This window comes from Topomyia yanbarensis, chromosome 3 (genome assembly GCF_030247195.1).
Source record: "Topomyia yanbarensis strain Yona2022 chromosome 3, ASM3024719v1, whole genome shotgun sequence".
In the NCBI taxonomy this organism is placed as follows: domain Eukaryota; kingdom Metazoa; phylum Arthropoda; class Insecta; order Diptera; family Culicidae; genus Topomyia; species Topomyia yanbarensis.
This window is the reverse complement of record NC_080672.1, coordinates 175,399,163-175,521,058: the sequence shown is the minus strand read 5'-3', so window position 1 is coordinate 175,521,058 and position 121,896 is coordinate 175,399,163. Positions and strand designations below refer to the sequence as shown.

Here is a 121,896-nt window from a genome sequence, read left to right as displayed (position 1 = left end):
TTTGATTAATTCCATAATGGCTGACTGTCCGACGATCCTTTGGTACACTTTTCCAATGAAAAACGCGCAAAAAACGTCCCGAAATGGCAGCAATTTACGGAAGCGTTTTTCACTTCACACACGACGAACCGACCGATCTCCCGCATCTCCTCATATACAAAGGTTTCACCAATGCTCTGAAAATCGTCAACCTAGTAATGCAATTTTTATATATTTTGGATTCAAATGTGATGGTATGTGTACTAAGAATGTAATAGACATTTCCACAATTGGATTGAACATAACCAGCTATGGAATCATAGTTTGTTCAAATGAGAAAGTCAGAATTACACCACTATGGGGATTAAAACAAGTTTTTATTTTATTATAAGTAAAGAGTCGTTCAAATTAAAAATAGTTTATAGTTAGATTATTGTTATTTTAGTCTGAGCGATTTAATATTTTAATTAAAAACAATACTTTAATAACGGTTTTGCTATTATAATGATTTTTATTTTGAGGATGGCACAAGAATGAAACACGCTGTATATCTTTCGGAAGAATGAGAGTCAGCTGTCAAAGTTAATGTTTTAGAATGGCGCTTCCATGAATATGTACGACAGCCAGAAATTCTAACGATTTTCTGCGAAGTCGCGGGGGTTTGAATTAATCCTTCATTCGGTCTTAATAGAAATGCCCTGGGTTCCCCTATCCTTTCTATATGAGAAAGGCAGAAAAGCTACATTTAAAATCTTGATCGGCTAAGTAGTAGGAGGTACGAAAAGATATCGTGTGATGCAGACCGGCAACGAACAGAGATAGACCGAGTGAACTGGAGACACCTTCTTCAAACAACAAAGGATTTCAGTGATTTAGTCTGAACAGTAGGTGCTGAGTTGCCATTTGTTCAAATATCTTTGTAGACACATTACACGACTGAACAATAACTTATAATATCGCTTTATTTCCCAGAACAACTAACAATGTCATGATAATCATCAAAATACAGTAACCAGACAGCATCTATCTTATATTAGTTGATAACTTGTGGTAAAGTATGTACCACGTACATTTTAATTTTCTTGGTCTTTGTCATCCTCATCTTCTTCTTCGTCTACTGGAGTTCCGAATCTAGTGGATATCGAAGCCAATCTCATTGCTGCTTTGAATCTAGCCGATGCCTTCTGCTTTGCCAACTTCTTCTTCCACTGTAAAGAAAGAATATGAATAGCAGTTTACAATGTTAACATCAATCCAAGTTACGTTTGCATCCCTTGAGGGCAATTGCTTGAGAAAGTCTTGCATTTCTGGTTTTTGCAAATCAGCTATGGCTAGTACAGAAATGCAACCATCAACAGTACCCAAAACCAGACTTTTTCCGTCCGAAGTACTTTTGATGGCAGTCAGTTCAGCCTGCATACGATAGTTGGCGACCATTTCTGTATCGCTGGTACGAAATACACGCAAAGTTTTGCGCCCACTGTGATAGTACAGAACATACTCGTCCGTATCGGTGAACATGCATATGACTGTGAAAACACCTTCTGCTACCTTTGGAATGAAAGTCTTTACAGTGGACCCTTTCTTTAGTTCGAGGAGTTCCAATCCTCCACGTGATGGCGCATAGAGACCAAACTTTCCATCCTTCGTGCTGATCCCTCCCCATTTGGGAATCGAGCGTACATGTTTTCTTGTTTTTATGTCAATTATACTTCCTTTTTCGTTGTTTATAACTGCTACTTGGGACGACTTATGTGGAAATGGTAACAAAGATGCTACTTCCTTTATATTACAACTCTTCAAGGATATCTTATGTTCGTGAGCACCGTTTGTCGCGTTGTATACCCATAATGAATCTTTGTTGTTTTTGTCGACCGAAGCGCAAACTATGTGCTGGCCATCAGCTGTAACAACAGCACATCGAAATGGTAGTCCGGGTACCACTCGAACTGGGTAATCAAAATTAAAAACAGTTTTGCCATCCGGAATACTACGAACAATAACGAGCGCCATCAGCTTCTGTTCGTCTCCATTAGCTAAGGATGACGATGCGTTCGTTGCATTTGCGCAAGAAACAGCTAAAAAATTTTCTCCATTTTCTAAAAATTTTAACTGTTGTATGCCTGGCTGGGAGTCTCGCGAGAGCACCTGCTCGGTTACCCGATTCCAGATGAGAATTTTTCCTGTTTCTGATGAGACAATATAGCGTCCATCGGGTGTGATCTCCGCGTGTGTCACAATGGCTCCGAGAGGGCTGTCCGCAAGTTTGGACAGCAAACGGCCAGTTCGTATTTCCCAAACTCCAACACAACCACGTGTAACAGTAACTGCTAGTTCGCCGTTCTCTGAGAGGCTGAAATATTTTGTACGATTACAATTACATTTTGGATAGTTCACAATTCAAAAAATACCTGATACCATCAATTTGAAGTTCGTGACGATCGATTACGTGCACCTGTTCAAAAATATTATTTATATTCCATATTTTGACGGAGCGGTCAATGCTGGATGTGATCACGCTGTTCCAGGTTCCAATAGTCAGTGCCTCTAGTTGCATTATTCGACCAAAATGTGCATCTAACACCTTCATCAATTGCTTAGTTTTGACACACCAGACGTACAAATTCTTCCTGTACAATAGTTTTCATAATTATGTTGTCTATTTGAGCCTAGCTTGTCATTTACCTGACGCCTGCGACTGCATAGTCGATTTTTGAGCTAACCATAACCGAATTTGACTGGGTCATTTTGGTAGAAATGTTGCGCACACCATGGGGTAATGCAAGATATATGGCTTCTTCTGATATGGGATCCTCCGTGGCGAAATCCCACACGACGAATCCGTTAGCCGTACTGGCCAGAAGGAATCGATCGTTTTGATCCATCTTTAACTGAAGAGCCATTTCCTTGACATCATTCTCATAGCGTGGCAAATCCCGCACATGCCGCCATTCCGCTGTTTTGCTCGTGCTGTCTTCGTGGTACTGAAACTCGCTTACCTGAAAATATTTTTTGTCTTAGTTTAAAAAGTTTTCTTATCTGCAACTCTATATAAACTTGGTAAAGATCCTCCTGATGGCAACAGTACATTGACAATCTATCTTTCTTCATAGTGATTACACTGTGCATTTTAATCGATGGAATTCTGTAATTATCCTTGCTAGTGTACAACATCAACCTTGTGTCATTAATTGCTCCGGACCATAAAATAGCGAAAAAATCGTCGAATTCCGTAAACTCCATAACTAAAACAGATTATATATGATAATTTGCATTGCATATTTTGATTAATCGCATAAATAATTTATTTAGCTTACATAATAATTCCCAGTCGTCGGAAATATCATGAAGATGAAACTTTTCAATTAAGGTACCCCGCATATCGTAGTATGCGTAGCTAAGTTTCGTATGCAGAAATAGATTTTTATTAAGTAGATAAAGACCAGTGATTGGTTCGTTTTCTTCAAACGGATTATCTATAATAGCTAGCTCAGCGGATAACATATTCAAAAGTACACTCTGCCTGTTATTAGTGTACGCGGCCGCCCTGTAAATATGGAAACGATTAGATAGGCACTCTCATTTCAACACTAAGGAATATATAAAGAATTGTTTCGTTTTGGTCATCAGACAGAACTTAAAAATCACTAGTATCTGAAGGTTTTGAGAAAACATTTTAACTGGAGCGTTTGATCTTTTTCGAATGGCAGATTGTTCTAATAGAGGCTAAAGTATTTGCCATAAGGTCTATGGGTGTACAGGTAGTTTGGTAGAATCCATAATGCATCGTGGGATAAAACATTTATTACGCATATCACTGTTGGATCATTCATTAGTTTGCAGAACTCATGCGATGTAGGTACCCACCTAGAAATGGAATTAACACAGTTTCGAGTCCTGCATAAATAAAATCTCGAATCAACTGAACAAATTATGCCGATAAGACACGGTGAAGCCGAAACTTGTTTTGGCTTAGTAGGCCAATGCAAAAGCACTGATATATATCCCCCTAAGCTTCACTGTGTCAAGAGAACAAATTTTATATATTCTCAAACAAAACAAAAAATAGAAAACACGTAGAAGCGCAAATTTTTTTAAATATTTGGAAGTTAACTTCGAATTTAAAGCGGTGTTCTACTTATATGGCAATAAAACTTTGCAAGACCACATACTGCTCGACTTATCCGGCAAAATTTGTTGGAATTGAAGTGGCAAATAGTGCCTTAACCATCATTCTCATCAGACCTTATTCCCTCTGATTTGCATTTAGTTCGATAGCTGGACTCATTTCTAAGGAAAAAAAAATCCATCGGAATAAAACCCTTCATATGGTATACAATGAGTTTTCGGTATCCAAGGATGGAAAGTCTATACCAGAGGTATTGAAAAATTACCAGCACGTTGACAAGAGCGCTTATTGCACGATGGGCAGGGGCGGATCTAGAAAAAATGGGAGGGGCTCGAAATTTCGATTTTAAAATGTACATTCTACAAGACGTAATACGTAAAATCCTCATATAAAGTGAAGATATGTGGAAGCCAGGAGCAAAAATTGTAATTTTATCAGCTTCATATGAAAATTGATAGTTGGTAGTTTGATAGGCTCCAGCAGACGAACCAAGTTGAATTCGAGTAAATACCGTGCAAGGTCTATCTACCGATCAATTAACTGCCATTTTACTTTCAACGTTCATTAAAAAATAAGATTAACCTTCTTTAGGTGTTAGGGCCAATATGATCCCAAATGAACTTTCAAAATGCGATAACTTTTTAAGTTTTGCATCTAGAAGTTTAAAATTTTTTGACTTTTCCTCTTTCGTGGAGAGCAACGATTTTCAATAGAGTTCACAATTTTCGCTCATTCCTGAAGGGCTGTACAAAAAAAGTTACAAATAAGGTGTTAGCGGGTCATATTGACTCCGATATCGAACTCAGTTTTAAAATACATTTTCAATTAAATCTATATGAACTGGTGCTTAAATTGTTTGTTAGAGTATCAATTTTCAGTTTCTCGTAAATATTACCGTTTTCACCTGGGTGGTCAGTGCGAATCGGTGCCGAATGGAGTCATGTTTGGCATCCATAGATGTATGCAGAACCGTCATCATACATCACAGGGTTATTGACGGAATACTAATATTAAACACAAACAAAACAAAAATGAGAATTTATATATTAAGTTTGTACATGTTACGATCGATCTTGGATGTCTCGCATTACGATTCCGATGCCGACTCCAGGGGTAGAATAGTATACCGCCGGAATCGGCCAAACATGACCCCATTCGGCACCGATTCCCACTGACCAATAAGGTGAAAAACGGTAATATTTACCAGAAACTGAAAATTTACACTTTAAGTACCAATTCATATAGACTTGGTTGAAAATGTGTCTTGAAACTGAGTTCGAAATCGGAGTCAATATGACCCGCTGACACCTTATTCGTTACAAAAAGTTAATACCTAAAGAAGGTTAAAAGATAAATCTAGTAGATGTCCGTTTTCAACTAGAGTGTTTAAACCACTACTAAGAAAAAGTACGCAAATTTCCAACAGAATTTGTGGAAAGTGAAAAATAGCCGAAACGCCCAATTACTCCATAGGGCCATTCGCCGAACAATACAAATAATGAATATCCATTCATCGATCACATCGACATTCATTCACCGATCACTTGTTATTGCTCATTTTCTGGCCGATTAACAGTTTATAAATGAAAATTTGAGTAACTTCTAAGGAGGTTTTATTGATTTAAAAATCTACATGTAATACAGGAAAAACGATCTAACAGTGTGACGAAGCCTTATACTATTAAACATAAGTATTATCTGTATAACTGATTATGAAAATATTCTCAATTACATCAACCAGGAAAATTTATTAATTCACTTGAGTGGAGATACGCGGGGTTCCTTCTAGTTGTTGAGTTTCTTTTATCTTGAATGTGAGGAAACGATGGCAGCACTTACACCATAGAGATAGCTATTATTTGGGTGTTTTTTCAATGTTTCGCAAAAACTCCGGGTTCTTATAAATGTCAAGTCGCTTACTCAAATTGATGTGGTTTGTTCAATCGGAAAGCCCAGCTTGTTCAGAAGGGCATACAGTTCGAACGGATTGGGTTCTTTTAGGGGAATCATCGTCCATGACATTAGCGATTATATTCTCCATGTGATACTTATAAAACTTTTGCATGAGATTTTTTTTCGTTGGGATTCTGTCAAAAGATAGAGTTAATTTAGGTCATCCTGCCTCACTATGGCCTACGTACCTTTAGAGTCGAACCTTAGCTCGATTCGAGGAACCGTAAAATGGGGCTGCATTGATTACATTTTCAAACGATTTTCGAGTAACTTTCATGATATCAATTAACGTACTTGTTTGAAATTTTAAAGCAGGTACTGAAACCCCCATTTGATCAAAAGGAAAAATAACGAGCGAAAAGTTGTGTAAATAGCATACATTGAGGTAATTTCATGCCCAATATTGTTACGTGCCCAAGAAAAATAAAATTTCCTGCATAGACACAAAGTACTTTCAACGAAGTTTTCCAAGAAATTGTTTTTTTTTGTTTCGATGAAGGGAATTTTATTATCGTACAGTAACTGAAACAAGCTATATATATATATAGTATATATATATATTATATATATTATTATATATATATATATTATATATATATATATATATATAAATATATATATATATATATATATATTATATTATATATATATATATATATATATATATATATATATATATATATATATACTAACATCTACTCTATCACTCACACTCACTCATATCACTCACTACTACACTACTCACTACTCTACTAACTACACTACTCAATCACACTACTCACACTACTATATATATATATATACTATATATATATCTTTAATTTCCCCCCCACGCTAGATTCCAGCTCCGAGCAACCTTTTAGGTACCATTTGGGTCCTAGAACAACTGTGCAAATTCTTAGCTCGATCGGTGAAACTATATTTTTGCGCCTACTGTTTAAAGTTTACATGGGATTTTGTATGGGAAAGTTAACTTTTACAAAATAATTCCTCCAGGAGTCGCCCATTACTTCCTAAAAATAAATCGTTATGTGGCTTGTATAGGAAATTCAACAAAGAAAAAAAGTCTCGAAAACCACGAAACGATCTGATGCTTAAGAAAAAAGTTATTAAGCAGAAACCGATTGATGCTCTGACGATTGATAAAATATTCATTTTTTCTAGCACCACTGCTTTTGGTTGTCCAATTATACGCAATTTTGTTTTAATCCTCTCTTAACGTATCTTAATCGTTTATCTATACTATTTGGCCATTTCGCAAGGTTTTGAGGAATAAATCGAAGCTTCTTTTGTACATAATAAGAGAAAGTTAAAAATTTTGTATATAATAAAACCGTCAGAAGCAGTGATGCTATGAAAAGTGAAATTTTCATCAATCTTCAGGGCCTCAATCGGTTTTTGCTTAATAACTTTTTCCACAAGCATCAGATCGTTTTGCAGTCTTCTAGACTTTGTTTCCTTGACAAATTTCCTATAAAAATCAGACATCTGTTTATTTTTAGGAGATAACGGGCCACTCTTGGAAGAATTAATTCGCAAAAGACAATTTTCCCATACGAAATCCCATGTAAACTTTAAACCGTGGGCGCAAAAATATAGTTTCACCGATCGAGCTCAAAATTTGCAGAGTTGTTCTGGGAGCTAAATGGGACCCAAAAAGTTACTCGGAGCCAAATTTTTTTTTTCATATAACCATGTCCCACTCTAATATATATATATATATATATATATATATATATATATATATATATATATATATATATATATATATATATATATATATATATATATATATATATATATATATATATATATATATATATATATATATATATATATATATATATATATATATATCTTAAGGTGTAAGGATCAACATAGCCGAAGACTGCAAATTAATCCCATTTCGCAGTAAAACGATATTGTCATATAAAATTATGTGTTGCCTCACTTTCTCGCACATGCTTAGAATAGGAATTTTCAAAAAAAAACCGGTTGGTATTCAAAGTTAAATAACTTTATCGGGGAACCTCCAATCAATATACAATCTTCAACAAAGCTGTTCGTTATAAAATAATCTACACGACCTTTTGAGGTATCCAGAGTTACTGTGGAATTTTTTATTGGATTTTAAGTTCTAATTCCCGAGTTCTCATATGCATTTCTATAAAAACTTGAAAACTTTTATGAACTAGAGGTATCGGAAAAAGCTCATATTTAGCAATGATATGTGCATTGAATTAGCAGTGTTCCGAAAAAAAGTCAAAATTGTTGCTGGTCTAATACGGCATATACTCGCCGTATGGTATATCAAAAGTGCAGGTTATCGTTTTGAATTCGAAGTTATTTGCCAACCAAATGAAATTTCTAACGTATTTTTTAAGAAATATTAAAAAATATTTTCTCAGAAATTGCAGCCGCCATAAATTACAGTCGATTCGTGTTTAAAAGGTGTAAATCATTGCTTCGAATTCGAAGTTATTTGCCAACTAACTAAAATTTCTGTACCTTTATGCATTTTCTTTATTTTTTTTAAATACAAATAAATTGTTTCAGAAATTGTAGCAGCTTTCAATTACAATCGATTCGTGTATAAAGAAGCTTAGGTCGTCGCTTTGAACCCGATGTTATTTTCCAACTAAATTAAATTTCTGTACTTCTATGTATCTTTTTCTATTTTTTTTTGAGAAAGTATAAATAAAAGTTTTTTCATAAATTGTAGCCGTAGGCCAGCTAAATGAACTTTGTGTATCTCTAGGTATTTCTGTTTATTTTTTGAGAAAATTTAAAAATTTCTTTCAGAAATTGTTTGCCAAAATCAACTGTAACGATTGATGTATATAAAGGTGTCATCGCTTTGAATTCGAAGTTATTTGCCAACTAACTGTAATTTCTTTATTTTTACGAATTTTTCTTTTTTTACTGAGAAAATGTAAAAAATATACTTTCGGAAATAGTCGTATATACTTTCGGAAATAGTGTTGGTCGTCGTTTCCAATTCGATGTTCTTTGCTGACTTTTTTATATATTATTTTTTATTTGATTATATTGTTTTGTTTGCATTACATTTCTAATTTAGTATATTGGGTGTTCAGTAGAGTGGCTCGAAAATGACATTTTTCAGCACAGCATTTTTTGAGTTCCTTTTGTGGTCCCAAATGCCTGTGCAAAGTTTGGGAGCGGTCGGTTGCTTCCCGGGTTTGCGCATTGCGTTTAAAGTTTGTATGGGATTTTATATGGGGAAATCAATTATTTTGCATTTACGTTATTAAAGAGCGCTATTTCTCTCAATATGAAAAAAACAGCTTTACAAAATGATAATTCAAACCTTGGTTAACAATTTTGTCGAAACCGGTAACTAGCTACGAGTTTTCAAAAAATAGTTATAACGATTTTAAAACTTATGATTCAATCCAAATGCAGAAATTAATTATTTCTTTCAACACTGTCAGTACACCTGTTACAGTAAAATGTGTAATTTAAATGTCAAAAGGGAGGAATAAGAAATTAGTGTGTACTGCAAGTGGTGGGCATTTGACAGCCCGCTTGAAAACAAAAGATCGCTGCACAATTTGCTTGAAAACAAATCCCCGGAAGAACGGGTGCCAAAATAAAAATGGGTAGTTGGAGAAAAGAGTTGACCGAGTACGGTCGGTGGTGATTCTTCCCGCTGGAGACAGAAAAAAAGGAAGAGCCCACGAGGGCGAGGACCGTGGAACCGGAACGCTTAAATCCTTAAACGTCATTTAAAGTTGCCCAAAAGGCACTTTTCCCATCATCGGTCGCAGAGTCAGGCGAGAAAAAATAAATGCGCGTTGGTGAGTGCAGAGAGCTTTCGGCCCACGTGAGAGAAGGGGGACCTAATCCGCCATCTGGTCGGGACGATTTTCTCCAACCTCCATCTGTTCGGTGCTGCTAGTAGTGTCCACATTCGGCTTTGTGTCAGTTTTCCGTGTGCCGCTCGAGAGTTTTGGCCCCATTTGTGGCAGTGCTGGCATGCAAAAAAAAGGAGGAAAAGGAATAAAAGCACCAGCAGCAAAGGAAAGTGTCTGGCGAAAAGAAAAAAACGTGCCTTCTGGCTCAGGATAACCGGTTCCTGATTGTGGCGAGTGAGAGTAGGGTGTAGGAAACATTGTGTAGTTAACGCTGCTGCCACTACGATTGCCACCGCTGCCGCCGCCAGGAAAACGCCATCTCACTAGCGCCGCAAAGTGATTATCCGTGTTGCCAGGACCACACAAGTGGTAGAGGAACCCTCCAGACTCGTGAGGTGCCGGTCGGAAGATGACCTTCAGATCCAGCAGCGATTGTAGTACCCTTGTCTGGATTCAGCAAGTTACCGGAACAAGTTAACGACGTCAGCATCCTCAGGTAAGCGTGCACACGATAACAATCTCACCTCCCCTTGTTAGCCCTTACTATTGAATATATGTTTTGGGATTATTAGACATTCTCAGTCTGTTTTGGGTGAAGCCAATTTTTCGTTACAATGGCGCCCAACATAAAATCCCACATGTTTATTTGAGCCAATTGGTAGATTAGTGTAACATTAAAGATTTGTGGTAGTAATTAAGTTTATTTGGTTTGCGATCCATTAAGAAACTTTTAGGATGGACTTCACCCATCTAAATGACGAAGAGATCAACTACGAGTTGGCCTTACGTCACATGGTTAATCTAGGTTCTATGACTCATAGAGTCAAAGTTCAAAAGTTGAGGGCCGCTGTTCAAGATGACCGGACCCGAAACATTTTTCACAACAGTTCGGATCACGTTATGAGTCCAACTGTTAATATAGAATCCTGTCAGGTAGCCATTTATGAGCTACAGAAAGCTGTCGGACCTGCTCTTCAGAGCACCGACAAGCAAAATTTAAGTCAATTACGGTCGCGACTCGTACATTATAGGAACAGGTTGGCATGTCTCAAGCCGCCGGGTTTCCTAGCAGACGCGCACAGATCGCTCGACGCGCTTGTCAGTGTTAATCAGTGACGTGAACAGTGCTTTAACCAATCCAGTGAGTGTGGAGGGTTATGGAAGTGCAGGAGGGGCAGTGCCAAAAACCAATCGGCAGCTGCTAGCGGACGAGAACAATCCAACGCAAGACGATAACGGCGCCAGGGCGACTGGACCGGACGCGTCGAGAGAGCATAGCAGAAGAAGCAGTCAACATACAACGCTTCCGGCATCCAGCTCGTTACTATCCGCTAGCCGAGGGCAAGGTGCTCTCGAATTGGACTTCTCCGGCAGACGTTTCTATAGTGATCACGGACGGATTACGACAGAGTCACATTACACGCCGCCACCACTGGACATTCCACCGACTCCCAGGAGTTTTCACAATCACGAGCGGTGGGACAATTTGCGCTTAGCGGATCAGCAAGAAGAGGAGAGAGCCGGCTGGAATTCGATCGATAACCAACGCAGGTCGGGACGAAACGACCGAGCAGGAACAGCCAGCGGCACGAGAGGAAACAGGAACGTATGGGAAGAGTACGACCAGCTGCGCGATGATTTACTGCATCATCTACTGCGGCGAGACACCAGAACGGCGAGCGATCGGGGCGACGACAGGCGCACAACGAAAGCAGTACACAACTGGCCATTCAAGTTTCGGGGAGAGAAGGACACAACGTCGCTAAACATATTCTTGGACCGAGTTGAAACATTCGCTAGATCGGAAGGGATGAACGACGACACCTTATTGGCATCGATCAAACATCTGTTACAGGAAGATGCTTTGGATTGGTACGCACGAGCCATGGCGCAGCACACATTACTTTCCTGGGTAGGCATTCAAACGGGAGATACGGAAGGAATTCCTACCCAGCGGATATGCACAGATTTTGCGCCTTGAGGCTTGCTTCCGATTCCAAGGACCCAACGAGGCATTTTCGAAATATTATAGGGATATCGCAGCATTATTTCGGTTTGTTACGCCACCGATGTGCGAGGAAGAGAAGTTTTTCATCGTAAAGAAAAACATGAATGGCGATTATGCAGCGATCGTGACCGCAGCCAGACCACACACTATACAGGAAATGGTGGAGATCTGCACCAGCTACGATGAAACGAGGATGCTTCTGAACAGGCAACGCAGGGTTCCAATTCCGCACAGTGCGCTTTTAGAGCCTAGTTTCGCAACACCCACTGTTGTACCAAGACCAGCACCGGCAATGCAGCATCAACCACGGTTCGGCAGGGTACACACAGTAGAGCTGGAGGAAAACTCGGCAGGCGGATTGGTCGACGGGCAAAATTCCTCGCTCGATGAAGAAGGAGCATACTCGCAACATGATGACGGATACTGGCAGCTGAAGATAGACCAGCTCACGGAGCAAGTCAGCGCGCTGAAGATGCAGTTGACGACGAGGAACGCTAGACCAACGTTTACGTCAGCACATAATTTGGAGAAGGCGAACGTCGCACAGCAGCACAGACAATACGCGCCACAACTACTCACGCAGCAGACACAGCGTCAGTACAGCAACCAGCTACAGAGACAGCAACCTCCGCCTGCGCAGCACCACTCTCGGGAGTTGCAAGCTCCGCAGAACTCAGCACGAGGAGAGCAAGACAGAGCTGGGGAAACCAGAGCAGATCCGATAGACCAGAGACGTACGGGGATGATCTGCTGGAACTGCGATGAGGAAGGACATCGTTTCATGGATTGTGCAAAGCCACAGGCAGTTCTTTTCTGCTATCGTTGTGGACGAAAGGGATACTCTCTGCGCAGCTGCATCACGTGTCGGACAGATGCGGGAAACGCTACCGCGGGGAATCTGCAATAGAGGGTAAGGAATCTCCGCAACCAATAGAAAACCCCTCCGATACCACCGAACTAGGATTACTAAATACAATCATCATCAATCCCGGACTAGACAATCGCCCACATGCGATCATTAGTATACTGGGCAAAGAAATGACAGCGCTGCTGGATAGCGGGGCGAACTGCTCACTGCTAGGTGGCAACAATGTAAAGATCGTCGAACAGCTAAGTCTGCGCAAAGGAAACGTGATTGGAGGCATCAAAACAGCGGACGGCACGCAACATAAAATTTCACACTTCGTGCCGATAGTTTTTAACAACCGGAACGAGACCATCCCATTGCTGTTGGTTCCGACAATTCCGGATTGCCTGATCCTGGGCATGAACTTTTGGGACAAGTTCGGAGTCAAAGCAACATGCTGCAGTGCGGAAACAGAGCTGGAGGAGACGGAGCTGAACGAGGATGAGCCAATGAAAGTCCTGAGCGCAGCACAACACAGACAGCTTAAGGAAACGCTTGCGAAGTTCCCAACAGCGGAAGGAAGGCTGGGCAGGACAACACTATATGAGCACCAGATAGACGTAGGAGACGCACCACCACGCAAGCAGCGACACTATCCAATGTCTCCGTACGTGCTAGAAGAAGTGAACCGCGAGATCGACAGGATGCTCGCTCTGGATGTGATAGAAGAAGCCTTATTTTCTCCGTGGAACAACCCACTGGTAGCGGTTAAGAAGAAAACTGGGAAATACCGGGTCTGTCTGGACGCCCGCCACTTAAACTCGGTGATGGTGAACGAAGGGTACCCCAAATCTCGTCGATCATCAACAATCTCGGCGGCTGTGAGTACATATCGTCAATCGATCTCAAGGATGCGTTCTGGCAGTTACCGTTGCAGGAGGCATCCAGGCCGTTGACAGCATTTACGGTTCCATCACGAGGACACTTCCAGTTCAAGGTAGTTCCCTTCGGACTGTGTACAGCGAGTCAAGCTCTCGCGCGATTAATGACACACTTGTTCGCAGACATGGAACCATACGTATTTCACTACCTGGACGACATCGTAATCTGCTCCAAAACGTTCGACGAACACATCAAGCTGTTGGAAGAAGTAGCGAGGCGTCTACGAAGAGCAAACTTGACGATATCGCCAGAGAAATCCAAGTTCTGTCGTCGAGAAATCAGATATCTGGGGTACATTTTGAATGAGAGCGGATGGAAAGGCGATGAAGAAAAGATCGAGAGCATCGTGAAATTCCCAGCTCCAACGAATCGGAAGGAGGTGCAACGGTTTCTCGGCATGTGCAATTGGTACCGACGTTTTATAGCAGATTTCTCTCGACTGGCAGTACCAATAACGGAACTGACGAAGACAAGGAATAAGTTTCGATGGAGTACGCAAGCAGACGAAGCATTCCTAAAGCTCAAAGCAGCGTTGGTATCAGCCCCGGTGTTGGCAATGCCGGACTATACAATGCCATTCGCTATTGCCTGCGATGCCAGCGATGTCGCGATTGGAGCCGTACTGACGCAGGAGACTGACGGAGAAGAACACCCGATTTGCTACTTTTCACAGAAGCTATCGTCTTCGGAACGAAAGTATTCGGTAACGGAACGGGAATGTCTGGCGGTCATCCGCGCCATCGAGAAGTTCCGAGGGTACATAGAAGGAGTGAAGTTTACAGTTTTTTGCGACCATGCCGCACTCAGCTACCTGCGATCGATGAAGAATCCGACAGCCCTCATGAGCCGGTGGTTGTTACGTTTAAACGCATTCGACTTTGAGATCAAGTACCGGAAGGGAAGCATCAACGTAGTGCCGGACGCACTATCACGGATAGTGGCATCGGTGTCCTTCGACGGTGCGAACTCCACTGATTCGTGGTACATGCAGCTAAAGGATAAAGTGCAGAAGGAAGGCGATCGTTTCCCGGACTTCAGGTTAGCGAACAACGAGCTGTACAAGAACTGTTTAAGCAAGGACGAAGATGGAAATGCGATCCACTTGTGGAAAAAGGTGGTACCATTCGAAGAGCGACGCGGGTTAATAGGCAAGTTCCATGACTCACCTACAGCAGCACACTTGGGCTTCCACAGAACTCTTCAGAAACTTCAAGCCCATGTTCACTGGCCGAAGATGCGGGAGGAGGTAAGCAACTACGTCAAGCGCTGCCAAACCTGCAAGGCAAGTAAAGCACCAAACACAAGGATGATGCCACAGATGGGAAACTTGAAGCCAGCCAAAATGCCCTGGGAGTTAATATCAATGGACTTCGTTGGTCCGTTCACACGCTCGAAGCAGGGAAACACAGTCATGCTAGTAGTCGTAGATTGGATCACGAAATACGTCGTCGCACATCCAATGAAAAACGCGGACGCTTCAAAGATGGTTCAGTTTCTGGAGCAGGAAGTCTTCTTGAAGTTTTCACGTCCCAGAATAGTTTTATCGGACAATGGAAAACAGTTCGAGTCGACGGTGTTCAAGTCAATGCTAGCTCGGCACAACATCGTGCATATGAAGACGGCTTACTACTGCCCAATGGTAAACAATGCAGAGCGGGTCAACAGAGTACTAATCACCTGCATTCGAGCATTGCTAGAAGGAGATCATCGAGAGTGGGATTCACAGCTTCCAGCAATCACGGCGGCCATCAACGGTGCGAAACATGATGCGACCGGAGTAAGTCCGCATTTCGCCAACTTTGGAAGGGACCTAATACTTCACACAGATCTCTACGTGCAACAAAGTCTCAACACCCCAGACGACCCCAAGGTAGCACAGGATATGCGACTGTCAACGGTTCGGCGGGTACAGGAATTCGTACTGCGACGCATCAGGAACAATCACGAAAAGGCGAAGCAGAGATACAATCTTCGAACACGAACAGTAGCATTCAAACCGGGAGATTTGGTATGGCGTAGAACCTTCGGACTGTCGTCGAAAGCAAACCACGTGAACCGCAAACTTGATCCCAAGTTCGTTCCAGCGATAGTCAAAGACGTCCTGGGCGTCAACCTGTACACTCTAGAAGACGTAGCCACGGGAAAGAGAGGCAGGTTTCACGCAAAGGACATTAAGGCGGATTAGAGAAAATTTACTCAGCTATGTCGGCAGGCTCCAACCTGCTAACCACGAGCATCATGCTCCAAAAATACCGTTAGCCGATCGGGACAAATCGTGCCCTGTCATGGTGTGGCGAGCAATAACTTTTCAAACTACCTCCCCATCATGGCACACCAGCCAGCGTCATTTGGATTCGAAGAGCGGTCTAGGAAGGCCCATGACAACTCGCAGTCGCAGCAAGGAGCTGTCGTGACGTGAGGGACGGAAAGGACTTCCACCAACGAGGACAGAAGCCTTCAGCAGGCAAGCCGTTAGCGTATCGGGAGAAAACGCACGTCGAGAAGCAAAAGGCTTCAGCAGGCAAGCCGTTAGCGAATCGGGAGAAAACGCACGTCGAGAAGCAAAAGCCTTCAGCAGGCAAGCCGTTAGCGATTCGAGAGAAAACGCATGTCAAGAAAGCAGAAGCCTAAAACAGGCGCGCCTTTTCGGAACGAGAGAAATCGACCAGCGAGCACGCGAGCGCAACAGGAAGGAAAGCAGGCAACCGCAAACTAGAGACGGAACTTTCGGAGCGAGTCTCGGGAAAACCTTGAGCCGTTGCACAGGGGTGCAGGTCGACGAAGGCGGACCCCTCTGGACTCCGCAGACATAGCAAAAGTCAATCTCATAGGTAAGCTGCTTCATGGTGACACATCAAACCAAGATAGACCTCAGTCACTGGCGCAAGCGCACGAGCCGTATTCGGAGCAAGCAAAACCATGCAGTGGATGGAGCAGAGCATACCAGGACAACAATTGAGCACAGCAGACCGTGGCGAAGCGGAATCACCAACGGACATACACCGCTCAGAGCGGGGGATTCAAGTAGGACGAAGCCAAGCACCCAACCCTCCTCACAACCTGCCAACTCCAGCTGCTTACACAACGTTCCAGCGTTTGCCGTTCTCGATACGGGAGAAATCGAAGCACGAGAGTCCACGACACGCAAGCCTTAGAAGGCCAGCCGTTTGTCAGAGCGAGAGAAACTGATACAGTAAGAATCCAGACGCGGACGGAACATAGAATCGGATAAGTAAGTAAGCTATGAGCAACACCAGCTACAAGCACAGAACGAAGACGTGAAACGGATGATAATCAATCCTGGATTGGTATCGACAGCCTGTTAGATCCAGCACAGTCGCGATCCGTAAATCGGATCCATCAGACAGTTGTAGTGGGGGTCGATATGAAATCAACCAAAAGAAACGCGATTCTGGGCGCGGTAAAACCCTAGCACTGGACTCATATCGATTTGGGAGACTAAATACCTCCTTTCCTACGCAGCTGTCAGTCTTAACAAACCAAATAATCTACCACATTATAAGTCCTTAGTTTCAGTATTAGTTTTAAGTGTAAATTCTAACCTATTTAGCCCTAAAAATAGGTTAAGAGTTTATTGAATGTTTTGCCGTTGCAAACGATGGTTTCGAGTTTGAGACAAGGACTTACCCGGAGACTTATAGGCAAACTTTAGTTGGCGGATTCGCAATGTTTAGCCAGGATTCGCTGGCGGTATTATGTAGTTTTGTGATTTGTTTTTTGAGATTAGTTTGTTCCTTAGCTAGCTGGAGCATGTAGAAGAATGTCGATACATCGAGCATCGCATTCGATTAGCGATTTAATTAGTCTCCGGGAGACTCCTTAAAGGAGCATGGCTCATAAATTTCTCATGAATCGAGCCATTGCCGATTCATGAGAAGTTTTTCTATAACGGCAATGTTGTGTTACAGTAAAATGTGTAATTTAAATGTCAAAAGGGAGGAATAAGAGATTAGTGTGTACTGCAAGAGGTGGGCATTTGACAGCCCGCTTGAAAACAAAAGATCGCTGCACAATTTGCTTGAAAACAAATCCCCGGAAGAACGGGTGCCAAAATAAAAATGGGTAGTTGGAGAAAAGAGTTGACCGAGTACGGTCGGTGGTGATTCTTCCCGCTGGAGACAGAAAAAAAGGAAGAGCCCACGAGGGCGAGGACCGTGGAACCGGAACGCCTAAATCCTTAAATGTCATTTAAAGTTGCCCAAAAGGCACTGTTCCCATCATCGGTCGCAGAGTCAGGCGAGAAAAAATAAATGCGCGTTGGTGAGTGCAGAGAGCTTTCGGCCCACGTGAGAGAAGGGGGACCTAATCCGCCATCTGGTCGGGACGATTTTCTCCAACCTCCATCTGTTCGGTGCTGCTAGTAGTGTCCACATTCGGCTTTGTGTCAGTTTTCCGTGTGCCGCTCGAGAGTTTTGGCCCCATTTGTGGCAGTGCTGGCATGCAAAAAAAAGAAGGAAAAGGAATAAAAGCACCAGCAGCAAAGGAAAGTGTCTGGCGAAAAGAAAAAAACGTGCCTTCTGGCTCAGGATAACCGGTTCCTGATTGTGGCGAGTGAGAGTAGGGTGTAGGAAACATTGTGTAGTTAACGCTGCTGCCACTACGATTGCCACCGCTGCCAGGAAAACGCCATCTCACTAGCGCCGCAAAGTGATTATCCGTGTCGCCAGGACCACACAAGTGGTAGAGGAACCCTCCAGACTCGTGAGGTGCCGGTCGGAAGATGACCTTCAGATCCAGCAGCGATTGTAGTACCCTTGTCTGGATTCAGCAAGTTACCGGAACAAGTTAACGACGTCAGCATCCTCAGGTAAGCGTGCACACGATTAACATTCTCACCACCCCTTGTTAGCCCTTACTATTGAATATATGTTTTGGGAATATTAGACATTCTCAGTCTGTTTTGGGTGAAGCCAATTTTTTGATACACACCACGACACCGACACTTTAAATAAATGAGAATATATTCATCACAGAGACTTGGTACCTTTGAATGAAATGTTCAGAATGAATTGCTGAATAACATAGACGTAGTCAGAAAATGAAAAGAAGAGGGAGGGGGGGGGGGCTTGTGTACTCTCCATTTCCCTGTTTAGATAGTTTAGTATAATATAAGAAACATATCTTCAAAGCAGCTTTATACCACCGAATTAAAAATTAATCTTACGTGTTTTAGTGCTATTATTTAAGGGCTCTATTGTTATCTCATTTAAAATGGTACAACGGTTTATAAGTTTTATATATTTTAAAACCCTATTTCTTAGCCGATCAGAGTCAGAATTTAAAAAATGCATATCCTTAGATTCCTTGAGGTCTCGGAATTGTTTCTATTGAAGTTTTCGTTTGAGAATCTAGGAACGAAACCAGGATAGTTACTTCAAACAAGCGTTTTTTGATGAAATTGAGTTAGGTTCACGCAAAACAGCGGTGATCTTGGTGGACCAGCAATATACTTCAGGTTAGAACCCAACGCGATTTCCAGACCTGAGTTAGTTTTTGCCTCAAGCAAAAATAACTTAAATTTGTAGGTGTAAATCCTTAATATTGTAAATGTTATTTCCCACAACAAAGATTGTAGTATGATTCATATTTGGGTCTATCAAAATATTAAGAAAGTTCGGTCGTTGACTTTTACAAGGACGTAATGATTCTTTGTTTTATACAAAACAATCTAAAAAGGGACTGGGGAGTACACAATCCCCCCCCCCCCTCTTCTTTTCATTTTCTGACTACGTCTTTTTTCTCAGCAATTCATTCTGAACATGTCATTCAAAGGTACCAAGTCTCTGCGGTGAGTATATTCTCATTTATCTAAGTTTTTAATGTCGATGTCAGTGGTGCACCGGCAGTGTTGGAAAAACTAATCAATTTCTGCATTTGGATTTTACCATAAGTTTTAAAATCGTTATAACTATTTTTTGAAAACTCGTAGCTAGTTACGGTCTTCAACAAAGTTGTTAACTAAGGTTTGAGCTATAGTTTTATGTAGCTGGTTTTTCATTATCAGTGAAATAGGGATCTTTATTAACGTAAATGCAAAATAATTGATTTCCCCATATAAAATACCATGCAAACTTTAAACGCAATGCGCAAACCCGGGAAGCAACCAACCGCTACCAAATTTTGCACAGGCATTTGGGACCACAAAAGGAACTCAAAAAGCGCTGTGCCCGCTAGTTTAAATCATTTTGAAGTTTTCCCATACAACCGCGAGCCACTCTAGTGTTCAGTCACAAGTGGTGACTTTTCATCCCTATTGTTTACATGATTCAGTTAATTATTATTAAGTTATAATATGCTTTTGCAGTTAAGTATTTTTTTCAGTAGGATGTTTTAAACCTAATTGTCTTCTGAATACGGAGCTAAACAAATTTTATAAACTAACTTATAAACTATAAAGAGAGCTAATAGTTGCAATTGAAGATTGCAACGATTTTTGTCGAAAGTTGCTTATAATACTGTTCGTCATAATTTCTAATGTTTCTATGTTTGCGAGTCTGTGCAACTCATTTGTGTTAAACCAGGGAGGACGCTTCAAAATCATTTTCAGAATTTTATTCTAAATCCTTTGAAGCGTTTTCTTCCTAGTAGCACAACAACTTGCCCAGATTGGCACTGTATACAGCATTGCCGGTCTAAATATTTGTTTATAAATTGTTTGTTCTTTAGGCAGGGCCTAGAATTCCTATTTATAAGAGGGTTTAAACTTTTTATATATTTGTTGCATATTGTTTGGATTCCTTCAATGTGATCCTTAAAAGTGAGTTTTTTTTATCGTAAATCAAATCCAAGTATTTAACTTGATCTGACCACGTTAAATTCGAACAATTAAATTTAATAATATGGTTATTATTTGGTTTAAGAGAAGAAGCTCTTGGCTTATGCGGAAACACAATCAATTGTGTTTTTGCCACATTAGTGGAAATTTTCCATTTTTCAGGTAATCATTGAAAATATTTAAGCTTCGTTGCAGTCGATTGCAGATAATACGAAGACTCCTAGCAGTGGCTGAGATGCTAGTATCATCTCAGAAAAGTGACTTTTTACAGCCTGTAGGTAGATTTGGAAGATCAGAGGTAAAAATATTGTAAAGTATTGGTACGACGCTTGATCCTTGAGGGACGCCTGCTTTAACAGGTAGCTTATTAGATTTACAATTCTGATAAGAAACCTGTAGGGTACGGTTGGTCAGATAATTTTTAATTATCTTTATTATGTAAATTGGAAAATTGAAATCCCACATTTTGGCAATTAATCCTTTGTGTCAAACACTTTCGAAAGCTTTTTCGATGTCTAGAAGAGCAACTCCAGTGGAATAGCCCCCTGAGATATTTGCCTTTATCATGTTAGTTACTCTCACAAGTTGATGAGTAGTTGAATATCCAATACGAAATCCAAACTGCTCAGGAAGAAAAATAGAATTCTCATTGATATGTGACATCATTCTAGTTAGGATGATTTTTTCATATAATTTACTAATAGAAGAGAGTAAGCTAATTGGTCGATAGCTAGATGCTTCTGCTGGGTTTTTATCTGGCTTCAAAATAGGAATAATCTTGGCATTTTTCCATATTTCAGGGAAGTATGCTAATTCAAAACATTTGTTGAATATTTTGACCAAGTATCTCATGATGATTTCGGGAAGGTTTTTAAGAAGAGTGTTGAAAATTCCATCATAACCTGGAGCTTTCATATTTTTTAACTTTTTCATGATGGATTTGATCTCATCATAGTTTGTTTCAACAATATCGTCTAGAGACAACACTTGATTTGAAACGTTTTCGTATTTTTGTAAGACTTCGATTTCAATAGGACTCACAACGTTGAGATTAAAATTATGGACGCTTTCAAACTGCTGAGCAAGTTTTTGAGGTTTAGAATTTGGCTTGATTTGTTCAACCTCTTTCGCGAAATTTTCACTTCTTAAGAGTATGAATCTATGCTTAGTTTCTTTTTGTAGATCCCGATAGATACATTTCATAGCAGGATCACGAGAACGTTGATATTGACGTCTTCGAACATTCTTCAAGCGAATCAGAAGTTGAAGATCGTCGTCAATAATAGGAGTATTAAATTTTTTCTGTGTTGTTGGTACTAATAAATTTCTAGCATCAACTATAGACACACTTAAATTTTGTAATGCCGTATCAATGTCAGCTTTATTTTGTAAATCAAGGTTATGATTAAAATTATTCTCAATATAAGTTTTGTACCTTTCCCAATTCGCTTTGTGATAATTGAACACTGAGCTAATATGATTGGAAACAGCTTCTTGAGAAAGTGAAAAAGTTACTGGAAGATGATCAGAATCAAAGTCAGCATGTGTAATCAATTCGCTACAAAGGTGACTTTGATCTGTCAAAACCAAATCAATTGTTGATGGATTCCTTACAGAGGAATAGCACGTAGGACCATTCTGGAACAAAATTTAATAATAACCAGCAGAGAAATCATTAAAAAGTAGTTTACCGTTGGAATTGCTTTGAGCATTATTCTAGGCTCGGTGTTTGGCGTTAAAATCACCGATTATGAAGAATTTCGACCGATTTCTTGAAAGTTTTTGTAAACAGACTGCAGCAATAAAATGATACCAAGATCAGTTTCAACTTCAATACGCAAACTCTCGATCACCTTGGTGTTAACGGAATGTTTGATCCTGCGATTAACCGCTATTGCGATTCCTCCGCCGAATCCAACAATTCGATCAAATCGATCAATAACAAAATTAGTTACTCTTCAATTTAATATTTGGTTTTAAAAAAGTTTCGGTCACAACGGCTATATGCACATTATGTATCCTCAAGAAGTTGAAAAATTTAATAAGTTTAAATGATTATTTAAAGTCATTGTTAAACTTTAATTTCATTACAATTTTGTTAGCAAATTCTCAACCCGCTTGAAAAGCTTCAAACATGGAGGTAGAATTTAACATGGCAATCATCATAGGTAACATAGAGTCTTGCCGGTATTTTAATTTTTCTTCCGTTACGCTACCTAGATCCATTGGACTAAAGGAAGCGTTGGGGGCAAACGAGTTTATAGGCGTGGTAACAGTAGCCGTTATTTTGGCCTTGTTACCTGCCACTGAAGCATAAGATGACACACCATTGTAGGATGGTGTTACGGAGGTAGAAGAAGTTGTTAATCTATTTTGAATCGGATTAACACGTTTGGACGTGTTTTCTTGATGTGTACCAGAAGAAGTAGGTACATTTTTTATTTGTTGTTTTTGTTTTCTCGAAAAGGACAACCCCAGAAATTTGATTTATGATTTTCGCTACAATTTGCGCATTTGAAACTTTTTGTGGTTTTTTTCACCGGACAAGTATCTTTCGTGTGCGATTTATCACCAGAGATCAAACATTTGAAATCCAAATGACAATATTTTGTGCCGTGCCCAGTGATGTACCGATGGGAAAAATTCCATCTTCCCGGGTTTTTATTTTTGGGTTTTAACCGGGTTTTTTCCCAAATCAATTTAACCCGGACGAAATATGTTTTTTTTTCGTTTTATCGAATGTATAATGTTCATTTAATGTTTTTTATCCTTTCGGCAGTCGCGCTAGTGCACTGAGTGCACGCTGCTCTGAAAATCTAGCGAAATCGTCTTAGGGCACCAGCGGCTGCTCATTCAGTGGGCCATAAGCGCGACTTCCGGAGGGTTAAAGAATCTTGCATTTACATTTGAGAGACCGAAAATAAAAGTCGCAAGGATAAAACATACTTTGTAGAATCCACTCCAGGTATCTTAGCATCTAAAAATCGAATATAAACATCAAGCGTAAAAATCGGACAGAGATCCTTGAGCATGACAATTGCTTAGAATATTCTCACCCGAAAAAGTCGGCAAGGATGAACCTCCAGTATAATTCGCTCAGACTAAATTCCGTACAACGATACATTCAAGATTAAAATTTGGATAAAGAAAAGTCCTTTCTAAGAACCGGATATACTTTTTTACAGTTTTTATTCTGTAGGACATAATCGAAAAGCTCCTGTCCAATTTTGAAACTTGAAGTTTAAATTCAATTTTCACATTCGAATATATTTAATACGGGTTTTACGAAGCATTTTCTGTTCCTGCGACTAATTTCGGTCCATTCCATATTCCAACTAGTTTCATATAATAGTGGGAACAATCAGAGATGCCAGATTTGCAGACAAGTCTGCAAATTCGCAGATTTTTAATTTAAGCTGCAGATTTTTTCGATGACGCAGATATTTGCAGATTTTCTAGTTTGGTTGCAGATATTTGCAGATTTTTTAGTTTGGTTGCAGATATTTACAGATTTTTGAATGTAAAGGCTTTTGGTTACACTAGCTTTCCTGACATTTTTTGATCTTCCCAGACTCTTAAAATTATTATTGCAGACATTTGAAAAAAGTACCTGGCATCTCTGGGAACAATAGTCATTTTTGCTCTGACAAGTGAAAATTAGAATAATCGTGTGATGCCCAAACTACTTTTATTCTGCTTGTTACTCATTTTAGGGGTTGCTATACTTTTAGCGAAATGAGGTAGGTATTCACACAAAATTTAGAAAATACCTATTTAGTTCGGTGAAAAGTGAGTAATATGCAGAATGTGAGTGGCCTTGACATTCGTCATTAGTATGAACCGTAATCAGAACTCTCACAAATCACAATCCGAATTTTTTCGGCATCAACTACATCAGCAACAGTAGAAAAAATGTTTAGTTCGTTTAGGTGGATTCACAGTAAGAAACGCAATCGACTTAGCCCAAACATTGAAAAGTTTTATCACTTATTTAACCACAATATTTGTAAAAAATGTTGGAGCACCGCTATAACAATGATTCAATCGAGGAAAACCATTCAGAATTCATATACATGCAAAACTTTATGACAATAATGCTCATAAATAAAATAAAAATGTTTGGATAACAATACATTAATGTTCAATTAGCATAGTATAAAAAAATGCAAAAAACCCAATCTTCCCGCGAAAAAACCGTTTTAACCGGAAAAAAACTTGGGTTTTTTCCCCAAAATTATAAAAACCCGAATTGGTACATCACTGGCCGTGCCCAAAGCCTTGGGATCTACGACACTGGGTCAGATTTTGAATTCTGCCCCCATGCAGTCTATAATGTTCCCACTTTACTCGCACGTGGAACATAAAACGTGCTTTTTATGTTCCACGTGCAATTCGTTGGATATTTCATCCAAACTTTGACCTTGAGGTAGCCCTTTCAAGACAGCCTTGAATGGTCTATCTGTCTTGAAATCATATGAATAAAATTTATATAACTTCTCCGTATGATACTGGAGTAGTCGTTTGTGGCCAATCAATTCCTCCGCTGTAACTCGACATTCTCCTCTTCGGCCAATCTGAAAAGAGACTTTCACGTCCTGAAGGAACTTTGAAAGCTCAGTTCGAAAGGCTTTGAAGTCAGCGATCATCACTGTTATAGGCGGAGGTGATTGCGTTTTTTTCTCATTGGCATTATGCACAATGCGAGGAAATTTCATCAGCTTCACATTCGGATAAAACATCGAATGAGTTGCTGCAGTCAATTGAATTTTCGGGTGGAGAAGATACCCTTTTCCATTTAGCTTTAATTTCTGACACACGGCCTTTCTGGGAGGACCCAGGCATGTTGGAAGAATTAAATATTTCTTTAGGCTGAATTGTTCTTGAAGAATGTTTTAGTCTTGAAAAAGACTGATTGAGTAGAAAAAGTAGCCTGATCGAGCGACAATATAGGTAGCCTTTGAGAAAGACTGTTGCTGTTAAAAACTCTAGGTAAACCAGGAGCTATCAAGATTTGTGAACGGTTCGAACGAAGGTTCAAGCCGGTATGATATTATTTGCTAACTAAATGAAATTTCTGTACTTCTATGTATTTTTCTACATTTTTTGTAGAAAATATAAAAAAATCTTTCAGAAATTGTAGCTGCTATCAATTATAATCGACTCGTGTATAAAAAGTGTCGGTCATTGCTTTGAGTCCGAAGTTATTGATCAACTAAATGTATTTCTACGTATTTTTGTCTATTTTCTGAGAAAATCTATAAAAGTTTTACTTCAGAAATTGTCGTCAAAATCTACTACCATCGATTGGTGTATGAAAAGGTGCAAGTCATCGCTTTGAAGTCGGATTTATTTCGCATATAAATAAAAATTTGTGTACTTCTATGTATTTCTGTGTACTTTTTGAAAAAATATATAAAAATGTAGACGAGCCCTCATTCATCTCATTAGCCAGGATGTCACACTATTTCGATTGTAACTCGGCTTACAGTTATTGGATTGCGCTTAAATAGGTATCAGCATGCTAATTTCGTTCTTCATTTCTTAAGGAGTGACATAAAAAATCTGGTTTGAAAAATGTAAAATATTCGCGTTTGGGCGAAGTGAAAATTCGACTACAACGCACCCTTATTCATCCTATACCATTTGACCTAATGCGTTGAATAGAGAGAGAGCAGACACTGCTCTAACTAATGTATTCAAATGGGTGGTATGAATACAGGAGCTAGGATGAATTAGGGCACAGTAACCCTATGAAGAATATTTAAAAAATTCTGAACTACGCTTTTACGGAATAGTTCCTATCACACACTATTATTTTGTAACTTACATAAAATATTTTTCTGCGTTTATATTTAAAACTATTGAGTAAACATGTTACAATTCCAACCGTAAAACTGTATTAGTCGCACTCTACCGTACGCTACCGCGCATTATGCAGATCAGACTGACTAAAACCAAAAAAATAGACATTTTTGAAAATTTACTGAGATACGAATGTTTGAACTGAAAATTACTGTTTTTACAATTACTTCGGATATACAAATTTGTTTCTCATTATTCTTTGATCACCGGGTTTATAAAAGGAACACCTACCCGAGCAAACGAAAAGTCCATAATACACCCATGCTCATGGGGTTTGACATGGGTGTTTGAAATGGGTTCAACCCATGAAAACACCATCACCATGGTCCGGTAGATCCCATATAAAATACCATATGTTGTTGTATTTATGGGTTATTGAGACCATTTTATGGTGTCTTGATGGTTGTGAATTTTGGCACGGACCACGTTTAAGGTCATTTCAAGGGGCTATGTGGTGTTTGAACTCATGAGTATTTGCTCGGGTATCCAATGGCCAAGAACAATTTGAAATCTAGATCTGTGAATCGAAGTAATTTGCTGCCCAGTCGGATCTGAATAAATTTCAGTAGAACTCAATGGGAGTGTCATATTATTCATTTGAAATCACGTTTGTAAAAATTGGTCAAGAATTCGCTGGGAAATAGATGGGACATTAACTTAAGAATTTTGCAAGTTCTTTGGGGCATCAAAAACTGTCAAGGGCGACCAGTGTGGTCAAAGCCACTTCGATTGGTCATTAGTCTAGACTCACAAATATAAGTAATTTTGCATAGATTTTAATATGTATAGCATCATTTGGCCAGGATGGTGGTACCAGTTTATATGAAAATTTGTTGTGTGGCCGCACTCTTCAACCCGTATCTCCGGAACCGGACATCTGATCAATGAACTCGATAGCAGCTAATGGGAGGGTTATACTTTTCATTTGAGAGTAAGTGTGTGCAAATCGGTTCAGTCATCTCTGAGAAACAAATTATTTACCACATGCACACGCACACACTGACATTTTCTGATCTCGACGAACTAAGTCGAATGGTATATGAAAATCGATCCTCCGAGTCTCGGTTGAAAAGTCGATGTTTGGAGCGATTGTACAACCTTTCTATACGAGAAAGGTAAAAAATACATATGTCTGTTAAGTATAACAGAAGTAATTAACGTTCAAAACCCTTTTTCTTTTTTCAGATTTTACTATATGATTAAGGATTTTTTTTTGGGTATCTCATAAAAAATATTTGACTTAACTGGGTGATATGAATGTTTGAAGATGAAAATTTTGAAAAGAGATACTCCATGTGCGTTCTTAAACTCTTCGTATCTCTATTGAATTTTGAATGAAACATATGTTCAAATATGTCGTTTGAAAACTAAGAATACCTGATTTTGATGATATTATTATATTAGTATATTAATTAACCAGATTTCAAACAAATTCCAGAAATATTTCAAAACTTTCTGAAACAATGGTTCTAAAAATCGTACAGTTCGTTCTATTCATTTTTTATCCATTTACTTTATTTAAATCTTTTTTTAATTTCATTCTAACACTCACTGTCTCAGTTTATGTATTTCGTGGATTTTATTTGTTTTATTTTTTTATTCATTTTGAATGCTTGACCAATTTTAAATATATTCATTTTGACCATTTATTTCCTGCAGAACTCTTTTTATTTATTTTTCTCATTTGAGTTCATTTTATCTATTTTGTTCGTTTTATTCTTTGAGATTTATTCTGATCATGCATTTTATAAGTATCTTCCATTTATCATATTTTGTTCACGGTTTTCATGTTATTTTTTCCAGTTCATATTTTTTATTTAGTTTTCGTGTTTACCAACCATTTTATTCATTTTGTTAAAATTCTATTCATTCTATTAATTTGATTCATTTTATGAGCTTTATTTTGTTTGACGTTATTTTTTATGCAGTTCATTAATTCCTTTATTTTATTCATCTTAGCCATTTCATCCAACTTGTTAGCTTGAAACAATTTCATTTATGCAATTAATTTTATGCTACATTTTTCAAATATTTTACATTTATTCCATTAATTTGATTTACATTACTTATTCTACTCATTTTATGAATTTGACATTTTTTTCATGTTTTACTTTATATTTTTAAACTTCGTTTGTTTTGTTGATTTTATATAATTTATTCAGTTTACTCTACCTTTCATTCCTGCATTGTCTCCAAAATGTGTTCATTTCACCTCTAGTTGGGTACCAACTTGGCATGAGTTCTGCAAATTAATGAATGATCCAACAGTGATGTGTAATAAATATGTCATCTCACTGTAAGGTGGTTTAAATTGGTTTTTTCAGCCTAAATTTGATTTTTGACTTCAAAGTACCACGAAAAAATATAAAATCTGAAAAAATAGAAATGTCTGCTATCGTTGTCTGGGGAATTATGTAAGCATAATTTCAAAAGAATTGCTCCAGTAGATTTTGAGTTGGGATGAATGAGGTAAACCACAACAAGATCTGTTTTTCCTTCAAACCTGTCGCAATTTAGTTTGACGTCATGAATTTTGCTTGAAGTCACATCGTCGCTGTTGTGCTATCTTATAACAAAGGCCATTTTGGGGTAAACCGAGTTAGATGTGCCACATCACTTGCCTAAAAAATCTCTACAAAGTGGCGTTTTCAGAATTTTGACATTCTGCTTGGTTACTGAGATATAGCGAGAAACGCGTTGAGAAATTTTTAATTTTTTGCTTTAAATGACTGTGCCTGGGGATTGGCACAAGTGGTCGGTGTTAGGTCAGACCGGACTAAGTGACAGTGCATTGATTTCGAGAAAAACGCGTTTAAAGTTTGAATCGCAGCATCCTTTACATTATAATTGGAAAAAAAATTACCATAATTCTTGTTTGTTGTTTCATATTTCAAATCTGGTAAAGGTGGAATGTAGATGAAGAAAATCTTTATCCAGTGCTATCATTCACTCATTTTTTATGTTTTGCGACTTGGTCCGGTCTGACTTAACACCGACCAAGTTATCTTGATGCATATTTTTATGTGCTAAACTATCTGAGAAACATAATGGCATAATCATTTTCAAAACAAAAATACACGAATTGTGAGAAAAATGCAGTTTATGATTTAAACTGGAAATATAGCATATTTGGAAAAACTGTAACCAAAATTAGTTATTTTGGTTACAGTTTTTCCAAATATATTTTTATAGATTCCCTGACTCAATTCCTTCAAAATGCATCTCACTGATTGTTTATAGACCAAATGAAGCCAAAGATATGAATAAAATTTAATAATTGATTTTTTTCTATGGAAAATTTTGTCATCAATACACACCTATAACACGTGTGAGTGCCACTTTTGTTTACATTTATAGTAAAAACACGCAACATAGTCAACCGATCTTTGTAATATTTGAGAGATTAATACAGAATAGATGGACGCATCAATTGTCTTCTTTAATTTGTTTCTGCCATTTATAAATTTCAAGATATTCAATCTCATACTTCAAAAATCGTTTTTCTCGAAATGTGCTAAATGGCGCTTGTCATAAGATAGCACAACAGCGACGACATGTCTAATCGGCACAATACAATGTTTTGCAGATAATGTTAATTGGCTATTGAAAAAGGAGGCGTACGTATACTATGAATAAGGGATGAATTCCCTTTCTAAGACTCTCGCTCTGGTGAAATTGACACCAAATTGCACATTTTTGAAACTTTTCTGTCAAAACAGCACTTGTTATCGACGATTTTTTAAAGTAATTAATCGAATTTAATTTTGAATTTCTAAAAATATATAGCCTTCATAATTGGTCAAAACATTACTTTTGCTGTTGAGTGTACTTACCATTTATTATCCGGACTGAGGACCAATTGCTGCATGATCCCTTCCACTCCGGGGTTCACATCACGCGTCAGGTCGGAAGTGGACAAATCCCAAGTGATAAATCGTGTCGAGATTGACACCATATAGCGATAATCGCTAGTAAGACAGAACCCAAACACGGCAAACTGATGTCCTTCGAGAGAGTACTGTAGTGCCAGGCACGAAATTTAGCAGAAAGAAAAGCACAAATGATTGCACATTTCGATAACGACCAGCTTACCTTTAGTGGACCGCCTGGCGTGTGAAGACAGTGGTTCAGTGGAATCAAGGCTGAGTCTTTAGGGCCCGATTTATCGCACGCTTCAAGTAACATCTTAATGTTAGGATTTCCACCAATTTCCGGCAGCAAACGACCAACCAATTGAGCCGCCAGCATGTTGGGATAAACACCGAGGATAGCGCCACCCAAACGGAGAGCATCGGCTACTAACATTAGCTCTCGTTTGGCGTCTTTATCATCGATGTTAACTGAAGCGTCTTCAAAATCCGCCAATACTGCTTGCAGAGGGCAACTGGAAAGTTTTGCGTGTAACCAGTCGTAGTTGAAAAGAACATTTTCATACAGATCTGTAAATCGTCGCGATCTAATTAAATGGAACGGAAGCTCACCAAACTGAATAAAAAGTTAATATAATTAGCAGCTAAACATTACTAATTTGAAAAGGTACCTTTCTCAAATTATATCTTGTTACTTTCCCTTCCTTGTTGGTAAAAACTAACGGTTGGACTGGGACCTTTCTGTCTGCGATACCTTCTTTATCGGTAAGACCAAAACGATGTCTTTGAATTTCAGTGTATTTGAATGGTTTTGGTCTTCCACCCCATATGCCGAGATAATAATCAGCGATCATCGAGTGGAAGTAGATTGCCATGTTCATGTTTTTGAAATAACGTTCCTTGGCTGCATCCCTAAACTGTCTATGATACCAGTTCATAACGTTCACTCCATCCGCCTCACGTTCACTGAGATAATTAGGAAGATCGTTTCGTATTCGCGTCCAAAGAAGCGGGGGGATTCGACGTACTGGCGGGAGATGGTACTGATAGACGTCATCCAGGACTCGATCATCGAGTGATATCAAATCTTCTAGTTCGCTCTCCGATAGACCCGATTTAGCAGCCGTAATGTAAGCCAGAGCGTGGAACACCAAAATACGTCCGTGTTGTATTTCGATCCGTTCAAATAGCATCATAATACTGTCCATGACGGTAGATGCTAGATGAGTATCTTGCGGACGAGTGTAGCTTCTCCATCGGCATATCTCGGCGAAAACTAATTTGACGAAAATCGGTAGGGAGCATTTACCAATTGCGTTTGCTACCAAACGCCACTGGTAATTAGAGAGATCACGACATGCTGTAGCCATCCACATTTTGATTACATTCATGGCGAGATCTTCACCCAAAGCGGTCACTTCGATAAAGTTTTCTTCGACGTCGATCATTCGGCGCAGCAGATGGTATTCCTGAGAAACAACCGGATTGAATTCCTCGGCCGCACATGATACAATAATCTAACAAGTGAAAATAATGTCGAAAAATAATTTGAATATGCATTCGAGGCAAGTACCTTGCAAAGGGGTGGTAATCTTGTTGGTAGCCACGAAACTTTACTCGAATCCTGAGTTCCAGTGAGCTGATCGACTGAATCAAGGAAAAGCAACAGAGGTTGTTGTTTGCTAGCATATGCCAAAAGTTGCTTAAAATGTGCTGTAAGTGGTACCAAATCATCTGGAATTTGATCAAACGGCAACATAAAGTTGTAGGATATCTAAAAGAAAGAGGAAGAGTGTAACAAATTGGCGGCATATTACTGCCTAATAACGAACCTGTTGACATATTGAAATCAGAGTGGGTGTCAGCGCACTAGAATCCGGTGTTGTGCCAAGAAATCTTATGATACAAATCGGTCTTACTTTTGCAAACCATTCGTTAAATGTTAAAGCGGCACTTTTTGATAAAAGAGAAGTTTTACCACAACCGCCTTCGCCGAACAAAACTAATGGCTTATCACTCGGTCCCAGCATGTACTGCTCAATCCGCTTCAGTTGATTTTCACGCCCATAAAATACCTTAACCGAGTTATTGCACGCGTGTAGATGCTGTAAGATCTCTGTAACTATCTGTCCCTGTGCACTGGAGTCCTCCTTACGCATAGCACGATCTACAAGCTTGACAATGTTCTTGTAAAAATGAGTAATGAAATGGTTTAGATATTCCTCGTGAGTTTCCACGTCCAAGCCTTCTCGACCGATCCACTCAATTGTGTACTTTTGCAGGTTGGATACCTCGATACGATTGGGTACGCGAACATCTCGTAGATCCGCCAGAAGTTTGCATGCCTCCGTGTCTAAACTTCTGTTCAGAATATCAACATACAGCGAGGCCTTTTTGAGATTTTGCAGGTTGATGTTGTTTATGTAGCGCAGATAAGCAATACAATGATTTTTGGTGTTCTTCACACTCAACAGGCCGTTAATGACTTCTCTTTCCGTTACTGAAAGTGTAGAATGCCGTTACGAGTTATCGATAGTGTAGGTACATAGCGGTGACATCAAATTTACCTGACATGAAATAGTTATGCGTTTGATCTTTGTCTAATTTCCCCTGTGCAAAAAGCGAAGCAGCACCTTTGCGGAACAGCTTTTGCATCTTGGTTAAAGTATCCCACCATACTGCCTGATCTTCTGCTTGTAATTTTGGTACACGCTGTATGTAAGAATGGTATTTGATTAATAATCAATATACGTATGCTTGCTATCCGTACCTTATTTATAAAGTTGGTTAGAATCGAAGAAATCGGTTGCAATATAGATATGGGAGGGACGGCATTGCTGTCTTTTTTGTACCACATGTCCAGAAGGGTTACGTCGATTCCCATAGAGGCAAGGTCATCGCTGGAACATTAGATAGAGGAGACAAATTTACAAATTTTCAATGGTCCTTATCGAATGGAGAAAACTTGAATGATCAACCTTAGACCTTAAATTATTAAGGCGAAACATTTTTTTAACGTTGCGTTGCATTGTGACGATAATTTTGGTGCACTGCAAAATTTGACACTGAATTTAAAAATAATACGCAACTTACTTGTACAGTAAAAATAATTAAATAAATTGAATGAATAAAACAAACTTGGTGAATTTTAGAAAGTCCCCCTCGTCGACAGTTAGATTATTTATTTATTTATTCGATTATTTTTCTTTGCTTCAATCATTAGAACTATTATCTATTCTTGCGAAGTTTTATTTGTTGCTTAATTTAAAACATATTTAGAATTGTGTTTTAAATACACAGGGTGATGAGCCCATTATCGCTAAGTTTCTATTATCACGCTACCCATTTGAATTGAGCAACGCATTGAGTCAAATGGTAGCGCAACAATAGGGGCAGTCGATTCGTGTTTTCGTTGTGCTCAAACACGAGAATTTTACTGTTTTCAGTGCATGTATGTTATTATCTTGGTACTTAACAACGAAGCAAAGCTATTGATGCCAATTTGTACGCATTCCATTGCTTGTAGGCCGAGTAATTAACGAATCAGTGAGGCGCCCTCCTTAGTATGGTGAAAATAGGCACTTCACCCTATAGCAGCACTGATACGTAGGCTGGATAAACTGGCGAAAAATATTTTTGAGTCCAGTAACGCCTAAGACATGACGTGGCATGGATTTTAAACTAAAAATAACATCCGCTCAAACAGCTCCTGAGGTAAAGGTTCTAGTTTGAAAATTTTCATTTTTATGTCATGGAACTGTCAAAATTATGAATCTAGAAGTGAACCTCTCCAGAACGTCGCTGGAGTCGATACTTGACTCGAAATTGTTTTATCTAATCTATCAAACCTGAGTATATACTTTATGTATTCAAAAAACAGTTCTGATTGTAACGTTGTGTGAAGCGGACCCTTTAAGCGGACCCTACACGAGACAAGAATATTGTCAATAAAAATATTGACAATACTACTTCAATCCGTCAATCCCATTTGACTTCCACAGAATCAATATTTTCATAGTGTCCTTGCACAATTAATATATTGATCAATAATTGGTTTATTGTTAATATTTCTGCTCGTGTAGGGTTCGCTTTACACGAGATAAGAATATTGGCCATAAAAATATTGACAGGACTGCTTCAATCCATCGATGCTATTGACATTCTATAGAATTATATGAATCACGTAATGTATGTTAAAAGATGGAAAATATTTATTCACGTCACAATTCATGTAAATTCAAAGTGATTTTTTTTGAGTATATAGAATCAATATTTTCAAGCTGTCCTTACACCATCAATATATTGATCAATATTTGTTCTATTGTCAATATTTCTGTTTGTATAGGGTCCGCTTAAAGGAGATGGCGTGATGTTGTTCTGCCCTGGTGTTATTCAACGAAGACGGCTTAATTATATTTTCGTATTGCACTTGTTTGCTTGTGGTAGCCCAGGGAAGTCCTACTGGCTACACTGCTCACAGCAGCAAGTTTGAAACGACGCGCATTGAAAGCGATCGAATTCCCGCGTTTTAAGACCCGTTTAATGAAACCGAAGTGCTGATAGTTACATCTTAGCAAGGAGAACAGTTTGAAAGTGTTTGCCAATCTTTCCGCGAAATAAAAAACCAACTAGTTGCGAAAAAATTTCCTGTTCCCTTGTTACCTCAAACTCTATGTGTTAGTGTATGTGTTTCGAATCGTCAGTCGTGACGTACTACGCAGTGCTTCTATCGCCTCATTCACTCAACCAAAATGAGCAGCGACGACGTTTGCGTAATCTGTAAGAATGCATCACCACCAGCTAGAGGCAAAGCAAAGAGAAAGAAGGTGCCTATTCAATGGATATGCTGTGACACCTGCTTAGGATGGTTCCACTCGATGAGCGTAAAAATAAGCGACTCGGTTATGGAGGGTGCACAGGACTATCAGTTTTTCTACGAGAATTGTTCCATTCGCGGATGCCTCGTTCCGAAAATTCACAACGCCAGCACCGCCTCCTCCGACAGTATCGATCAGATTAATCGAACCATCAAGAAGCTATTCACGCAGCTCTTAAAATTACAAACAGAGCTCGTTGACCTACGAGCTATCAGTAAAAAACAATGCGACCATCTCCAAAGTAGTGTTGAGCGTTTCGACCACCAATGCACTACCCGGAGCCTCCTAGTAAACAGCATAGGTGAAAATTTGGAGTTGATTGAGACAGGAGCAAAGCTAGCTGGTACTTGTACTAAAGTAGTCAACTCTTGCAGGCTCGCGGTGTACAAAATTGCCTACCATCACCATGAGGGTGAAAGCGTTCGTGACATAGTGGAAAGTGTGTTATCCCTCCTCGACATCCAAACTGAGATGTCGCACGTAAGTAATTGCTTCCGTCTTCAAGTGAAACCGTCCAAGTGGTCCGACCGATCTGTGACCCCTACTATTATAATAGTTTTCGACAACACAGATTCAAGGCAAACAGTTCATCGGTGGTACTACGAGAAGTACAAAAATGCAATCTTCGAAAAGGATCCGCTCTTGAATACCGTTTCGCGATTAACGAGGCTCTCTCGTTGCATACTTTTCGTATCCGTAATTACGTTCTACGGCTCAAACAAAAGAAATTGTTGAAATCGGTATTCATCAAGAACTACAGAATCTCCGTGCTGTTTCCTGGAGAGAAAAACTATACTCCGACAGAAAGTATCATGGCTCTTCGTGAGCTCGCTGAGAAAGGATCTAGTGGTGAAGAATCATCAGTTTTCTTCGACACTACAGCGACGAATATATCTACCTCCGCTCACTGCTAGGCGCGACACCATACCGACGATTCGATCCTAAAACCCATAAATATGACTACCTCTTCTAACCTCCGTATTGGCCACCTAAACGTAAGATGCCTTGAACACCACATTGATGGTGTAGAAATTCTCCTCAGTAAAAACCAATACCACTTCTTTGCTACAACCGAAACCAAACTCAAGTCTTCCTCTCCGATCGACAAATCCGTGTCCCGAGCTACAATTTTATCAAATATACGCTGCCTTCCGGAGATCGGGGTACCAGAGGCCACACCACAGGGCTCTTGTCTTAGCGCGCTACTTTTCAGCATGTACATAAATAGTCAGCCAACAAAACTTACGTGCAGCTTTATGCCGATGATCTCCAAATCTATTTATCCGGACCGATCGCAGAGATAGACAGACTTATGCACATCATCAACAAAGATCTTGCAGCAATAATCGGTTGGGCCAAATAACACTACCTGATTCCTAACCCGAAAAAAACACAGGCAATAATTTTCAGCAGGACAGGTGTAGTTGTACCTACCGCGGATATAGTCTCCAGCGGTTCGGCGATTCCTCTTAGCAGCAATGTAACAAACCTCGGCCTACAACTTGACTCCAATCTAAGCTGGACTCACCAAGTGAACGATTTGGTGAAGAAAACATACAATACTCTTAGGACCTTCAGAAGTTCTGCGGCAGTACTTTCATAGCAAACAAGATATAAGCTGGTACAAGCCGTAGTAGTACCTATATTCAGTTACTGCGACGTTGTATACTATTCGGGATTATCAGCTACACGCAAACAACAACTCCCCCGCTGTTACAAGTCGGCGGTTATTTTCGTCTACAGACTTTGCCGTAGTGATAAAACGGCAGCAGTAAGAAATACAATTCTTGGGCACAATCTGCTGTCGAACTATCACCTGCGTATCTGTTGCAAGCTTTCGATGAAATGCTTCCCGGATACATTATGCTTCTTATATACATTCTGCAACACTTAATCTGAGTCGGAAAATGTTTTTTTCATTTGCCAAAATTCGCCTGATATACTGACGAAAGAATGAAGCTTCTTTCCATACCACTAGCACTTTGAGAAATCGAAAATGAGACAACGGGCTAGGACAAAGCAAGCATGTAGCAGAGCGTTTTCATTATTCTCTCCGCACGCTCGTTTTCGCTTTGAGATTCAGAATGATATTGGTAACTTCGATATTGAACTTACTGCTGGGGAAACGAAAATACACTAGCAATGATATTTATTTGTCGATGCTCGATTCTATAGATTTGCGAGCTAATGATGGTATTGTAAGACGGAAGCCTGATCGTTGTGCATATTTCTCATTTTAACTATGTTCTAGTTGCATTAATAGATGCACATTGCATTAATTTCATTTAATGAATTATTACTAGAGCATGCATCAAAACGCATGCGCAAATTACTGAGCATGCATCAAAACGAAATTGAAATTTCGGATTGTCATAGGAAAACGAAAGTCGCTGCTGCTGCTACTCGTTTTCGTAGAATAGAGAGAGGAGGGGACATCGCCTTTATTGTTTTATTTTTTCATGCATTTAGCGACGAAAGAGGCAAGGAAAGGATCAAGATGAATTCTCTGAATTTCGTCGTTCATTGAATAGGTATGAGAATTTTTGGGCTCCGGTTGGTATATGGAGTTTCATGCTGGAGCGGCTTACTGATGGAAATCAAGAAAGAAAACCGGAAATACGCCTTCAAGGATGCACTGAGGAGAATCATATAGTTTTAGTGTAAGCTAGTTTGAATATTTTATTCGCTCCTAATGCCAATTGTTAACTCTAACCAAATTATTTTTTCTTGACTGATGTACAGTGTAAACTAACAGCTTTTCGTACGCAATAAAACTACACAGTACAAATATACTAAACATGGTTGCCATCTGATGCAGAAATGACTAGAGAATCCAATGATGTAAGTGAACTGGGGGTAAGACGGACATATTAACGATATGCTCTGTTATAGAAAAAGCATATTTTTGTCAACATGTAATTCTGTAGGTATGTTGTAATTCAATGTGCACATGTTGGGGATATGATGATCATAACTTAAAATATCCCAATTTGCTGTTTCTGCCGGATGTTTTCGAAAAGCTGGTGGTACTGCTCAATATATTTGTTTAATTTGAGGAGAAAATAACGTTATGGGTTCCTCGATTGCACACAGACAGAGTACGGGACCTGCAGGAAATCGTCTAACTTTTCCAGGTTGTTTGAATTCCATATTATTTATATTCGGTCACATTAACGTACATCCTGCAGTCTACTGCATGCCAAACTTCAGCTAGCTGGACGGTTTTCCTCGTTTGACGGTTAGTTGTTCATTTAAATACGCGAGACATTCCTATAAGGATGAATTAATCGAATAAATCAAGACTGTCCGCCTTGCCCCACCACTACGCATATTAAACGTTTGCTCTCATTCACTCATAAATTATCTGTTATTTTCAACGAAAGATGTCACTTTAGAGTTACATTATCGAAATAAAGGAAAAAGTTACAATTACAAATTACATCCGCACGAAGATGCATTACTGATAATCAATATTTGCAAAAATTGTACGCACTTGACTGTATACAAGGCCTACTGCGCGTTCCATAATTCAAGGTAATCCGTAATAAAAGTGTACATATTCAATTCATTAGAATTTTTAAAGGTATACGCCTAAAATAATCATGTGTCTGTCTTTTCCACCCTGTCCGTCTTACCCATAGTTCTCCTACGATAATGTTCCTGTTAAGGATTTTTGAAATGTTTAATTTAGGTCAGTTTTTTCAGTCCAATGTATACGTTTGATTTACAACTTTCTTTTAAACGACCAAACAAGTTTATTTCAAATTTATTAAAATGTAACAAAGATCACTAAAACCCGTGATTTTTATCCTTTTTATAAGTTACTAGCTAATACCCATCGCGCGTTGCTGCGACTTTCGTCGAAATATGAGGAAAACACAATTTGCTCAGAAGCGCCATTTGGCGAGCAGATAATTCCCAACCAATGGCACACAAACACTCTCCATAACAAATGCCTACTATGTATAAATTATTACGGCAATCGGTTAAGCCGTTTGGGAGTCTATAAATCACATACATACAAACATTGGCTTATATATATATATATATATATATATATATATATATATATATATATATATATATATATATATATATATATATATATATATATATATATATATATATATATATATATATATATATATATATATATATATATATATATATATATATATATATATATATATATATATATATATATATATATATATATATATATATATATATATATATATATATATATATATATATATTACGCTCTATCTGTCGATTATGCATACCATGAATTTAATTATGGACTAACCGAATCAATTGTAGCTCCGATGATAGGATGTACGTTGGAATTGGGCGGTAGCCGTACTTTTGGCCTAAAAAGACGACGAAGTTTGGACCCATGGATAGGCGTTGACAGTTCCTGATCTCGCGCATACAAAGCTCCGTCGTCATGTGATCATCGGTGGCCTCATCTCGAACACCCCATCGCATATCAACCACCTGCAAAAAGAGAGAATGATTTCGATGTTAACTCTTCGCTATTGTGCTATCTCATGATAAGCGCTATTTAGCACATTTCGAGAAAAACGATAAAGCTTGAAGTAGAATATCTTGAAACTTATAAATGGCAGAAACAATTTAAAGAAGACAATTGACGCTTCTATCTATTCTGTATCAATCTCTCAAATATTACGAAGATCGGTTGACTATGTTGTAAGGTTTTTATTATAAATGTGAACAAATGTCGCACTCACACGTGTTATACGTGTGTATTGATAACAAAATTTGTATGGCGTGTAGTAATCGTGCTTGGAAAATTTTCCATAGAAAAAAAATCACTAACTTTTATTTATATCTTTGGCTTCATTTGGTCTGTAAATAATCGGTGAAATGAATTTTGAAGGAAATGAGTCAGGGAATCTAGAAAAAATAGTTAGTTTTGGTTGCAGTGTTGTCAAATATGCTATATTTCCAGATTAAAACTTAAACTGCATTTTTCTCACGATTCGTGTATTTTTATTTTGGATTCGAATCGTAGTAGCCATTCGTGCAGGACGCAAAAAAAGTAGCCGCCGTCAAATTTTTGTGATCAAGTTTTTCGTCGAATTCCGTCTTGGAGCGTGATATTGTATCAATAAAGTATGGAAAATGAAGTGTACTGGCCGGCAAGTGCATCAAGCCCAGTTACTCTGGCACACTTTCGGAGACGTGGCGAGAATCGGGCAATAGGAAATGGTGAGCAAGGAGTTCCCGGGGGCTTGGAAAGGCTTACACAGAATTTCTTTCAACGCATTTCGATACCAACATCAAGCCATCTTGACTACACAAACTGGTCAAAATTCTACTGTCCTCGAATGCAGTGCAAAATGAGTACCGGTACCAGTGGAATACCCAGTGGGGTGCGCTAATGCGGACATTCATGGACATTTGGTGAGATTAACCCAACTTATCTTGTTCTTGTATGTACTTATTTTGTTTTGAAAGCAACATGCCACGAAAGATATTCACAGGTGGGTCCATAGTGGCACACATTCTCCATCATCGACGGCTCCCGAGGTCTCAGCTATCACTTTCTTGTACCTTTCTTTTTTTTCAGAGAGCCAATAAAGGCGCTATAACCTAGGCTCATAAGCCAGGACAGGTCTAAATACCGCTGACCCATCCCAGGAAGGACCAAATGAGTGACATTAACCTTCTTAGCCACGTCACTCCCAACGATTTATTAAATCCCCTCTGGACTGAAACGGTTGGTACGGTTGTCCACGTTTTTTTCCTTATTCAAGGTTCAAAATGATTCGTTGATTAAATTATTCAATAAATGAATAATTTGATTTCCGTATATTTTTGAATCATCTCCGTTTTGTACGCTCCACAGTTGGCCTGGCTGCTTTAGTGATTGTGTCACATTCCATATGTGCCACAAACGTTAATATTGACAAGAAAAATTGTAGGCGAGCGCTTGTAATTTTCCAGGATCCCTACATGTATTGGCTGTGTATGTGTAGACTAGACTAGACTAGACAATTCGTGTATTTTTATTTTGAAAATGATTATGCCATTGTGTTCCTCAGATAGTTTTACACATATTATACATCAAGATAACTTGAACCAATCCACAAACACAGTCATTTGAAGCAAAACATTAAAATTTTCTCGGCACGTTACTTGCTATATCTCAGTAACCAAGCAGAATGTCAAAATTCTGAAAACGTCACTTTGTAGAGATTTTTTAAACAATTGATGTAGCATACCTAACTTAGTTTATCCCGATATGGCGTTTGTCATAAGATAGCACAACAGTGACGAACTAGCGATTTATAATATTGTATAATCCCATACTTTGGTACCTATAAGAGACAGTGATATTTTACTTTTCTCGTTGTTGAAATTATATTTTAAATAAAATATGAGAATAACACATTGCTACAGTAATTTTGAACTTTAAGCGGACCTAGTAGTAGGTCTCGTCTAATGAAACACAAAACAAAGTATGAAAACTGTTGAACACCGTCGAAATCTTGATTTATAGCAAAAAAACATTTTCTGGGACCACATCGCCGCAAAAAATATTGCTATTTTCGATTTTTCAACAGTTCTGAATAGAAGAAAACAGTTTTTTTCCAATGGTATGCTATATTATGCTATTTCGTAAGAAGGTGCACCCATAACATAGTTATGGTCTTGCTTCTTACTGGCACAGATAAGGCATTTTGGTACCCTATCGCATTTCTGCGCCTCGTGTCCTTCCTCACCACAGCGACGACACAACTTACTTCTGTCTGGATCCTTGCAGTCGTAGGACTTATGGCCGGACTCTAGGCACCGATAGCACCTGTCTACTGAAGGCGGCTTCAGCTTCCCTCTCTCGATGACCTTTTTGGATTTCGCAGCCGGTAGCCTGAAATAGGCTACCTGCGTGCCAAAGAGTCCCTCTTATAGGCGTACAGAGGTCCGCTCAATCTCTGCGCCACACTGGTCCCTGACGGCAGAGACGACGTCGTCTGCGTTCGTAATCTCATCCAGTTGCTTGCACTGGAGCGTCACTTCCGCACCCAACGACCTCACCTGAGCGCCGTCACCCAAGACCTCTTGGGCCAACTTCTTGTTAGCCGTCCCACTATTTTACGCACCTCGTTTCAGCACCAAGATCATTTCACCGGTCTTGGTACGCCTAACGCTGCGCACATCCTATCCTAGAGCCGAGAGGCTTTCGGCTGACCACATCGATTTGAGGACGTCGGCATACTTGTCCTTGTTGGTTTTCACCAACAGAGCCTCTCCTCTGTCCTTGACCTTCTTTGCGGGTCGAGATTCGTTCGACTTCCACATAGCCCTGCTGACCAGCTGCCAGCGATTTTCACCCCCTTGTGCGGATGGTATCCACTTGTGGCCCGGTGCTTTGCGCCCGGTTGGTGCCTTTCGCCTTCTTGGACCGAGAAGTTACCTTCTTGGGTCGACGCCCTGCGGGATCCTTTGCACCCCGGTTTGCACCGTTCAAACGATGTTTGGCATTTGTGGTTGCGTCGTTTGGCGTTGCTTCGCGCACCTTCGCCTGATGAGTGCCTGGGCCGCTTCGGGTTAAGCGCAGTCTTGCCCTCTTTGGCCGTCAAGGCGAAATCAATCGCCTCTTGGACCGTAATAGCTCCTCCAAGGAAGGTGAAGGCCTCAGTTTGGGCGCCTTTATCGGCCTTCTTTCTTCTCGCCATCCGTCTGATATAAGCGTCCTGTTCTTGTCTTGCGACTCGAACAGCCTGGTGGAGCACCAGCAGGTTCTATTTCAGTTCCTTGCTGATGTTCTGCTTTCCGCTTGTAAACTTGATGATATTATCCCCTATTACCACTGAAAAGACTCCCCTAGTAACAATTGAGGTTTTATAGCACTCTTGAAACACTTCTTAAAACTTAGAATGCACTTATAGTGTGTTATAAAACTAGAAATGCTACTTGGGTCTGGTGCTGTTGGTGGCAGCCACGGACAATGTCTGTGTGTGTATGTAACGAACAAACTCTCATTCGTGTTTCTCAGCAATGGCTGAACCAATATTATCCCAACAAATTTTAAATGAAAGGCCCATCACCCAGACAGCACGCTATTAAATGGTTTTTGATTTTGATGTTTAGTTTCCAAGCTATGAATGTTTGATGGTGCAAATATGCTTTTTTTTTAATTTACTTCCCGAATTGACGACGCAACTAAACAAATTATATATTTTTAGAAAGCTTATACGAATACCTTTTGAACGAGCTATCGATTGTTGAAATCGGACCTCTATCAAAAGAGGTAGGGTGAAGTGCCTATTTTCACCATACTGAGGAGGGCGTCTCACTGATTCATTAATTACTCGGCATACAAACAATGGAATGCGTACAAATTGACATCAATAGCTTTGCTTCGTTGTTAAGTACCAAGATAATAACATACATGCACTGAAAACAGTGAAATTCTCATGTTTGAGCGCAACGAAAACACGAATCGAGTGCCCCTATTGTTGCGCTACCATTTGACTCAATGCGTTAAACAAAGAGGGCAGACACTGCTCTAACCAACGGCTTCAAATGGGTAGCGTGATAATAGAAACATAGCGATAACGGGCTCATCACCCTATATAACATTAAATACGGACAAAAGATTTTTATCATTTCCCATAGCCAGAAATATGACCAAAAACATTCAATGTATTATTAACGCCAAAACAGCTAATTTTATGTCAATAGTATCTTCGAAGAATTTAAAGGATACAATATGCCCTTTCTTTTAGTATTGTGATTTTATTGATTAATCCCCCTACGAGTGAGATATTTTCATAAATTTTCTTGAAACTGATTGTATTGAGATGATGCCTTCAGCTAATTTGTAGCTCTTACTTTTGCAAATAACTTTACTGAAGACATCAAATACATATTTTGAATACTTTAAAAGTTATGACTTGTACTTTTTGAATTACCGTTTGTAGCCTATTTATTGTTCAATATAGTAAAAATCCATTTAAATAAGTCAAATATTATTTCGATGTATTTCTTGTGTCTATCTACAACCGCTAGAATAACCACCGAACAATTCCAAGTTGTCTAGATGGAACTTGATTATTTATCGGTGCAAAAATTTGCGCGAAACTTCTCCATGCAACGGTGTAGCTAAGAGGAGGCTTTGGGGTTTAACCCACCCCCTCCAACCCAAAAAAAATGTATTGAAGTTAAAATTTATTGATACTGACTGATTTAATTCAATAATACAATAATAATTATCTGACCAGTACATTGATAACCTGTTGTTTTAATCATCATGAGGACTTTTGAAAGATTGTGGGAATGGGATCCTGATCTGTAACTGATCTATTGGTCTTGATCTCACAGTTGTCTAATAACATCAATATCAGATACCTGCCTAAAAAAAATTCCAATATAAACTAATTCCAGAGTTCTGAAATCAATCATAATCCTCAGATTTCCTATCACATTGAGTTCAGTTTTGAAGGGATGTACTGTAATATGGATTAGGGTCTTTTTTAAGAGGAAGCGAAATTGGAATTGATTTCATGTCTATGAAACTTAGAACTGCTCACCGAAAAATTGCATGATTTTCAACATTTGCTGAAAATGTTTTTATTTTGGGAATGCGTCAAGATGAAAACGTAATAGAATTAATAACGAGAATAACGCTTTTAAAAGTAGGGGAATTTATGAAAAATGGTGTTTTCCGTTTGACTTTAGCAGGTCCTGATCGATTTTGCTGTATAACCAATTATATGAATAGGTAAAATAAATGTTCGAAAACAGTAATTTAAGGTCAAGATCACATAATTTTGAAACCGCCAATTTCGCAGGTTTAGTATGTTCGATGAATTTTACAAACGTTAAACAGCACATCATCTGATAAAATAAGTTTGGCGTTATATCCTCCAAGAAGTATTTATGGACAATTTAGTCTTCAAACAAATTTAGTTTTGGACTTAATGTCTTCAGCAAAATTTTGGGGAGTGCTACTACAAACCACTTTGTTGAAGACATTAAGGCTCCTTGTATTCAGGGTATTAACATATTTTAGGCTTTTTGTTGTTAATTTTAAAATAAATTATTATGATTTCACTGTTCATGATAAATCTTTTCTATTGTTTATAAACAATAAAATTTACATTTTATCCAAACCTTATACTCATAGTCAAGTCTGTTTGCGTTTATAGTTGTACATTATTTTGACAACCCTTAACAAGAAATTACAAAAATGCGAACCTAAAAGTGTTTCATGTATCTCCGTAAAAAGGGTTTATGTATCCCACATGCCATAAGCAAATTTGAATTAATGTTAAGCTGGCAGGAAATATTTACTTTTGCAAATTTCATCATATGAATAACATATTTTGCACCTACTCCCAATAACGAAAAGCTTTATGATGTTTAGTCTCACAGAAGGGACACCACAAAAATTTTCCAAAAACGCCAAGTCTCAATTGAGGCAACTTTTAATCTACAATAACTTTGATTATCTGTAAAAACGACAAATGCGTGTGAGGTTAACTTACCGACAAAGCTACCAAAACGCATAAGGATTGCACTAAAAGTGGTAGAATGGGACGTAATTTTCTTAATGGTTCACCTATCCTCGTGGTTCATGTATCCCCACGCTCACCTACTTAATGGTTTATATGTTGCAGAGAGAGAAAATTCATAAATTTTCAGCTTTTTTTCCTACACAATATTACAAAAGCTTCTAAAACAACTTTTACTAATAAGATTGTGAAAATTATAAAGTATTTGAAAATTTTCAATAGAAGTGACGGAAGATTATCGTAAAGTTTCGTGAAAAACAAAACTCCAGTAATGATGATAATTTTGCCTAACGGGTTTCGAGAGTTTTTTATTTGTTTTTTGGCATTAGGATTAGGGATAACAATTCAGATCAAAGATACTACTGGGAGGTCATTTTTAGAAAAAAGTCGATATCGAAGTAAAATTTGAACTAAGCACGCATGCACTTCAGAGGTAGCGAGAATTTGATAAAACGCTTCCCACTGGTGGCGAATTTTGATTTTTTGAAAAAATGGGCCGATTTTGGGCAAAATTTCAAATTCATGCGTGTTGAAGTGCTCTTTAACTGTCTTAGATTTTTTAAGCATTTTTTATTTTTCTGAAGATCCAAATGGAGAAGTTTGGTTAGTTAGTTTGTGCACATTTTGGATTATACGAGCGGCATAGCCGTTGAAACTTAGTAAAAAGGGTAATTTTTGATGTTTTTCATTAGTTTTCTTCCAAACTGAATATCTACAAAATTTTAAAACTATAAGAAACACTTCAAATAGTTGCGCCGAACACAGGGGCGTAATTTTACTGAAGAATGTGTATAGCTACGATTAATGTGGTATGGGTTAGTTAAGTTTTTGTTAGATAACCTTTTGGCACTTTATGCTATTCATCAGAAATAACACTGTTCTACAAAATAAAATAATTCAAGTGTGCTTAGCCCGCGTTTTAAAAAGGATGGAAAATGGCGTTTTCCGTTCGTCTGTAGTACATCAGAATCGGTTTTTATAACCATTTGACGATTTTTTAAAAATTATTTATTATATTTATAACCATCTAGCGGGGTTAAAAATCACGAAAATTAAGCAAATATGTCGAGTTAGTAACAAATTATGGCGTATATTTGAATGTTGAATTGATTGGCATATTCAGATTTACTATATAAGGTCTTATTTTTATGTTAGGTACCTTAGAGTAAAAAAATGCAGAAGCATGAGGTGAGCGTTGAAAAACTTATCTTTACGGTTTAGGTCACACACTTCCGAAATAGTCAATTTTGAAGGATTTATATTTTTGAAAAAGTTTTACAGCAGAATACAACACATTTTCTGATACAATAATTTTGGTGAATAAGCCTCCTAGAAGGAATTATGGAGAATAAATTCTTCAAAACATAATTAGAGACATGGAGTCATTAGCAAAGTTATCGCTATTTTTAAAATTAATAGTACAAAAAAATTATCAAATGCTCATTAAACCTGCTCCTGAAGTACTAAAGACAGACGGGAAACGCAATTTTTCGTCATTTTCCTTCTTTTTTCCCTAAAACAATATGTGGACTAAGCACCTTTGAATTGTTTTAGTTTTTGGAACAGTATAATTTTTGATAAATTGTTAAAAATGTCAAAAGCTAAATAACAAAAACTTGTATAACTCATACCCCATTTGCCGTAGCTATATACTTTCTTCTTACGCCCCTGTATTCGCCTCAATTATTTGAAGTGTTTTCTATACTTTTACAATTTTGTAGATACCCAGTTTTGCAGAAAAACTAATGGGAAAACACCAAAAATTACACTTTTTACTAAATTTACCCAAAATTGGCCCCTTTTACAAAAAAATCAAAATTCGCCACTAGTAGGGAGCGTTTTAGCAAATTCACTCCGAAGAAGAAAGTAGTCTTTTTCATTTACGAAGTGAGCCCGATAACTTTTTCAACATGATGTTATTTTGGGACACCCTAATATATAACCCCTTTAGGAAAATTCAATTTTCCCTACACAATGCATTGATTGAAGAATTTAGATATGTTATTAACGGAGCATTAGCAATAATTCGTTTGTATGTCTATTTTATTGTCCATTTTCCGCTTTTCCGTTAAATTGGTTTAGCCTTTGAGATTTCTTGCACTGATATTGTCCTATGCTAATTTGAGCGATTCTCTGAGTCTTGCCTTCTATCCCATGTAGTATGTGTTATCAAAAATATCGCGAAGCATCAAGTTCTAAATGTTCTCAATCGATATAATACCCAAAGAAAGCGATAAGAGTTATAAGAAATGTATCATCACACTGTTAGGTGGAATAAAAGCGTTTTTTTCACCAAAATGCGCAAATGATTCGAAAAATGCCGGAGATATTAAATTTTTCCTGAATTCTTTTTGTTTTCTCTTAACCCTAGAACATTGCACTGGGGTTCAAATGTACCTCACGCCATCTTTGGAGCTGTGTAAAAACGAGAATTCGGCATTAACCGACCTGGGACCCTAACCATAATTCATTTAGAATTTATAATAAGAGTAGGAAAAGGTTGTAAGGTTGATCTGCTTTTGGGGTTCGTGGAAGCACGAGTCAAAGTTGGCGTGGGGTACCGTGTACTGTAGCCGTTAGCTTTTCGTGATGTCAGTAGAAATGTGAGTCGTGACAATACCGGTTTAAATAACGATTGTTTTACATACGTAAGTAACAATTAGTATTATGTAATCGTTTTCAATCATTTATTCAATTAATTTAATTTAATTTTGATGTAGAAAAAATATGTTGTGCTCATTTACGCTGTTTATAGTTTTTCAAAATAATGGCTTGCATGTATAATTTGCGCACCGTAACTGCTGTGACAGTAGCGTGGCGTGTTATTTAGAAAGATATTTGTTGTGTTTTACCTAGCTAAGCATTTTACTTATGCTCTTTTTCATCAACTTTGTGTTTTTGAAGAAATTGGATAATTTTTTATTATACATTTTATAGGATTAAATGTATGACTTCTCTGTTGATTCATATATCGAACATCTTGAAAAGTTATTTTTATAAAAAAGAGATGATCGAACACGGCGTGTTTGATAGAACAATTTTATTCGAAAAAAACGGCATCACCAAAACTTCAGCATGTGATAGAATAGGCTTTTCCTTCGGGTAAAGGTTATACTTTCTATATCTACTTTAAAATTGAGATCGCTATCTTCTTACAATATACAAAACCTTTATTTCTCATTTAATATTGCGATTTCTGTTCAATGTACGGCGATTCCCAAAAGTTGAACTTGAACATAAATCTCATCAAATTATTTTTCTATCCTTCATGAAACTGTCAATACAGATTCTCAATCGAAATCAAATCAAATGACTGAATAGCTAATCGAGTTTGATCAAATATAATGTTAAAATTTAGGCCAAATATATCCCACAAGATGCTAACGAGCAAAAAGGTTGATTCAAGATTACATCAAGCATACTCCAGAATGAGTGAAGAAATAAAAAAGAAGAAACAAATAGATCTGTGACTAAAAAACTGTTTCATTTTGCTTTATTACCCAGCATCTTTCAAAATACTACTAATTTCGTTCAAATTTTATCTACTCTTCTCTATATTTCCTTGCTTCTAAAATATCATTGGTGCGCATAAAACAGTGGAATCTGGAATTATGTTTTTCCGCTTAAAGGTGGGACTTTAGTAGCATTCAGGTTCTTCTGAGCACACTGTTAAAATAAGGCAAACCATTTTTTTACTAACGAAAATGTTTTTGGAATAAAGCTTCTTAACCAATAGATCCAGTGCGAATTTAGAAACTAGATAAAAATTTGCTAGCTTTCTCTGGCGATTTTAGGTCGCGATGTAGTTCTCTACAAAGTTGTACACAATGGAATTGTCCGTCAGATTCTCACTTTTGGTAATATTTGAATGTCTAAAGTACTACCTAGCGGCAAAAACGTGAACCAGTTTCATTGAAAACCATAAGTTTTCAAACAAAAAAACTTTAAAATAATAAGTGGTTCTGGAGCCCCCGACAGAATATTTTAATTTTACTTTCAAATGAAAGGGAAAAGCCTATTCTATCACATTCTGAAGTTTTGGCGATGCCGATTTTTTTTCGAATAAAATTGTTCTACCAAACACGCCGTGAAGCAGCTACCGACACCTTCAGATAAACCAAAAACAACGATACAATTAACCAATAATGCAGGTACAACGACCACGACAACCGCTCCCAAACCAACAACTAGCATCGCCAATAAAGAAGCAAATACCGATGAAGACGGATTTACAACAGCGACCCGTAAGAATAAGAAACAAATAAGATCCTCTAATCGTGAACAACAAGAAAGCAGTACTGATGATGACATGGACGGGAACGATAACGCGAGAGAAGGCAGAGTGAATGACCCACAAGCGGCTTCACCACCAAGAAAAAGGATCTCAACATGCAGCAGCAAACTGCGTCAACAAGATCTGGCAGATGGACATTCTTAAATCCTTTTTATTTTTACTCATTTGTGTTAAGGTGAAGATATGTGGAAGCCACGTTGCTAGGTAACGACTCGCTTGTTTACATCGAGAAAAACTGAAATCTGAAGTGAAAATTCAAACGCACAAATGAGAGTTTCCGAACATTTTCCTTTGGTTATCTGCACATTGGCAGAAAGTTTGAAGTTTTGTTAGTAAACGATTAAAGTTTCGCGAGTGTTTTTGCAGTGGTGTGTGAATAAAGTGCATTTGAAAAGTGCAATGAAAACGAGAAGAAGAAAAATAAGAGTGTTTCGAAAAGAAACTCCAAGTGAAAAGGGGTGATATTTTCGCACAAAATAGGAGCTGCAGATGGCATTCCGTCAAAAACTCTGATTGATTGTATAGGAAAATGTTCTAGCTTCCTTAAGTAGCAGTTTCGTGGCACACCAGCAAGGTTAGTGTATTGAAAAACGTATTTTTATATTTTCTCATGTCAGATACATGGTTAGGCAGGGGAGAGGGGTGTGTGCGGCGTAGCAGCTATGTTGTGGCTCGCATGTATAATGTCCTTAACTCAGTTGTGTTAACGCATTGAGCCGTTTCAAATAAATATTTAGATTGAAAAAACCCAATGCTATTGCACGGGCGACATGGGCCTAGAAATGGCTAGGCCCATCATATGTTGACTACTGTCAAAGTATGTATCTCCATAGCGGATGACAGGAGTGACACCCCCTGGGTTGCTGATATTGATCCCGTTTGGTTTAGAATGCATCAATACATTCTATAATACGAAGTACACTGGCATATTTCAATTCTATTCGCTAATAAAGAACATACAATAGTAGTGCAATGTAAACAAAATAGTGTTTAGTTTAGTTATTAGTATTTTTATATTTTAAGTGTGTACTATATTTTGTCATTGTAATAAAACGGTCCACTCTTTTTGATGACAGTAAATAAATCTAAAATCTTGCTAATGACTGGAAGGATTATTCAAGCATTTGGCTGACACCCTCTGTCGTTTCTGTATAGAACGTGTACTTCCATTTGAATGCAACAGCAGCTAGGGTGATGAGCCTATTTGCGCCATGTTTCTATTATCACCCTACCCATTTGAAGCCGTTGGTTAGAGCAGTGTCTGCCATCTTTGTTCAACGCATTGAGTCAAATGGTAGCGCAACAATAGGGGCACTCGAGTTTTCATTGTGCTCAAACACGAGAATTTTACTGTTTTCAACGCATTTGTGTTTTTATATTGGTTCTTAACAACGAAGCAAAGCGGTTGATGTCAATTTTTACGCATTCCATTGATTGTAAGGTAAGAAATTACCGAATTAGTGAAGCACCTTGCTTAGTATGGTGAAAATAGGCTCATCACCCTATCATAATTGTATTTGTATCTTTTTATTAGATGATTACAATATGGATAGCTATATTCACAGAAGTAAATACAATTCTCACAGTATGTAGAATCAAAAAGTTACCTTCCGGACAAGTGCTTTGTGATTACAATTTATTAACTAGAATCAATCAAACTAATTGTTGCCAACGGTTTGAGCCGAGGTAACAACAAAAAGTTTCCTTCTTCAATGTTACAGCAATCAGTTCCATAATTGCCTAAACTGTATAAAGAGGCATAAACTTTCCCTTTGGACGTTGGCCGCTTTCACAGGTTTAGATTATCCTTTTTTCCCTTTTCCAGATTCGACCTGCTTGTGATTTGTGACGAGCAAGGTTGCAAGGCATGCTGTGTGAATTTCACATCGTCGCGTCCTGTTCTGAACACTGTATGGTAGTAGGTAGCTAGGGACGAAGCGCACAATGCGACCGTTCCAGCTGGTGATAAAATAAATGTGTTAAGGTACACCCAGGCAAAACGTATAACGAAATCCATAAGATTTATCTTATGATGCATAGAAAAGTAACAAAACTATGTTTTCATAAGATTAACATGAAAAACATACGGCTTTTATGATTATCTTATTATTTTATAAGGTATTGCATATGCCAGTCGTTTGAATTTCATGCAAGCATCTTATGATTCTCATAAACATATGAGAAATGTATAATATTGTCTTATGATAAATAAAAGATGCCTTATGGAAAATGAAATCATAGCAAACCGATTTGACAAAATAAATGCCGTTTCACAACATAATCTTATGATTTTCATACGTGCTACTTGTGGCTAAAAAGTATACGATATTCCTAAGAAATTCGCTGTATTTTTTGCCTGAGTGTACTATTCCTTTCGCTCTCCGTTGTGAATCGGCAATTATGTGTTATTGTAGCCTTCTGCTTTTATGGGTAGCGTAAAGTGCCTATTTTCACCCTATTAGGGAGGGTGCCCTACAAATTCATTGACTACTCGGCCTACAATCAATGGAATGCGTATAAATTGCGATAAACAGCTTTGCTTCGTTGTTAAGATAATAACACAAATTTTCTGAAAACGGTGAAATGCTCGTGTTTGAGCGCAACGAAAACTCGAATCGAGTGCCCCTATTGTTGCCCTACCATATTACTCAATGCGTTGAACAAAGACGCTGCTCTAAACAACGGCTTCAAATGGGTAGGGTGATAATAGAAACATGACGAAAATAGGCTTATTACTCTAGTTCTGTTATTTCACTGTTCTCAAAAAACTGAATAGATGTTCGTGGCATGGTGGGCGAGATTTAGTACGTTGATATGTAGTAGGGTAAAGTGCCTATTTTCACCATACTAAGCAGGGTGCATCACTGCATCTCGAATCGAGTGCCCCTATTGTTGCGCTACCATTTGACTTAATGCGTTAAAAAAGATGGCAGACACTGCTCTAACCAACGGCTTCAAATGGGTAGGGTGATAATAGAAACATGGCGAAAATGGGCTCAACACCCTAGAATGTTGAGCGGGAAAGGTTTTTATCAGTATCGGTTCATGCACAAATTCACGGAATTTTTCATGTTGGAGCCAATTAAATATCAGATTCACAACTTTGATTTCGAGGTGGTCGTCGCATGCAAACTTTTCACCACTGCAATCGGATTTTTCAGGATCCCACTTCGTCGCTGTTGTGCTATCTTATGATAAACCCTATTTTGGATTAAAGAGATTTGGATATGTCGTGTTATTGGATTTTTGAATCACTGAAAATGGCTTTTTTCAGCATATTGGAAATCGGGTTGGTTACTGAGATACAACACGATTGTGACGCCAATTTCCCAATTGATCCCCTTGGTGGAGGGCTGAGCTTGAAAGAATGAAGAAAGTTATGAGAAGAGCTTGGAACCGGCGTCAGCGTGATGACTCCAGGGCTTTCAGGTCAGCTCGTAGTGCATATAAGAAATGTCTTTGATCTGCAGAACGGGCTGGCTGGCAAAGCCTATGCACTTACTTCTCTAGTCTGAACGAGGCTAGCAGATTAAATAAAATTCTCTCCAAATCGAATGATTTTCAGATGAACTCCTTAAAAACCAGAGATGGTGTTTATGTGACGGACGAAAAAGATGTTCTTAATTGTCTCTTCGACACACACTTTCCAGGTTGTATCGATCCGGAGTTGAACAATGTTCACAGATCTCATTCTGGTGATTCGGACTCGTGGGCGTTAGCACGAACATTGGTTTCCACTGAATCGGTCAAGTGGGCAGTTGACAGCTTTGCTCCATACAAATCACCCGGAAAAGATGGAATACTTCCCGTGCTACTGCAAAAGGGATTTGTTATTCTTAAACATGTCTGGAAAAAGATTTTGCTTTCCAGTCTTGCTACCGGGTATATCCCGAAAGCATGGCAAGAAATAACTGTTAGATTTATTCCCAAAGGGGGGCGCTCAAGCTATGAAGAAGCCAAGAGTTTTAGGCCTATCAGCTTAAGTTCTTTTCTTCTGAAAGCTTTGGAACGGATAATCGATCATCACATCAGGGACGTTAGTTTGGTTGAATATCCACTGCACAAAATGCAACATGCATATCAGTGTGGGAAATCCACGATCACTCTGCTTCACGATGTTGTTTACAACATTGAGAAAGCCTTCTCGCTCAAGCAATCTAGCTTGGGTGTATTCCTAGATATTGAGGGTGCTTTTGACAATGTGTCCTTCCAGTCTATTCTGGAAGCGCGGTCATGGGATACCTGCATGTATCTCAGGTTGGATAAACGCAATGCTTAGTAACCGCATACTTTGCTCGTCACTGCGACAGGCTGAGATACGGAAGTTGAGTATTTGCGGTTGTCCTCAGGGCGGCGTTCTGTCACCTTTGTTATGGAACTTAGTAGCTGACGGCTTGTTGAAGAAACTCAATGAGCTTGGATTTCCAACCTACGGGTTTGCTGACGATTACCAAATACTAATTACTGGATTTTGCATCGGAACAATCTTTGACTTAATGCAACAGGCATTAAGAGCTGTCGAACAGTGGTGTCGACAAGTTAAACTATCAGTTAACCCAAGCAAAACTTCAATGGTTCTCTTCACCACGAAGAAGCGAATAACAACCGGGGTTCGTCCCTTGCAGTTCTTTGATTCTGAGCTACTGTGTGCAGATCATGTCAAATACGTTGGAGTCATATTGGATTCCAAACTGAATTGGTCTGCTCACATTGAGTTCAGAGTCAAGAAAGCGTGCATGGCCTTCGGGCAGTGCAGACGAACTTTTGGAAAGACCTGGGGTCTCAAACCTAAATACATCTATTGGATTTACACGACAATTGTACGTCCAATACTGTCATACGGATGCCTTGTGTGGTGGCAGAGGGGAGAGGTGGTGACAGTCCAGTCAAAGCTAAACCATCTGCAAAGAATGGCGCTCATGGCGTTGACTGGTGCTTTCACCACGACTCCGACTGCTGCTCTTGAGGCACTTCTAAATATCAAACCATTACACATACACTTAAAACAAGAAGCACTATCATGTGCATACAGACTGCAGGTTACTGGGCTTTGGAACAGTAATCATGTTGATCTTGCTACCAGTCATACACGATTGTGGTCACAAATGGTTACATGGGGTGAAGATATTCTTGCTCCCAGCGATATTACACTCACTTGTAGTTTTCCTTACAGGACATTCCATGTGAAGATTCCCTCTCGAGAGGAGTGGTTGTCTGGCTTTATGGAAAGACAACAACAAACGCAAGTGGTTTGTTACACTGACGGTTCTCTGATGGAGGGACGTGCTGGTGCTGGTGTCTACTGTTGTGAAATGAGATGAGATTGGAACAATCTCACTCACTAGGTACTGTATTCCAAGCAGAAATCTTTGCGATTATGTGCGGGGTGCAATCGGCCCTTCAACTGAGTTTGTCCGGCAGAGTTATAAACTTCTGCTCCGATAGTCAGGCTGCAATCAAGGCCCTTAGCTCAGACAAATCCCGGTCCAAGCTAGTGATCGCGTGCCGAACCCAAATCGAAGAACTAAGCATTGTCAACACTATCTATCTTATCTGGGTGCCCGGACATTGCGGTATTACTGGAAATGAATGGGATGACGAATTGGCCAGGGCAGGTTCAGCGATTGACTTCGTTGGTCCTGAGCCCACGCTGCCAATTTCGACAAGTTGGATAAGGGAAAAAATACGGTCCTGGGCTTCGTCCGAGCACCGCAATTATTGGAGAAATCTACAAACGTGTCGCCAAACAAAGGCGTTTCTAGAACAACCATGCCCAGTGGTTTCGAAAAATCTCTTACATTTTTCGAAGCTCCACTGCGGCAAGCTGACCAGGGCTTTGACCGGCCACTGCAAACTCAATTATCACATGGCAACTATTCAGCGCGCTGAGTCTTTTTCATGTGATCTTTGTGAATCCGACTACGGAGCCTCATATCATCTGATATGCAACTGTCCAGCGGTAGCGCAATTGCGATTTCGAGTCTTCAGCCGTCCTTATATAGACGAAACCATGTTTGGTCGACTGAAACTCAGAGACATACTAAAGTTTCTTATCCAATGTGGTAAAGAGCTTTAGGCTTATTCGCAGGCAAGTTGAACTACTTGTGAGTTTAACTTACCTGTTGTTTATTTTTGTTTTTGTGCTGTTATTTTTCCCACCCTTCCAATTCTACTTCCCCACACCTCCTTGTCCTTTCCTTCCTCTCAGGAAATGATGAAAACACACGGCAAGGCACAAATCCCCGACTATGTATGGGGAACGTGCCATTTGAGCCAATATATTCTGATTCCTGATTACTGAGATATAGCACAACACGATTGTGACGCCAATTTCCCAATTGATCTTGTGACAACAAAAAATCAGATAACTATCCTAGCATCAACTGCACATGTAAGCCAAACAACTTGTAGCAAGCTAAATGGTGCCTCTGATGACATACACGATTCCTATGCAGATCTACCATAATCATCTTGGGAGAAAAGCGTTTCCCACCATAGTTCTCACCGTTCCTTAGGCTACAATGCATTTTCTAAACGATGCAACATATTTCATCATGAAATGCTTACTATTTTTACTTTATGTCAAAATGTAATGATAGATTTTGAAAAGATATATTTTTCTGTTCTGTCGTTTGTTAACAATCGCATTGTTCAAGGGTTTATCTCCACTCGGGTTTCAAAACATAGGACATATTCGTGATATTTTATTTCCTTTTTATATTCTTTTGCGATGCTATTTTACCTATACTTTAGTACCTATTTTCAGAGATTTGTAGTTTTTCTTATTTTATTTTATCTGCTTATTTGATAAGGCTAAGGTACCATTATAGCTTAAAGGTGCCAATTATTGAATTTTACATTTCTTAAAACTAGAAGAAATTGCTAAGACTAGAAGGGGTGGGTAGAGTAGACTGAGAATGTCATTGAGAATTAATGGAAGGCAAAAAGGGGAAACAGATTCAAATTCGCTTTTTTAAACAACGGCCTATTTGCTTGAGAGAGACATTTTCGCGGAGATTTGATTTCAACATGTTAGTAACAACAAAATCAGATACAGTGAAGAGAGGGTGTACAACGATGACAGAGTACTGCAAACCCTCCAAATTGGGTCAGATTTTCAAACCGTTTCGATTTCAATTTTTGTTTATGCCAAGCACAGTGGTTAGAATGAAGGCAATCACGTACTAACGCTCTGATGCAAGTCGGCACTACCAAAGTATTACAGGAATTCTCTGGAATCGACAAAAAGATAGACCACTCAGGTGCTCGCTCATTTTACCCAAAAAATACGACGAGTGCTTTCCATGTTTTGTCGAGCGAATGAATGCGGGTAATGTGTCAATGACAGCGTATTAGACCGGCACCAAAATTGCCTTTTACGGAACACCACTAAATCGAAAGGTGATTGGGTCTTTACGTCGGATGCCAAATATGAGGTTAGGCGTTTGCTTCTGGTTTACTCACAAGAATTTTTAAGCTTGTATGCGAAAATAAATAAAAAATCGGCAATGGAAACACTAAATTCAGCAAAAAATCCCGATAATATTGTGCATTACAAAATCCCCAGGTATCTAGTTTAAGGTGTAAGAACCCACATTGCCGAAGACTGCAAATTAATCTGATTTTGTAGCAAAAAGATATTCTCATATAAAAATATGTGTTGCCTCTCTTTCTCGCACATGCTTAGAATAGGAGCTTTTCAAAAAATCTGTTGACCTATAAAGTTGAAAAGTTTTGTCTAGTAACCTCCAATGAATATGTAACCTTCAACAAGAGTGATTGCTATAGAATATGCCTTAAAATTTGAGGTATACAGAGTTGCTGCGAGTTTATTTTAGTGAATTTTGAGTTTTTTTTCTGATTTTTTCATATATATTACTATAGAAACTTGAAAACTCTCTTGAGTGAACTAAAGTTGTCAGAATAAGCTCATATTCGGCATATGGTTTGTGGAGACAACTACTATTTGATTTAGCAGTATTCCGAAAAAAAATCAAAATTGTTGCCCGTCTACAGGGTATACTGAATAGCAGCTATTTCTGCGGCGTAAACTGAAGCATGGTCGCTGAGTTAGTGAAAATTGGTGAACTTTTCATTGAAAATACCGAAGGCAGTGGACCCTTCGAAGTTCGATCCGTCAGTGTAAAACGGCTTACAACTTTCGAATTCTCGGAATTTATTATAAAAAATGTAAGGGACCACATGCGGGCGTATGCAGTCCAGAATTCCACGAATCTCGTCTTTCATGGATGTGTCGAAGAAAACAGTAGATTCCGAAGTATTTAAGAAATGAGCACTGTTGGGATTCTAAGGATTAATATTCTGCGTCATGTAGTCAAAGTACAGAGGCATGAAACGGGTCTAAAATTTATGCTAGATAAGCTTTTAGAAATTTGAGAGCTCCCAAATTCAATTTTTCAGCTGTAGAACGCCCAACATGACTTCTAGATTCATAGTATGGGAGACGATGCGCAAACAGCTATACTGAATTCTTTTCGAGTTTGATAAAATGTATGTTCGCAGCGAAGCGAAAGTAGAAGCATCCGTATTCTGTTACCGGTGTTTGATACTACCTAATTAGGTCTCCGTGTTGCGGTTATTGTACCCAGAAAGTTGATGCTTTGACGGCACTTCTGTTTCACATACCTAATTTGGCATACCTGGGGCATACCTTTCGAGTCGAATCAGACTCCTAGATATTTTACTGTGAAGACCTGAGCGATAGCTGTAGCTGTAGTTATGCTGGTTCACGCTTCCTTACAAATACAACTTTCTCATTTTTTCTCCGTGGAGAATTCGATACTTAGCTCAATATCCCAAGCAGACAAGGTATTCTGTAATGGTCCTACGTTTTCTACTCAATCAGTCTTTTTCGAGACTAAAACGGTTTTTAAGAATAATTTAGCTCAAAAAACTATTTAATTCTTCCACCATGTGTGGGTCCTCGCGGAAAGGCCGTGTATCAGTATTATAAAAAAACGAAAAAGGGTAATTACTTCATCCGAAAGTGCCATTGATTGTAGCAATTCATTCGATGTTTTATCCGAACGTGAAGCCGAAGAAATCAGCAATCTCCTCCGCAAGGTCATAGTTTGAGCGAAATATGCAACGAATTGAAAAATTTACTTGGCTATTTTTTGTGAAAAGAAAGGGTAGCGGCACAAACACGCCAGTACGCTCTGGAATTATTCAGGAGCTTTACTTGATTATTTTAACCGTATGGAGGTTAATAATTTGAAAGTATGTATTAGAAAAAGCACGTTTTTTGCTCCACGTAGGGTAAAGTGGGAACATGGTAGAAGACATGGGGGCAGATTTTAAAATCTGACCCAGTGTCGTAAATACCAAGGCTATGCGCACGGTACAAAAATTATACCTTGGCGTGGAATAATATATGATGTTACTTAGTGTAGAAGTAGACTTCATCCTTTACGGCTATTGTACAACCGCCAGCAGAAACCTAAAACGTTGGTACACAATCGGGAATAGCGAATCAGAAAAGGTGACTATGACTCACTCAATACAGAATGGATAAAGGCTATGATGCAAAACCACCAGCAATACCTTGACCTAGGAACTCATAGCATATTGTAAGTCGCCTCTTGCGACTTGGGAGCAGGTTCCCAAAGATTCTATTCTTGGCTGAAATAGTGCAAAAAGATTTTAGCCCGCCAGAAACCACGTTAATTTACTAGTTGTACATTAATTTAGAAGTTGCTTTCAATTTTATTATGGTAATTCGCCATGTTTCTATAATCACCTTACTCGTTAAAAGCCGTTGGTTAGAATGGCGTCTGTCATCTTTGTTCAATACATTGGGTCAAATCGTAGGGCAACAATTAGAGCACTTGATTCGAGTTTTCGTTGCGCTTAACCACGAACATTTCGCGTTTTCAGTGCATTTGTGTTATTATATTGGTTCTTAACAACGAAGCATGCTGATGTCAATTTATACGCGATCTATCATTTATAGGCCGAATAATTTATGAAATAGTGAGGTATCCACCCTAATATGCTGAAAATAGGCACTTTACTCAATATTAATATATAGACGAGCAGTACTACTCGATACAACCACCAAGGCAAAACGCATAGTGAAATTCATAAGATTTATCTTATGATGAATAGAAAAGTAACAAAACTATGTTTTCATAAAATTGCTATGAAAAACATACGACTTTTATGATTACCTTAACATTTTATAAGTTATTGCATATGCCTGTAGTACGAATTTCATACGAGCATCTTATGATTCTCACAAACATAAGAGAAATGTATAATATTGTCTTATGATAATTCAATGATACCCTATTGAACATGAAATCATAGCAAACCGATTTAACAAAATAAATGCCGATAGATAAGATAATCTTATGATTGGGCTACTTTTGGCTAAAAATTATACGATATTCCTATGAAATTCGCTGTATTTTTTTACTGAGTGTACGAATAATTTACTTGATACTTATCATTCGCTCGGAAGCCGATCCTAGGGTTAAGCATCCAAAACGGTAACAGAAGCAGTGTAATAACATAAAATGTCCAGAAAAATATGAAATACTGAATAAAGATGGAAAATTATACTCAAACCAACGACTTCAAATATGTATAGTTATATTGAGTTAAAAGTTGCTCTGCAGCTACTAATCAAGTGAAAGTGTAAGGGAAATTATTTTATAGGGGTTCATGGAAAATTTGAAATAAATACCTTGTAATTAAAATAATGAAGTAAGGAGTTATAAAAATAGTGGTGAGTTAATTACAACAAAGTCTCGTATCTTCTGAAATGCAATGATAGTTATTTGTGCTGGTGTTTTTCCCTTACCTGGAACTCCAAACCGTGTTTTTCTCGGCAATAATCTTTGATTCTTGGGTAACATTTAGCCATCAGATTGTTTCTTTCCATAGTTGTGTCTGCAACAGAAAGCAGGAAACTCATAATGAAACTACTATGATGATTGTGCCTTTTTCATATCAATGACAACGAAAGCTTTCAAGAGAGAAACAAGGGTATCAACAAAATGAATATTTCAAATGAAGTGCTAAATTCGATGAAAGAACCGGGTTAGGATGGAGTATGATGGACAAGTAGGAGATCAGTCGACGCCAAACGAAGTAGGCCAAATATCCAAATTTGGTCAACATCAACGTTGCTACAAAGTATGAAGCACAAGCCGAACTCATTTTTCGAACAATTGGGCGTTGTACACTTTTGTACCTACACTTTGTAATTTTCCATTTTCAAATTTGCAATGACTCAGTGTTAGATGATATGCATAGATCATTCACATTTAATAAAAAGAGTCCAATTGTCAGCTTAATTGCATTGTGTAAAAACGCCTTCACTATTTAAATTATTTAAATTTATTGATGAAATCATGTTAGTAGATTTACGTATGCCAAATATAACCTTCCATGATGAAAATCATACGTTGGTGCTGAATGAGAATCGAACGCTCTTGAACTTAGTAATACTTGCAAAAAGTTAATGTTCAAGGTGAGGTTTGCACGTTATGTAACTCACCGGTGAACGTAGAGCTGGTGAAAATGCGTACAATTTTGGAGCTGACTGGGGGCAAATTTTCCAGTGAGCCGGCAAAAATTGTATCAATGGTACGATCATCCATCTTTGCTGATGATATAATTCACTGTGCACCTACTTAGACTTCAGAATTGAAATAATATTTCACTTTTAGGTCTTAATTTTTAAGTTTGCGATTGCTATCCTCCCGCGAGTCTTGACTGTGCTTTGTTTAAAAGGATTCTTAGGACTGAATGAAAATGCGACCTGTGTTTGTTGTTTCGTCAAGTTGTAGGAAGCAATCGAGTTTGTTTTATCGATATTTTACCATGTGAAACACGAATGGTCTCGAAATGCATGGGAAATTGTTAGCAGCAGTACAATATTGTGTCATGTATAGTCATGATTTGTTCTAGCAACATTCAAAAATGACGTTTGTTTCAGTAGAATAAGGATTGGTTTACAAACAGTTTGCTGTTTTTATTTCAGAACAGTGAGCAAGATGCCACTGAACAGAGCAAGAAGTTGTTTTGCTTTGCCATCACGGGCACGCTATAGAAAAATGCCGGCAGATATCCAACGACACTGTGTGGAAAGGTTCAGGATGTTTCATTTAGCGAGAATGTTTCACTGCAATAAAAGGCACTTATTCAACTCGTTGTCCTGTCACAGGCAATCGTGCTAGTAAGGGACCTCGTATAGTTACCAGAACTATTAGAATGAGTAGGCTATGCAGCAAGGGGTGAAAGGTGAAGGTGCAACAGTTGGTGTTTGGACACACCACAACTGCCGGCTGTCTATCTTCTGTGGATAACCGCTGGCATACGAGCCTACGAGCTTAAATGGATAAAAGGTAAGACTGGCACATCATGTTGGGTTCGCGGTTCATTCAGTTTTGATGTTTAAACGTCGTATTCATGTTTAACAGCAATTTATGCATCAATCATTGAAATCGTAAGTTTGCTAGCGGGGCATGAACTATACTACACAATTGAGCGCAGTAATAAAAACCTTTTCTAAACCACCTAGGGGTTCCCTTCTCGATCATAATTTCACGAAGATCCGTCCGAAAACATTAACATTTTCCATAGTCAATAGGAATATTTTGACTCAAGAGCAATTTTTTAAGTTTTCTACATGTAGCATTTTCGAAAAAAAAGTTCGATTGCCGTATTTTATACAACAAAACTATCTGAGAACGAGTTTCAGGGAATGAATACTTCTGTGCGAAAAACCCTATTTTAATCCACCTAGCGGTGCAATTGTGCCTTTCGCAATCATGAATCACGAGAATGTGTGCGTTGTTTATATTCATTAAAAAAATTTAAATGCATATATTACATTTTATTATTATACATCACATGACAACTATATACAGGAAAATAAATTTTTATTCGAGTTCTAAAATTTTGAAAAAGAAAAAACAGCCACGGTAATATTGAACTGAAAAAAGTGCAAAATCGACAAAAAGTCCCAAAAAGTCGATTTTTATAAATTTTTTTTCGAGATTACATAAAATCTCGACGTTTCATGCATTTTAAAGATGTTTGGCATCAAAAATACGAATTCGATTTCTGAAATTTCATGGGGTCCCCCCTTTGAAAAAAAAATTGAGTTCCGGTTTATATGGGAATTTCATATGTGACCGGACGATTTAGTCTATATTTCAGTCCCATATAAGCGATCCGTACGAAATTTTATAGACATCTATGAGGATATTATAGCTATCATTTGGGACTAAATTTGTGAAAATCGGCCCAACCATTTCCGGGAAACTGATGTGAGTTCGTAAATTTTGAAAGATAGCCGCTTTTCCCGGGCACTTCCGGGACCGTCTATGGTGGTCAATGTAGTCAACGAAAGTTTGGTTGGCCGTCGGTGACCTAGAACAGCAAATTTAAGTTGTTTGAGAGACATTTTAGCGAAATTTTTACCTTTTTTGCTTTCATCGGAGTATCGGTTTGAATCACAATTTGCTATGTGATCGCACGCCACAACCTGTAACTCCGGAACCGGAAGTTGGATCGGGATGAAATTAAATAGCCATTTACGGGGACGCAACACCTTTCATTTGAGGCCAAGTTTAGTCGAATCGGTATAGCCATCTCCGAAAAACCGATGTGACTGTTATTCTGAATTTAGATACTTCCGCCGGGGCTTCCGGAACCGATGATGGTGGTCAATGTGGCCAAATAGACTTTGAATGGATGTTAGTGACCTAATACTACAAATCGAAGCAGTTGTGGTCATATTTTGGAAAAATTTTCACCTTTATACATGCATTGCAGAATTTATTAAAATCGACATTTTCTGCGTTTTCGTACTCATCACCCTGTAATTCCGGAACCGGAAGTCGGATCCATAAGAAATTCAATAGCAGCCTATGGGAACCTTTACACCTTTCATTTGAGACTAAGTTTGTCAAAATCGGTTCAGCCATCTCTGAGAAAAATGAGTAACATTTTTGGTCACATACACACACATACACACATACATACATACACACATACATACACACACAGACATTTGCCGAACTCGACGAACTGAATCGAATGGTATATGTCACTCGGCCCTCCGGGCCTCCGTTAAAAAGTCGGTTTTCAGAGCAATTGCAATACCTTTCTATTGAGAAAGGCAAAAATATAGACTGATAAAACATTTTTCACAAAAACAAAAATTTATGTTAAAATTTTAAATTGCAAAAAAACATTTTTTAATTTTTTATATTTTAGCAACAAAAACTTAAAGACAAATAAAACCTATTAAATGTGATTGCATGATCAAGAACTTATCGGTAAAAAAGTTTTTCTAACGATAACTTTATTCATGTTTCTAAATTGCATACTATTTGACATACAAAACTATATTTTGTTACAGAATTTGATTCTAAGTATCAAATAAAAATGCTTTTAACAAAAATCTTCCAAATTGCGGTAGTTGTCGAGGTACTTGAATTTTTGCTACAACAATAACAAAGCATTCCTGAGATTATGCCCTTCTTCAAAGTTATTCGCGCTTCCCCAGTATCTGCATTGAAAAGTTTATTAAATTCACTTTTTCGAAATTAAGAAAAAAAAACTTTTGGAACCACCTTTGTTGTCTAACTTTCAAATTAGCTTTCTAATTCAATCAAAACCAAGCTCAGCTCATCAAAATTACCCTTAGATGATATTTTCAGTCATATTAAGCAACTTTTGAGGATTTTCTCTGGAGTGGATCCATTTTGCACTGCGTTCCTATGTCGTAAGAGGCGTCGGTAAAACAGGAGCCCTCAGGTTGAGGTGTTTCCTAGCGCCGAGGACTGAATGACTGGCATGATAAAAATATGATAAGGTACACAGGGGCAAGTTTAAATGCAGGGTACGTTGGAACGGAAGTCTGAACCTTCACCAGAAAAGAGAAATCGCTGAAATTATTTTTTCTAGAAAAAACCTTCCTTAAACGCACCTTTTGAATACACGCTTACACGCTTATGGTAAAGCGGTAGTTTATATCATCTCAACGATTTTCGTACTTTTGTTTATTTTTTGTCGTTCGCGAAATCAAAAACCTCTTTTTTTAACCTGATCATTCTATCGTAAAATGTTATGATTGCATATTATTACTAAAAAGTTGTATGTAAAACAATCGTTTAGGACCTATCAAGTGTAGTAAATATGAACTATCTGCTGAGATACCATTGTTCACCTTAAATTTTTAGCGTTCCATTATACCCAGGTAGCTGGCGTCCCTATCTCTACATACAGAGTTTGACAATAGGCAACATCGTTTTTCCACCGATCAATGGGGGTCAGTTTGACAACGTCAAAATCGCTTGAAATGTCATCAACAAACAGCAGTAGCAGTAAACAATAAAAAACAATGCACACTTTCTCTAATTTGATGCAAACTAAAGTGCTCCTAGTTTGTACTTGACAAATTTCGTAAATTTTGCTACAAACAAAGTTTTTTATGTTGACTACGCCAACATGACATCATGTCATCCTCTTGATTATACCCCTTATTTTGACACCCATTGGGACAAATAGAAATACATACAGAGGGGCAAGTTGGGACGACAGTAATAATTCACTAATCTTCAATTTAATTTTGTTTTTGAATCCATTATCATCCGCTAGTACACCAGCAAGCCGATTAAATATTTCTTTTACAATTTAATGACAAGTAGTTACATACTTGATTTATTTTTGTTTGCAATTTGCTGCGCAATCTCAAATTCAGTTGCTAATTTTTTTTTTTCAATTTGTTTATTTGATAAGGCACGTATGCGTTAGCTTAAAGGTGTCATTTTTTCATTGTTTTACATTTTGAATTTCTTAAAACTAGGGAGTTACACATTTCAATATTATTTTGTTTTATATAATGAATCTAAAAAAAACTTTACAGCTAACTTATACATATACAAGAGGGGATAATATAATATTCGTAAGATCAGGGGGACGGGTCATTTTCTGTGTTCTTTGTATAGCAATTCACTTTATGATTTTTAGAAGGAAGATTGTTGGAGAAATTAATTATTAACTAAGCGGAACATTTTACAAGCTTATTAACTAGAAATAACTAGAGAGAGTGGTACAAGATTAGGGGGAATTAATTAGGGCTATTTTAAAGTAGTGGTACTGTTGGGCATTTATTAACGAGATTAAATATTGATCAACTAAAACTAGAAGATATGTGGGCTCATAAGTTTTGGGAAGATATTCAAGGGGAGAAGGGGGTGAAGTCATACATCTGTGTATCAGAGACATGGGAGAGACGGTGGACAAGCCTGACAGGGGGGGGGGGGGGGATATAAACTTTCAGTGTCCGGCATTAGGAATCAACGGCCAGGATTCGAACGGATGCAGGGGTTCCTCCAGACGATTTCGTAGTACGGCTCAGATACGGATCGGAAACACACCGCGTTGCGCGTGTGATGTTGTACTGTAGGTCTCGTGTTGTTGGTTCATTCGACAGATGTTTTGTCTCGTCTTGGAGTCGTATCAAACCATCGTTGGGGTACGGTAGGCGGAAGAAGGCACTTCTGGGAATGGTAAAAGAAAAGATAGGGGCATTTAAATTTGGATATTGATGGTTTTGAGGAACGTATATATAAGGGAAATGTAGAGAATATGGCGGCTTGCTAGTACGTCGCGAACCGGGATATTGGGTGATCTTCCTCGGGCCCGAAGTGAATCGAATAGTTGAGATCTGGCGGAACAGTACTCGGCGCATGCCCAGACAACACGTTCGATCTCGTGATAACCGTTGCCACAAGCGCAGATACCGCAATCCACGAGCCCAATACGCTGGAGATGAGCGTCCAGCGTGTAGTGATTGGACATGAGCCGAGACATCACGCGAATGAAGTCCCGACCCAGTTCACCATTGCTCCATGAAGTTTGCCAACTTTCGAGGGTTCTCTGATGACTAATAACTGAAAAATTTGCTGAAGCTAATTGTTCTTTCATATATGTCACCTTGTAAAGCGCCCGCCTTAGCTAAAGAGTTCGCTTCTTCATTACCTGGAATGGAGCAATGCGAGGGAACCCAAACTAAGGTAATCTTGTACGATCTTACAGACAAAGCACGCAGGCGCTCCCAGATTGTCCCCAGAAAATATGGAATGTGCTTTCTAGGTTTCATTGAACGGAGAGCCTCGATTGAGCTGAGGCTATCCGAGACAATAAAGTAATGATCGGTGGGCAAAGTATCAATGATCCCAAGGGTATGCTGAATAGCAGCAAGTTTTGCAACGTAAACTGAAGCAGGATCATTGAGGTCTTTATTGAATATACCAAAGCCAGTGGAGCCGTCGAGGTTTGACCCGTCGGCACAAACCCCCGAGTATGTACGGGGAACGTGCCATTTGAGCCAATATATTCTGATTCCTGATGTTCGCAACGGAGCGGAAACAGGAACTCCCGTACTCCATAACCGACAATATCGTTGTTTGGTACAGCCTGATCAGATCTCCTGGGTAGGCACCCCACCATGTTCCGGTTATTGTACGGAGAAAATTGATCCTTTGTTGGCACTTCTGTTTCAGATACCTAATGTGACATTCCTTTAGAGTCGAACAAGACCCCGAGATATTTGAAAGTTGAAACCTGAGCAATAGTTTGACCCATTAATTGAAGCTGTTGTTGCGCTGGTTCACGCTTCCTTGAAAATACGACTAGCTCAGTTTTCTCCGTGGAGAACTCGATACCTAGCTGGAGGGCCCAAGCAGACAAATTGTCCAAGGTATCTTGCAATGGTCCTTGCAGATCGACGGCTTTGTGCAGGGCCGGCGGAAAGCGTGGGTAGTATGGGTAGTACTACCCACTCGAAAATAACCGAGTGGGTAATTACCCACTCGAAATTTTGAACGATTTCAAAAAATTTAGATTTGCAACGCATGTATCTCGCACTACACACATTTGAAAACATCGATGTACCACAGTTCCATTTACATAAACGAACGAGATTTAATGTGAATGTAATGTAAGCGTGTGCATTGCGAAATGGAAAAAATTCCTTACTAATGGACCCCTCACCCTATGCTTTCTACCCACTCGGGCGTAAAGTGTTTCGTCGCCCCTGGCTTTGTGACCTGTAATAGAGACCACACTGCCATCTGCAAGCTGCCTTAGCGTGCAGGAATTGACAAATGAAAATGCGACCTGTGTTTGTTGTTTCGTCAAGTTGTAGGAAGCAATCGAGTTTGTTTTATCGATATTTTACCATGTGAAACACGAATGGTCTCGAAATGCATGGGAAATTGTTAGCAGCAGTACAATATTGTGTCATGTATAGACATGATTTGTTCTAGCAACATTCAAAAATGACGTTTGTTTCAGTAGAATAAGGATTGGTTTACAAACAGTTTGCTGTTTTTATTTCAGAACAGTGAGCAAGATGCCACTGAACAGAGCAAGAAGTTGTTTTGCTTTGCCATCACGGGCACGCTATAGAAAAATGCCGGCAGATATCCAACGACACTGTGTGGAAAGGTTCAGGATGTTTCATTTAGCGAGAATGTTTCACTGCAATAAAAGGCACTTATTCAACTCGTTGTCCTGTCACAGACAATCGTGCTAGTAAGGGACCTCGTATAGTTACCAGAACTATTAGAATGAGTAGGCTATGCAGCAAGGGGTGAAAGGTGAAGGTGCAACAGTTGGTGTTTGGACACACCACAACTGCCGGCTGTCTATCTTCTGTGGATAACCGCTGGCATACGAGCCTACGAGCTTAAATGGATAAAAGGTAAGACTGGCACATCATGTTGGGTTCGCGGTTCATTCAGTTTTGATGTTTAAACGTCGTATTCATGTTTAACAGCAATTTATGCATCAATCATTGAAATCGTAAGTTTGCTAGCGGGGCATGAACTATACTACACAATTGAGCGCAGTAATAAAAACCTTTTCTAAACCACCTAGGGGTTCCCTTCTCGATCATAATTTCACGAAGATCCGTCCGAAAACATTAACATTTTCCATAGTCAATAGGAATATTTTGACTCAAGAGCAATTTTTTAAGTTTTCTACATGTAGCATTTTCGAAAAAAAAGTTCGATTGCCGTATTTTATACAACAAAACTATCTGAGAACGAGTTTCAGGGAATGAATACTTCTGTGCGAAAAACCCTATTTTAATCCACCTAGCGGTGCAATTGTGCCTTTCGCAATCATGAATCACGAGAATGTGTGCGTTGTTTATATTCATTAAAAAATTTTAAATGCATATATTACATTTTATTATTATACATCACATGACAACTATATACAGGAAAATAAATTTTTATTCGAGTTCTAAAATTTTGAAAAAGAAAAAACAGCCACGGTAATATTGAACTGAAAAAAGTGCAAAATCGACAAAAAGTCCCAAAAAGTCGATTTTTATAAATTTTTTTTCGAGATTACATAAAATCTCGTCGTTTCATGCATTTTAAAGATGTTTGGCATCAAAAATACGAATTCGATTTCTGAAATTTCATGGGGTCCCCCCTTTGAAAAAAAAATTGAGTTCCGGTTTATATGGGAATTTCATATGTGACCGGACGATTTAGTCTATATTTCAGTCCCATATAAGCGATCCGTACGAAATTTTATAGACATCTATGAGGATATTATAGCTATCATTTGGGACTAAATTTGTGAAAATCGGCCCAACCATTTCCGGGAAACTGATGTGAGTTCGTAAATTTTGAAAGATAGCCGCTTTTCCCGGGCACTTCCGGGACCGTCTATGGTGGTCAATGTAGTCAACGAAAGTTTGGTTGGCCGTCGGTGACCTAGAACAGCAAATTTAAGTTGTTTGAGAGACATTTTAGCGAAATTTTTACCTTTTTTGCTTTCATCGGAGTATCGGTTTGAATCACAATTTGCTATGTGATCGCACGCCACAACCTGTAACTCCGGAACCGGAAGTTGGATCGGGATGAAATTAAATAGCCATTTACGGGGACGCAACACCTTTCATTTGAGGCCAAGTTTAGTCGAATCGGTATAGCCATCTCCGAAAAACCGATGTGACTGTTATTCTGAATTTAGATACTTCCGCCGGGGCTTCCGGAACCGATGATGGTGGTCAATGTGGCCAAATAGACTTTGAATGGATGTTAGTGACCTAATACTACAAATCGAAGCAGTTGTGGTCATATTTTGGAAAAATTTTCACCTTTATACATGCATTGCAGAATTTATTAAAATCGACATTTTCTGCGTTTTCGTACTCATCACCCTGTAATTCCGGAACCGGAAGTCGGATCCATAAGAAATTCAATAGCAGCCTATGGGAACCTTTACACCTTTCATTTGAGACTAAGTTTGTCAAAATCGGTTCAGCCATCTCTGAGAAAAATGAGTAACATTTTTGGTCACATACACACACATACACACATACATACATACACACATACATACACACACAGACATTTGCCGAACTCGACAAACTGAATCGAATGGTATATGTCACTCGGCCCTCCGGGCCTCCGTTAAAAAGTCGGTTTTCAGAGCAATTGCAATACCTTTCTATTGAGAAAGGCAAAAATATAGACTGATAAAACATTTTTCACAAAAACAAAAATTTATGTTAAAATTTTAAATTGCAAAAAAACATTTTTTAATTTTTTATATTTTAGCAACAAAAACTTAAAGACAAATAAAACCTATTAAATGTGATTGCATGATCAAGAACTTATCGGTAAAAAAGTTTTTCTAACGATAACTTTATTCATGTTTCTAAATTGCATACTATTTGACATACAAAACTATATGTTGTTACAGAATTTGATTCTAAGTATCAAATAAAAATGCTTTTAACAAAAATCTTCCAAATTGCGGTAGTTGTCGAGGTACTTGAATTTTTGCTACAACAATAACAAAGCATTCCTGAGATTATGCCCTTCTTCAAAGTTATTCGCGCTTCCCCAGTATCTGCATTGAAAAGTTTATTAAATTCACTTTTTCGAAATTAAGAAAAAAAAACTTTTGGAACCACCTTTGTTGTCTAACTTTCAAATTAGCTTTCTAATTCAATCAAAACCAAGCTCAGCTCATCAAAATTACCCTTAGATGATATTTTCAGTCATATTAAGCAACTTTTGAGGATTTTCTCTGGAGTGGATCCATTTTGCACTGCGTTCCTATGTCGTAAGAGGCGTCGGTAAAACAGGAGCCCTCAGGTTGAGGTGTTTCCTAGCGCCGAGGACTGAATGACTGGCATGATAAAAATATGATAAGGTACACAGGGGCAAGTTTAAATGCAGGGTACGTTGGAACGGAAGTCTGAACCTTCACCAGAAAAGAGAAATCGCTGAAATTATTTTTTCTAGAAAAAACCTTCCTTAAACGCACCTTTTGAATACACGCTTACACGCTTATGGTAAAGCGGTAGTTTATATCATCTCAACGATTTTCGTACTTTTGTTTATTTTTTGTCGTTCGCGAAATCAAAAACCTCTTTTTTTAACCTGATCATTCTATCGTAAAATGTTATGATTGCATATTATTACTAAAAAGTTGTATGTAAAACAATCGTTTAGGACCTATCAAGTGTAGTAAATATGAACTATCTGCTGAGATACCATTGTTCACCTTAAATTTTTAGCGTTCCATTATACCCAGGTAGCTGGCGTCCCTATCTCTACATACAGAGTTTGACAATAGGCAACATCGTTTTTCCACCGATCAATGGGGGTCAGTTTGACAACGTCAAAATCGCTTGAAATGTCATCAACAAACAGCAGTAGCAGTAAACAATAAAAAACAATGCACACTTTCTCTAATTTGATGCAAACTAAAGTGCTCCTAGTTTGTACTTGACAAATTTCGTAAATTTTGCTACAAACAAAGTTTTTTATGTTGACTACGCCAACATGACATCATGTCATCCTCTTGATTATACCCCTTATTTTGACACCCATTGGGACAAATAGAAATACATACAGAGGGGCAAGTTGGGACGACAGTAATAATTCACTAATCTTCAATTTAATTTTGTTTTTGAATCCATTATCATCCGCTAGTACACCAGCAAGCCGATTAAATATTTCTTTTACAATTTAATGACAAGTAGTTACATACTTGATTTATTTTTGTTTGCAATTTGCTGCGCAATCTCAAATTCAGTTGCTAATTTTTTTTTTTCAATTTGTTTATTTGATAAGGCACGTATGCGTTAGCTTAAAGGTGTCATTTTTTCATTGTTTTACATTTTGAATTTCTTAAAACTAGGGAGTTACACATTTCAATATTATTTTGTTTTATATAATGAATCTAAAAAAAACTTTACAGCTAACTTATACATATACAAGAGGGGATAATATAATATTCGTAAGATCAGGGGGACGGGTCATTTTCTGTGTTCTTTGTATAGCAATTCACTTTATGATTTTTAGAAGGAAGATTGTTGGAGAAATTAATTATTAACTAAGCGGAACATTTTACAAGCTTATTAACTAGAAATAACTAGAGAGAGTGGTACAAGATTAGGGGGAATTAATTAGGGCTATTTTAAAGTAGTGGTACTGTTGGGCATTTATTAACGAGATTAAATATTGATCAACTAAAACTAGAAGATATGTGGGCTCATAAGTTTTGGGAAGATATTCAAGGGGAGAAGGGGGTGAAGTCATACATCTGTGTATCAGAGACATGGGAGAGACGGTGGACAAGCCTGACAGGGGGGGGGGGGGGGGGGATATAAACTTTCAGTGTCCGGCATTAGGAATCAACGGCCAGGATTCGAACGGATGCAGGGGTTCCTCCAGACGATTTCGTAGTACGGCTCAGATACGGATCGGAAACACACCGCGTTGCGCGTGTGATGTTGTACTGTAGGTCTCGTGTTGTTGGTTCATTCGACAGATGTTTTGTCTCGTCTTGGAGTCGTATCAAACCATCGTTGGGGTACGGTAGGCGGAAGAAGGCACTTCTGGGAATGGTAAAAGAAAAGATAGGGGCATTTAAATTTGGATATTGATGGTTTTGAGGAACGTATATATAAGGGAAATGTAGAGAATATGGCGGCTTGCTAGTACGTCGCGAACCGGGATATTGGGTGATCTTCCTCGGGCCCGAAGTGAATCGAATAGTTGAGATCTGGCGGAACAGTACTCGGCGCATGCCCAGACAACACGTTCGATCTCGTGATAACCGTTGCCACAAGCGCAGATACCGCAATCCACGAGCCCAATACGCTGGAGATGAGCGTCCAGCGTGTAGTGATTGGACATGAGCCGAGACATCACGCGAATGAAGTCCCGACCCAGTTCACCATTGCTCCATGAAGTTTGCCAACTTTCGAGGGTTCTCTGATGACTAATAACTGAAAAATTTGCTGAAGCTAATTGTTCTTTCATATATGTCACCTTGTAAAGCGCCCGCCTTAGCTAAAGAGTTCGCTTCTTCATTACCTGGAATGGAGCAATGCGAGGGAACCCAAACTAAGGTAATCTTGTACGATCTTACAGACAAAGCACGCAGGCGCTCCCAGATTGTCCCCAGAAAATATGGAATGTGCTTTCTAGGTTTCATTGAACGGAGAGCCTCGATTGAGCTGAGGCTATCCGAGACAATAAAGTAATGATCGGTGGGCAAAGTATCAATGATCCCAAGGGTATGCTGAATAGCAGCAAGTTTTGCAACGTAAACTGAAGCAGGATCATTGAGGTCTTTATTGAATATACCAAAGCCAGTGGAGCCGTCGAGGTTTGACCCGTCGGCACAAACCCCCGAGTATGTACGGGGAACGTGCCATTTGAGCCAATATATTCTGATTCCTGATGTTCGCAACGGAGCGGAAACAGGAACTCCCGTACTCCATAACCGACAATATCGTTGTTTGGTACAGCCTGATCAGATCTCCTGGGTAGGCACCCCACCATGTTCCGGTTATTGTACGGAGAAAATTGATCCTTTGTTGGCACTTCTGTTTCAGATACCTAATGTGACATTCCTTTAGAGTCGAACAAGACCCCGAGATATTTGAAAGTTGAAACCTGAGCAATAGTTTGACCCATTAATTGAAGCTGTTGTTGCGCTGGTTCACGCTTCCTTGAAAATACGACTAGCTCAGTTTTCTCCGTGGAGAACTCGATACCTAGCTGGAGGGCCCAAGCAGACAAATTGTCCAAGGTATCTTGCAATGGTCCTTGCAGATCGACGGCTTTGTGCAGGGCCGGCGGAAAGCGTGGGTAGTATGGGTAGTACTACCCACTCGAAAATAACCGAGTGGGTAATTACCCACTCGAAATTTTGAACGATTTCAAAAAATTTAGATTTGCAACGCATGTATCTCGCACTACACACATTTGAAAACATCGATGTACCACAGTTCCATTTACATAAACGAACGAGATTTAATGTGAATGTAATGTAAGCGTGTGCATTGCGAAATGGAAAAAATTCCTTACTAATGGACCCCTCACCCTATGCTTTCTACCCACTCGGGCGTAAAGTGTTTCGTCGCCCCTGGCTTTGTGACCTGTAATAGAGACCACACTGCCATCTGCAAGCTGCCTTAGCGTGCAGGAATTGACAAGACATTCGTCAATGTCATTCACGTAAAAGTTATAGAGAAGGGGGCTTAGACATGAGCCCTGGAGAAGACCCATTTAGTTAATTCGTGATGTCGATAAATCACCATGCGAAAAATGCATATGTTTTTCAGACAGCAAGTTTAGCAAAAAGTTGTTTAGAGTCGGAGAAAGACCATGCTGGTGCAGCTTCTCAGAAAGAATTTTGATAGAAACTGAATCAAAAGCCCCCTTTATACCTAGGAAAACTGATGCCATTTGAATTTCTGTTGTGAGCAACGCAAGACACTCGTTCGTCCCTTTGCCTTTGCGGAAACCAAATTGTGTATCTGACAGAAACCCATTTGCTTCAACCCAATTATCGAGGTGAAACAAGATAATTTTCTCGAACAACTTTCGGATACAGGACAGCATCGCAATCGGTCGATACGAGTTGTGGCCGGAGGCTGGTTTTCCTGGTTTTTGAATGGCGATGACCTTCACTTGCCTCCAGTCATGAGGGACAATATTACCCTCAAGAAACTTATTAAATAAATTCAACAAGCGTCTTTTGGCAGAGTCTGGCTGATTCTTTAACAAGTTAAATTTGATTCTGTCTGGCCCTGGGGCTTTATTGTTACATGATAAGAGAGCAAGTAAAAACTCCACCATCGAAAACGGTGTTTCGTACGCGTTATCGTGAGGGGACGCGGCGCGGTAGATCTTCTGTGCCGGAGCGGAATCCGGACAAACCTTCTTGGCAAAATCGAATATCAAACGGTTTGAATATTCGACGCTCTTGTTAGTACTGTTTCGGTTTCGTAAGCGCCGGGCCGTACTCCAAAGAGTGCTCATCGATGTTTCTCTCGTTAGTCCGTCGACGAACCGGCGCCAGTAGCTACGTTTTTTTTGGCTTTTATCAAACTCTTCATGCGCGTTTCCGCCATCGCGTACTGTCGGTAGTTAGCTGGCAGCCCGTCGTCCCGGAAAGTCTTATACGCAGCGGCCTTCTCCGCGTATACGTCTGAGCACTCGTTGTCCCACCATGGATTGGGAGGACGCCCGCGTGAGTTCGCGTCTGGTACGCGTTTAGTCTGAGCTTGAATCGCGGTATCGAGAATCAAGCCAGCCAGGAACCCGTACTCTTCCTCCGGAGGAAGCTCTTGAGTGCACTCGATTTTGTCGGATATCGCGGACGCGTAGCTCTTCCAATCAATATTTCGTATGAGGTCATACGAAACATTGATTGTATTCGGTGGCCCTGAACCGTTAGCAATATTAATTACGATTGGCAGATGGTCGCTGCCGTGGGGATCAGAGACTACCTTCCACATGCAATCTAACCGCAGCGATGTCGAGCAGAGAGACAGGTCTAAGGCGCTTGGACGCGCTGGAGGGGCAGGAATCCGTGTCATTTCACCCGTATTCAAAATGGTCATAATGAAGTTGTCGCAAAGCTGATGGAGAGGGTAGATTGATTATCGTCATGAAGGCAACCCCATGCCGTACCGTGGGAGTTGAAGTCACCTAAAACTAGCCTCAGTGCGGGGAGGAGTTCCGCAATATCGCAAAGCCGTCGGTGGCTAACTGAGGCTCTAGGGGGGATGTAGGTGGAAGCAATGCAAACGTTTTTGCCTTTAATTCTGGTATGGCAAGCGACAACTTCAATGCCTGGTGTCGAGGGGACTGTCGATTGAAAGAATAGCACTTTTTAATCCCCTAAAGTACTCCTCCGTAAGAGTCTTCTCGATCCAAGCGAATAATATTAAAATCGGGGAAGTGTAGGTTTATTTCTGAAGTGAGCCATGTCTCGCATAGGGCAAATGCATCGCATTTCAAATTATTTAGTGAAATTTTAAACGAATCGATTTTCAGGATAATGCTTCTGTAATTCCACTGCAGAACAGTGATTAAATCCTTCACTTCGTTCGATGAATTAGCCATCGAAGAATACAATCGCTGAAAGGAGGGGCCATTTCGCAGTGAACTGCACAATGTCAGAGAAATTTATTAAGCCAGCGCTTTTTTCTTTTTCTGGCTGAGATATGGGAACACTTAGGGTTTTTGATGTTCCTGGAAGTGCTGGGAACTCCTTTTCTGAGCTCAGGTTACTGAGACCGGGAGTGACTTGCTTCAGTTTTGCACCGGTACTTCCTTGAGTAGTTATTTTAGGGGGCCCATGAAGAGACACCTTCTGGCCTTTACGACGAAGTTTGGGGGAGGAAATGTTCCTCCTTTTTCTATTAATTCTAGGTACAGCAGAAGATGTTCCCTCCTGGGGTTTATCACAGTCGCCTTCCTCAGTAGACAAGTTGGTAAAGATGTTCGTAGAGACAGGTGGCGTAGCTATCTTAAGCATTTCTGCAAAAGATCGCTTAGAGCGTCCCTGAAGGTTACGCTTAAGATTTTCCTCGCGCTGTTTGTACGCGGGACATGAAGGGAGATCAGGTGGTTTTCCCCCACAGTAGAGACACTTTTCGACATCTCTACCACAGGAATCATCCGCATGATTCCCACCGCATTTCCCACAGCGGCTTTATTGCTACAATGGGAGGCTGTGTGTCCCAATTGTTTGCAATTAGTACAGTTCATGACCCGCGGCACAAAGAGGCGAATAGGTAGACGAACCTTGTCAAAGAGAAGGTAGTTGGGTAGGGCAGAGCCGGCGAAGGTCACCCGATAAGAGTCTGAGTTGACCTATATTTTCTTGCTGTCAGCTGCGACTGATGCTGAATGCAAACGTTTGCATTCCAGTATCTTCACTGGCTTAAGCATGGGGTCTTTGAAACAGCCAGTCCCATATTTTAGCAGGTCCTCGCAATTCAGACTCGAATCGGAAACGACCCCACTGATTTCAACCCTGCCAGCTGGAATATACACCCTGTACTCCTTCGTAAAGGGCTCGTAGCCAGCAATATCGTTTGCCTGTGTCAAACTGTTAACAACCACCCGAAGCTTATCAGGGCGAATTTTCGATATTTCTGTCACGGCCGAATACCGATCCGTCAGAACTCGAGAAATCTGCAACAGATTCAAACACTTTTTATCTTTGGTCCGAAAGAAGATCACGTCAGGGGAAGTCATTTTTGCACGGGCCTATTGCCCGGTGCACGTTGGTAAGAGAATCAAGTAGGGGAAACGTAAACTAATACTTATCTTGTGTATGTAACGGTATCCAGAACGCTGCTTCACTGGTCACTAACTGGTTAACGGTATTCAAACAGAACACAAAAGAAGGGAAAAAATACTGAAACCTCAACTAGGCGTAGAGTGTGCGAATAACCTTGAACGCGGATTAACACTATTTGTCGCTATAGAGTGTACGGAACGACAACAAAAGACAAAAGATCTCGACTGAGTGCTCGATAACGAAAATGAGTTGCCAATTATTGTGTGAATTTATCGAAACCAGCATTCAGTTTCAACGCCCCTTGCACACATTCACTTCCAAACTGACTGAAGTTTCACGCTGAATCGAATCCCTTCAGTGCAGGGAAAATATGCATTCTTTTTTTATTTCTATTATAGAGGTTTTAACCTTAAGGCCATTCGCCTTTTCGGGTTAGAAAAATCTCTTATGAAAAATTTCTAACCCTATGAGCGGGGTCGGGATCAGAACCCAGGTGCGCTGCGTACAAGATAATAGATTTACCAACTACGCTACGCCCACCCCCAATAAGCATTCATTGAACGACAAGGACCCTTCAGTGCGCCGAGCGTGATTTTTCTTTCGTTCCTCTTTCAAGCTCACTCGGGGATGTCAATATTCAGGGTTCTACTAGGTAAGATGTAGGGCTTGAATTTATTATTGTTGTCCTACATTTTTTCCCTTTTTGCTTTTATTTGCTGGTATTGATAAACACAATTGTATTCTGTTTCATCAATTAAATAAATAAGCCCAATGTTTTATGAAACTTTTCGTATAAAATATATCAAATAAAAAAAAAATTTACGCCATTGAATAGTTTCTACATAACCTACATTTAAAAAGCTTCATCCAACGTACCTTCGTAAAATTTTGCGCAGTTTTTTTAATAACTTTATAAAACAAAAGAACATTAATTAAAAGATGACTTCAATTTTTTATCATGTTGCTCAGGACTTTAGACCCTTAACGATTTATGTTCGATTCTCTCTGTTCCCTTCCGTCAAACTCGCGGAACAGTCCCTAGCATTTATGATAACATCAAACATGTGTATTATGCAGCGATTGGTACAAAGTCCAAACTTTCAACTCATGAAATCATATTATTTCAACTTACCCCGCTATGGGGGCAAGCCGAAAGAAAACACTTGAAAATTGGAATTTTCAATAAAAACTATATTTCTTAAATAGATGTATGAATGTTTATTTTTCATCAAAAATAACCAGAATGTACAAATATATACCGCTAGTAGATTGGAAATTGTTTATTTTACGATTTCATAAGAGAAGTTCAAATTTCACCTTTAAAAATTCCGTTTCAACTTGATGATGATGGTCCCACCTCATACCTCCACAAAGGTGTGAGCTGAACGATTTATCTAAAAGATAATTAATATTTTGATTCATAACAAAACCAGTTAACAAAAAAAACGGACTGGTTCAATTTGCAGACATAGCCTTTCCTTCAAAAGAACGTAACCAGATACATTTCGAATATTCCGCCAACAACAAGGGTCCATCAAGAAAATTTCCATTCCGGGAAGATACTTGATAGAATCGAGAATTGAACCCAATAGCTTCCATTTCCGATAATTCTCTGTAAGACTCCTCCCGCCTGATCAAGACATCGGTACTACCACCTGCTAAGGTGAGAAGTGACGAGCCTAGTGGCAGTGCAGAGTCCGGTCGAGCTATTGCTCCGGTGTACCTTATGGTAATCGTTTATGGGGTATCGTGGGTCTTACTCTTTCTGTGTTAAGCGAATCTCTGACACAGTGGATTTCCGTTGCAAAAACAAATCACGGCAAGGCTCAAATCTCCGATCAACATGGGGTACGTGCAATTAGAGGCAGTCGTTACCGATTTCTTATTCAGATCGGTTGGTTGGGTTCAACGGTATTCGACATGTGTTGCTCAGTGTGCGGTCACTTTTCGAAATAGTTGATATCAAAATAATTTCAGAGGTAGCGTGTTATCAAGAGCTGGCATTTCAGTTCTAATTCTTAGATCGCTAGAAAATTTAAGTGAACACTATAGTAAATATGTACTTCAAATATGTGCAATAAACTGTTTTTGATGTTTTGCCCCAGCACTACAAATATAGTCCCTGAAGGGAAATTCAGTTTTTTCATATATAATGCATTGATTGAAGAGCTCAGATATTTTATTCACAAAGCGTTAGTAATAATTCGATTGTCCATTCATTTTTTATTTGATTTGTGAGATTTCGTACACAGATGTTGTCTATGTTCATTTGATCGTTTTTCTGAGTCCTGCTGCTTTCCGATGCAGCATGTGTTATCAAAAACATCGCGAAACCTCATGTTTCAAATGTTCTCTTTCGTTACAATAAGTTATAAGATATGTCTTATTACGCTGTTAGGTGGTTAAAATCGTTCTTTGTTTGAAGTTTTCAAATAGTTGATAATAATATTACCAAACTACTACGCAAAGTTCGCATCGTATATTATCGTCTCCCCAATCATGTAATTTAAACGTGATTATGTGTAACGTATAAGCAGTCTTCCGGACACATCAACATTGTCCGTGTCATGTCACATAATTTGACGCTTCCCGTTCTCGGTTTCGAGTTCCGTTTAATCGAGTAGGCGAAATCAAGTAACCGCCACCCCAGTGCTAGTGATTTCATGCGGAGTAACGATTTTCACCCACATTTCGGGGGACCACTATCATTGCAATCGCACTTTATCTGATGCTTCTATACTTACACGTAGAATACATTGTTTGTACACTCGCGGCGGGATTGTAACCGCAGCATGACGATGATGCGCCCTCCTGATTTGTACATTCAATTGAGTTAATTTTCGACGGAATGTGGGATATGCGAGTGGGGACCTGTTATTGTTGAGGTACGTATGACTGAACGACCGGTAGTTAAGTCGAGGTTATAAAAAGAGTCTACTTGTTGCATAGATGATCAGTTCGTGTTTGGTAGGTTTCGAGATCGTTTGATACGATTTTCCGGAAGTTTCGTCTTGTAGTTAGGTCATCATTGGAGATTACTGGCGCGGTGTATTACGCTGTTCCATTCTTCTTGATATTATTTGGTAGAGAAACTTGTGAGTATTCGGTTTTTATTCTCGTTTCAGATCAGATGAATCAGGAGGCAAACTGTGTGTGTGAAATCTGGTGTTTACTTCATAACCCTTTTCCCTGCTTTCTTTTGTATTCCTGCAATATCCTATTCGGATTTTATATGAAAATATAAAACCGTTAAAACAAGTAAAATATTTTTTCATAAATCGTTTTGGAGAACAATCCGAAAACATAAATCTAGGAATATATGTGAAACTGAGTGGTAGTTTTAATTGTGTACAACACGTGGTGTGTAACAAACTATCAAGTGACTCACTAATATTTATTCACATTCCGATGAATGGCACTCGTTGATTGAATGATTTAAGTTAGTTTTTCAAATATCTTTAACCAGTTAACCGCTACTATTCGATGTTAATGGATTAAGTTGTTTCATCGAGAAAGGATAATAAAATAATTTATATTCATAGTAGACAAAGCAGTTTAAATTTTTGGGTGTGCTTATATGAAAAATATAGAATATCGGATGAAAACGAATAATTTAAGTTCAACTATTGTTGAAGTAGGAAGAAAGTTTTTAGACTTTGAGGAATATCTCAGTGCAGGATGTTCTCCACATCGTCGGTTCAATGAAACACCGACACATCTTTAAATCTGTAAATTATTAGAATCCAGAAGGGTTTCTTCGTGAACAGGTTTGATATCGCATTAAAATCAAATGAGGTTAGTGTTACGTATAGCAGATGATTTTGTCATGTTGTTGTTTTGTTAGGCTGGGGAATCAAAGTTTTCAAATAAGTTGATCGTAAATATTTAGAACTAGACGTTAATACTATAGCGTCTATAAAAATCAAGAGAAAGAGCAAATGAACGCTTTGAATATTACGTACTTCAATATACACTTGAATACAATAACATTGTGTGGGACAGAAATCTTGAACCGTAGCAAATTAAAAACGCAATTGTTATACGATAGACGGGCACGTAAAACACCTGGTGCAAAATTATCAATATTTGTTAACTTTCTTATCTTACCTATACTCTAAAGTGATACAAGCTGTGCGTAGTGCGTTTATAAACCATAAAAACGATTCTCTATGTATACATCAGTCCCAGGAATCTACAAAAGTCACGTTAGGTGTCATTAAACCCTCAGCTGATTCTAGGATTTTGGCAACGTAAACGTTTCTTTTCAACTCGTCCAGAAAACAGAGGACTAATCTCCCCATCAACAACCGCGGCCATTATTTAGCCTTCGTTATTGCACGAGCTCCAAGGATAAGCTACGACGACTGAAGATCCTTCAAAACAACAGTAGCAGCAACTAAACAGAGCAGAAGCAGTTTCGGATACAACGCAAAGGCAAGTCGACCAATCATCTGCAGAGACACACAGGAGCACGCATCATTAGTTATCATAATAAAGAATTTGAATTGTAAATTGCATTTCAATGCGTGTGTTCGAAACTAGTCCCTGGAGCTGACTCATTTTTTAAATAACTTTTAAATTCTAGTAACTGAATCAGTCAATCGCTCAAGAATAGTTTAATATTTATAAAACAGATAGATAAGAAGCATCAATTAAAAAAGAAGTTATTTGTTTGTTTTATATTTCAAACAATGATAGCTTTTCATATTACTTATAAAAGAAATTTTTCAAAGATTCACTCAAACTTTGAAAACTTTTTCGGAGGCCCGGAACCACGTCCCATATATGAATTGACTCAGCTCAACAAATTGGGACAATGTTTGTATGTATGTGTGTGGTTTTTTCTAGAAAGGTTAAAAAAGCTTGCAAAGCCTACTATGTAGTGTATTGACACTGCCTATTCACTAAAAACACGCCTTACTCTTTTTTACCTTTCTCTACAACGGAACCACATCCTTGATTCTTCTCGAGCCATTTAACTCTCGATTCTTCTTTTGCTTTCCGTCTCGTCTTAGTTAGCCATTTAGCTCCTGATTCTATGAGCCCTTTAGCTTGTGTTTCCTGTGATTGTCTAATTTATTGAGCCTTTCGGCTCCCTTTTGCCACTCAACACCACAGCTTATTGAGCTCTTTGGCTCCCTGTCTTGTGCCTTTCGGCACCACAACTCTTTTAAGCTTTTTGGCTCCCTCATCGTGCCATTTAGCACCACTTCCTCGTTATGCTATTCCGTTCCCGACTTGCTGGCGAGCTACTCCTTCTAGTTCCCGACGGGGACCTACTTCGACGCAGAATTCCTTGGCGAAAGAAGTTCTCCCGAAACTGAACCAACTAGCTAGGTGTCACGGTCGGTCCGGCGATTTTAGTGGAGCACGGCATCCGATTTGCTTTTGCCCCGACGACCTGCGACTGGTTGTACCTCGTCGTGATCTACTCAGTGTAGTCCCCGGTGGTGAATCTAGCTTACGTCGATAGAGAGTTCCCCGGCGAAAAAAGTTTTCCCAATACCGTTTCTTCTATTGTTTTCGCTATATTTTACTTGGGCCAACCGGTGGGGTGGCATCCCGGCGATTCATACCCGGTGCTCTGTTGCGCTTTACTGGCTCTAATCCCCGGCGGTGGTTCGAGCTTACTCACAAGCTACCCGGTATGGTGGTCGGTCGGGCGATTCTGGTAGAGGCTGATGTTCAGTTCGCTGGCGGCCCCACAACCCGACAAACCGACCACAGTGGCACCTCACGTACTACTCAACTTATCTTTGGTGGTGGATCTACTTTATTTCAGCGGATAGTTCCCCGGCGCCTGAATTTTTCGACTGTCACGCCGAGCATACCTCTTCGACTTTCGTAGAACCTAGCGCATTTGAAGACCACGTGTTCTGGTGTCTCTTGCACATTCACACACTCCGGGTAAAGGGGAGACGAAGCGTGTCCAAACCGATGCAGGTACTTCCGGAAGCATCCCAGCCCGGACAAAACTGCGTGAAATGCACCCACGCTTCTATGCACCCACGCTGACACATTTGGAATGAGCAATGTGGACGCTTTTCCCGCTTTGTATCACTCTTGCTACCACTTAGCCATCGAATCCGCTCTGAGAAGCCTCCAAGAATTTCGTGTATTTCACCGCTGGTAACATTCCCCATCCTCAGCCAGAGTGATGCAAATGGGGATGATCCCAGATATGACATATACCGCCTCCGATCATATGGTTCTGTACGCACTCGCGACGCGAACAGCCATTGCACTATGGTCCCAAAGCTGTATTTAGGAAGACAAAACTGTTTGCGCCTAAACCGTTGGTTTTAGATATATAGTATCTTCGGCAAACTTTCTTAGAACTTTCTTTCCGATTTTTTTATATTAGTTGAATTAGGGTGGTCATTGTGGTTAGGGTGTTCAAAGTATCAACTTCTTGGATATGTAAAATTCAGCTACATAGTGTTCTACAAAGTTATAAATCAATCAAATTGAAGTAACTTTTCTGAAGAAACTATGTGGCTATTTCTAATGGTTCATGTGCTATGATTTTTGCAATATTTAAGGTAGGGTGGCTCTTTAAAAATTGGTTTTCTATTAATATCTTTTTGTGTATTAATTTCTCGCTAATACTTTGTTCTAGAGGTTTTTAGAACTTTTGTAAATACACATTTTCGCCGAAGCAATGAAGTTTCTATCTCTTTTGTTTGCATAGTTACAGGCGATTTTCAAAACAAAAATGGTTTTTTAAAGATATATGTTTCAACATTGCAAATGGATTTTCAATCTTTTAATTTCATTTGAAAGATCGGAATTTTTTTAGTTTTTGGTGAAAAAACTGCGGGAGCGTTATTTCTGTAAAATAAATAATTAATTTTTGAAAATGGTGTATTTTTCAACAAAAATCGCTCATAACTTTTCAAATAGACGAGATAATAACTTTGTTACTTCAGCAAAAATCTGTGCCATGCAAAGTTCTAAAAGTGCTGCAAACAAAGTATTTACGATAAATCAATGTATGAAGTGACAAATGAAAAATAGTGATTTTAAGAGGTCACGTTTTCATCGCTCAATCTCTTCATCTTTTTGTTTTGAAAATCGCCTGTAACTATGCAAACAAAAGAGATAGAAACTTCATTGCTTCGGCAAAAATGTGTATTTACAAAAGTTCTAAAAACCTCTAGAACAAAGTATTAGCGAGAAATTAATACACAAAAAGATATTAATAGAAAACCAATTTTTAAGGAGCCACCCTACCTTAAATATTGCAAAAATCATAGCACATGAACCATTAGAAATAGCCACATAGTTTCTTCAGAAAAGTTACTTCAATTTGATTGATTTATAACATTGTAGAACACTATGTAGCTGAATTTTACATATCCAAGAAGTTGATACTTTGAACACCCTAACCACAAGGACCACCCTAATTCAACTAATATAAAAAAATCGGAAAGAAAGTTCTAAGAAAGTTTGCCGAAGATACTATATATCTAAAACCAACGGTTTAGGCGCAAACAGTTTTGTCTTCCTAAATACAGCTTTGGGACCATAGTGCATTGGTTGAAACGTGCTTGCCAGTTTCGTCCGGTTCAGCTATGAATTTGCAAGTACGTCATCAACGTGCGGTGTAGTCGGTCGTGCGGTCGGGTCGTGCTTCAGGAAAAGATCCTCCACAATAATTTTCAGGTTGTCTGCGCGCATTGCAGCTGGCGTCGTTGGACCCTTGATCTTGGGCATCACGACACGGTAAACGTTGCCCCAGGGGTTAGCATCTACCTCAGCGCTGCTGCTTGTAGCAAAAGGACTTGCTAGTACTATCTCGCGTTTAAAATGCGGTCCAAACCGCCTTACGCTTGCACTGAACGCGTCTTCTGGATTTTTGGCAACTAACACGGAGAATGGCGAGCCTTTCGTTTCGCCAATACACAGGTCGCCGGTAGTTCCTCGGCTCCAGTTTACTGGGCATTGCTACGCCACACGCTGTCGCTAATGTTTCCGACAGCTCATCGCCATTCTGCATTGGAGCGAGGCTGTCAGCACTTTCCACAAATAGGCTCTTGTCGAAGAGCCTCTTTTTCCACTCCCACTTGCCAGTCCTTACTCTCTGCGTTACAATACACTAGCGCCGACCAATGGTGTAGTGGTTGCTCACTAACTCACCAATTCATGCCACCCATCAGCGACGGACTGCAGAATGTCGATGATGGATTCCCAACACCGTTCTTACATAATGTGCTAGCGAAACCTTCGTTGCACTAACGCGTCGGTTAGTACGTCTAGCATCCGATTGTGTTGCTCTGGTGTCCACCGTTGAGTGAGAGAAAGGGAGTTTATAACAGCTGCACACGAATTCTCCATCCAGGCGATCACGAAGCCTTTGTGTGCGCTATTTACCAGTTTTTTTTGAAATAGGGAATCCGTCCATCACTTGGATTACCGCCATTCCTGTACTAACCACCACCCAGTTACCGTAATCGGGAGAAATACGATCCAGCTCTTGAACAATTGCAACATCGTACTTCGTTTCTGTTGACGTGTGTGTATGTATGTGTGTATCTGTATGTATGTACACTAATATAAGTGTCGGTTTCTAATGAGATGAAGTCGAAACGCACACATGACTTTATTAAGCTAGGATGTGTGTCCATTTTTTTCTCTTTAGTGGGAAATATAGCATAGTGCTTTGGCATTGGCCTGCTAAGCCAAGACAAGTTTCGGCTTCGCTGTGTCTTATCGGCATAAACAGAACTTCTGCTCGGACGAGACATCATATTTTACCACTCGTTTGATTGAAACACAAAGTGTATTATCGTTCTAGGGATTTAGCGTCAAACCGGCGCTAATCTATTCCGACAATAAGTTAGTGTCGGTTTCTGATGAGACAAAGTCAAAGCGCACTAATGACTGAATTAAGTTTGGATTTGTGCCCTTCACGTACAAATACTGGTTTCACCAAAAAGATGGGTAGGTAATAGAATACACTTAGGCTGTTCATTCGAATGCTGCAATTTTTGCTATCTTCTGCATTAAAATTAACTATTTCAATATTTGTTATGATGTATTGTGCCCCGTTGTTGTGATGCATTTTACCCTCGCACAGGTGCATTTTGCCGTGCCAATTGATGGTCTATAGCTAAGTTATGATTATATTTTCTTAGGGGTGTATTTTACCACATCTACTCCTACATACGCTTGCATAGGGTTGTGGTACCGGTAATACCGGTACCGAAAATCCCGGGAATACCGACCCATTTTTGGTACCGTAATACCGGTACTGAACAAAAGCCAGTACCGGTATTTTCGGTACCATACAATTTTTTATGAAAAATATGTGAACTCTCTAGGGAGACCTGTATCAAAATATCGGTCGGCAAGATGACTTTTAATTATATTAGTTACCTTCTGGATAAATCGTTGAGCTAACACCACCTATAATTCTAAAAGTTAACTAGCTCGCGTTGTACTGAACGGTATGTTTAAATTCCTGCACTATTTTGTCGAAATTAAATTTTAACAATCTTGTACTAAATTTCAAAATACTCACATATAGCGTAAGAGACGTAAAAATTTGCTATGATTTTTTTATTCGCGACATTCTGATTTGCTTCCATTATTCATTAGGTGGCGCGTTATAAGACTATGGTCTAAGTCATGTCTGTATTTGGTTTGTTCTTAAACCTTTATCCATAAAAGAACGAACAGCGATTTAGTAGCTAACAATTTTAGAGTTGGTGAACTGGTTAAAATTGGGCGATTTGTAATTATTGGTGATCGGAAAATTCTGCAAAACTCCATAGTTTACAGGAAAGCAAGGAGCGTTGGTATGCATTAGAGAATAGTAGGCAAACGACATAAAGGTCGAAACCAATTTACAGAAAAGCAAGAGTGGAAATGCGAGCAACCTGTTCGGATTTACTGGTGTTCTCGCTTTGATTTACTGTTGTTAATGGGGTTTCTTACATTTACCATCTGTTGAAGTCGACGAAAGTTGCACCGCTTAGCAGTTATCGATTTCAAAGTGGCCTAGATTTCGAAATAAAAGAAGGTGTCGCATACAAAAAATATCTTCTGAAATGAGTCATGCAAGAAAATTAAAAGCAATAAACATGTTTTTTAATCAGCACAAATCAATTATCTGAAAATAAGGTCATCAGTTTGAGCATTCAACTTCACTTTGAAGCTTTTTTCGATTTTTTTAAAAAAATATTCTAGTACCGGTACTTTACCGGTACTACCGGTACTGAGGGCTTCAGTACCGTAGTACCGGTTCTCGCCAAAAAGGGTCGGTACTGCGAACCCTAGTCGAAACCAATTTACAGAAAAGCAAGAGTGGAAATGCGAGCAACCTGTTCGGATTTACTGGTGTTCTCGCTTTGATTTACTGTTGTTAATGGGGTTTCTTACATTTACCATCTGTTGAAGTCGACGAAAGTTGCACCGCTTAGCAGTTATCGATTTCAAAGTGGCCTAGATTTCGAAATAAAAGAAGGTGTCGCATACAAAAAATATCTTCTGAAATGAGTCATGCAAGAAAATTAAAAGCAATAAACATGTTTTTTAATCAGCACAAATCAATTATCTGAAAATAAGGTCATCAGTTTGAGCATTCAACTTCACTTTGAAGCTTTTTTCGATTTTTTTAAAAAAATATTCTAGTACCGGTACTTTACCGGTACTACCGGTACTGAGGGCTTCAGTACCGTAGTACCGGTTCTCGCCAAAAAGGGTCGGTACTGCGAACCCTAATGTATAGTGGGATCAAGATGAATTCATCTTGCTGAACATTTTTAGAAATAGACCACTTTAAAGTATGGCTTGTAAATTAAGGGCCAAATCGGATAACAAATAGTTTTTGGACTTATGTCAGCATTAGAGAGTTAAGGCGAATGCCGTATACATAATATGTTCAAACCTTAGCAGGTTTCTTAGCGCGGAGTTTTCGCAATAACCCTGCAATTACCACGCATAATAATAAACAACAACGAATGTAGTTCCATGACATTACTTTTAATGGATAATTTCACTAGTTGAACTGCGAAATAAGTAAAATCATTTAGCTGAACATAAAATAAACCGGTCTTAATGTGGATGTACACATCCCGTCATACATGCAGCAGTTATACAATTAAACTGTGTATATAGCAGCATATATATAGATGATATGTAAAAAGTTGTCCAAGTTTACTCCGAGTATCAAATCAATGGCAGAAACATATTATATCAGTATACAATAAGTCAACATCATCTCCTTCACACAACACAACAACCAATGCTAAACAAATCGTCATCGTCAATCGCACTACCGCTTGCCAAAATAAAATTAACCAAATGATGAATTTATCTGAGCCCGCCGCGCATAATTTAAAGAGCAAGAGAAGAGATGATTGGGGTCTCTCGCACCAACCACCCCTTCCCCCACGCACACTTGCAATCCATTAATTGAACTCCGAAAAAAGAGCGTTCTGCTTTTTCTGTGATGTGTGCTGATCATTGTATGCATGAAACTGGCACGCCTGTACATCATTGGATGGAATGATGCCTGGCGACAGTCAACCGCAGAGTTTGAGTTAACACCAAATGTAACAGCTACTACGAGGTCAGAAAGCAAACTGACGATTTTTTTTCTTATGTGCCGTTTTTATACCTGGCGAAGTTCATTGGATAACAAAGAGACAGTCCTAGCAACGCTCGCTGCTTGGTTGAATTGTATGGACTAATCAGTGCAGATAATTACCACCTTTACAAAATACATTATTTTCGATATCTATAATAGACTATATTTCACGGAATCAAAAACGATGTACGTGGACATATTTCCGATCAGATAGTGCAAAAATATAGCTATTTTGATCAGTACAACGGAAGTTATTCGCATTTGAAAACTGTTAAAATATCTCAGCAGAAATTGTTGAAAAGAGACCCCCATAATGAAACGTTAGAAGTATTCTACTTCAAAAATTTACCCCTGGTGAGAAATTTAGAAAGCATATATATTTTCAAGATGCTCATCATTTTTGTGCGAAAAGTAGCGTACGGGGCTATTCGGACCTCTTATTCCATCAACTACCATTCAGCGGCTTGCGCCAATCGACAGCTGTGACTAAACAGGTTAAGTTTTTGTTACGCCTTTTTTTTGCTTCTTAAGGAGTATCTCCAATAAATATTTCGTGGGTAAAAATAATTCCATTGTTAAAAAAATGACGGTCTGAATTGCCCCGTAGGGAGGTCCGCATTACCCCTACATTGTAAAAGGGTGGAAAAATGTAGTGTTTTGCATATCGTCGTCTAGCGCTACCATGGAGTGGTGCAAATGAACTTGTATGACCCCAAAATGTAGCTAACTCAAACTAACAATGAGAATCTTTGACTGTCATTTTTTCACATCTATCCGTCTATTTGAGACTGTTACACGAAGAGCATTAATTTATTGGTGCTTCAGGGGCAAAAGTAAACCGATCTTGAAAATCGGGGTATGAAAACACATCAACGAATTTGATTTCGAAAGCATGTCTGTTTGAATTAGTTGTAGATTTTATGCCAAATGAGCAACACCATGATTATAATGTCCGGACGATGCCAGCGGTAAACGCTATGGATTTTCGGTAACGTTGGAATTTGCACGCACTCGCACCTAAGCGACTAAGTCAAATACGAGTAGTTTATAAATAAAGGTGACGCCTGTCCGTTTCAATCATTCGTTGCACGCTTGCCAAACAAGCTACATGAAGCATGTATTATCTGGACGGTACAATAGTTCGTGTACATGCCAAGTTTCAAACCGAGCAGAGTGACGATAAACTTTGCACACAGCCAATGCTAACGCCAAGAGATTATGGCATTATACTTGGTTTTAGAATTTTGTTATACAGCAAATTGTAACATATGAGAGTAGGAGAGGAAGCTGCAGCGTGATGTAGCATGTTTCTAGTGAAGACTATATAGTCTCCAGTCCTTAATTATGCCGATAGTTTTGATGGATGAAAAATTTATTCGCGGATTATATTGCACTCCCTTGAAAAAAGCTATATTTTTAATGTTACCGTGGCCGTGTCCGGTGCACAACCATTTAAATATTTTTCAACCGTCGATTGGGAAAATCTTCTGGACCCCGAAGATGTCAAAACCGCAGTGCAAACTTCTTCCAACGTTCTGGAGTACGCAGGGCCGTCGAGAGCCGCGTCGGGCCCCAAGGCTTGTATTACTGCCGGGCTCTTTTAAACCTAAGCCCTCTAGTTCAGTATGAGTTAGTACCTCTTCAGCCATGGGAAACTCGTGAGTTCGTGGTTTCTGTAAGTGTCCTGTTGACTCATATTGCCAAAGATAGCGTGCTAGACAGGTGAATTTCGATAGCTTCTTATTCCGTGATATCGGGTAAAACTGCCATAACTACGAGTTTTTTAATCTGCGGATACTCAGGAATCAGTAGCGTCTAGCTCAAATGGTACGTTCCCCATGTTGATCGGAGATTTGTGCCTTGCAATGAATCGTATTTCATGCTTTCTCTGATGGGAAGGATTGGGGAAGTGGTTAGGTTGGGGGTAAGGAATATACCCAAGAGACCACGAGCCATTATTTAATCGCTTTGGATTTGTTTTATATTCGCATACAAAACATATTTACAGCTTCATAGTACTATAGAGGTCATTAAAGCACACTTAGTGTCGGAAAAGGTGAAATAGTGTGCCAGAATATTGCTAGTTCAGAAGCATCTTAATGGCTGTCAGCAATGTTAACATAGAGACGTGTTTTTTAAAAGTAACTCTTCCCTTCTTTATCGACACAGCAAAAGAAAAAAATAATTTTCGATAACGTACCCACCCTTCCTCGCTTCTTTCGTTTGACATGCCGACTGTTTAAATTGACGGTTTAGTGCCTATAGAAATGGGATTCGATCAGCAGTCGAAAACCTCGTCTTAATGTGGTATACGCGTTTGATCACAGATCTGTAAAAAGATTTGCATGTATACTTGGTTTAATGCTAACTCTACCTAGATGTTTGAAGAAAATTACGCAAACTTCTATTGTGGATTATATTTGCAATTATATTTTTTCGGAAAATCGTGCAGAATTTGCGTTTTGATTTTAAGTTTATTGCATCATCATTTATTACATGAAGGCATACGAGTTTAGGTGACGCATACGTATATTTGTTATTGTTCGGTGTCTCAAAGCAATATAAGAAGATTCTAGATTTGCACTTAGTTTCTATAAAAGCTTCATAGCATTTATCTTCAAAAGCTTTTTAGCACGATGTCTATGTTCAGTATGTCGATATAGTGTTAGATTTAATGCTTTAAATTTTAGGTGCATTGAAACATTAAACATACTTGTATACGGCTAGTTAGCAATGGAATCGCTAACTTATAGCTTATCTGGAGTTTTAAATTAGTGCTTATGGTTACTTGGGTAACGACACAAAACAATTAAAACAGAGTATTTTGCACCCCCGGAAGGATGCTGAACGATCTGCAGGTGCTGCAATAGCAGGAATAAAACTTCCAACCCCCGGAGGGATTTAGAAGTTTTATTTTCTCAGTGAGCGGATATATTTCGTTTCGCGATACAAACACTTCTGCTTGATGATAGTCTGGAACATAATCAGCACGCTATGTCTAACATGGTAAAATTGTAGGGTATAAACATTGGCCATTTTTACACTGATAATATAAATTCGTAAATATTATGAAATTGAACCTGGAATACACGAATTCATTCGTCGTTTTCTGCAACGAAGTATTTTCGTGCATTGTAAATAGTAGGTTTCGTTCATTTCATGAACAAGAATTGCCGCTTGGTGAACGAAAGCTTTCGTAAATTTTACATATTTGGTATAAACTGCACGAATGTTATTGTTGATATCGACATTATTTTTCGTGAATGAAACGAAATGTTTTGTTTATTTTAATAAACCTTTGTGTATATTACGACCGATTTCGTTGGTTTCAAGAATTCATTTCGTTCATCATAGAAAAGTTTTCGCATTTATTAGCATATTTTTTTCATTCGATCTTTTGGGATCGATGTTTGACAACACCGATTTTTTTTAATTTAAAAAAAAAATCGATCTGGCCAAATCGATTTTATTGTGGTATGAAGAAATGGTCGTTTGATGAACGAAAGTTTTCGTAAATCCTACCTATTTAGTGTACATTGAACGAATGTTATCGTTGATAGCGACATTATTTTTCGTGAATGAATCGAATAGTTTCGTTTATGTATATTACGAACGATTTCGTTGGTCACACGAATTCATTTCGTTCATCTTAGAAAAGTTTTCGTATTCATTGGAATATTATTTTTTTTAATCGATCTTTTAGGATCGATTTATGACAATAATGATTTTTTAAACTAAAAGGATCGATCTGGCAAAATCGATTTTATTTCAACCTGCTCGCCTCTATAGAGGACTAGAAAGTTTGTGGTGTGAAGTAATGGTCACTTGATGTACGAAAGTTTTCGTGAATTTTATAAATTTAGTGTACATTGCACGAATGTTATTGTTGAAAACAGCAATATTTTTCCGGAATGAAACGAAATGCTTCGTTTGATTTAATAAACGGTTGTGTATATTACGAACGATTTTGTTGGTCGAACTAATTCATTTCGTTCATTTTAGAAAAGTTTTCGTGTTTAATAGCATATTATTTTTACATGGCTCCAGCAGAGAAAAACTCAAACTTCTTCATACAAAACCAACGAGCAGTTCGCGATGGCTCAACTGGATCCGTTCTGCTCCGGATTATGGATCAACTGGAAGCGAAAGAGGTTCAGGAAATCTTCCTGAAACCGGAGGACACGGATACGGTTACTAAATAGTCAGACCGAGATCGTCGTGATGATCAACAATTATTGACCCATATTCTACCTCTTTTTTGACGTTGACGGTTTGACGAATGATGCTCGTAAATATTACGAAGACTTTCGTATATAGCAGTGAATAATTCGTTTGCCTAATTAAGCCGTTTCGTAATAAGCCAACGAAAGTCGTTTCGTGGTTTTCACGAAAAACTCGTAATAAAAAATAAAAGTGTTTCAATTGAACTACGAATGATTCATCATATGTACGAACAAATTCGTATATTTTATGAAAATTGTCTGTACGAATCTAATTCGCAGCGATTTACGAATATATTCTATCATCACTGTACTTTTAGCAATAGATCTTAAAGACCGTCTCTAAAAGTAAATAGGAATACAATTTGACCACAATAGGCCACTCTCTGCTTGTAATCGTCACTCATATTTTTCGACATAGTTATTTATTTGCTGGTAGCAATGGAGCAGTTTCTAGCTTTTGTTGTAAGCAAAATGAGATAGTAAAAGAATTAGCTCTAAATTTTCGTTAAAAATTATTAAATCAGAAAGATTTTCAATTTACATAACTTTATCTCATATTGAATCCAAGAAAACCATTTCAAATCTAATTATTAAACAATGCGATATGTCTAACGCAGGAGCCGGTTTTGATTTGCAGTGAGAAGATGTAGGACCCTACAACAATATAGATACAGAACGCAATAATAAAACTGAAACTAAACAACTGCGAGTATAGTGGGCTACCGAGTACTGCTGCTATTGGATGAACTGAGTTGGTTTGATTTTTTTTCGCACATTATAATTAGGTTCTATCTAAACACAATGCACTTTTAGAAGAAAAATTCCTTGAGCTTGCCATGAAAATACAAAAATTATCCATTTTAATCACCTGTTAATTAAGGTCGGTCTACCTTCTCATCTCGCCCAGAGTAGAAACTAAAAATCGTTCCGCTATGGATACATGGCAAAAGCAACTGCAGACGAATTGTGTTGCTATTGATTTTTGAAAATGTCCTGTAAGACCAGCTACTCAGGAAGTGACACAATTACTAAATATGCCGATTGTGCTCAATCCGGGAGAAGTTAAAGCCCTGCAAATGAACCATAACAAACATTAGTCGTTTGTTTCGCGGCACAACGTGCAGCACACCAACGAAAGCTGCCACGTTAACATCATCCCCGTATATGTAGGTGAGGGCTCTAGAGAGATGTGCTTACACGAATTATCTACACACGCACCTGACGTCGTGATTAACAAATTTACGACAATATACGGAGAAGTGGCTTCCATAAGAGCTGTAACTTCGCATTTTCCCGGGTGTCCCTAACTTTGTTCTTGTGCTGAGAATGCTTCCGTATATACCAACTTTTAAATACGTAACCATTTTATGCGGATTAACCGAAAATGGAACGTTTCATCAGACAATGCTGGTTATGCAACCATGGTAAATTCATATGCGCGAATTCTACAAAAAGACACTGCACCACGGAAAACTTTGTGCAAAAACTGCTAAGAAAAGCCCACCTACTATAACCGTAAACAGTAAACCGTCATCTTATGGCAAACCACAAACGGCTACAAAACAAATACCTACGGGTCTGACAGGAACAAATATTCACCCAACAACAATCACGCCCAGTGGTTCCAAGCCAACAACCGGCACCACCAGCAAAGAAGTGAACGTAGAAGAGGACGAATGCGTTTTCCGTTGACTGGCATTTCTGCTTGACGCTCTATTGCTTTCTTCGCAAATACTTTGAATTGACTTCTCAATACCTTGTAGTGTACACCCTCGATTCAAGCAATAAAACTCGTATTTCAAACTTGTACACAAAGTAGAAAACTCCCTTAAGAACGTTTGGTTTAACAAATGTCAACTATCAAATAAAGTTTTCATTTTTTACGCTTTCATCATCTAACAACTTAATATGGCGAATAATAACAAAGAAATTAATATTGCTATTTTTTAGCTCTTTTATGAATACCGAACGTGTTCACCCATCTTCCGGGTAAAAACGCGGGCCCCCAAATATGACCCGGGCCCCAGGGCAATTGCCCTGGCTGCCTCCTCCTCTCATCGGGCCTGGCAGTACGTTATTGACGTTCCGAGGAAAGTTCACCAAAACGGCTCTCCATGGCAAACGAGTACGCTGTGACGGCTGAAGTCTATCAAAATAGCTGCCTTTCAATTCGTATAAAGAATACATGGCTTACTTAAACAATATATGCAGTAAGTGAATTACACTTGTTTCTCGTATGCCTTCAACATTATAATTATACCTACTTATTTAAATTAAAAAAAATCGAAGCTTAGAGGGATGTAGCCCCTTCCCCCAAGCCATCCTGTGCGCACGTCAGTGATCTGCACCTCCATCAAACAATTTAGCTGGATGATAGTGTGAACAGCTGTTATACAGCCTATTTTCTCGTTTTAAAGGTTTGTTCGACTTTCGTTGTTTGTGGAGCCATACCCGTCAATTGTGGACAGCAATGTGTAGACGCTCACTGAACGGCCCATAAATACGTTCTATTTTGACATATTATAACCGCAAAGCTTCTGAATGTTCGTTTCAAATTTGACATCATGCGATTTCTCAAATACTTGTTCAGTTACAAATTATAACCATTTCAATTATTTTGTGTCATTATCTTACTTGCGATCATATTAAATACGTTTAGATAGGCCTAGCAATTGCACGAATAAACAGTTGTTAATGATAAATCATGCTTGCTGCATTTTTTTCTGTCCGGTGTCGTACATAGTCCTCAAATAAACATTCAAATCACAAAGCTCTATTGAAATTCGCTCAATTACACACTTGAGGCTGAAACACAACACATCTGCTTCAAATTGGTTTATTAGGCTATTACATATGATTTCGTTCTTATGTCAATACAATTAGCCGGTTCTTGGCTTGATTGATTCATCCGGTGCCGTAAATTAGCTACATTGTATAGCTACTAAAATGAAAGAAATTACAATTAAGGCGATTAAATGAACGCCAGGTTAGCATCTCACACTGAGTCTTTCTTTAGGTAGGCCTCATTGACCTTGATATAAGAATAACTTTAACAAATCTATTAGGTCATTAATTTACTGTCGGTACGTTGTCATCTGATTCAACGGTTTTGGTGTAGTAGTAGTTTCTTCTATCTACCTAGTAAACAAAACGTAAATTCGTTGAATTATGTCATGTTCGTGTTGATTCCTGAATAACAAATAACTTTAACATATGCTATGATCATTGCCTTCCGGAAAATCTGCATACACTCAATATGGTCATATTAAAAATCAATTGTCCACAGCTATCACATCCGTACGTTTCCGCACGCTATCCACCTGCAAAGGATAAATCACGTACAAAACGAAAAAAGGCGATACATCGAACAGTTTGGAACACGCAATGCGGTAGAAAAAATCTCCATTCACTGTCATCAGGCTATCGGGAACGCGTTCGTTTGCAAAATGAATGCTGAGAGCTAATTTGCACAATAGACACATCAGCTCAGTACCTTTTCCTGGATCTATCGCCAGCTTCAATAGGAAATGGAAAAATAACACCGGCGAGAAAAAAAAGTCAGCATATTCCTTTATCCTGGCAGTTCTGGTTGAGTTGCTCGCGCTTATTGGCAATGCTACCGGGGGGGTCGCTTTTCATTCCTCCTGTCGCGTGCAAGCTGTTCGTACTCGGACACTATTATCAGTGCATGATGCGGTGCATTCAAAGTTCAGGAGGAGAACAAATAAACGCTACATCGTTTTTGTAGTCCTATTATTGAAATTTATGCACTCTCTGCTTGGCTTTTCTGTACGATAGACTGCGTGGCCATTACATACATCGGCACACTTTTGACATGGTTGCGGTGAAACGAATCGTGTCGATTCACTACATTGCAAAGAGCAGTGAATCGAGATGTGTTAAAAACACAGATTAGATAATAAATCACCCACTTTGCATCCCCAATGAAGGTCTACATTGGAGGACACGGGATGCGATAGACGCATTAATATATGGTTCGAAACAATTTAAAAACTGAGGCAAGATGCTGGGAATTGGCTTGATAATGCCTTGTTAACTGCTATTTAACATATGACTGGCCCTTGCTTCGAGATCGACAGACAACATACAAATTGCTTACAAGGGAGATTGTAGGTTTGGTTCATTGTTTTAATTAGTTTGAATTCGTTAGAAATCCTGAGAATATTTCTGAATGGTTTTGGCTATTAGATTTGACTTATCTGCTATGCCGCCATGTTTCTGTAACCAAAATCTAAAAGACCTGGCTAGGGTCGACCCGCAATCGACAGAAACGAATGCTTGTGAGATGACTTTATGATGTTTGCTCAGGAACACAAATCGTGTCTCCGTCTTTGGAGCTAATGCCAATCCGGCGCTACCTTAGTCTTATCACTAAGTTAGTGTTGGATTGTGATGAGACAAAGTCGACACGCACATTCCATAACTAATTTTTGTAGGATTGTCCCGTTCACGCACCAAAATGGTTTTCCCAAATTTCTTTTCAATGGAGAAAAGTTTGGTTCTACCCAAACAATTCTCCTTAGGGAGCAATATAGCATAGTGCTTAAGTGCATTGGCTTGCTAAGCCAAACAAATGTAATCATATAGGGTAATTTCGGGATAGATGCCGCACATTTCCAGAAATCAATCCTGTATTAAAGTAAACCATACAATATTTGAATAAATCATTTTTTATCAATTGCGGGAAGTATCTAAAATACACTGAAATGGTTCTTGTCTTGAAAAAAAGTTCATCAAATTTCCACGACATTTAAAAAAACCTGTTGTGCATTTCTCAATTATGAACACTAGGATTTCATGGTTGGTTATGTTCATTATAAACTTTCTAATGTACAAATTACATTTTCATTATACATGGCATAGTTGTCAATATACAAGAAAATAAATCAATATTGAATTTATAAAATGTTGTAAAAGAAAAAAGACCAAATCGAAAATTTGAACCATCAGGACCAGTAATTGACGGTTCCGTATCATGTGTAGGAAGGATATAATATGCCCAAAAGGTCTAAACGCCAAAAAGATTTCCTAAATTTTTTTCAGAACAGCCAGGGAATTATTACATGGAATGTGGCATCGAAAATACAAATTTGATTTCTGAAATTTCGTGAGTTCATGCTCTTTGAAAATAACATTTTAGTTCTGGCTTATATGCGGGAGTTTCATATGTGACCGGACGGTTCAGCCTATAATTCCGGAACCATATAACCGATCCGTATGAAATATCATAGACGTCTATGGGGATAATATACGTTTAATTTGGGACTAAGTTTGTAAAAATCGGCCAAACCTTATAAGTTTGTTAATGTTGATAGGTGGTTACTTTTCCTTGGCACTTCCGGAACTGTTTGTGATGGTCAATAACGTCAATGAGACTTCGGTTGGCCATCACTGACCTAGAACTGCAAATGCAATTTATTTGACACACATTCTAGCGAAATTTTGACATTTTTGCATTCATCGCGGTATAGGTTTGAATCAAAATTTTCTATGTGACCGGACGCCACAATCCGTAACTCGGAACCATAAGTCGGGTCGGAATTAAATTTAATAACGGTTTACGTTGTTGTGAAAACTTCCATTTGAAACAGAAGTTGGTCCAAATGGCCATTTTCAAGAAACCGATGTAATTGTTATGTTAAATTTGGATACTTTCGCCGGGGCCTACGGTACCGTCGATGGTGGCCAATGTAGCCAAAGCGGCTTTGAATGACTGTTCGTGACTTAGAACTATAAATCAAAGCAGTTGTGTTCACATTTTTGAATATTTTTCACCTTTATTCATTCGCAGTACCTGGTGAAATTTGGTTTTTCTGCATGATCGTACTCATCACCCTGTAATTCAGGAAGTAGACGTCGGATCCACACAAAATTTCATAGCAGCCGATGAAAGCGTTGTACCTTTCATTTAAGACAAAGTTTGTGAAAATTGGTTCAGAAAATTCCAAGAATCCGATGTGGACAAATTATAACAAGATTTTCTATGTAACCGTACTCTTCACCTCGTAACTCCGGAAATAGATGTCAGATCAAAATGAAGTTCAATAGCAGTCGATGGGAATATTATACCTTTCATTTGAATCTTTGCACAGATCGGTTCAGCCATCTCTGAGAAACTGATGTGGAATTATTTTTTAATATATCTGCACATACACACATACATACACTGAAAAAAATCCAAACGTTAATTCTATTTGCTTCAAACAGCTTAAAATTCATACGAAGAAGAAATGCTATTGCTATCACGCGCACACATACCTTCTATGTGTCAACTGTATAAACTATGTATGCACACACATAAGTTATATGTGTTACTATGTTTTAATTGCCGCAAGGTTCTACTGTATCGATTTTGTTGGCTATTTTCGGCAAATTTGAGACTAAGAGAAACGAAAGCAATGAAATTGAAAGACGGATAGGTATTCTAGAGCGAATCAGTTATAAACTTAGAACGGAAAACTAGAACTAGGCAGGCTCATATGGGCATGATCGAAAGGAAATGTGAAGAATTTTTTGCCTTCTGCATAGTAGGAGTTGGGCGTTCCACCCAAGTCTACCGCATGGTCTATGGTAGAACATAACTCATCATCATGTTTTACCGCCGACGCCGGCAAAAAATTCTTCACAAATCCTCGCCTAGAACGACCATGCGATCATTCTTCTCCCTTTCTGCTAGCATCAAGCCGTGACGTATGCATTCAATCGACACCAAGCTATCGTTGTCGCACCGATCCTATTGTGATTGAACTACTTATTTATTTTTTTCGTTCCGCACACACGGATGGCTGATAGCAATTAATGACACAGCTCAGCTAGCAGAAATCGAATTTTTATCTACTTTTTTACCAACTAGTTTATATGTTACTATGTTTTAATTGCCGCAAGGTTCTACTGTATCGATTTTGTTGGCTATTTTCGGCAAATTTGAGACTAAGAGAAACGAAAGCAATGAAATTGAAAGACGGATAGGTATTCTAGAGCGAATCAGTTATAAACTTAGAACGGAAAACTAGAACTAGGCAGGCTCATATGGGCATGATCGAAAGGAAATGTGAAGAATTTTTTGCCTTCTGCATAGTAGGAGTTGGGCGTTCCACCCAAGTCTACCGCATGGTCTATGGTAGAACATAACTCATCATCATGTTTTACCGCCGACGCCGGCAAAAAATTCTTCACAAATCCTCGCCTAGAACGACCATGCGATCATTCTTCTCCCTTTCTGCTAGCATCAAGCCGTGACGTATGCATTCAATCGACACCAAGCTATCGGTGTCGCACCGATCCTATTGTGATTGAACTACTTATTTATTTTTTTCGTTCCGCACACACGGATGGCTGATAGCAATTAATGACACAGCTCAGCTAGCAGAAATCGAATTTTTATCTACTTTTTTACCAACTAGTTTATATGTTACTATGTTTTAATTGCCGCAAGGTTCTACTGTATCGATTTTGTTGGCTATTTTCGGCAAATTTGAGACTAAGAGAAACGAAAGCAATGAAATTGAAAGACGGATAGGTATTCTAGAGCGAATCAGTTATAAACTTAGAACGGAAAACTAGAACTAGGCAGGCTCATATGGGCATGATCGAAAGGAAATGTGAAGAATTTTTTGCCTTCTGCATAGTAGGAGTTGGGCGTTCCACCCAAGTCTACCGCATGGTCTATGGTAGAACATAACTCATCATCATGTTTTACCGCCGACGCCGGCAAAAAATTCTTCACAAATCCTCGCCTAGAACGACCATGCGATCATTCTTCTCCCTTTCTGCTAGCATCAAGCCGTGACGTATGCATTCAATCGACACCAAGCTATCGGTGTCGCACCGATCCTATTGTGATTGAACTACTTATTTATTTTTTTCGTTCCGCACACACGGATGGCTGATAGCAATAAATGACACAGCTCAGCTAGCAGAAATCGAATTTTTATCTACTTTTTTACCAACTAGTTTATATGTTACTATGTTTTAATTGCCGCAAGGTTCTACTGTATCGATTTTGTTGGCTATTTTCGGCAAATTTGAGACTAAGAGAAACGAAAGCAATGAAATTGAAAGACGGATAGGTATTCTAGAGCAAATCAGTTATAAACTTAGAACGGAAAACTAGAACTAGGCAGGCTCATATGGGCATGATCGAAAGGAAATGTGAAGAATTTTTTGCCTTCTGCATAGTAGGAGTTGGGCGTTCCACCCAAGTCTACCGCATGGTCTATGGTAGAACATAACTCATCATCATGTTTTACCGCCGACGCCGGCAAAAAATTCTTCACAAATCCTCGCCTAGAACGACCATGCGATCATTCTTCTCCCTTTCTGCTAGCATCAAGCCGTGACGTATGCATTCAATCGACACCAAGCTATCGGTGTCGCACCGATCCTATTGTGATTGAACTACTTATTTATTTTTTTCGTTCCGCACACACGGATGGCTGATAGCAATTAATGACACAGCTCAGCTAGCAGAAATCGAATTTTTATCTACTTTTTTACCAACTAGTTTATATGTTACTATGTTTTAATTGCCGCAAGGTTCTACTGTATCGATTTTGTTGGCTATTTTCGGCAAATTTGAGACTAAGAGAAACGAAAGCAATGAAATTGAAAGACGGATAGGTATTCTAGAGCGAATCAGTTATAAACTTAGAACGGAAAACTAGAACTAGGCAGGCTCATATGGGCATGATCGAAAGGAAATGTGAAGAATTTTTTGCCTTCTGCATAGTAGGAGTTGGGCGTTCCACCCAAGTCTACCGCATGGTCTATGGTAGAACATAACTCATCATCATGTTTTACCGCCCAACTCCTACTATGCAGAAGGCAAAAAATTCTTCACATTTCCTTTCGATCATGCCCATATGAGCCTGCCTAGTTCTAGTTTTCCGTTCTAAGTTTATAACTGATTCGCTCTAGAATACCTATCCGTCTTTCAATTTCATTGCTTTCGTTTCTCTTAGTCTCAAATTTGCCGAAAATAGCCAACAAAATCGATACAGTAGAACCTTGCGGCAATTAAAACATAGTAACATATAAACTAGTTGGTAAAAAAGTAGATAAAAATTCGATTTCTGCTAGCTGAGCTGTGTCATTAATTGCTATCAGCCATCCGTGTGTGCGGAACGAAAAAAATAAATAAGTAGTTCAATCACAATCGGATCGGTGCGACACCGATAGCTTGGTGTCGATTGAATGCATACGTCACGGCTTGATGCTAGCAGAAAGGGAGAAGAATGATCGCATGGTCGTTCTAGGCGAGGATTTGTGAAGAATTTTTTGCCGGCGTCGGCGGTAAAACATGATGATGAGTTATGTTCTACCATAGACCATGCGGTAGACTTGGGTGGAACGCCCAACTCCTACTATGCAGAAGGCAAAAAATTCTTCACATTTCCTTTCGATCATGCCCATATGAGCCTGCCTAGTTCTAGTTTTCCGTTCTAAGTTTATAACTGATTCGCTCTAGAATACCTATCCGTCTTTCAATTTCATTGCTTTCGTTTCTCTTAGTCTCAAATTTGCCGAAAATAGCCAACAAAATCGATACAGTATAAGTTATATGTGCATATTGTTATAGAATGGGCTTTTATGTGCCTAATAGTTATGAAATGTGAATATAAGATTATTAAGTCTTGTAAATACACACATAAGGTTTATGGGCCAGCAAATAGTGTCTATATGCCTCCTTTAATTGCAAAAATCTATGTTTAAAATCAATAGGCATAACGTTTACTTTTTTTGAGTGTACATACATACATACATACTTACATACATAGATACATACAAAGGGGGCAGCAGGGACAGGAAGGACAGGAGTCTCGGGGCCTAACGAACCCCCCTCCCCACGGCCCTACTGCGAGTTGGGGAGTTTTGCTAGGATATGGTGGGGCTAGGATTGGGCTCTTCTAAACCTCTAAAAAAGCCATAACTCCGAAAGCAGCTCCGACGAAGCGAGTCTGTGCCTCTTCTGCTAAGATTCCAATAATCTAAGATCTTAGCAATAAAACCACTCTAGCCCAACCGGAGTGCCAACCGGCACATCAGGATCGACGCCAGTAACATCTTGATTATGGTATACTGACCATGGCGAACGTCAACGGACAGGACACGGATCACGAATAAGATGGCGGCTTTGGGCTGACAGGCGTGCTGTTCTACTCCCTGAGTAAGGAAGGATGACACTGACTTGAAATGGCGAGTGGGCTAACAGCATGCCTGCCTTCGTCCCAACAAAACCCTGGCAGGTCTCCGGGTACGTTCGAAACTCGTCATCATTTGGTTGGTGGTACTAGGTTCGGTTGAATCATTCCCGATTTACGCCGATTCGGCTCTGAACACTACTCCCCATGAAGGATAGTGTCAACCATTGCATGCTTTTTGGCAGCATAGATAATCATGGGATCGCGAGAGGTGACTATGTGCAGCTAGTGGAGATAGCGGCCCGGAGTTGGGACCCAATAAAATGGAGAAACAACAAGCAATCAATATAAATGGAGCAGGCACGGTGAATCCGTTTGCCAGAGGTGGGTTGGTGCGGTCACCACCACCAATAGTAGCTGAAGTCATCCAGCAAGAGCAGGAGGAGGGGAAGCCGAAGCAACAGCATCAGCAGCAGCAAAAACAGCCAGAGCAGAGCGGAATGAGCTACACCCCACAAACGCCAAAAGTAGTGGCAGCGAAGCACTTGGTTGAGGAGCTCCACAAGTTCGTGGACACGAGAAACAATGTCCATAAAGATATTAAGGAGATGGTCATCAAAATCCGGAAGGCGCTACTGTCTGCCGTGAAAGAGTACGATACGGCAACGCAGAGGGCGGATTCAACTGAGCGAGCATCGGCGTCGGCTAAGGCCACTATTCTCCTAGCCCCTCCGAAACAGGGTAAGGAGAGGCAGATTGGAGTTGAGAACACGTCAGTTCCCATAACTCCAAAGAGGACAAGATCCTCGCCAGGAGACGAAAGACCAGGCGGGTCAAAGAGGCAGACGCTCGAGGACGCTGTTGCTGCCGAAGGAAAGGACGCCACCTTACAGGGTGAAAGCTGGAGTACCGTTGTAGGTCGGAAGGAGAAACGCGGGAAACAGCAAAAAAAGAAGGAGGAGCGAAAAGGGGAGCAGAAGAGGAAATCAGAACCCTCGGCTCGTCAGAAGGCGCCTAAGGGAGAAGCCGTGCTCGTCAAAGCAAATGACGAGACTACGTACGCAGCACTGCTCAAAAAGGTCAGAGAGGACCCGGACAGATCCGGGATGTGCTGGAAATGCGGAGAGACGGGTCATCTTGCGAGAGACTGCACGCAGAGGCCGAAGTGCTTGCTTTGCACCCTAGCGGAAGGAAACGACCATCAGACGGGTGGCTTTAAATGCCCAGCCTACAAGAAGGCTACTGCAGGCCAACGGTTATGGAGATGACCCAGATAAACCTGAATCACTGTGATACCGCACAGCAACTGTTGTGGCAGTCTACGACAGAAACTATGTGCGATATCGCTTTGATCGCAGAGCCTTATCAAGTCCCCCCTAATAACGGACCAGACTTAGCAAGTCAGAGTGCCAAAAGGAGCTATGCCGAGAAGTAGACGCCTGTAGATCCCTGGGGTGACGCATACCGAGTCGTGATGGCGAAAATGAATGGTCCGACGACACCAGCCGAAATGTGTCCGAGCAAGCTGAAGATAATCGTCGAGGGCCTTTTCCCGAAGCACGATCCAACTATATGGCCACCGACACCGTACGGCGAAGAAGAAGAAACAAACACGGATCGGCAAGTGACTAACGACGAGCTAGCAGAAGCATCGAAGCGCCTAAAATCAAAGAAAGCCCCTGGTCCGGATGGAATACCAAACGTGGTACTGAAAGCTGCGATCCTGGCATATCCGGACATGTTCAGGATAGTGATGCAGAAGTGCCTAAATGAAGGCAACTTCCCCGAAATGTGGAAGGTCCAGAAGCTGGTGTTGCTGCCGAAGCCAGGGAAGCCACCTGGCGACCCGACCTCGTACAGGCCCATATGCCTGCTGGATACACTCGGAAAACTCCTGGAAAGGATCATTCTTAACAGGTTGACGAAATTCACGGAAGGTGAGCGCAGACTGTCCAAGATGCAGTTCGGTTTCCGCAAAGGAGCATCGACAGTGGATGCAATCCGGATAGTGCTCGAGAGTGCTGAGAAGTCATCTAAACAGAAGCGAAGAGGAGATCGATACTGCGTTGTGGTCACGATAGATGAGAAGAACGCGTTCAACAGTGCCAGCTGGGAAGCCATCGCTGCAGCGCTGCATAGAATGAGGATTCCCGACTATCTATACCAGATCCTGAAGAGCTACTTTCAGAGCAGAGTGCTGCTGTACGAGACGAGCGAAGGGCAGAAGTCATTGCGTGTCACAGCGGGCGTTCCTCAGGGCTCCATTCTCGGTCCAACCCTTTGGAACGGGATGTACGATGGGGTCTTAACGCTGCCGCTGCCTAGGAAAGTGAAATACGTAGGTTTCATGGACGACGTGTCACTAACGGTGATGGGTGAGACACTTGAAGAAGTGGAGGTGTCGGTGATGGAGACAATAGACGCGATCGAGAGCTGGATGAACGGGGTCAAGCTGCAAATGGCTCACCACAAGACGGAGGTGTTGTTGGTCAGTAACTGCAGATCGGTTCAACGGATGCAGATCGACGTCGGAGGGCACGTGATTGCATCGAAGCGTGCATTGAAGCAATTGGGAGTTATAATCGACGACCGGTTGAGCTTCAACAATTTGATTACGCCTGTGAAAAGTCGGCGAAGTCAACGAACGCAATAGCGAGAATCATGCCAAATATCGGCGATCCGAGAAGCAGCACGAGACGTCTGCTATCTACTGTTTCGTCATCGATACTCCGATAGGGGGTTCCTGCCTGGAGTGCAGCGCTGAAAACCAAGCGGAACCGTGAAAAGCTAAACAGGACATTCTGACTGATGGCCGTACGAGTCGCGAGTGCCTACAGAACAATATTGTCGGAGGCAGTAACGCTGGGAGACTGGTTCGAGCGGACTAGTTAGCTAAGTTAGGAGTGGGACAACGCGGAGAAAAGAAGGTGGACCCACCGACTCATCCCAAATGTATCGGTCTGGGTACATAGGAAGCATGGAGAGGTGAACTTCCATTTGACGCAGTTTTTGTTCGGGCACGGATGCTTCCGGAAGTACTTGCATCGGTTTGGACATGCTTCGTCACCCCTTTGCCCGGAGTGTGCGAGTGTGCAGGAGACACCAGAACACGTGGTCTTCGAATGCCCTAGATTCGAAGAAGTTCGTAGGGGTATACCTGGTATGACAGTGGACAATATCGTCGAAGAGATGTGCCGTGACGAACATACCTGGGACGCTGTCAACAGAGTGGTCTCGAGCATACTCTCCGAGCTGCAGAGGAAGTGGCGAAGAGACCAGCAAGAAGCCGCAAATCGTGTTTCGAAAGAAATGCCGCCGTCGGGGAACTCTCCAACTGTGTAGACTAGGTCCACCGCCGGGGACCAGTTGAGTAGTACGTGACGTAGCACCGAGTTGGGTTGTTGGGGCGCCTGGGAACCGGACGTCAAGCTTCACCGGAATCGCTGAACCGACCTCGACACCCTACCGGGTAGCTCATGAGTAGGCTAGATCCACCGCCGGGGATTAGACCGAGTAGACCGCGTCGCAGAGCTAGCAGTGGGTCGTTGGGGCGCTGGTGAACCGGAAGCTACGCTTCAACCGGAATCGCCGGATAGACCTCAGCACCTACTGTATGGCCCGTTGAGTAGGCTAGATCCACGGCCGGGGACTAGATCGAGTAGAGCGGGACGACGCGGAGAGCTAAATGGCTCACAAAAACGAACATCGGAATCAGGCGAAATCTACCGCTCGGTTGTAGGAGAATAGGCTAGATCCATTGTTGGGGACTAGACTGAGTAGTTCGCGAACTAGTGAGGGCGGGAGCTGAATGGCTCATCGGGAAAGTAGAGCGAAACGGAACGAGAGGAAGCCAAAGGGCTCAAGAAATTGTGGTGCTAAAACAAAAGAAGAATCGGTATCGGGAGAGCCTCCTACGCCGGAGAACTCTCCGTCGGCGTAAGCTAGATCCACCGCCGGGGACTAGACTGAGTAGACCGCGACAAAATACCACCAGTCGCAGGTCGTCGGGGCATCAGCGAACCGGACGCCCTGCTCCACTGGAATCGCCGAACTGACCTCGACATCTGGTTGGTTGGCTCGGTTTCGGGAGAACTTCTCTCGCCGGGGAATTCTCCGTCGGAGTAGGCTAGGTCCATCGTCGGGGACTAGACCGAGTAGTTCGCGAACAAGTCTAGTGCTCAATGAGTAAACGGCGCTGAATGGTGCGGGAAGGGAGTTGCGGTGCTAACTGGCATAAGGGAGCCGAAGGGCTCGGTGAATTAGACAGTCTGAAGTTTGCCGCCCAGACTGTGCTCGTAGGGGAGGAGTACTAAGCCTCGACTCACAGCCAGCTTTCCGACTGCCATGCAGAACGTGCCAGTCTGTGTGGATGGTAGAGAAATGGTGGTGTGTAGAGGAGTGGGGCTGTAACCCTGCGGAAGAAACGAACTAGTAAGTAGTTGAATTAGAGTGTGTGCTATGCACATAAAAACCCCTCCCCGAAGTAATGCCGTAGGGTAGTGCTGGGGAGGAATCAGGTTCTGAGTAAGAGCAGTGGTTTTTAGCGGGTCGGGTGATGGTAGCCCAAACCCGTTCCCTGAGACATTGGGGTTTTTGTACATTTTCCCTCACTCAGGGTTTTCCTGAAATTTTTTTTACTGCTCTCTAAAAAAAAATATACATACATACACACATACATAAGTACGAAGATCTTAGCAATAAAAGCACCCTAGCCCAACTGGAGTGCCAACCGACACATCAGGATCGACGGCAGTAACATTATGGCATACTGGCCAAGGCGAACGACAACGGACAGGACACGGATTTCGAATAGGACGGCGATTTTGGGCTGACAGGCGTGCTGTTCTACTCCTTGGAAGTAAGGAAGGATGACACCGACCTGAAATGGCGAGTGGGCTAACAGCATGGCTGCCTCCGTCCCAATAAAAACCCTTGCAGGTCTCCGAGTACGTTCGAAACTCGTCATCATTTGGTTGGTGGTACTAGGTTCGGTTGGAGCATTCCCGATTTACGCCGATCCGGCTCTGAACACTACTCTCCATGAAGGATAGTGTCAACCCTTGCATGATCTCCCTGCTGCCTTTTGGCAGCATAGATAATCATGGGATCACGAGAGGCGACTATGTGCAGCGAGTGGGGATAGCGGCCCGGAGTTGGGACCCAATAAAATGGAGAATAAACAAGCAACTAACATAAACTGAGCAGGCACGGCGAATCCGTTCGCCAGAGGTGGGTTAGTGAGGTCACCACCAACAGCAACTGAACTCATTCAGCAAGAGCAGAAGGTGGAGAAGCAGCAGCAACAGCAGCAGCCGCAATAACAGCCAGGGTAGAGCGAGATGAACTACACCCCACAGAAGCCAAAAGTAGTGGCAGCCAAGCACTTGGTGGAGGAGCTCCACAAGTTTGTGGATGCAAGAAACAATGTCCATAGGGACATTAAAGAAATGACCATCAGAATCCGAAAGGTGCTACTGTCTGCCGTAAATGAGTATGACACGGCTACGCGGAGGGCTGATGTAGCCGAGCGAGCATTGGCGTCGGCTAAGGCTACTATCGTCCTAGCCCCTCCGAAGCAGGGTAAGGAGAAGCAGATTGGTGTGGAGAATACACCAGTTTCCGTGACTCCAAAGAGGACAAGATCCTCGCCAGGAGACGGAAGACCAGGCAGGCCTAAAAAGCAAACGCTCGAGGATGCTGTGACTGTTGCCGAAGAAAAAGACTGGAGTACCGTTTTAGGTCGGAAAAAGAAGCACGGGAAACAGCAGAGGAAGAAGGAAGAGCCTTCTTCAGAAGCAGAAACAGAAGAAGGAAGGAAAACCTTCGGCCCGTCAGAAGGCGCCAAAAGGAGATGCACTGATCATCGAAGCGAACGATACGAAGTCCTACGCCGCTCTTCTCAAAAAAATTAAGAGAGAGGACCCAGCGCTGAAGGAGTTGGGAGAGAACGTCGTTAGAACGAGGCGCACACAGAATTGCGAGATGATCTTCGAGCTGAAGAAGGATCCTTCCGTCAAGAGCTCGACCTACTGCGAGCTCGTTGCCAAACCCTTGGGATGCGTAGCGAACGTGAGAGCCCTGTCGCAGGAAGCCGTAGTCGAGTGCAAGTGTCTAGATGAGATAACGACCATCGAAGAACTGAAGCATGCACTGATCGAGCAATGCAAACTGGATGTACCAGCGACGATCTGGATTTGGAAATCGTATGGTAGTCGAATCGCAAACGGCGGCGATTCGACTACCGGTGGCCGCTGCCAGCAAGCTGGCGGAGACCGGCAAGATAAAAGTAGGATCGTCGGTGTGTTCGCTGAGAGTAACTTCGCGAGTTTCCAAGTAGCTGGAGCGATGCTTCAGATGCTTTGACCTCGGACACCTGGCGAGGAACTGCAAGGGCCAGGACAGGTCTGCATTATGCAGAAAATGCGGAGAAAAGGGGCACGTTGCTAGAGACTGCACGAAGCAACCAAGGTGCTTGATCTGCAAACCGGAAGACGGAAACGACCACATGACGGGAGGCTTCAAATGCCCTGCGTACTTAAAGGCGAAGACAGGCCAACGATGATGGTGGAGATAACCCAGCTTAATCTCAATCATTGCGACATTGCACAGCAACTGTTGTGGCAGTCGACAACAGAAATGAAGTGCGACGTTGCAATTATTGCAAAGCCGTATCGTGTTCCCCACGATAAGGGTAACTGGGTTGTGTATAGTGCAGGGATGGCTGCAATACAAGTGATGGGCGGTTTCCCTGTTCAAGAGGTGGTGGATAAGGTTCCGCTAGCACATTCCGCAAAGACGGCCGGGAATCCATCATAGACGTAACATTCTGCAGCGCGTCGCTGATGGATAACATGAATTGGCGAGTAAGTGTGCAGTATACACATAGCGATCACCAGGCTATCCACTACACCATTGGTCGGCGGAATTGTACTGTAACGCGGAGAGTGAGGACTGGCGAGCGGAAGTGGAAAATAAAGGACTTCGGCAAGGACCTTTTTGTGGAAGCGCTTCGTGCTGACAGCGTCACTCCAATTTCGACGGCCGATGAGTTGTCGGAAACAGTAGCGAGGGCATGCGATGTAACAATGCCGAGGAACTACCGGCGTCCAGCGTACTGGTGGAACGTAAGGCTTAGCATCCTCCGGGCTGTCTAAAAGCCAGAAGACGCGTTCAAAGAGCAAGATCAGAGGTGGTCAGAGAAGAGTGTAAAGTAACATTCCGGGCGGCCAGGGCTCATTTTAAACGCGAGATAGTGCTAAGCAAGTCAACCTGCTACAAGGAGCTGTGCAGAGAAGTAGACGCTAACCCCTGGGGCAATGCATATCGTGTCGTTATGGCCAGGATCAAGGGTCCAATGACGCCAGCCGAAATGTGTGCTGACAAACTAAAAATTATCGTGGAGGGTCTTTTCGTATGGCCGCCTACACCGTACGTTGATGCAGACGGTGGAAATGCTGGTGACAATCAAGTTTCCAACGACGAGCTCCTTTTTGTGGCAAAAGGGCTGAAAGCGAAGAAAGCTCCCGGACCGGATGGCATCCCCAACGTGGCACTGAAGACTGCTATCCTGGCGTTTCCGGACATGTTCAGGATAGTCCTACAGAAATGCCTGGACGAAGGCTACTTCCCGGATAGATGGAAGATCCAGAAGCTGGTGTTGCTGCCAAAACCAGGGAAACCACGGGCTATATGCCTGCTGGACACTCTTGGTAAACTTCTGGAAAGGGTCTTCCTCAACAGGCTGACGACCTACGCTGAAAGTGAGAACGGACTATCGCAGAGGCAGTTCGGGACGCCATCCGCACAGTCATCGAGAGCGCGGAGAAAGCGTCGAAGCAAAAGAGAAGGGGAAACCGCTACTGCGCCGTGGTCACGATCGACGTGAAGAACGCGTTCAACAGTGCTAGCTGGGGGGGGGGGGGGGCATCGCCGCAGCGCTGCACAGAATGCGGGTTCCGGACTATCTGTGCAAGATTCTGGAAAGTTACTTCCAGAACCGAGTACTGGTCTACGAAACGAACATCGGGAAGAGGTCGATTAGGGTCACGGCGGGAGCACCTCAGGGCTCCATACTCGGCCCACGCTCTGGAATATAATGTACAACGGAGTGTTAACACTGGAACTTCCCAGAGGAGTTGAGATCGTTGGTTTTGCAGATGATGTTGTCCTGACGATAACCGGCGAGACCCTTGAGTAGGTGGAGATGTTGACGGTAGAGACAATAGACATCGTGGAAACCTGGATGGCTGAAGTTAAGTTGCAGCTGGCTCATCACAAGACTGAGGTAGTGCTGGTCAGCAACAGTAAAAAAATCCAGCGCGTCGAGATCAGCGTCGGGGGACAGTCCATCCCATCGATGCGTGCGCTGAAGCACCTGGGTGTGATGGTCGACGATCGGTTAAATTACAACAGCCATGTCGACTATGTATGTGAGAAGGCTGCGAGGACAACGCATTGGCAAGGATCATGCCGAATCACGGAGCAGCAAGAAGCAGCACGAGACGTCTTTTGGCGGGTGTCTCATCCTCAATACTGAGGTATGGAGTACCGGCCTGGGCTGCTGCGCTGAGCTCAAAGCGGAACCGGACGAAGTTGACAAGCACGTTTCGCCTAATGGCTGTTCGTGTCGCGAGTGCGTATAGAACGATATCGTCGGAGGCGGTATGTGTAATTGCCGGGATGATTCCCATCTGCATCACTCTGGCTGAGGACGTGGAATGACTGGTCCGAGTGGACTCGTTGGCCAAGTGGCAGCAAGAGTGGGACAACGCGGAGAAAGGAAGGTGGACCCATCGACTCATCCCAAATATGTCTGCTTGGGTGCATAGAAAACATGGAGAGGTGAACTTCCATTTGACGCAGTTTTTGTCAGGACACGGATGCTTCCGGAAGTACCTGCATCGGTTTGGACACGCTTCGTCACTCCTTTGCCCGGAGTGTGTGAAAGTGCAAGAGACGCCGGAACATGTAGTCTTCGAATGCCCTAGATTCGAGGAAGTCCGAAGGGGTATGCTTGGTGTGACAGTGGACAATATCGTCGAAGAGATGTGCTGCGACGAGCGTACCTGGCACTCTGTCAACAGAGTGGTTACGAGCATACTCTCCGAGCTGCAGAGGAAGTGGCGAAGGGACCAACAAAGTAGCACCACTGGCTAGAACGCCGCCGGGAAACCACAAATCGGGTTTCGGGAGAAATTCCGCCGCCGGGGAACTCTCCGACGATGTAGACTAGGGCCATCGCCGGGGTCCAGTTGAGTAGTACGCGATATAGCACTAGGTTAGGGTCGTCGGGGAGCCAGTGAACCGGACGTCAGGCTTCACCGGAATCGCCGGACCGACCTCGACACCCTACCGGGTAGCTCGTGAGTAAGCTAGATCCACCGCCGGGGATTAGACCGAGTAGACCGAGTAGTGGGTCTTTGGGGCGCCAGTGAACCGAAAGCTACGGTCCACCCGGAATCGCTGGATGGACCTCAGCACCTGCTGGCTGGCTCGTTGAGTAGGCTAGCTCCACCGCCGGGGACTAGACCGAGTCGACGAAGCGGGGAGCTAAATGGCTCACAGAAAGGTACATCGAGCAATCTATCGCCGGGGAATTCACGGCAGGGTAGATTCGCCGCCGTGGACTACCCGACAGAATCGTGACGAAAAGGGGAGCGAATTGGCTCACGATACAAACACCGGTACAGAGAGAAATTCCGTTGCCGGAGAACTCTCAGTCGGAGAAGGATAATATCCGAGTCCATCTCGATAAAGCTGGGAGCTAAATGGCTCAAGAAAGCGGGTATCGGTGTCGGGGGAAATTCCTCCGTCGGGGAACTATCGGTCGGAGGAGTGTGATTTCATCGTTGGGGACTATCCAAGTAGATCGTGAGAGGGCCGGGAGCTGAATGACTCACGGAAACACGAGATAAATGGCACAATGAATCAACACCTAAACCGCTCACGGGTACGAGAGCTAAATGGCGACGTAGATAGATGGAGACAACAAGCAAGAGAAGAGTCGAGAGTTAAATCAAAGCTCATAGGTCGAGCCACTCCGTGAACCAAGCGAGGCTCTGAGATAGAGCAGAAGAAAGAGGTGCGACGGAAGCACAACGAACCCGGGGGGGCCACGAAGTAATACGATGACGTAGTTCCGTGGGAAAGAAGGGCGTAAAAAGTAAGGAATGTTTTAGTGGTTAGGCACGAACGTGAGTCGTGAGTCCCACACAGTGCCAATACACTACAGGCCACGCTTTTGAAGCTTTATTAACCTTAATATAAAAAAACATACATAGGTACGCACATACATACACACAGACTTTTTTCGATCTCGACGAACTGAGTCGAATGGTATATGAGACTCGGCTCTCCGGGTCTCGGTTAGAAAGTCGGTTTGGGGCGATGTTACACCTATCTGCATGTTATACCTTCCATTTGAGACTTGTTTTGAGAAAATCGGTTCGGTCATCTCCGAGTAACCGACGCGCAATTGTTGGTCACACCTATACACACATACGCATACACACGTTTCCCGAACGCGACGAAGTGAGTCGAATGGTAAAAAAGTGTCGGGCACCAGTTTCAAGCAATTTGTAATTAATTTTAATTATTTTTGCATCATTTATACATATATTGATTATACCGGTTTATATGGGAATTTTTCAAGTGGCCGCATACTTCAACCCGTAGCACAGGAACCAGAACTCCGATCCAAAGGAAATTTAATAGCATTTAATAGGGATGTTGTGGCTTTCATTTGTGACTAAATATATGAAAATCGAGTCAGACATGTTTGAGAAGCAGATGTGAATTCAATTCAGGAACTTAATTACTTTCCCGAAGCTTCCGGTTCCGCCGAATGTGTCCAGGAACCAGAACTTCGATCCAAAGGAAATTTAATAGCATTCAATAGGGATGTTGTGGCTTTCATTTGAGACTAAATATGTGAAAATCGAGTCAGACATGTTTGAAAAGCAGATGTGAATTCAATTCAGGAACTTAATTACTTTTCCGAAGCTTCCGGTTCCGCCGAACGTGTCCAATGTGTCCAACGTGGATTAATTTGGGCATCAGTGCGCTCTATATAAATAATAAAATATTCCAAACATTTTCGAACACATTTTATGAAGTTTTGCATCTTTTATATACTATGCTGATTCCGATTTATATGGGAATTTCGTGCGTGACTTCACTCTTCAACCTGTAACTCCGGAACCGGAAGTCGGAATTAAATGAAATTCAATAGCAGTCGTTGTACCTTTCATTTGAGACTGAGTTTGAAAAAATCGGTTCAGCCATCTCCGAGTAACCGATGTGCATATTTTTGGTCACATACATACATACACACGAGGCACACGATCTGAGGCAGTCAGAGAAGAGTGTAAGTTGACATTCCGGGTTATCAGGGCCGGTTTTGAACGCGGAATAGTAGGGGAATGTGTTCGGTTGTCGGCACACTTTTGTTTTTGGCTCACAACATTACTCCAATAGAACAATATATGGAAATAAGCATACCAATGGAAAGTTAGAGACCTTGACTAATAACTTATGAAAGAATTTAATTTATTCTGTCAACTTGAAAAAATTTATTAACAATTTGGTAAAATGCAAATTTTTTACCATGTCCATGTCTGGTTTCTGTCAAAAGCTACATAGGGGTGCCGACAACCGACCAGTGCTGGCAACCGAACACTTTCCCCTATTGAGCAAGTCAAGGAACTGTGCACAGAAGTAGACGTTAGCCCCTTAACGCTTGATGTGTCGTGTTAGCCAAGATAAAGGGTGCAGCGACACTAGTTGAAAAGTACACTGATAAACTGAAGATTATCGCGGAGAGTTTTCCCGTAGCACGAACCAATATCATGGTCGCCAACACCGTACGTCGATGCAGACGGTAGTAATGTTGATGACAATGGAGTCTCCAATGACGAACTTCTTATAATGGCAAAAGATCTGAAAGCAAAGAAAGTTTGCGGATTGTATTCCCAACGTCGCACTGAAGAGCACGGTCCTGGTGTTTCCGAACATGTTCAGAATAGTTTTATAGAAATGCCTGGATTCTCAGCAGGCTGACGAACTGCGTTGAAAGTGAGAACGGACTACATTCTACAACCATAGAGACAGTTCGGAATAATTGTGACATTCCACTAAGTCGCTCAAATAAAAATTGAATTTTTCCAAAAAAATGCAGACGACGTTGACAAGCACGTTTCGCCTGAAAGTTGTTCGTGTAGCGAGCGCATACAGAACGATATCGTCGGAGGCGGTATGCGTCATTGGCGGGAAGATCTGCATCATTCTGGTCTCGGAACCTACTACCGTTGAGTACGCTAGGTCTACTTCTGGGGACTAGTTCGAGTAGATCGGGGAGCATTTGCATTGAGACAAATCCACCGACGAGGAACTCACATTTGGGCAGATTCATCGCCGTGGACTAAAAAAAGAGATGCGACGGAAGCACAACGGCTCCCCTCTCACGAAATAATATGTGGATGTAATTCCGTAGGGAAAAGCCGCGTGAAAAGAGTAAGGAGTGTCAGTGGCGGATCCAGGGGGAGGGTCTTGGGGGTTCGGATCCCCCCCCCCCCCGAAAATTTTTAACTTCTTGAGAACTTTTAAAATAGTTTCTATTTTAAATTCATTCTAAGTTTAAAATGATTTCAAACCAGATTCGATTACCAAAACTGATTTTGATTAAATGAGGGTATTACATATTACGTATTGTACAATAAACATTTCAAAGTCGAAATTTTGGACCCCATCCGAAATTTTGTTCTGGGTCCGCTCCTGAGGAGTGTTTCTAGTGGTAAGGCACAAAAGTGAGTCCCAAACAGTGCAAATACACTACAGGCGAAGCTTTTCCATACAAACACACCCGCACGAACACACGCACACAAACACAAACACATATACATACACGCAGAGGCACGTGTCCAAATCGTCGTGCTGAGCTTAATGAGTGAATTCTATACATTTCTTTATAGAACACACGTATTTAGGATCATATTTTTCCGTGTACACAATTTTACTTTTAGGTTGAATACTATTTAATTTAAAAATTATTATCCTTTTGAACGCACAATCGGAATATGAACGTATTGACTGCACTAAGTGATGCGTCAACCCATTTTGCTTATGCAACCACTACCAAGATTCATATTATTAGCCTCAGAGAGGTCATTGCCTTGCTATTACTCTTCCATTATTCCGTAATTTTCACAACGTATCTTAAAAGATGTTTTCTGCGAAACGTAATATTTTACTCCATCATTTGTTTCATCAACAATATGTGCTGTGTGCTTTTGCACTGTTTTATCTGCATGTATTTAATTTCATCGTTTGCTTGCAGTACGCTTCGGTAGCTCAGTACCTAAACTAACTCCAGCAAAATCTCTCTTCGATGTCAGGCGGAGCTGCATTTTGTATCGGTACATATAAAAGAGACACCACGTGGCCTAATGGGTGATGCGCAATCGCAACGAATAGAATCGGAGTTGGAGGGGAGATTTTTGCCGAATTCGAACCCGAAGAATTCAGTTACCAGAGTGCAGATCTCCAGCACGGACCTGACGATTAACTGAATAAATAATTAACAACTGTTCGCATCGCCGGATGTGAATTTCTAGTTGTTGAAGGAGTACTATTCACTTGACAGCGGATTTGTTAATAAATTCTTTGGTAAGTATTGCTAAAATGTAAGTTAAACGGGAAGGATTGAATAGTGGTAGTGTATGTGAAAAGATTAATGCATCGAGAACTTTAAGTGTGAAAATTGATGTCAATTGTGTTACGGCAATTCCTAGCATGAATCATTTTTAAAGTAGTTTGCTCGAAATGCGTACATTAATTTCTCCAGTAATCTTATTCTAATATCTGAATATAATAGTTTTCTACGATGGTGTTGAAATCTGGTGCATTCAGCAGATTCAATCGAATTCAATTTAATCGAACGTTCGTTTCAATTAACTCAAACTAGCAATACAAAAACATGTCATACGACGAAATGTACATTCAAAGTTATGCTAAGACAAGAATCCAATCTAAGGTTTAATGTAATTACAGTGTATTTTAAATTGCCAATTAAATGCTTGAGTGTTTTACTGCAGTGTTTTATAAGTGATCAAGTTTATACTAAGCATAATAGAGGACATCTTTAGTGATACTTTGTGTTCGCGTTCTAAGGTTCAATAAAGATTCTGCTTTGCTACTGTGATATGGATATTTTTTAAGTGACCCAGTATAGGTCTCATCAAATGCAACCCAATTGATGTTTGAAAACTGTCGCACAACCTTAAAATATTCGGCACAAAAATTCAACTACTCTGTTATTTTGCAGTCAATTTTCAATATTTCTACGGTTTTGGAATGTAGAAAAATACATCTTTCGGTATGCTAAATAACACTGTTCGGAATGTAGAAAAATAGATCTTTCGGTATGCTATATAACGCTAAATATATGTAAATATAAATATTGTGCAATTTTAGAATTTGCAATTCTTTGAAAATTTTAAAATTGCATTTTTGTTTTCATGTAAACATTCAAAGTCGGTTCCGATAGCATGAAGTAACAAGTTACTTTATGCTTGTCCGGACATGCCGTAGACTCAGGTGATTCGCATTTCTAATGTCAAAAGATCTTGACTCCTGCGGTAGCAGACACAGGGTTAAGTTGCCGGTAAACTCTAAGCTTGCTCATATAACCCTTTCCACGCTTTTTTAAACTTTCTCCTTTCAACTCCTTGCTCTCCCTTGAGTACTATGGCTTTTAATATTGAAAAATATACTACACCTTCCAGACCCTTGCTAATTAAATGCCGTAACAACAGCATTCAAATGGCTTAACATTATTACAAAATAATGCTACTTTTCATTCATTAATTCGAAAGAACATTCAAGTCTGCGTCCAACGATATTTTTATCTTAAAAATCGGTAGAAATTAATGTTGGAATTATTCGTTTTTTCCAAATCAGGAATTGTCGTACATGAAGGTAAGTATGTGAGTTGAGCATCAACGATTGGAGGAATGTTTAGTTCGAAGCAATCCTGTTAGATGGCGTTAACATGTATTGAGATTCACTCTTAGGCCTCCAGCCCTTATTTCAATGAGAATAATAAATTTCAAAATGATGGACATGTTCTAGTCAAACTAGAAGCGGTTTTTTGAAAACAATCACATAATTCGTCTAGTTTCAGGAACTAGCTTTTCTGAAATTACTGCGTTCCGGCTGATTTGTTGGGAGTACTGGGGTTACCCTCCTTTTCGAAGAGCCAATAACTTTTTATCGGATCTTAAACCAGCCTTGCGACGTTTTAAACTTCATGATTTTTCTGAGGGGTTTTGAATGTATGGGGCATTCAACCGGGAAGGAGAATAATTTTCGACCCATTCTAAAATCTGTCTTGCGACATATTAAACGTTATGAAAGTAGACCTTACGGGCCATGGGGAGCTTGGTCGCTATTTACACTCTGTTATCCAGAAGGCATCGACGAAACCTTGGTTTACGGGAATGGATGTTGGTCGGGATATAATTCTCGTGATGCCTCGAGACATGTCAAATGACTACACGTTTGATGCACATTCTCAGCGTACCTAACTTGTGGAAAGCTGTCTCTGTACTTGTGGTGGCCATCAATGTTCCCTGCGATGTCGTGAATCTACGAAACATCAGTTTTCCTGAAGAAAAAATACCGTTACAAGTTCCTACTGGTATAAGAAAGTTGAAATTTTTCAGATTCCAGGTAACAATCCAAATGCTAATTGGTCCTTATGGTAGATTATCGAAGCATGACTGAGTGAATCTAGTTTAATCATTGGTTTTGGTAAGGAGATGAAGTTTTATATGATTGAAGGGTTTTAAGAGTTCTTTAAGAACACTTAATGAAACATTCATAAAACTACCTATGGTAAAAGCACTACAATTCGCCTTTGCTCTGGTTTTCGTCACCATGGTAAAACAATCAGTTTTTGTAAGAACAACACCTCTTGTAAAATTATTACATTACAGGATTTAGTATGAAAATACTAATAACAAGCTAACATACAATCAATAACAGTAACAGTATACAAAACAGTTAAATATTAATTGAACCGAAAATTGCTCCTTCAGTAGTGCTGTATTTTTCGACGCAAAGAAAAACATCACTGGAAGAAAGGTCTGCAACCGATAAACCGGTTGGGAACATGACTTGTTTCAACTAAATTTAAGTCATCGCTACGCAATTTCATGATTGATTTATCTGGAACTGGTAAATTCTTGAAACATATTAAAAAGGTGGAGAACTATAACCCTAAAATCCACACAATTTCAGTTATCGCCCCTGGCGAAAGTGGACATGTTGTTCTTGAAATTTCGTCAGTGCCAATTTTCGCCCGCCGTTGACAAACTGTTGAAAAATGTGCCTAAATCCAAAATCCTCAGTGTACGCTAAAATAATGTCGCTACGAAGAGGAAAATGGTTTTCCTGTTAGTTATTTCCATCATAGTGTGAGTTAATAAGAGATAGCGTTAAGATGGATGTTTTTTGAAAATGATCTTATATCGAAACATTCTTTTTATAGTCGCTGTACATTGCTTAGTTCAATATAATGTTTCACATTGAAAAAAGAAATTGAAAATTTAACAAAGATTTTTGATCAATCAATGATTTTAACAAAGATTTGTAGAGCAAAAAAAAAATGCAGTAAAGCAGAAATGGGACATATTTATATGTCTTCATTCAAAATACAAACAAGGCCAATTTTGTATTCCTGAGGATGCCTATACAACAATAATAAAACACCTTAATTTCTGAGCTGTAAAAGGACATACACAAAGGAAAATTACCGAACGTTTTATTCTTGTTAGCAAATGTTTGTTTTGTCCCATCACTGATAACGATTTGTAATACAGTCCCTTTTGATATAAAATTCTTACATGAATGTGACCATTACATGTATCACGGCTGCATTAAGGGGTAACACCACTGTAGAATTGTGAAAAAATCGTTTTTTTTATTTATTAGTCCAAAATATGCTTAGGGATGTTAAAAATTATAAAATTCGAAACATGGAAGACGAAAACAATATATAAATGTTCAAATTTTCAATTGGTCGGTGTTAAGTCAGACCGGACTAAGTCGCAAAACACAAAAAAAATGAGATAATAATAGCACTGGATAAAGAATATCGTCAGCCACCTTCGACTTTACCCGGATTTGAAATATGTGATAATAAACAAGAAATATAGCAAAAATTGGCAATTTCCAATCATAATGTACAGGATGCGATTCAAACTTTAAACTCGTTTTTATTGAAATCAATATTTTGTCACTTAGTCCGATCTGACTTAACACCGACCAATTCTGCCGCAACGCTTCTTTTGTATACTACAAGTGTACTGAAATTTTTTGTTACGTTTTTCTCCAATTCACTTTTCTAGAGTTGGTCGGAAATGTAACTCAAACAAATGGTTCTTGATCGTTTTGAACTTTTAACAGTATATTCGAAATTGATTTCTCCAGCGACGTACGCAGGATTTTATTTTTTGATTACCCAATTTTTTTTAATCAACAAGTTTGTGTCAATTTATGACATCTTCGATGTTTTACATTTCTTATAAAAGAAATGCATGGAATTCGCTCAACCTTTCAAGTTTTTTTCCGACTCTACTCGACGATTTGGGACAATGTCTGTGTATATATATATATATATATATATATATATATATATATATATATATATATATATATATATATATATATATATATATATATATATATATATATATATATATATATATATATATATATATATATATATATATATATATATATATATATATATATATATATATATATATATATATATATATATATATATATATATATATATATATATATATATATATAAAGGCCTATCACCCAGACAGAACGCTATTAATTTGTTTTTGATTCTTATGTTTAGTTTCCAAGATATGAATGCTTGAAAGTATAAAATGGCTTTTTGCGGTTTTTTTTTAAATTATCTGCCGAAATTGACGACGAAGTTAAACGCTTTATATATTTTTAGAAAGCTATTACGAATACCTTTCGAATGATTGTTTACTATGATCAAAAGAGATAATTAACATTAAATACGGACAAAAGATTTTTATCATTTCCCATAATCAGAAATAAGACCAAAAGAATAAAATCTGTTATTAACGCCAAAACGACAAATTTTAGGTCAATAGTATTTTCGGAGAATTTAATGAATACAATATGTCCTTACTTTTGGTATTGTGATGTTAATGATTAATCCCCCTATGAGCGAGATATTTTCATAAATTTTCTTGGAAGTGATTG

General features: G+C 39.8%; 2 protein-coding genes and 1 long non-coding RNA gene across 3 annotated transcripts in view; 2 read left to right on the top strand and 1 right to left on the bottom strand.

Moving 5' to 3' along the window:
• Positions 1-922: 922 nt before the first annotated feature.
• Positions 923-61,757, bottom strand: LOC131689871 (NACHT and WD repeat domain-containing protein 2). The gene is made up of 16 exons (XM_058975222.1): positions 61,500-61,757; positions 60,801-60,889; positions 39,444-39,634; positions 33,031-33,160; positions 32,828-32,972; positions 32,093-32,760; positions 31,834-32,034; positions 30,932-31,777; positions 30,484-30,876; positions 30,225-30,409; positions 3,297-3,526; positions 3,037-3,224; positions 2,665-2,978; positions 2,391-2,609; positions 1,243-2,332; positions 923-1,187 (listed from the first exon to the last, which is right to left on the bottom strand). Exons 1-16 carry the CDS (start codon positions 61,600-61,602, stop codon positions 1,053-1,055), a joined length of 5,127 nt encoding a protein of 1,708 aa, XP_058831205.1. The 5' UTR covers positions 61,603-61,757; the 3' UTR covers positions 923-1,052.
• Positions 61,758-80,165: 18,408 nt separating this feature from the next.
• Positions 80,166-82,123, top strand: LOC131689875 (uncharacterized). Its single transcript, XR_009305486.1, has 2 exons — positions 80,166-80,496; positions 80,737-82,123. It is a non-coding gene; the product is annotated as an uncharacterized LOC131689875 (long non-coding RNA).
• Positions 82,124-116,931: 34,808 nt separating this feature from the next.
• The window catches only part of LOC131689873 (uncharacterized), a 17,335-nt gene continuing 12,370 nt past the window's right edge, over positions 116,932-121,896 (top strand). The window contains exon 1 of the mRNA XM_058975225.1: positions 116,932-117,249. The gene's annotated coding sequence lies outside the window, so the exon portion shown is untranslated. The remainder of the gene's footprint in view (positions 117,250-121,896) is intronic.

Coding starts and splice junctions, on each gene's coding strand:
- LOC131689871 (XM_058975222.1), bottom strand. CDS start 61,602: ATGGATGATCGTACCATTGATACAATTTTTGCCGGCTCACTGGAAAAT. Junction 32,035..32,092: donor TGATTTCAATATGTCAACAG/GTTCGTTATTAG, acceptor TCTTTCTTTTAG/ATATCCTACAACTTTATGTT. Junction 31,778..31,833: donor GATTACCACCCCTTTGCAAG/GTACTTGCCTCG, acceptor TTCACTTGTTAG/ATTATTGTATCATGTGCGGC.